Consider the following 144,179-nt stretch of genomic DNA (forward strand, 5'->3'; position numbering starts at 1 on the left):
GCTTCCACACATCAGCTGGTAGACATAACCCGAAGAACAAGTCGATGTCAGCCAGGGTCATGATCGTTGAACCCAGGGCTGTACCCAATTCAGTATAGAAGGCAGTGGGGTTTTTACGTAGGTCGGGTAGAGATTTCCGGAATGTCAGTATCTCTTGCCGGTCCCATGGCTGGTAGACCCAGTTGTATACTACCCTTCCCTTCGCATCTTGGTTGTTTGCATCATCGTGAGTCCCTGTACCCCGAGGAGGAACCCAGTAAGGGGCAGCCTCACGTATCGGCATCATGGTGTTAGATTGCTCGGTTGGTGGTTCGGTCACTACGGGGGCTGCGGATTTAGCTCCCGGTTTTCGTTCAGTGAGGTGGCGGAAAACCTCAAGCGTACGCGTAAGGAGGTCCGACACATCACACTCGCCCTCATCCCCGATATCGACCTTCCGGTACAGAGTCCTTAGGCTCTCGGGACCTTTGTCTCGATATCGGTCCTCGTATGCATTCAAGACATGATAACACAGTCGTACGGTAAAATGTCGTCTGTGACTCCCTGTATACGAGCTGAACATATCTGTGATGTACTCTTCATCATCCTTCCTTTCTACCAGTGTCCTTGCTATTTTGTCGATCCCCGCTCGCTCATCTTTGTCTAGTCTGTTTGTTCTTGCAGGGCCAGCCCCTCGAGTCTCATGGTCGTCTAACGTTGTTGTTGATGCGGGTTTTAATACAAGGGGTTCGGCTGGCACAGAGGCCATTGGGGCCGACGCTGTGGCGGTACCTTCGTTTGTACCTGGGGGTGGCGCGTGCTGCGCCAAGGGTTGAGAAGGGGCATATGGAGGGGGCATGTAGATGATAGGAGGACCTAACAGCAGGTCCTCATTGGCTTGTCGTTTCGAGGGTAAATCAGGGTAGAGCATGGAGGGGGTTCTAACCGGACACTGGCTTGGCGTTTCCATTTCTAGTTTCTGTTTAGCTTTCTCTCTTTCCTTTATCTCTTTTTCTAGTTTCTGAGCAGCTAGGTGGGCTGCTTTTCGCAGCTCTTTTTCCAACCTACTCTCAGTTTTCTTTTTACGTTGTTCAGTTTCTTTTCGCCACATGCCGAAGCTGTCAAGCATAGTAGGTGTTGTCTTGTTTTTACCCAGGGCAGTTTCTAGCGTTTTTATTTTATCATCATCGAAGGATCCTATCAGGGGCCATTGACTTTCTTGACCCTTTTTTGTATATTTATGCCATAGTTTACTATAGGCTATAGCGGTCAATCCATGCTTCATGAACATGTCCTTATTAGGGGTGCCTTCCAGTGGGGCTGGATGGTCCATCTCTAATAGGCGGTCCGGGCTAAACAGGCTACTAATCAGTGGGGAGAAGACAGACATGACGGCTCGTAACGAGGGACTAAAAAGTCAGCACTGCCTATCTTATCACTAGGTGCAAAGACTGGACAGAATATTTCTATTCTACGTTGTTTGCAGGCAGTGAATACCTCATGGATCAAAAATAACAAAAGACCAATAAATAACAATGGGGAGAATGAGCAGGTCCGCAAAGATCTGCGTTACCTACCCTTTTCACTATCTGCAAAGAGGGTGGTCTCTTCCCTGTTTGCAGACAGGGAATCTCCAGGAAACAATAGTTTTGCGAACAACAGTTCAGTTTCAAGTGATTATTGAGTGGGGGAGAAAAAAATAAGCACGGCTGCTGCCCTACCTATCCTCCACTGCTTGCAAAGAGAGAGCCCGTTGTTTCTCCGTTTGCAGACAGTGAATCTCCAAATAAATAAAAAGAGCAATACTAGTATTTTTAAACAAACAAGCAATCAAGCAATTATTTCGCGACTTGTCGTGGTTACACGACCTTACCCGGACCGCATGGACAGTTTCCTGTCTTCCGAATCCAGCGCCCGATCGTCCTCTCTTCTTCGTTATCCTCGCGGCACTCCTGATGGTTCCCAGTCAGGACCGTAGATCACTCGAGAGAGGTCTGTTCGGAACCAGTGAAGTTCGGATGATCGGCTGTCAGACGAGGGTCTATCGGACAGACGCGTTCCCGATCGTTGCAGTCGTTCACTTTGTCGTCAGGACCTCTCCCACTGGATCCATGGGTCGCTGATGGGCCCCACGCTTGGGACGCCAATTGTAGAAAATAATTGGGGGGCACTACCAACCAGAATATAAGATCCTTAAGTATTGCCCGGCGGTGTCGCCTCTTGAACCCACAAAGAAGTTAAACTATTGAAGAGGCAGGCGCTGGAGACTGGAAGGCAGGAAACAAGGTTTTTATTCTCTCCGGAGGAGAACACAACGAAACGGACAGAAGGTATCGTTCTGAGGTGCTCTAACTGCATCCCTGAGGCCTGGCCTCTTATACACACGTTTATCTGTTTATTGCATGTAACACATTCTCGTCGATACTTTGATGTACGGAAAGACATCCTTAGAATCCCCCCCTTCCCAGCCCGTTCCCACGCAAGGTTACAGTGGAAGTCCCCGTCCCGTTCACAACAGGTGATGATCATCGCGCAGCTGGATATTCCGCCGATTCACGGAGTGTGTGGGGTTCGATCGGATCTCGTGGGATGGGGGGCTTTGATCATCTCGGGGGTCCTTTGAGGAGGGAAGCTTTCTATTGTACGGGGAGGGGCAAGGGATTGGTATCGGCAGAGCTGGGTGTCGGCCTGGGAACGGGGAAGACAAACGGGCACACGGGGAAAAGGGGTTTGTATCAAAGGGCCGGGGATCATAAATGGGAAGAAAGGAGGTGTTGCGCTGGGAACAAGACGAGGGCCTGGGGCAGAGCAGCGCCGAAGAGGGGTTTTATGATTCGCGGCAGGTGCAGGCAGGGGGGTTGTCAGCGAAGCTAGGAGGGAGAGAGAGGCGCGCTGGCTCTCGGCGAGAGCAGGGAAGCCATGGTGCCCAAAATGGCGGCTGTTTTACGCGCACAAAAGGTTTAAGGAGAGCAAGAGGGCGCCGATAATGTTGACGGTTTCAGCCCAACTTTCAACAGTCTGGGTTCTAATCCTATTTCAATAAACCTAGTTTGCATTTTTAAACATTTGAAATGTTGCTGAAGATTTGTTCATTAAATCTGCATTCGCCACCTAAATTATGTTTAAAAAGTTATTTCTTTTCAAAGTCATGGGCAGGGGATGGTTTAAAGTGCTGCATTCAAATTGTAATATCACCTCAAACCCTTCATTTAAGTACTCTGGCTGACAGCATCTCCAGGATCTTTGTTTACTTTTGGGAAATGTGGCGGTTTCTGTCAGGTAACTTTGCATCCAACAACTTACTAAGGCTAAAACAGGCTCTGCAAACACATATAATATTGACAGTCCTCCTGCAGCTGTTTTTACTGTTATTCATAACAGATAATAAAATGCATTCAATATAGCCTTTGCACATACGTGCACATTCATGTTTGCCACCTAATTACACTCTACTAAATACCAGATAAATACATCCCACATACAACTACTATGCCACATAGCAACCATCCATACAGATACACTCTACGCCATGCCACATAATTCCCATCAGCATAATTTAACTCAAAATACCACACAGTTCCACGCCACACAATTCAGCTCCACACATTTCCATTCTGCACCACATAATTCAACAACAAACCACATCATTCAAATCAACACACTTACACAACAAATGCATCCAATCCACACCTCAAAATTCAACGTCACACAATTCAACAGCTCACCACATAATTAAATTCCACTACATACCATGGCACAAGACAACATACCAATACACATATTTACACTCCATTTCACTCAGCACCACCACATTATCACTCAGCACCACCACATTATCACTCAGCACCACCACATCACCACTCAGCACCATCACACCACCACTCAGCACCACCACACCACCACTCAGCACCACCACAGCACCACTCAGCGCCACCACAGCACCACTCAGCACCAACACAGAACCACTCAGCGCTACCCCAGCATCACTCAGCACCACCACAGCACCACTCAGCACCACCACACCACCACTCAGCACCACCACAGCACCACTCAGCGCCACCACAGCACCACTCAGCACCAACACAGAACCACTCAGCGCTACCCCAGCACCACTCAGCACCACCACAGCACCACTCAGCACTACCACTGCATCACTCAGCACCACCCCAGCATCACTCAGCACCACCACAGCACCACTCAGCACCACCCCAGCATCACTCAGCGCCACCCCAGCATCACTCCGCGCCACCCCAGCATCACTCAGCACCACCACATTATCACTCAGCACCACCACATTATCACTCAGCACCACCACAGCACCACCACAGCACCACTCAGCACCACCACAGTACCACCACATTATCACTCAGCACCACCACATTATCACTCAGCACCACCACAGCACCACTCAGCACCACCACAGCACCACTCAGCACCACCACAGCACCACTACAGCACCACCACAGCATCACTCAGCACCACTCAGCACCACCACAGAACCACTCAGCACCACCACAGCACCACTCAGCACCACCACAGCACTACTAAGCATTTCCACAGCATCACTCAGCACCACCACAGCACCACTCAGCACCACCACAACACCACTCAGCACCACCACAGTATCACTCAGCGCAACCCCAGGTTATAGGTGTCACATTTGCGAAAGTTATAACTATTGGCATTGTAAATAACAAAGCTATTAATTTAGCTATTTTCAAAACCAACACATAAATAAAAGAATTGTCATTTACAAGACCAATAGCTCAAACTTTCCTAATGCGAGACCTATTGCATTGCAAATGCTTGTTAATTTCTGTAGTCTCACCTTGTTAAGCCTATGGAGGGTGTAGAGGCCTAGCATGAACACGGTCTAGTGTTCAAGAGTGTTTGTATTACACTTTACACCCACCCACCACAGACGTCATGGTGTCACATGACGCTGGCAATAAAAGGGGCCGAGCGCACGTGCTCGGGGCCATTCCCACTACCCCTAACTGGTGTCTGCGTGTACATGATTGCTGCCGTCCACCATGCGGGCCTAGGGCCCTCCCCAACACTACAATGGCGACGAGGCCGGTAGTGCAGCCCATGCGTGCCACTACCCACAGCTATTCTGCAAGAAAAAGGGGAAGAGAGCTGCCCGCCTAGAGGGCATCCCCTGCAGCAGGGCGCAGCGCGCCGAGAAGCCGGTGGGCACGTCGGCACCCCACAGCAAGCCGACCGGAGCCCACCCGCGTCGACCGCCACCAACGAGTGCCACCGAAAACGAGCGGACCGCCCAGTGCCCACCTGCGACGGCCGCGTGGCTGAAAACCCCCACCGGAGAGGTGCACGGGCCGGGCGGAGCCCACCCGCCACGACCGCAACCAAGCATCTGGCCCGCCGGCCGAAGGTGAGCCCCAGGGGCGAAGTGCCCGCCATGAACTGTGCCAATAAATAAGCAGGACCAGCGGAGCCCACCCGCGGCCTGCCCGAGTCGTCCCCCGCCCCCGCCGCGTGTGTGCTTAGAAGCGGCGGGGCTCAGAGACTGCAGACGGCGTGAAATACAGTGCGGCCGGACCCGAAATCACCAAAGACTACGAGGGGGAGGGAGCGGAGTAGCTAACCGCCTCCCGACCCCCCTCGCAACGTGATCCGGGCCAGCGGAGCCCACCCGCGGCCCGCCGGTAGCCCCCCCAGCGAAGGAAGACTCTGCAGCGCCAGCGGAGCCCACCCGCGGCCTGCCGACGGCACCCCCGAGAGGAAAAGAAACTGCAGAGCCAACGGAGCCTACCCGCGGCCTGCGATGTCAGTGGCAGGTCTCCGCCGCGCAGCGTGTGCGAGTAGAAGCTGCTGCGGCGGGAGACCGGTGAGCAGAGTCTGCAGGGCCGGAGGAGTACCAGCGTTTATATAGGCAGAGCCGGCGGAGCCTACCCGCGGCCTGCCTCAAGTGCCCCCACCCAGCGAGGAGTGAAGGGGGCGACGCGCTTCCCCTGCCTGCGGGGGAAGCATCACCATTTCCCCCCCCCCCCCGCGCGAGGACTGCCGGAGGCTGCCGCGAGCGAGGAGGGTGGAGAGGGTTGCAAAGCCTGCATGCGGCCGGCGCCGCCGAGTACAAGTGTGCCCCACCTCCTCGGCTCCCTGGTGGAGGAATGAAGCGTCCATAAACTGCCAGCGCCGCTGAAAGTGAGAATAACCGTGCCCCTCCCGCTGAGACAGTAAATAAAGTGCCGGGGCACCAGGCAGGAACCCTAGACACACCTATTCACAGAACTGCCTAGCTATCATGCCTGCTCACTCCCACCCCAAAAGTACACAAAACTGAGAAAGAGACTCACCGGGAGGACAGTTGGAAACAAGTTCCCAGCAGCAGCTCCACCCCCCCTGTGCACTGGGAGAAACAGTAGAGTGCACATCAGGGAAGACAAGACCCACAAGACAGGCTGCTACCAAATCCAGCAATCACTGCCACCCAGTGGCCAAATGCAAAAGTGCACCTACATCCACAAGAACTAAAACAAGCATTGCACAACGCAAGAGAACTCAGCAGCAGCAAGTGGCAACAGATTGAGTAGCACCCCCGGGAAAGCGTCTAAACTCCCGCAGCAAGAAAGCATCTAAACTCACGCAGCAAGTAACTGCGCAACAGCGCAAGTGACACCCACACACACCAGCAAGGAGTCGGCGGCTGCCACTACCAACGCGACGTGGGAAAAGGCATCAATGCCTCACTAAGCATCCAAGCACTGACGTCTGGAGGAAACGACTGCCAAGCACTGGAAGAACGTCCAGGGAAAAGACTGCCGCGATCAAAGGACGGAGAGAGCAGCGACGCCTTGTGGCCACAGACGCTCACCGCAGCATCAACTACTCCCGCCAACGGTCCGAAGCATCAAGTACCTGACGGCAGCCAAAGCAGCAAGTACCCAACGTCACGCAACAGGCGTCCCAGAACCCTGAACAGTAAGTGCGCAATCAATGCGCCACGTGGCGACGCACAGCCACCGCAAGCGAAAGAAGAGCGCAGGCAGCGCCATCGCGCAGAACAATTATCACGCACGACCACACGACGTGGCGCCTCCCAGGAGCCGATCCGCAGAATGATCGCCCATCAAGTGCTGACCCACAACGGGTCCCCCAGGAACTGTTGTAGCGCGAAATCCGATAGGACGACCGAAAGCAACCTGCCAGGCATCGGCAGAAGTGGACCACCAACCGGTCCAGGACGTTCAACCACGAAAAGGTCTACGGACGTGGACCCCCGAACGTCACCAACAAGCATCAAGAAAAGAAAGCATCAAGAAAAGAAGGTTCGCGACACCAACTCTGGCTGCTGAGGAAGAAGGAGAACGTGTCCCCGACGGGGACAAGACCAGGGGTACACATGCAGAGTGCGCGCACTGCATGGAGGACCCAGGTCAGGAGTGAAGACACAAGATCGGTCCAAGTGATGTCGCGATGCAGGAGGAAGAAAGGGAGAGATCCGAGTGGCACGTCTGCCACCGCGAAAAGGAAGGAAGAAAAGGAAAGATCTGAGTGGCACGTCTGCCACTGCGAAAAGGAAGGAAGAAAAGGAGAGATCCGAGTGGCACGTCTGCCACCGCGAAAAGGAAGGAAGAAAAGGAAAGATCTGAGTGGCACGTCTGCCACTGTGAAAAGGAAGGAAGAAAAGGAGAGATCTGAGTGGCATGTCTGCCACCGTGAAAAGGAAGGAAGTATATCCATGTGGCCTGTTGCCACAGTTAAGAGTAGAAGGAGAAGTCAGTGTGAAGCAACGTCTCCACGGTGAACCAACTAAGGAAAGAGAGAGGAGTGCAGGAAGAGAAGGAAGGCGACAAGTGCCAGGACAACGGTGCGAGGAACACGAGGCCGGAAGAACACCAGTGGCAAAGAAGACCAGCTGACAGACGATGTTTCCGCACACCCAGGATCTGCGGAGAGGAGCAAGCGAGACCGTTCGTGACATCCACCTTTGGGGTCACACGGGCACTGGACACATGCCAGCCGTGGTGACTCAGGGGCAGAGGCCTCCGGGATGCATGTCCCCGCGACGAGAGACGGTCCTCCGACGCCCATCCGAAAGGTCCGGGGAGGGCGAAGACATCGCAAGCAAAGACAGAAACCAACAGCTACCTCGGGACGAGGCTGCGGAATCTGAGGTGAGGCACATGGTCTGCTACATACCCCCACTGACGGCGGCGCAGGAGCAACCTGATGTGGCACATCCAGCCCAGCGCAAATCCGAGAGAGAGGACCTCAAGGATATCCCGTGGCAGGGGAACACCGACAAGAGGGGTCATCCTAGTGAGAGGGATGCCTTGCAACGGATCTGCTTTTTGCCAAGTAGGATACAGACTACACGTGAAGCTAAGGCCGAGACCGGAAATCGTGCATCATTCCCCGGCGAACCACAAGAACTCTAACTGCACCCGTCGCCATGGAAGTGAGTAAATGAAGGACTGTGAGGACAATCTTGTCGCAGAGTCGTCAAGAGACTGGTTCCATCGAGCACCCCCAAACCGGTGCCACTGTGAACTGATGTTCCCCGCAGCAGATTGTACATCGTCTGTGATTCCAAGCAGCGGCGGATAAAAGGACTCAGCGGAAGTTGAACACTTTACTGCAACCTGATACAGTTTGTTTTTCCCACAGGTTGATTTCTGTGTGTGGGTTTTTGCGATTAAAAAATGGGAGGGATGTAGAGGCCTAGCATGAACACGGTCTAGTGTTCAAGAGTGTTTGTATTACACTTTACACCCACCCACCACAGACGTCATGGTGTCACATGACGCTGGCAATAAAAGGGGCCGAGCGCACGTGCTCGGGGCCATTCCCACTACCCCTAACTGGTGTCTGCGTGTACATGATTGCTGCCGTCCACCATGCGGGCCTAGGGCCCTCCCCAACACTACAGAGGGGTGGTACAGGTAGAGTGTATAGAAATAACCTGCCGCTGGGCCATTATTCTCAAACACTTATAAAGCTGCCAGATGGATGTAGGGTTAAAGCTGGACCATTATTCTCTAATACGGATAAAGCTGCCTTAGGGATGTTCGGGTTAAAAACACTATGAGGTCGCATTTCAAGTGCATGAGATACGGTGGCGAGACAAAAGGTAACATCACAAACACGTGAGCCTTCCAGGGACTCGGGCTAAGAAACGGAATCACACTTCTAACAATAGGTGGGGGACTCATGTGCACCTGCGTCTCCTTCAACTTGTGCCCCGACTAGTTCTACTATTGAAAATAACTCCATTCCAACATGGCCGGCCCGTTTACAGCCTCAATAGACTTTGACTCTTCGTCTTCAACGCCAAGTGTACGAACGCTGGGGGCGCTCCTCGCTATAGCAAGCAGCGCTGCTGGTGCTATTGTGTCGTCCTGACAGGTTACATGATGTCGGTGCCCGGCTCTGTGCTCCGGCCAGTCACCCTATCCTGTTTTCGGGGAGCCCTGCTCGGGGCTCTGATGGGCGACTGTTTCGGGGCCGAGTTCGAGGGGCAGAATCCAGTTCGGGCTGCTACCGTGATCCGGACCATGAGACGGATGGAGGAGGAGCGTGGGCCAGGTCTGGGGCAATATGGAAATAACCTTAATCGGTGTCACTGTTGAAAAAAATAGTAAAAGTGAACTAAGAATTAATTAGGATACACTCTTATGGTTTAGGTTATACCAGTCTGTGGTACTTTACATTTGTAGCAAAAAAAAACTTGTTGCCACGCCAGGTGTGATTTGGTGAATGTACAGGCGTCTGGCGCTTCCAGACCCAGTAGCAGAATCGCTAGCTGCGTTCGACAGGTAGTAAGGATAAGGGTTTGTAGTGGACTTACCTTATTGTTTTATAAAATGTAGACTATTGTACTACATAGATTCTATATTTGTCAGTTCGCCGCGGTCACTCGAGTGTATAGGTCACGAAGTGTATGTTCCTGAATATGCTACCTTTTCCTGTTTGAAGAGCACTGCAGAAAGTATAAGTATTTCGGCGTGGGGGCCACCTAGCGGCTTAAAAGTTTTAGCATAGATGACGGATATTGTTTATCAATACTCTGGGGCAGACGGGCAAGGATCACTTCCTCTTTTTGAGAGATGCGGATAAACACGGTAACGAAATCAGACCTGCCATATTGTACAACAAGCATTGTAAATGCAACAGGCCTTGCATTTGCTCGAGTTAAAGCTATTGGCCTTGTAAATGACAATGTCTTTTTCCCGTGTGTTATGGAGTGTCTGTATATGGTGTGTGGTGGAATTATGTGGGTTGTATTGGGATTGTGTTGTAGAATTCTATGGTGTGGATTGGATGTATGTTGTTTAATTGTGTTAAATAGAATTATGTATGTGGTTTGGTGTGGATTGGAAGTGTGGAGCTGACTTGTATGGGGTGGAACTGTGTGAATAGCTTTGCCTTTTTGGTGACAAAAATCAAACCAATAGGAGCTAAGCTCCAGATCTGTATCTTTGGTTGTTACAAAAAAAGAAAAGTAAAACTGATGTCAGGACAAATAACTGGAGCCTTAATGGGGCTCCTTGTCATCATGTTCATGGGCAGGATGGAGTAGGGAAAAGGTGCCACCTACCACAGGAGAGGAAGTATTGCAAGAAAGAAAGAGGCAGATGGCCCCACCTACCAGAGGTGAAAAGCTATAGCAAGATGGCTGCCACGGAAAGACTGGTGTCTGCAGAGATTCGCAAGCAAAATCACCAAACGCCAGAATTTAAGACCGCAGCAAAATGGTATCATGTGAAAATCTAATAGTATCTACATGGCAGCTCTCTGCATACCAAATTACAGACTAAAGGCTTGTTAGAATTTTGTAACATTTGAAAACCTTAGGTCCCCTTATCATGCAACCATAACCACAGCTCCTTTTTATGTAGAAAATATACAGAAAGACACACAAGTCTAAATACACCACAAATGTTTTTCAACTATGTCAATGCAGAAAAGAAAATGCTAATAAATATATAAAAACACCATCTTGAAACACGTGCATAGAGCAATCCTCCAAATCGCAAAAGAATGTTTTTTTTTAATGCTGCATAAGTATTACTTCAAGCAAATGGTATCACAGAGATTAGTCACAAGGTATTCACATCGATCCATTTCAAAACTTGGTGGGCTGTGCTTTCACAACAAAGATAACCCAGTTTCTATTTTGGGATTTGGACAAATGTGGAGGTACTTTCTCACAATTAATTATGGTTAAGGCCAGCACAAAGATCGATTTTGTGTGCTTGATTTGATTTGTTTGGAGTCAGTCTCCCACTCCATGTAGGAGTATGTTTCTTAGGGGAATGAACCCACTGAAAAGTACACAGTAAACAACACCAGTCAGAAAGTATTTGGTAACTAAACTAGACATGTGCCTGCAAGATAATTGCAGTGTGCTGATGGGACACATCAGCTCTGCAAATTAGTTGCTGGTAGCTGTGTAAGTTATTTTTTTGCATGGGAAATACGAGAATAAAACGCAACCAAAGCATCTCCAACAAATCTAATGCCATCATAGATTTTTTTAATCTTAAAACCGCTTCAGACTAGTAACATGTGTTGGATCAGCATGAAGCTTTGCAATGTCATACAAAACTGTGTCCGCTAATTTAAAATTGGTGTAATCTGCTTTTTCCTAATTAAGATGAAACTTAAAAAGGGTAGCACCAATAAGGAGGAGCAACATTAGCATTCATCAGTGTACAGACTCAGTCATTCAAACAATCACAGAGTACAGGAAGCAACCAATTAAAGATGAATGTGTAGGAGTCATGCAGGAAAACATTCTTACCATAAATTCAAGAAGGAATATGCTCTTTATACAATTGGAATTGCGAGCAACACAGCTGGTGTCATGTAAAATCATGACTGTGCAGGAGCAGAACACGAAAATCCTACAAAATATGCACATAACCTTTTTTTATTGCCTTAATAGGCAGTGTAGGAGAAAAGATCGGAAATTGATATGCCAAAAAAATCAAACTGAGGTGAGCTCACTCTCAAATACGAAAGTGAAATTAAGGTAGCAAAATCTGTATACTTCTCCCTAAGGATAAGGTTTGCCATCAATGCTATGAAATAACTTTTTTATACAGCACCCATCCATATTCACCTTTCATGTATCAGGTGGTGGAAAACTCCTAGGTCTTCTGCAATAAGGTAGCAATGTTCTTCAGAGATAAAATCATGAAGATCTATGCCGATCTTCCACTTATCACTGACAGCCCTGTCCATTCTGGGATATTGTCACCTCTCATGAGGAAGGCGGGGCTCTTGAGCAACCGAACCCCAGTTGTTTATTCAGATTCTTCCCGCTGACTGCACCAAAAATCAAAATCCTGTAAGGCGGGACCTCCTCGGGTTCTCCTGATGACCCCCTGTCCACCAAGGGTCCTGCGTTCATGGGTATTAGCATTAATATGCATGCAGTGTCGGTGAGGACGTCATGGTGACTTGCCACCACACAACAGACCCCAATTCTTTAGGAATGCTGAAATAACAGAGACCTCGTGCACAAAAAAACTCATCTGTGATTAAAAAAAATAATTTGAAAATAATCTACGGTCCAGGATGGAAAATAAAAGGGATTTGTTAATAGATCAAATCCAGGATAAACTTGAATGCAAATCAGTTTCATGAGCTCAAAACTCAACCTACTGTTCCGCTACAGGAAGCAATACATTTTATTTAGTTGAGTTAGCTGTCAATGTAGCAAAAAAAACCCACAAACAACAAAGTAGATGCTTGCTTGAATTGCAGGCCTTTTGTGGAGAAAGGACTATAGACTCCGGATCTCAAAGATTCTTCATCCACAGGAAGCGGCCACTGTGCAGTACTCCTATCTGCCGACGGGTACGGTCTTGCTAAAAGCCTGTTGAATATTAAAATGCATTACTGGGCTTCTTTTTAACAACTGCTATTATTTGTTTGTTCTTTGAGGTCTGTAGCACTCTTGCCTTGGGTTGCTAATCATTTTCAGGACAACCAGGCACTAACGCAGTTCTGACGTGACACATCTGTCTGTCTCTCTTTTATTAGCAGCAGTAAACAGGGAGTGGTTTTGGTGGCTTGAGACTGCGGCTGATGTTAGAAAAGCACGGCTGGTCTAGGGCAATGTAGTAACGGGGAGCTGCCTGAGGCACCGCCAGTACAGGGGATATCAGACTGCTCTGTGGTGGGGTGGGGTGGGGTGAGGTGGGGTGGGGGGCAGTTAAAAAAAAAAAGTCACCTACCCAGGTGCCACCTCTCTTCCGTCCCCTTCAGGCTCCCAGACTCGCCTAGCCAATCATATCGGTGCTGTCGCCAGCATGACAGCAGCGTCTTGATTGGTCTGAGCGGACTGGTTTGATGCTCAGACAGGGAGTTGGAGCCTGTGCATGTATTCCACCCAGGCTGTGCAATCCAGGTGGAGAAAATGCTGAGTGCGCATGACTGTTTGACTTAAATGCACCAACTACTCTTCCCCCTGTAGCTGTGATGACAGTCAAGCCCCACCCCAAAACTGGCTTCAGCAAGGAAAAATAAAACGATAATAACATTGTATTATTAAATGTTTTACTTTTTTGCACTGCTCAAATGCATGGGGGTGACGCTCCTCCACTTAAGCGGAGGAGCCGCGGTTGTTGCCTTGGCATGTAGCGCAGTGACCCGTTGCCCAATAAAGGCCATGACAAAATGTCAGATGGAGCTCAGGGTTCTCTGTTTCTAGTCTGTGGTGCAGACATGTTTTAGGAATCTGTCGTACTACAAAAGAACTGCCGGAAGCCGACACAGTTGAAATCCGCATTTTGATAACTTCTGAGAATTAAATTTTTTTTTTTTTGAATGAAAGATAGATCAAAAAAGGTGCTCAGGTGACAGCAGTAATGAAAGCAGTGGCAGTAATAATAATAATAATTTGAATAAAAGAATAACAACCACCACGACGGAAGAGTAACAATAATAAATGTTATGTTATTTTACAGTAAAAAGTGTTTTGAGTTTTTAGCTGCCAATGATGATGATAATAGCAATAACAGCAAAACAACAAGAACATTGTTATATAATAATATTGCGACTACAAAGAATAATATTAAGAGACACATTCTATTACGCAAGCTTGTGCATGGGGTTTGAACTTCAAAAATGACATGAAACTTTATTATTGTGTTTAATGATATTGTTATACTAATAATCTTAATTATGGCAGTCTCCGCGTTTATGTAATAACGAAATTAGCTCCTCCTTAAACACTGTTTGTCTAAGAGGAGAATAAGGTGTTCTTAGTGTTTTGGTGTCTATGAATGTTAATGAGCACAGAATGGCACTGGGCATTATTTACAATTCCTGGTCACCAGTCAAGCAGCGTCACTTTATTCTGTACAGTGATGCTGTTGTGCTTTCTCATTTCATGCTCCACGCCCTCACAATCTAGGCACAAGCACACAGTGTGCACACTGCTCATGCAGGAGCATCCATTCTCTGATTTCGATTTTTCAGATGCATGCATTGACACTTTACATATCTTGTAGTATGTGAGAGTATGCTGTCTGTAACTTGGTGTTCTTTGGCAGCTAGGGGCATCACGTGGAGAGTGCTTCCAAGTGCCTTGTCCTGGAGAACACATTTGTGTGCTCTTTTCAGACTTCTGCACTGCACAAAGAGAAAGAGTTTGATGTTCAATATCAGTGGAACCATTGAACAGCTCACTGACCCTGCTACTCGCTGAACAAGGTGCTTGGTGCTGGACCGCTGGGTTTTGTACCTCTTCGTTAAAGCTACACCTCGTCACTTATAACCAGTCTTCCCCCAGCATACAATAATTCAGTTATGGTTGTTTCTGCATCAGCGGTGAGGCTCATAGAGCTGCACTCACTGGTTTCAGCCTCACACTACTTAAACACTACATTTCACAGCTTAACATGGAGGTGCGCCAGCTGCTGCTTTATGGTGGTGTTTCTGGCTGCTGACATGTCGAAGGGGTTCACCTCAGAGCACCCCTTTGAACAGAATCATGTTGGGCACATTCAGGGTTCTGTGAAGGACCCCTGTGTTGGCTAGCTTACTTGTGGCCAGACCACTAGAAATCATTGAGAAAGATGGGGTTCTGACTGCACCATGTGTTGAATTTGCCAGGGCGCTGGGTGTGGCCTAATGCACGTGACAGAAATAGGAGACTCTTAGCTGTGACCCTCTAAAGACATGCCCTCCATAAATTCTGAACCCAACAGTACACAGTGAACGTTGTCAAACTAGGAGGAGGGACGGCCTCAGGAGGAGGTAAGAGGGGGAAACCGGTGAGGAGGGTGGGACCTAGGGGAGAGAAAACATGAGCAAGGGGTGCCTAGAAGGAGTGACCACGAGACTAGGAGGGAAGAGGACGGAACAGGAGAGGCGGGAGCAGCGGTCGGATGTAATGTCATTGCCTGAGTGACTGACCTTCAAGCTGGAGAACCAGGTTCGAGTCTCAGCGTCGGCTCAAGCATCCTGTGATTCTGTGCAAATTAATCTCCCTTGCCTGAAAATTGAATGTGGCTCTCTGTAATGCAATTGGTGGTCATGTAAAGCGCTGATACCTTCAGTTCAAGTTTGCGCTATGTAACTCTGTAAAAAAAAAAAAGAACACATTTGTAAAAGCTGTGTTGTGAGAGGGGTGAGGGGGAAAGATGGGCAAACAGCACAGCAAATGAAGCAGCGGCAGCGAGCGTTTTAGGAAGCCCGCGCACGAAGTAAACCAAACACTTAACACCAGCCGCTTCCTGTGCAGGTTAGAGCGGTGGGGCCAGGCTGGGGGAAAGAGGAATTCGACAGATTACCATGAGGGAAAATTAATTATTTATTTCTCTGTTGAAATCTCCCCCACCGCCCCACTGTTCTTACCTGCATGGGGCCCGGCTGCTTAACACGAGCAGAGGTAGGCCAACAAAAAAGAGTGCTCTCAAAGTATAAATATCCTGAAGAGTAAGAGCACATGTAACAGGGGCAGTCCTCATGGGACGATACAAAAGTCCAAAAGGAGGTGCTACTAAGCCTATTGACCAATCACAAATCAGCATTTACATAGGACAGTAAGATGAGCCAACTAAAAAGCTAGGCAGTTCTTAAAGCCCATATTCTAGGAACATCCTATTTTGAAGAGGCAACTCATGCGCTGCCTAGCAGAGACCTAAATATCTTGTGGTGTGCGGAGAGGCGGCCTTGGGTGGGGGCGTGGGTTTTGGGATGCATCATGCCAATCTTTTTTTCTCACAACCTGTCCCCAAGCCCTCTTCTCTTAAAATAAAAAGGGTTGGTGTGGCTGGTGGCCCCTTAATGGATGTTGGCTGTTCAAAGCCTCGGAATACGAGCTGGAATTCCACTATATATAGTGATTTCCAGCTTGTTTTCCCTGCCACCGTATGACATCGGCTCCTCATCAGGTGACCGTGACCCTCTAGGCCGAAGGGAGGTTCTTGGCACTTTGGTAAAGCTTGAAAGGTATCCTGGGTTTCTTGGAGGCCTTGCAGAATTTCTGGAAGAACGGCAGGTCCAGTGGTTGAACTGGTTGCAGGTGGCGGGGTTCTTGCCGGGTTCTGTCTGCAGCTGTTTAGTTCCTGGACTGGTAGAGGTTGTCTTCCGTCTTCTTTTTTGGTCTGTCGAATCTGAGGGCCAGGTCTCAGCCCCTGCCTATCCTGGGGAAGGAGATTTGACACCTCTGCCCAGGATAAGCATTGTTTCTGGTGCCAGAGAACCGAGGATCTCAACCTAGGTGTCCAGAAACATGTCTGTGTGTGGCAGGCTGCGTAAAGCCAGTCAATGCCCACACCAGGGTTGGTAGATTTTGAGGGGGGGCGGGCTCTGAGGTGCCCTCTGAGTACTTGGTTTAATACAGTTCACACTGACATCCGTGTGGATTTATTACAAGGAGCTGTTTGTTACCCAAACACTTCTGGGGTGAAGCCATCATGGTGCTGGGGAACTCGAGTTGTCAAGTTCCCAGCCCATGTACTCTCTATGGCTTCCCTGCTGCTTACAATATTAAGGAATATACCCTAGTACTCGAGGGGCATGTAATCTGGTGCAGATATGCCCACACCTTGGATATACTGCACCCTGCCTTAGGACTGGTAGGCCTTCCAGAGGGCTGATTTAGCCATATCTTAGGCAGTGCTAGCCGATATGGCACAGAGGCAGTGTGTCATGTTGACGTAGTCATTTCTGTCACCTCACGGGCATGCAGGTGCTGGGGCAGTGGCATGGTCCTCGTGAGGGGTTCACAGGGGACCCTCTTCAGCTTCCAGGCTCTACGTACCTGGGGTACCACTTTGTAGGGACTTGCAGCGGCATAAGTACCAATAGTGGACATGTTTTTTAGGGAAAGAACACGGGTACTGGGAACCTGGACAGTAGGGACCCAGTATTCCACAAAGTTGCATCAAAAGCCAGGCAAAAAGTGGAGGGCGCTGCAACAGAACCCCATGTTCTCAACAACCACAATAAATTACACATAAACTGTTAGACATATGCAAGCTAAATTACAATAATACATGTTAAAAAAAGACCATAGTTTGCTGCCTAAACACAATGTGCATATGCTTGCAATGACACTAAACAGAGCTGGTATGCTGTATTGTCTGTTGTTTTTAAAACACCAGTGCGACCACCATGTTTAGAGTCAATGTCTTTGCCACCTTGAAATAATAAAACAATGTAATACTATAGACTACAGTATTCTATAATTATCTCCTTGTTTAGATGATGTGACCATGTGGGATGTGGTGCACTGTAGATTAAATGAGCAGCAAGCAAGCAACCTGTTAGCTCCTTGCGAGGAGCTATAGTAGCCTCTCTTAAGAAAAAGGAAACTAAAAAGAGGAAAAACAAGGTATTGAAAGGGGAAGACAGTGTTTACAACGCAGTCATCACATCGCGGTTCCTTTACAACTCAGCTGTTACAAAGACCGTGTTGTTAGATCGCGATGCCTTTACAACGCAAGTCATTAGATCGACTTGTAGGTGGCGCTCTAACATAAGGAATAGTATAATTTATTATTCCACCTTCCCTACTGTTGCGCAGGCTGGAGTTGGAATAGTAAATTATACTATTCCTAAATCCAGTGCGCCCCCTACAGCAAGTCGATCTAATGACTTACGTTATAAAGGTATCACGTTCTAACAACTCGGTCGTTGTAATAACCGCGTTGTAAAGGAACGCAATGTGATAGCATGCGTAGTAACATGCTATATTCATAAACGGCGAGCTATTAAAAAGTAGAACACTGAAAATGAAACGATTGGCCAATCAGCCATGACACTGAAGCATTTTCATTTTGAGGTAGATATGCACGTCATCAGAAAATTCCACCATTCACAGGGCAAGAAAGCCAGTGACTGATGTGAGCTGAACTATTACTCAATGCATTATGCTGTCATGGATAGAAGCTGAGTGTAGATAACACTCATAAATACGATGTCGCAGGAGAGATGACCCAAAGGCCATCTACATATCTATATGGATATATATGTACATCTATGGATGGATGTATTAATTCATATATGATTTTTCTTTATTGCAAGATCATGACCGATAGCTATGTCTGTCACACATTCCAAAGAGATTCTAGTTAGACTTATTACAGTGCCTATCTTCTGCCCCAAACACCAAAATCCTTCCCAACAAATGAGATTTCATGTAAAACAAACACCCTACTACAGGCTTTCACAGTGAAAAACCAAGCTATTCTTAAAGGCCTATTGGTTGTCACATGTTGCATAATAAATAAATCGTGCCTACTGCCTTTGTCATAACATTTCCTAATAATCAGTTCAGACCTATGGTATCTGAAATACAGTATCCCAGTGAACCATAGCTATTCTAATTGATTTGTTACCATAACCTACTCAGGCATATTATATTGAGATTTCAACTTGTCCACATGGCAACAATCTGGTATATACTTATTGAAATTACAGATATATACAAAATTACAGTTGGCAAACAAAATATCTCTCCTAAGAGAGTGCAAATCTTCTATACCCACAGTTTGTCAGAGTGAGTAACTAACACAAAAAAGTTTACCTACTGTGGTAAACTGTGATTCTTTGCTGAGTGTATGTGTACCTAGGGTGGATGCCATACAGGGACAATACATTCTGATTAGTGCATGCATTGTGTTTGCATGTGCTGGAGGTGCATGTGCCTAATAGTTATACAGTACCTGAAGGATGTAGTGCTGTGCCGGATAAGTGCATGTGCACCTGAGATTGATACAATACATTGAGTGTGCAGTGTGTACAAGATAAGTGCATGTACTGGGTGTAGGTGTACCTAGGAGTGGTACAAAACTTGAGTGTGGTGCGTGCAGGGTGAGTGCATGTGCTGGGTGTATGTGTGCCTGTGAGTGGTACAGTACATACAGGATTAAGTGCTGAGCAGTTTGCTTATGTTAAATGCAAGTGATGGATGTATGTTTGCATCTGATTGGTACAGTTCATGGAGGATACAGTATTGTGCAGTGCGTTTATGCATGCACTAGGTGTACATGTGCCTGTGGATGGTACATTTTAGGAGATGCAGGCTTACATGTCATGGTGAAAACATGGAGTGGAGGTAGAGAGATCACCCCTTTAAAAAAAAAGACAGATTTGTGGATTGATGCTTTCCTGTAGGATGAGTCGGCCACACGCTAGGGAGCGGAGCACCAGGCCTCTCCTGTACACCTCAAAGGGTGCTTTTTGATTCAGTGAGTGGTCAGTAGGAAGGGGCCTGAGCACATCTCAGGAAGGAGATAGTGCTGATAAGCGAATCATGAAGAGTAGGTCTGGGGGCCCTGGGCTATATTTTTGATGCACATATCACTGTGGCTCCCATCCAGTTGTAAGCTCTAGCCTCTCTCCTTGCCTGCGTGGTGGGTCTGTCTGCTTCGGAGACATCCCTGTTGTGGCAAACTGCTTTTCAAATGGAAGAGGAATCGGAGGAGCATGTCTTTGAAAGAAGCAGAACCCCAACATAAATCTTCAACGACCCAGACCCTAAATCACATTTGGTGTCTGGAAATGGACTATAAGAAGGAGGGTGTTGAAACTCCAACAATTGTCATGTGCAAAGCAGCCAGGTGGGCTGTATGAGGGGAAGCTCTACAAGACCTCTGCCTGTGACCAGGACTGGGGACCAAGGCCTGCTAGTCTCCTAGCTGGTTGAGGTGACATCACCCGGGAAATCCATGACCACCTACCGTGGAGTACTAGCACCTGCCCGCTTGTCAAGATCAGTGTGCCATGTGAGGAAGAGGAGAGCAGTGGAAAAGCAAGGTCCAGTGGGGAGCCCTGTTGAGTCGAATCTGTGCGAAGTGTGAGGAAATGGCTGCTGCACAAATTAAGTAAACAGGAGCGGGCCACCATGAAGATAACCATGTTAAAGACTGCCGTGTGGTAAGGGCCAAAAGCCTTGTGCAGTAGCGGTGACCCATTATGCCAGGAGGGTCCGCCGTGGTAAAAACTGCAGTGCGGTAAGGGCCGAAGCCCAGTGCGACAGCTGTGTGGCAACCCCGTAATGCCAGAAAAGGCTGCAGTGGATAACTGCCAGTGGACCGGAACCCATGTACAGCAAACAGTAGTGACCTGTAGGTCACCGGCAGCAACAAGGACTGCTACTGGATAGACCCTCATTGGATAAGTGAGGACGCCGTGTGAGCACCGTCACCCAACTGTAGGACCAAGAACATAATCATCGTAGCCGTCCTTCCCATCAGGAGTGTGTGAACTCTTACCCTGCAGGAGAAGCCGCAGGAAACTGCTGATCGCTGCAGGAGTGCAACTGCGAGGGAGAGATCCTGCCCTGCCGAGTGCAGCCGCTCAGTCTGTGTGTGGCCGACTCCCTTACCTTGGACTAGAGCTGCTGCGAATGCCCAAGGACAGGGCGCACTCCAGGAGTGGGTAAGACATGTTTCTGAGCTGACGACCCAGGAGAACTTGCTGCTAATTCAAGCGATTGTGTGCTGTAACACTATTGACTTTAAATCCGTCGTAGTGCACTCTTCGGATTCGGACTACTAGTGGCACATGCCCTGAATGTTACCAGTAGTGAATGGGGAATAACCACGATTGCTAATGCAAGGAGTGAATGGGACAGGGAACTGCCAAAGAGACACTAGAGACCCAACCTCAGGATAGAACTGTGTAATTGTTTGTGTATGTCGGCTTCTTCATTTGTGCCATTAGTAGTAGACATAAAATGCTTCGCTTTTGTTATAAAAGTGAATATTTGGCTGGACAATGATATATTGCAGCTGCTATGCGGGATTTGATTTGTGAGCCTGTGTTTCGTGATCTGTATTCACCCCCCTCTTTCCCCAGGGGAACATTGGGGGGGCTTGGACTACACGTACCCCGAGAGTCAAGTGCAGAAGGGGTAATTGGCTCAGTTACCTAGGAAATCGAGAATAAAAGGCCTCCACAACCACGGTTGGGCCTGGTATCCCCTGCATGGCCCACTTCCCTCCTAAAGGGGTTCTGACAAATACCTATTAACTTCAGCATATGATTCTCACAATCAGTATGTCAGACCCACTGCCTTTATTGTACTTTTTCATAAAAAATAATCAATCTTATGACCTTTATCATTGGCTTGTTACAATAACCAAGTCAGACCTAATGTGTTGGGCATAAGCTATCCCACAAAGTAACTATCCGGTACACCATCATAAAATTACTAATATGTTCAAGATTATAGTTGTCAAGGCAATATAAAATCCCTTGTAATAGTGCTCAAAACTGTTACTATATTGCAAATCTTCTATTCCCCTGTCTTGTTTAGATGGGTTACCAACAGCATATCTCTTGATTTCTATGGTAATCCACAAGATTGTGGGTAAAAAAACAAAGAAAACTCCCTACGGGCTTTAGCAAAGTGTAATAACAATTCACCCACAAAAGCCTAATGCCTTAAATACATGCGTCTCATAATAAGTCAGGCCTTCTTGCTTTATCTTACCTTTTTATTATGAACAGCTCACAATGAAGGACTATGGCTTAACGTTTCCCAGTGAACCACTAAGGCCAGTTACATTTGCCATTGGCTTTGCAATATAATCAATGTAGGCTTACTGAAGTTGGCATAAACGACAGCCATTATTCATACACTTACAAGTTAGAAATTTGTACAAAATTATAGTTGGCAAATCCATATACAGCCCTCTCGATAGGGCCAAACAAGAATCATCACAGTGAAAAGTTTCAACTCTCATGGTTTCAGGATGGGTGCCAACACTAAAACCATTGCCAGCTATGTTAATATGAGAGATTACAGCTCACAAAATATCTGTCTACAGCCTTTAACAGTTTGGTAGTTTTCAGCGCTACTGCCTTTGTCGCATTGTTTCATATTTCATCTGGCCTAACTTTTCCCAGTGCCGCAGTCTGGCACAGAGCTGTTAGCATGCCATCATAAGCAACTCATGACATAGCTGTTGGAATGCCATCATAAGTAACTCATGCCTATTGTACGGAGTGTAAGCTTTCCAACAAGGCAACCGTTAGGCATAAAGTCATTCAAAAGTAAACAAAATGACAGTTGGCAAAGCAAGATACTATTTTGAGAGGGTTTGATGAGGGTTCTCACCGTGGGAATCTTCTATACCAACGGTTTGTCAGTGGAAGTAACCAACACCAAAGCCCTTGCCTACTAGGGTAGTCTGTCAGATGCCATGTAACAAAATGTGTGTATTCTTTACTACAGAGTAATACTAATCACCTTTAAATGCCTATTGACAATAACTATGTCAGGCCTACTGCCTTTATCATAATTTATGTTGACAATCTGGCCTTTAATCATTAGCACTGGCTTTTCACCATAACCAAATCAGACATATTTTGTTGGACATCAACTTTCTCACAAAGCAACTATCAGGTATGTTGTAATAAAATTACAAATATATACAAAATGAAAGCTGCCAAAGCAATATAAAAAGCCTCCTAAGAAAGCATAGTGAGGATTATCATGGTGCACAATTCCTTTGTAACATGGGTCACCAACACCAAAACCCTTGCCTAGTATGGTAATCTGTGTGATTCATCTAAGAACATACCTGCCTATGTGCTTTAGCACAGTGTAACAACAATCCACCCTTAAAAGCCTATAGCTTTAACGCATGCTATTCACAGTGAGTAAGTCAGGCCTACTGACTTTGTCATAACGTTTTGTAATAAACAGCTCAAACCTATGGAATCTGGCATAAAATTTTGCATAGAAATGATGAGGTCTATAGAATTCACCGTTGGCTTGACGCATATTAACACAGGCCTGTTCATGTAAGCGTGCATAAGCTGGCAACCATTGTTACAAACACACATAAAAATACTTCTTGCGAAGCAATACACAGCTCCTCACAATAGTGCCTAACAAGAACTATCACAGTGAAAACCACTTGGGGTTTATCGGAGTGGATGGTCAACACCAAAACCCTTCCCTGCAACAGTAATCTGTGAGATTACATGCAACAAAATACTGCTATGTTGCCTGTAATGCAGTGTGATAACAGCTCACTGTTTTAAGGCCTACTGGCTTTCTGAAATGCTTTTCACAATAAATAAGTTATTCCTGTTGCCTTTGTTATAACTTTTCATGATAAGCAGATCAGACCTATTGCATCGGACATATGTTTTCCCAATCCATTAGTCAGGCCTACAGCTTGTAACCATAGCCATCTCTGGCCTACTGATTTGAATGTCAACTTTCCCACAAGACCACCATCAGTCAAACCGACCTAAAAGTGCGAAGGTATTCAAACCGACCTAAAAGTGCGAAGGTATACAAAAAAAGTTGACTTAGCAAAAATGCCATCTTTCCTAAGTGAGCCTGGCAAGGATTCTCTTAGATCAAGTCTGTATCCAATGTTTGTCACAGGGGCAACCCACATCAAAACTATTGCCTATTACAGTAATCGTGAGATTTCATGCAACAAAATGCTTCTCTGCAGTCTTTCTGAGGGAAGTAACAATCTACTGTTAAATGGATTATGTATAAGCCCCAAACGCATCTTCCCCTGCTTTCAGCTGCAATGCTGGGGTAGAGCCATACATATCATTGACCCCTCCTTCCTTTTTGCAAAATATATATATTGTCATCTCCTACAACCCACCCCATCCCACCTGTGCTTTACTTCTCCCTCCTCTACCATCCTGATGCACTTTCTGGTCTGTCAGCGCTGCAATGACAGTATTTGAGAGCCCTGCCAAAGCAGCCTGGAAATCCTTTATGACACTGCAATGGTGGGTAAAAGCTTTTTTTGCCAACTGTTGCTACTACATAGTAGTGAATTTCCTGATTTAGACTCTGGCATTCACACTAGTGGCTTTCAGTGAGAGCATACATAACATAGAATTATACATGGGTAACTGGGAATTACAAGGATGATGTTCACCTCAAGGTTCTGAGTGTCATCATAAACAACTCGAGCTTAGCTTTAGATGTCTATTTAATGTCACTCAGAACCCCTCAAAATTGACTGTTACCCCTTTGTAATTCTATCTAATGTTAAGATATGCTTTTGACAATAAATATATCGGGCTGATTCCTTTATTTTAGTTTTTCATAATAACCAGATCAGGTCTATAGCCATAGTGATTGGCTTGCCCCATAACCAATTCAGTCCTACTGCATTGAGTATAAGCATTGCCACAAGCCGGAAAGTGCAGTATAAGCGCTGCTTACAGCAGAAGCATATAACTTCAGCCTATTCAGATCTTGTACTCGGAGACACCAACCTGTGGGTGGAGCCTAAGGGCCAGATGTATCATCATTGTATTTTACGAGTCCTTAATAGCTAATTTTACCGATTCACTATTAAGGACTTGCAAAATACAATGAATGTCGGTTTTGAAATAATTGAAGGCCCATAGGAATGAATGGGAAGGTATTTGCAATTTGCAAGTACCCAATAGGTACTCGCAAATGCCCATGCTATTGCAAGAGTGCCAAAAGGACACCCTGTTGCACCTCTGAAATATGCATGTGTGCACCTGTGGCGCACATACATGCCCTAATGGCATGTATGAGCACCACATGGCACTTTGAAAAATGCAAAAAGTGAATTTTTCTAGGAAATCGCAAATTACCACCAACTTTAAGTTGGTGGGAATTTGAGATTCCTTTAAGGCCAAATTGCAATTTTCGGGTGCTTCCAGAGTTGCATTTAAGGAATTGCAATTTGCGATCCTTAAATTCATTCGCAAAATAGGGAATCACAAATTTTGCGATTCCCTATTTTGCAATGGCCTTTTTGGATGGTACATCCCAAAAGGCTTTTTCCCGTTCGCAAAGAGCAGATTCTGAGAATTTGCCCGTTTGCGAAAGGGAAAATTGTTTGATACATCTGGCCCAAAGTCCCTCTTTCAGTAGTACTCTGAATGCTCTTTTTATTGATCATATAAGTTCTGGCAACAGCTGCACTGTCAAGCTAGACCTAAAAATTCTTGTTGATTAGAATAGCCCTGGGCATCCCATAGTGCTCTCCAACACACAACCGCATTTTGGAGTTTGTGATAAGTTAATGATGGGAAGGGGAGGGTGTGCAAACTCAAACAGAAATACATTCCTCATGACTGCCCTCCTCCCATCTGTGCTGCAGACAGAAGAAAAACTCCTAATTATCCACTTATCTAAGGCACTTTAACAGCATTTCAGTGCTGCATGCACCTTCCCTCCCCCAAAAGGTTCCATGTCTGTTCCACTGTAAGCTTGATAGTGACCTTTACTTGGCATTCATACTGATGTTGGCTGATGCAGTTAGGTAAACAAAATGTTCACAGCTGCATAAATGGGAAGTACTTTTTGTCTGTGGAAGCACACAATTTCTGCCCAATCAAAACATACTCTTGACAACCAACATGGAGGTAGGGCCAAAGTGTAGTACATGTAAGTTATCTCTCTAGTCTATTTAGAATACCTGTTAGCTGATGTTCTACATTCTGTATTCTTGTGATGCTTGTTCGTTGGGTTCTTCACTGTGGCAGTTGGTTAGTTGCTGCTGCTGTGGAGGGTCTGCTCTTACTCTACTACTTAACTTATAATAAAGAAGTCTACGATCAAATACCCTGGATTGATGATCTCATTTACTACAATATTTTGGCGACGATAAATCGAACCCGTCTTCTGGCCTAAAAAGTAAGAGTACACAAAGCCCCTTTCTTTAGTAAGCCTGAACGCTCTTTGTTAGGTTGATCTAATAAGGTTGTGCAACTGTTTTGCTATTGAGCCAAACCTAAAATATTCCCCGTAATGGAAAAGGAGAGTGATGAATGTGTATGCCTGGGTGCTCTGTTAAGGCTGGCCTGGACTTTAAGAAGGGTTCAGGTTTGATTTTGTGTGTGGAGTATAATGCATTCTAATTTGCAGAAATATAAACAAATTAATTGTTTTAAATGAAAAGTTGTAGTGGTAATTGGTAACGGATATTTAAGGATCGAGACATCAGCATGAACTAGGAGTCCCATTGAAATCGGGTACGAATAACTGGTTTTAGTTGTAAAATGGGTTGGTTTCAACAAGGGTATGAACAAGTGTTCATTGGTTAAGTTTCAACAAGGTTATGAACAAGTGTTCATTGGTTAAGTAGGAGTTTTGAACCATGATGCACAGACGATAAAGTTGAAAGAAAATGCACCACTTACACAAACTTGTTTAACTACGGTGGCAGTGTCACTAAGTGAGGGATGTGCTAGAGGTCACATTTAATAGGACCATGTATTGGTCTTGCTAGGAGATGATCACTCTCGCAAATGAGATGACAAGTTGAGATTTTGTATAGATTTAAAGAGTTGCTACAGATGAGTTTGGTGCAGTTTTTCTTTTCCAAACTTAAATGAAATGTTGGTTTTGTTGAGGGTTGCAAAATATTTCACAGAGTTAGCCTTGAGCCTACCAAATCTACTTTATGTTGGGGTCCAAGACATTGGTAGTTTTTATTAAAAGCGGAGCATCTTTCAATGAATGAACTTTAATTTGGATTGACCTCTTTGGAAACAGCTTTCCACTGCTTGATTACAAATTTGTTTAGATTGTTAAAATATTTTATATTGTCAAGATGAAAGTCCTGTTTTTTGGGCAAAATGAAATTGAGCACAAGGTCTAGGATTTTGAAGCTAGATTGACTCTCTGGCATAAAAATGTGAGATTATGCAAAAAGAAATTACATCTCTTGGCCATGAAGTTTCAAAGTAAATCAAGATTAAGGGCCAGATGTAGGTAAATATTATTTTCCGACCTCTTAAATACCGAGTCATACCGACTCGGTATTTCAGAGGTCGGAAAATAAAAATACCGAGATGTAGGTAATTGCAGATGTGCAATTACCGAATCGGAAACAGTCGGTAATTTCCGATGCGGTAAATACCGACCAGTTAATGCCCATGCATTCCTATGGGCTTTGAAGCCCATAGGATTGATTGGGCATTTACCGGTCGGTATTTACCGCATCGGAAAATACCGACTGTCACAAGGGTGCAGGGGGTGTCACTTTGACACCCTCTGGCACCCCCAAAAGAGGCTCGGGTGCCATGTGGCAGGCATACCTGCCCTAAGGGCAGGTCTGCCTGTCATATGGCATAGGTGTGCATGCACACATGTGCATGCACACCAGAATCGGTATTTTACCATCAAGTATTATTTGATGGTAAAATACCCATTTTGTACTGCTTGTGGGACTCAGAAGAGTCCCACCTACATACCAATTTACCGGAATCCGTAATGTTACCGACTCGGTATTTTACATACTCGGTAAATTTACCTATCGGTAAATTTACCGAGTCTGTAAATTACAGGGACCTACATGTCAAATTGCTTTTACCGGGTGGTAACGGCCGAATTCGGCCGTTACCACCCGGTAAAAGCCTACCTACATCTGGCCCTTAGTGCTGACTTTAAGGGGCTAACTCATGCTAAAAAATAACGATAATTTTAGGATAAAGTGCCTTAATTTCATGTGTCTAGTTAAGTACAGTTCAAAATGTGCTGTTCGTTTTTGTACATTAACAAAATCAGTGCCATTGTTTATAAAAGATGCAATTCTCACGCGCAAGCCAAACGAAAGAAGGTTTTCCCTGATTTGAAAAAAATTATTTGAATGCACTGTCCATTTAGGGTTCAGATTATTTGAAATGTAGTTGCACAGGATTTGTTGGATGGTTTTACTAGGATCGAAGTGAGAATATGTTTTCTTTTTCATTAACGACAACTAGCAACTAGTCACAGGAGTGAACAATTGAAGGTTAGAGAAAGGGTCAACAAAGGAATTAAGCGAGTTGTTATGAAAGCTAAAATATCTGATGTTATTGGACTGGATGAGATAAAGGCCAAGTTGTTTGTGGATTTATTTATTTTTGGTATCTGTGGATCTCTAATTCCAAGAATTTGAATTGGCATGACTGTGATTAAAGAAAGTGATCATAGATAGAATACATCACACATGGCGTCCTTTAAGAGAAAGGACACTGGTACAATGGAACATTTTGCAGGAATTCAACAAAATTTGACTCGAAGGCTTAGAGAAAGGTGAGAAGAAATCTGGAATGTGTAAAAGGGCAAGGTGTTGAGAGACCAGATGGACTCTGATTTCAAACAGAAGGTAAACAGCAACTGTGGATCAATAACACGAATTGGAGTGTGCAAATTTATTGGAGGGATTATCTGTGACATTAGTTTTTGAGCTATTTCACTTAGTTTGTATGGTTGCTCCTATGACTTTGTGCCCATAATGAGGTCATATTAAGGCGATTTGAGTACGCATGGGGTCTAAATGTGTGGGGGTTGGCAGGTTCGGGCCTTATTGGCTTCAGGAATCCTTGGCAGTAAATCACCGGGCTTGTAATCACACTTGTAATTCCTCTTTATAGGTACTTTGGAATTCACGGATGACACAGCCATGGCCAGATCTGTTGTACAGTCCCTTTTAGCAAATCAAGAGTTTGATGAAGTGGATATGGCGAAGAGGTAAGGCATATAGCGCCAAGTTCTTACACTGAACGGAAATAAATTTTACTGAGATTAGTTTTCAGGGAATCCTGTGACAAAGGCGAGGAGTCACGTAACCAACTAGGAACAAGAAATTTATTGCACACTGTGTCATCAGTTGATTCCAGTACCAAGTGTGTCCCACAGCACTTGAAGTCCCTCAATCGTAACAATATAGTGTTTATTTTATATACGTTTTCCCATTTACAAACTATTTCCTCCACTTGCGCCAATAGCTTGCATGCAACAAATGATGACTTGTACCAACAAGCATTGGCTTTAGAAATATTTTATGTGTATTTAAAGCACTGTATTGTGAAGAAAGAAGAGGAATTAATATCACCCGGTGTTCATACGCCTTTCTCTAAACTGACAAAGAGTTTTTATCCTAGATTATGGATAGACCGCTTGCCAAGCATGTGCAGGAGCATACATATTGCCCATATCACTTGCACTGTTTTTTGTCTTTCCTTAGCATGCTTGAACTTTTTATATGCTCAAAATTATTTATATTTGTTCCTTGTCCCCAGCATACCAACCCTTCTTATGATATGTTGGCAATTACCACCATTACGCCAAGGCCAGCTTTATGGTCGAACTGCATATCATGTTATGAGAGACACAGTACGTTGTGAATTACCACTGTAATGAAGGGGTCAGCATTATAGCAGGTGTAGGTTTTATGGATGACCACTGTGTCAAGAAGTACCACCATTGTGCCTTGGATGTGCACACTTTGGAAACAATGACTACAATGTTGCCTGAACCATCACTGTGCTGTAGATGGCCAAAAAGTGCTAGGAATTACCACCATGACCAGGATGAACATGATGCTGGGGTTATGCATCTTTGTGCAGTGGATGTCCGTGACATACCAAGAATTCCCGCTGCTCTTATAAGACCTCTATTTATTCCGAGGGTGCATACCGTTGTGAAATGGGTGCACACAATATGTCAAGAAAAGCTACCATTCTGTTTGGGCCAGCATCATGTCAGAAGTACACATGGATGCCCACTGTATACCAGAAATGACCTGCATGATTTCAGGGCCAGTATTTTATATTGGGTAAGACAATGCCATGAATGTACACAAGTTGCCAATGAATACCTCCTTTGTGCCACACCAACGTGGAGGCAATGATTAAAGTTTTCCAGGCAAAGTGTGTTTCGTTAACTTGTTATGGATGTGGAATCGGGGGCTATGTGTCCACTTCCCAGCTCCAGGTTGTTGAGAATTCCATGGAGTACCCCTTCTGAGATGCTACATGAGACAAGCATTTACAATGCAACCGTCTCGCCTTTGCAAAATTTTGACCTATTGGCATTGTAAATGACAACATTTTTATTTGTGTGTTGATGTGTTGGTTTTGAAAACAGATAAATAAATGGCATTGTCATTTACAATGCCAATAGCTTAATCTCTCGCAAAAGCGAGATCTATTGGATTTGCACCCACACGCACACACACAGCCACACACACACACACACACACACACAGAGCCACACACACACACAGAGCCACACACACACACAGAGCCACACACACACACAGAGCCACACACACACACACAGAGCCACACACACACACAGAGCCACACACACACACAGAGCCACACACACAGAGCCACACACAGAGCCACACACACACACACACACACACACAGAGACACACACACACACAGCCACACAGCCACACAGCCACACACGCAGCCACACACACACACACACACACACACACACACACACACCCACACCCACACACACACACCCACACACACAAAAAGCCACACAGAGCCGTGCGCACACACACAGACAGCCGCGCACACACACACACACAGAGCCGCGCACACACACACAGAGCCGCGCACACACACACAGAGCCGCGCACACACACACACACAGACCCGCGCGCACACACACACACAGACCCGCGCACACACAGAGCCGCGCACACACACACAGAGCCGCGCACACACACACAGAGCCGCGCACACACACACACAGAGCCGCGCACACACACACACAGAGCCGCGCACACACACACACAGAGCCGCGCACACACACACAGAGCGGCGCACACACACACAGAGCCGCGCACACACACACACACACACACACACACAGAGCCGCGCACACACACACAGAGCCGCGCACACACACACACAGAGCCGCGCACACACAAATACAGAGCAGCGCACACACAAATACAGAGCCACACACACACACAGAGCCACACACACACACACAGAGTTGCGCACACACACAACCACACACACACACAGAGCCACACACACACACACAGCCACACACACACAGAGCCAGACACAGAGCCACACACACACACACAGCCACACACACACACAGAGCCACACACAGACAGCCACACACACACACACACACAGCCACACACACACAGCCACAGCCACACACACAGAGCCACACACACAGAGCCACACACACACACAGAGCCACACACACACACACAGAGCCACATACACACACAGAGCCACACACACACACACAGAGCCACACACACACACAGAGCCACACACACACACAGAGCCACACACACAGAGCCACACACACACACACAGAGCCACACACACACACACACAGAGCCACACACACACACAGAGCCACACACACAGAGCCACACACACACACAGAGCCACACACACACACACACACACACACACACAGAGCCACACACACACACACAAAGTCTACAAGGGGGAAACAGATGAGAGGTTCCGAGTAGCCCCATCCAAGCAAGGAGCACCTACTCCAAAAGTGCACAATCTTATTTATCAGATCCTTGACTCAAATTTACCCATAATACCCTTCCAAATACTCCAGTCCCATAGCAATGTTTCGACCCCCCCACCCCCACCCAAATACTCGCAACTCTGCATCCCATGGTTGTGATCACCCCCTCGAACCATGACAGGATCCCCAAGCTCATCAGCCCTTGTACCGGAGTCTCCTCTCATCGACATGGCTTCTCACGTGGGCTTCCCAGGACTCAACTCGCCAGATTCCAGCAGCGCAGAAGCCAAAACTTTCTTGGGCCGCGGGGGCCGTTGAAGGCTAATGGCCCTCCCCAGATGGCGCCACCAGTCACCACCCATGTTTCCCCTGATAGCGTTGGCCCCCTCCTATGCCGGTCCCTTCCCCCCTCTCCCTGACATGCTCGCGCCTAGCGTCACTGAGAGCGAGAAAGGCAACAGGCGCGAGGACAGAGCCCAAGCGCAATCCCGCCAACCAACTGCCTGCGCGCAACACCAACCGCCACTTACCTGCCTCTGACAGCGGGGGGAGGCTCCCTGTGGAAGTGTGATCTTTCCAGCCTCCCCTTAACGATGGGGGCGGCGGCTACCTATCCACACCCCCCCTCCCCTACCACCTTACCAGACATGGTACCTCCCCTTTCGGCTCCACTCTCAGCCTCTGCCTGTGCCGCTCTTAAAGAGACCGTGTCTCGGCGTGTTTGTCAGTGGCTCGGATTACCTGTTTCTACAGCAGGACCCAGGCATTGCTGTTAACATCGCTTTTGTAAAGGAACGCAGGCCTGCCCAAACTACCGCCCCTCATAACAAATAAAATCACTCCTTGCAAGCAGCATGTTACTGAGATTATATTTCTCTCCAACCAGAGCGGCATGTTATTACTCTCACAGAACGCGTATGACTGTGAAACCTTTGCGACGTTTTCATCATTAGCAGGTTATATTTCAATCTCCGCAATTTCAAAACTTTGCTTTTTTCATGGCAGTATATTAAAGAAGCGAGGGCGCGTATTTTATCAACAAGCGCTCGCCATCTCTAAGCCTAGTCCTTTTCAGACTGGGGGGCGTGTTTTTGACTGTTGTTTACATCTTTTCCAGTGGCTGGCTACCGTTTAGGAGGCCAGCCAATGGAGAAGAGGGGAGAAAGAAAGTAAAAAAACACGCCCCTCAATCTGAAAAGGACGGGGCTTAGATGAGAGGTTCCAAGTAGACCCATCCAACAGCAAGGAGCACTCCAGTCCCATAGCAATGTTTCAACCCCCCACCCAACTACTCGCAACCCTGCATCCCATGGTTGTGAACCCCCCACCCCCCCTCGAACCATGATGGGATCCCTATGCTCATCAGCCTTTGTCCCGGAGCGGCATGTTATTACTCTCTCAGAACGCGTATGACTATGAAACCTTTGCGACTTTTTCACCATTAGCCGGTTATATTTCAATCTCCGCAATTTCAAAACTTTGCTTTTTTTCTTGGCAGTATATTAAAGAAGCGAGGGCCCATATTTTATCAACAAGCACTCGCCATCTCTAAGCCCCGCCCTATTCAGACTGGGGGGGCGTGTTTTTGAACTTTCCATAGCACCTTACTGTTTCTCTCATATACATTCATGTATTATTAGAAGAGGAGGTGACTTTATTATTTTTCTTTTTATGTATTCTTACTTGTTAACGTTTGTGATTCTCATGAAAAATAGAATAACGTTTTTGCTGGCTGTTGTGCTAGGTCCAGTTGACACCTTTTTGCTGGGTCAAACATTTTACAGTGGCGGGCAGTAAGCACGACAATACTCATGCACACTCCAAATTTACCCACACACTCTCCATACAAATTACCACTTCAACAGAAGCCTTGCAAGTTTCCTTTAACTAGAGTTCAAACCACAACTTTCAAGTGCTTGGAAAACAATAGCACTCATTTTCACTGCGCAAAAATAAAGAAGCCGCTATAAATCAAATACATTTGATTTCTCTGTGTGTGCAAGAAATACTATAAAAACAACAATCGCACGGTGATATTTAAAGTCAGCTGTACTGTAACCGTGGAATATACTTGTATCAAAAACATTATTACAGCACATACATATATATGTATCACATATTCTCAGGGTAGTAGGACAACTGTACATATTTGTTATGGAGAACAGGTGAAGGATAGCAGACGGAAATAAAACCTAAATAGGTTAATGAATGGAATGTTGGTGATGAATGGGTGAGGAAGCATGTCGGACCTTTCAACGGAAATCTGACACGAAATCCTGCATAAAATCTTTTACAAAATAATTTCAAATATGCAGGCTATTGACAATGACGAGTGGAACTTACCTGAACTACACTTTCTGTGTTTTTTAAAGTAGATTCTAAGATGGAAAATGAAAAGCTTGGGTTTCATAGGAAAACTTTATCGTCTTTCTTTAAGAAAATGACAATGAGGACGAACGTTTGCGCCTGGTTTGCATCTTCCCTTTCGTCTTCAGGATTTCTGGACCCTGTGGCCTAACAAAGTAGAAAGAGGAGAAACCCCTATGAAACAGTGGAGTGAGTTTCTCGGGCATCTTTCATGTCTGAAACGGGCAGCCATGTTAACATGGCAATATTTCAGTTATGGTAGACCACAGCGATAGATGAACTGCAGCATTTTTTGTTAAGAGCCAGTAAATTTTTATTTTTTATTTTTTGAATCAAGAAACCACAAATTACAGAATGTAAATCCCATTGGTCACTGTCGCCAGAGCATAAACTCAGTGGCTGATTTATGTAAAATGTGTGAAATTACTTCAACTTAGCTGACTCACGACAGTATGGGATTCACAAGGCACATCTTATTCTCTGCTGAAAAAACCTCAGAAAATGAATTACTTAACATACTAATTATCATAGGACCCTGTACCAACGCCGTCTTCCTGAGGCTGCAGTAGTAGGCTTTGCCGGAGGGTTGACCAGATATTTATAGGCATGAATTTAAAGGGCAGAAAATCCCTACACCACTGGTTCCAAAACTTGGAACCATGACCAACTTTGTAGAACAACAAACATTTGTGACCCACCTACCTTTTTGTTGTTGTTTATATCTGTTTTATTATTTCATATAACTGTGAACGTTTGCATGGTACATACAGTGCTGTTGATAATCATACACAAAGTGAACATCCTGGGGAATCCTACAAGTACGCTTCTGCCTACACATGGGAGACTATGGGGCCGTGCACTAGCGAAGAGCTTTTTTACCAGGCGTATACCTTAGTGCGTTAAGGTGGTCCATGGAGTAGCGTTCATTGTATAGTAAGGTGGCCCAACTAGGAAAGGAGGCTGTGCCACTAAAGCCTATTACCACCAGTGATCAACAAACAAGAAAACATTAAAAGAACCAAGGGGATAAGAGGAGGAGTCCATCGAGGTCATCACTTAAGGGTTAGCCCTGACCAGACACATTCATAGATGGGTGGTGACCCACCTACCTTTAATGGACATGAGGGCGATTTTCAATGTAACTAATGCATCGTTTGGTAGGGCTTTTTTGTTTACAGACACCACATTTTACATTGAAATGGCTACCAACTTTGTGCAGAGACAAAGTTTCACTGATAAAGCTATATAGCACAAAATTGTAATGGGTAGAAATCCTGTTTCTATGACCATTTATCATTTAAACATCACCAAGTAAAGTGTGATTTGTTTTGATCCTATTAAAATTGCAGTTTCGGGCACACTTCAAAATTAAAAAAACAATGTGCTTAATCTTTGCTGTCTTAACTGCTGATTGCATACAGTTCATTTACATGTATTTATATTTTGTTGTGTGTTGCAAAAAACATCCTAAAGTCTTTCCTGTCACATTGGCCGTACTTCAGCAAGATTGTCACATAATTAACTTAAAAAACTCTTCTCACTTTGCAGTTAGAGGAAAAAAAGTAAACACCAAGCCTGCAGCAATGTGTCAGAAGACAGAGCCTGACATTGTACCTCTGTCTTTGAAGCACCAGCAAATTTAACGAGTTAAATGCAGAATATAAAGGTATCTTTATTTATTGCTCGAACTATCTCGACCCTCCAGTGTGTCACAACCCAGAGTTTGGGAAACGCTGCATTAGACATATCTGCTGCGTTATGGCAATATATAAGACCCCGGACTTGTTTATGGACTATTGTGAATAGACCCCTTCCATTCTCGTAATAGACCACGCTTAGCTAACAAAAGGACCAGAGCCGTATATTTTTTGAATGAAACTGGGACATCCTTAACATATCCGAACAGTGCACCCGGAGGAGATGCCTCTAAGCTATGACTTGTCGTCCTGTTCAACTCAGTGAAACTATTCTACTGATGGGTTCGAATACCTCAGTGCCACCAAACCAAAGTATATGTGGTTCGCTCCATCCCAGTTGCATTTGTAAGATTATGGCATTATTTCTGTAGCCTGGTAAGCATATGGTAGCATTGTTGGATAAACTATAAGCTTATGCCTACTTTTGAAAGTAACAAATAATGGACAGCCGTATAGGCACTGTTCATCAGTGATGGTGCAGTCCAAGTCGTGATCCCATTGTTGCTGTTCCTGTTTGGAATTCAGGGGTATAACGCTCAAAGCTAACTTATAAAATTTGGATATTGTGTGCTTCGTTCTTTTGATCAAGTGCATGACTGGCAAAAGGATTTGGCTCTTTGGTAAAGTCAGTGATGGTGCCTGTTGGACTCTGTAATACAGAAACACATTAAGGGCTGTCATGGCGGGACCCAATATGAGCAAACTGGGTCTGCTGTAAATAGTGATGGCAACTCTCCTACAAGAGACAAAGGGTGTTTGATCCACCTCTCTAGTCAGTCTAACTTTTTCAATGATCCCACCATAACTACAGTGAAAATCTTCCACCAGGGTTTCTGTGCACCATGAACCCAAGGTAGTGTACAAACTGGAGTGTCTATTTGAAGAGGAATTTCACCAGACACCTGTGGTGTACACTCTGTCTGAGAGAACCTGAGAGATTTATTCCAGTTAATTTGTAATCTGTGATTCCACCAAAGCGCACTATTCTCGGCTGACCAGTGGGAGATTGAATCTAGTAGATTGACTCTAGGATCTCTTAAGTAAAGTAGGAGGTCTTGAGGATATGCAGATAGAATTGTCTTTGGTCGGACAATCTCAACTCCCTCTGAGCGTGCTACTCTTTAGGAGTGCAAACCAGTGGTTTAGACTCTATTGAGTATCGGAACAGCAAGAGTGGGCAGCCCTTCCCCTGCAGATAGCAATCAGATCCGTAATATAACTGTTAACCTGGATTCTGGCAGTGAGAGCCATGTATAGCAGTCATACCAATCTGAGGAATACCTCCCCCAAACCTATCTTGGCATGGTCTGTAAACTTATATTCCCATGTGTCAAAGTTTATGGCCTCCTTGGCATCCAGGAAGACCACACCTGCGTTTGCTTCAAGGTTAAGCTGTGAGACGGTGCTGAAGAAAGTGAGAAAACTTAAGTCAACCTGCCCGGAATAAAACTGGATTGTTCTGAGAGTATCAGACGCAACATAAAAAGGGGGCGGGGTAATCTGGTTTGCTAGGATTATGCCAACATTTTTGTTGCGTACATTAAGTAACAAGCGGTCTGTACGGGGTGCATATCATATCAGCGGGTTTATCTGTTTTTTAGAAGCGTCACCACCAGGGCCTCTTGCTAGTGGGTAGCAGTTCACTTCTTGGAACAACCTCCTCAAACTGTGCCATAATGTTGGGACCAATTCCTCCATGAATTCGTATAGACACTCATACTTACACCATCCATATAGGGAGCAAAGCCATCGGGCATGGATTTGATGACAGTTTTTAGTTTCTCCAGTGACAGAAGTAGCTCTGTGCATGTGGTGGTCTTTTCAAGGAATTTACCATATTTCAGCCCTGAGATTGTTGCACGAGAGGTCTAAAGCTTATCCTAGAACTGTTTGAATCTATCAGCCATCAATTAGGAATTATATATGGGATGATCATCTGGAGATTAGCATAAATGTAGCTAATATGGATAAGTCATGTCACTTGGATTAGTGCTATGTCTACCAAATGCGGTTTAAGATGGGCATTAATGTTGCATACATTCTGGTTGTCATTTAAACCCCTTACATTCCAGGTAAGTAATCTGAGTATTTTCTTATTACTCATTACCACCATGGTCTACAATAGAGTAGTTGTTTAATTCAATGGCGTAATTAATATTGAGTTGTTCTTCACTTGAGCGTAGCAGATAACTCTGATAACATACTGTCAATATTTACCTTGCACTCCCTTCCTCCTCCACCCACACTGAGAACCTCAATTTGCAGTGATTAGGACCCACCCCATAATGCTAACCTCCCTAACAACAATAGGTAAAGAGCAGAACACGTCTGAGTTGGAGCATACAGAGTTCGCTGCCCACTACCATGTTCCAGTGGAGGGAGTAGATATTGGTGGTATGAGCTGGAAACCACACACTGGTCTCCAATCTGCAATTGTAGCACTTTTGGAATAAAACACCCCATCCCATACATATATAACCTAATATTTAATTGACAGCTTAATATTGGGCATGAGTTGTATAGCATATAATCTGCTATGTGCGTTAAGCCATTCTCAGTCCGAGACTTCCTTGCTTTGTTGCTGACAACAGCCTTGTTACCAGCCCCACAGAATTTAGTATGTTTTTTCAAAGCCCTCATGGACAGCTGCGAGTCAGAAAAAAGTCAGCGGCTTGAACCCCAAAGTTAAATCTGAGAGAATACCGTATACAAAACCAAGGACTTCTGGCAGCCGCATGAACCTGATCTTGCTGCGTTGTGATCAGACCTCAAAATCCTCGTCTTTTGCCTGTAGAGTTCCAAATTTTGTTTTCATTCCAATCTGGTTTCAGTGTCATTTGTGGCTGCATCATCTTCAATCTCTGACATGTCATTCTAGATTGGAGGCATGCTTGTTAAGTCTTTCTCCCATACGATCAGTACAATGCAGCAGCATGTCAATTTTGCCATCTATTGTTTGGAAACTGCACCTTCTCATGTAGAAAAACACGGATGCCTTTCTCCCCATTTTCATTAGTGAGTGAGGCTATGGTTTAGTCCTGCGGTGGACTCTTGCCTCCTTCTCGACTTTCCGGGGTCAGAAGAGGCAAGCCTAATTGATCTGTTTTGCTCATGATCCACGCGTTTTCATGACTAAACATGAAGCAATGCTATGTTGTCTGAAGGCCAAAATCACGGCATCGCAAGGGCCATCCAAGCAAGTCCTCACCACGTACCCGCAAATGACAGTTCTTCGTACCCCACCCACTTAGCAACTGGCAGTATTAAGTCTCATTACTGTATTATATATGTTCTATATAAGGGATTGATTTGGTGTGACAAGCGGGCAGCCAAACCAGTCCTTCATCAAGCCGAGTGAGTTCACTGCTGTTCGTATCTCAGATTCCTTAGGACCGGGTCATACAACTCTTTGTGTCCACGAGGTGCTGTCCAGGACCATCAAAGTGCCACCTAATGGGATGTGTTTATTAAGTGTTTTACCAGGCACTGCACTTAAAAATAAACAGTTCCACTGAAATTGTGAGATTCTGCTGCTGTTTGGTACATTCCATCACAAGCGTTATTCAATGAGAACTATTGTCCCAAAAAAAACTTCCTTCCTCTCACAAATATCCTGTTTCACAGGGGAGATTTCTTATTAGTTTGCACTTGGCAGAAGGCGATCTATCTTTTAATTTTTCAAATTATTGTGTTGCTTTAGTAGACAGCTTATCAATTAGGTCATAATCCAGAGCATCTTCACAAGCAGATTGATCATACAGTCACATGACTGTCCATTGTCTCCGGAGTCACATCAGACTGGCTTGTCCGTATTTTGATCTGGAACATCATTTCGTTCTCATGCGCCAATGTTGAGTTGACAAGGAATTTTATTTAAGATTAAAATACCTCAGTGCTTCAGTCCTTCACCTCTGTGCTGTGGGTTATACATTTAACTCCAGCACTCCTCATTATCAGGCCCTGCTATCTGTAGCCTTAAGATAATGTAAAATAAACGCTGCATTCCCTTAACTTTAAAAGGAAAGTGTGACCCCGTGCTTATTCAAATTTACCTCTAGGCTGTGATCTACTCTGAAGGTGTCTGTGAGCTACTGGTAGCTCACGATTGACTGGCTGGAGACACCTAGGCTAGCTGCGTTGATCGGTTTACTCTAAAAAGGAAAACACTTCCCTCATTGTCTTAAGAAAGCACTAAAAATGTCCCACGGGCCAACAGCTAAACTGAGTCTGGCACTTTAACACTGAGTAATTGGGATTTGCCTTCCTCTGAAGTTTTAGTACAAAAGTCTCTACCTTTTCTTTTTTGCCCCAACAGTTGGAGATAAAGTTGCTCCCAACCTTAGGTGCTGACATCTATTTTTAATGTGGTACATCTCCTAACATCAAACCTCCAGAGCAATAGAGCCTCACAAATTTCTTTCATTAATGTTGCAAAATCCATTCTAGATAGGACACAGGTCTGGCTTTTAATTAGTTGTTGTTTTTTTTGCTCTGCCAACTTGACATAATTTTTCCTCAAGTACGCAATTGTTCAGCTGCAATGTACTAGAACATTGTCTTCAACAAACATAACTGCAAAATCATTTGGCATGAACTGTTGAAACCTAGGCCTGGGCATGAAATTTCGTTCTGCTCGCTGAGTTTGCAGAGTTTTTCCCACTCAGCGTAGAGTGTGAGTTCCAGAAATGTTTTTTCTTCGCTCGTGCTCGCCAACTTTAAGTTAGCGAGGACGTGCAAGGATAATGTTACTCCAGACCACCTCCTGGCGAGATTTCTCAGTGCGGATGGTCACTACCACTGCCATTGAGAAACCTCCTGTTCGCTTTGAGGAAGTTGCCGCTCGAGTAGAACATCTACTTGAGCGGCAGAAAGAAGCAGCGTCCTCTTGCGCTGCATGTGGTGCCGCTTGCACTGATTTTACAGCGCAGGACAAACATCTGGTGATAAAATCCAGCGCGAACAGAGCAACGTAAGGCACTCTGCCGTTTGATGAACTTGGCGTGGCACTGTAGAGTTTTTTTGGTCACTTCGCATAGCAGAACTCCACCCAGCCCTATTGAAAACTGCAGTTGAAGGTACCAAACCAGAAAGCATGCAGCAAAAACAGGCCTTATACAAGAGACAACATTATTAGAATTAGGTTTTGGCTCACCTTTGACAACTACTGAAGCACGCCAGTCACACTAAAAGCTATAGCATGCCCCAGCATTGACACAATCTCGAAATTATCAGGGAAGTGGATGGCAGTCAGCCTACTTGTTTTGGTTGAGACCTTGGTGGCAAAAACAACTTGGGCAAGCCAGTTAACACTTTGTTCCCAAATACTAGACATATCCAAATGTTTTCACAACTTTCTTTGATTTTATTGCATTCATTGTGAGATTGGCCGTGATATAGGAGCTGTCAGGACAGCTACAATTCAGTATAATCCCCTTGAAAAAACACTGAGCTTCTCTGAAATGAAAAAAAACTTCAGCTAGTTTGACTCCATCAAGCTACTGTTCAATCATGACCGGCTGATTGGCCAGACCTTCTCAGTTTGAGTACGTTCTCCAAGTACAATCTATAGTTTTTGGAAGATTTGCTTAAATTACATTAATATTTTGTACAATTTTGCATAACATACAAACTCTTTAGAGCTGCCCACTTTTCAGAATAAGCAATCCAGAATAACCACACCTAAGACTGGACTGCTGCAAAGCTCAAGTAGTCTCCCAGGTTTCATACATGCTGAGCACTGCGCTTAGTCTCTGGGTCCGTCTTTCCATAGTGCATTTGAAGCAGCTGCATGCAGTAAAAAACAACACTTCCTTCACTGAGGATGGCCAAATATAGGTTCCTGGGGTCCTCATATTAGCAGTCCAAGAAAGGGATGACTATATTTCAGACCTTTGCTTTATTATAACCCTCCTTGCAGTGTCATTTATCTTCAAAGCTGCACTATTGAGACGGTTCCTGCCTACATCAAATGCATCTTTGATCCATATTCTGACCCGCTCACAATCCACTGACTATGGCAAGCATAAATGTACTATGTTATTGTGTTGATCAGGTAAAGTAATGGTAAGTCTTCGGCTACTGGTGCGTAGGCAGGGTTAAAATGGAGAAACTCATGGCTGCCAGTCAAGTACAAATAGTTGCATGCTAAAATCTCAAATATTGCTGCATTTGCAGTCTTTAGAGAAGAAAATTATGTGATTACCCAATATAAGCTTTTACAACAGGAGTGTTCAGCAAGCCCCAGAAGGGCATGATCTATGTCAGAGTCCACCACTAATTATGTGGATGGTGTTCATTTATATTTTTTATTTGTGCATATCCAGATTTTCTGGTGTGATTCTGGTCCTCATTGATCTCTATTTCTCACCTCCTATTTAGGATCAGGAGAGAACATGGCATCAAAAATAAACATTCGTGCTCATGCTGTCCTTGGCTCATCAAAAGCAGAATCTAGTACATGTAGAGTAGGTTTCTGATGAATTGACTTTATTGTACTCTGTCTTCTCTTCAGGTTTGCTGAGGAGTATCTGAAGGAACCGGATCGGGGTTATGGAATGGGTGTTATCACAGTCTTCAAAAAGCTCTTGACCAACCAAAGCACCGATGTGTTTGAGCCAGCACGTGAACAGTTCGATGGCAAAGGCTCATATGGCAATGGTGCAGCTATGAGGGTAGTTGGCATTCCACTCGCTTATCCTGATATCAAGGATGTGAAAAAGGTTAGTACATACATTTGTTCTTCAATTGGCATGATGTGAGGTGCTTGCCTGTTCCAAACTGAATCTCTACTAGGTTGAACATATAGGGCCCTTATGGGAAATCTGGAGCCTGCTAGACATGCTGGTCCTTCTGATTTCTACTATTTTTTTGGGACGGTTCAGTCACGTCATCCAAGCACTACTGGTTCTGTTGGTGACTATGGCCTGTTATGCATGTTCTGATCTCCCATTTAAGAGTCCTAATCAACTTATTCAGTACCCTCCAAAATTACTTCTGTATTTATAGATGATCTACTTTTGAATACACTGTCGCACGTTCTTCTGTGCAGTTTACTGTATAGCTTTGTATCTTTTTGGAGAAGGACATGTCACTACATGTGCCCCCTCCACCACCGTCGCCCTCAAAACTTGAATAATAAAATATAATAAAATGGGCTTATTGATATTTTAAAGGTTCTGAGCGCTGTGCGAGTCTTGGGGGCGGGGCCATCGCGAGGTCAGAGGGAGTGGTTGCACTGTGATCAGTGCGCATGCCGGTTTGGACAGCCATCTCAGGCCAGCCAAATCGACATGCACACTGAGCTGTCTCCAACCCAGCTGCATGCTGTGTTAGAGACAGCAAAGAGACAGCTGTGTTAGAGACGGCAAAGCACAGGCTCCCAGTGCCTATGGGAGCGTAAATTCTCAGCGCTCAGGCCAATCTTGACGTTGCATTCAAACATGAAAGCAGCAGCAGGATTGGCAGTAGTGGGAGCTGTGAGCCTGTGCCTCTGCGAGGGACATGGAAAAGAGCATTGCGGAAGATAAATTGTTTATTATTTCTAAATGTTTATATCTGTTTCCCCTCCCTGCCCCCCTACCAGTCCATCGTCCTCTCCTGAGCCTCACCACTCTACCCGCACACCAGCCACTACTGGCCTTAACCCGCCTTCAGGTGCAAGGCTGGTCCATTTACCTCCATTTCTGGATGAGAGTTGTGGGGAAATAGCCCATTAAGTGCTTGAGCGGCTGAGAATGTAGGATGCTTGTCTCACATCCCAGGCTCTTGATGCTAGAATATTACAGTAGTCCAAAGCTACTACAGCAGCACGACTGTTAACTGTGTGCTGCATAAAGGGCGTTAAAGTGAACCGCAGTTCTGCTCTCAGTGTGCTTTGGTTAATGAGGTTAATTTCCACCACTGGATGTATGCAAATGGCATAAAAGCTTAATGACACTAGGCCTTTGAGAAGAGTCCACTGTTGTGTTGAAAAGCATTTTGTTCACCATCACCGGAGGTGCATGTGTGATGCTTTTCAGGCCTAATACCTATATTTTTTATGTCTTTGGTTTTCAAACCTTATTTTGTTACAGGTTGCAAAGATCAGTGGCCAACTGACCCACGCTGCTTCACTGGGCTACAACGGTGGCATTCTTCAAGCCCTGGCTGTGCACTATGCTCTGCAGAGTGAGCCGAGCAACAGTTTTCTGGATCAGCTCATCAGCAATATGGAAACTGTGGAAGGAGACGAAAAGTCACTGGCTGATGCTAAAGAGTAAGTGAGTAGGCGGAAGGATTTGGGTCTGAATTGGTAACACCCCTTGTCCAAAGCACACAAAAAGGCTTGTGTTCACACCTAGCCAACTTCTGGCTCTCCGCCCTCCGATCCAACAAGACTGCATCCTACTTTCAGCAGAAAACATAGTGGAGGAACAATGTCCCTGTTGCAACTTTTCTCCTGCCACTTCCCAGTCATGTTTCCTTACTTCACCGGGTAATACACATAATGCTCACTGGGCAGCCTCCTCAATAAAGACTTCTCATTCATCAGCACCAACTGCCGATCACTTCCCAAGCACAAAGTCGACATTTTCGCCCTCCTGCTCTACGAACAACCTGACGTGCTGTTCCTGACAGAGACGTGACTCCATGAGAGCGCAGGCCCTGATGTTGCAGTAGCGCTACCACCCAACGATGTCATTGTCAGGAAGGATAGAGGGCCCAAAATGGGAGGGGGTATAGCTATTATCTTCAAAAAAGTTTTTCAGTGCAAATTTGAACCTATAGACATAACTAATTGTGAAGCTGCTCTATTCAAACTGGCCTTAACCCCTAACTTCACTTTCTCTGGTCTATTGGTTTACCGCCCTCCGGGGCCCCCAACTTCCTGGGCTGCATCCTTTCCCAGTTTCATAACCCCCCTGCTCATGAGCTCTACTAATTTCTCGCTCCTGGGCGACCTAAACTTACATCTAGAGGATCTCTCCAACTCAACTTGCATCAACTTTGTTTCTGACTTAGCCGCCATGAATATTAATCTACTAAACTCGGGCCCCACACACAAAGCAGGCTACCTTCTTGACTCCATTTTTTCGAGTCTATCCTGCATTCACTGCTCCCCTGCATTACCCATATCCTGGTCAGACCACTTCTTATCCAAATTCAGCCTCACTCCCCTTGACAACTCCATGTCTTCATTCCCTTCCCTTAAGGTTCCAAAAAGAGACTGGAAAAAACTTGACTTGAATGGCCTCAACAATCTCTTATGCTCCAATATACCCACGTCTGATCTGAAGGTAAAGGCGCTCTCTGGTAGCGTACATACTTGGCTTTCTAATGCCTTAGACTCCTGTCTTCCCCTTACTAATAAAAAAAGTTCAACAATCACCATTTTCCTGCACCATGGTACACCGAAATCCTAAAAATAGAGAAATCTAAGTGTAAATCATTAGAACGGAAATGGAGAAGAGACTACGTTCCTGAATCCAAGAATGTTTATAAAAAGGCAAAAAAATTATACCACAACCTCTGTAATTCCGTACGTGCCAAGTTCGTTTCTACAACCATCTCTAAAGCTGTGAACTGTTCAAAAACACTTTTTGGCCTAGTCAGGGAGCTTGCCGGCTCCGAGACCCTAGCAAGTCCTCCGCCTCTTAACAAACGCCAGTGCGAGGACCTTGCCCTCTTTTTTAATCACAAAATTGAGAAAATCTATCTGGATAACGCGAACTCGCATGTTAGCAGTCCCCTTCTGTCACAGTCCAGAATCAGCCCCCAGATAATACTCTCTCTCCACATGACAGACTCAACCCGCACTGAACCATACATTGAGCCCGATGTCCCTACTTAACCATCTGGATTCCTGGCCCCTTCTTAATGAAGTGTCATTTCAAAACAACCTTAATCAATTGCTAATGTTCAGGCAATAAAGGCAATGAGAATCAAATCAACAACAACAAACACGGGATTATCTTTTGATGAATATCTTTCTTGTTTATATTTCAAAAATTAATTAATAGGGTATAGTACATTCAACAATTAAAGTTGATTTCAATGCTTACAGATGAAGAAGGTACAAAATATTTTATCCTATAATTCATCTATAAAAAAGTCCAATCCAAAATACATTGAAACATGGAGAAATGGACTGTGTAGTCGATGTTTCGGTCTTCTATCGTTTCATTCCCTCAGACCATTTTATAAAAATCAAATGGGAGAATAATGATCCCCAAGAACACAATGTCTGCTGTATTTTCTTTGTCACACGGGTTATCTTTAATTTTGACAATATTTAGAAGAGAAATTACACAAGTGTAATGAAATGCATTGTGTTCTTTTAGGGGTCACTGGTATATGCAAACTTTGTTTTCTTGAAGATGGTTTGAGGGAGTGAAACGATAGAAGACCGAAACGTCGACTACACAGTCCATTTCTCCATGTTTCAATGTATTTTGGATTGGATTGGACTTTTTTACAGATGAATTATAGGATAAAATGTTTTGTACCTTCTTCATCTGTAAGCATTGAAATAAATATAATTGTTGAATGTACCCTATTAATTAATTTTGAAATATAAACAAGAAAGATATGTATCAAAAGATAATCCTGTTTGTTGTTGTTGATTTGATTCTCATTGCATTTATTGCCCGAACAGTAGCAATTGATTAAGGCTGTTTTGAAATTCATTCAGATTGGTTCAAAATGTGGAGATATTGAAACCTATTTAACTTTAATCTGAAAAAAATGATTGTTTGAACAAAACCGCTTGTAGGCACCCTACACCTGACACTATAAGCATTGCCCAAGCCCTCAAGGGTATATTGGCTTCTTAGTGAAGACACTCTCAGACCGCTAGCTAGCCGATATTGCCGAAGATACTGGACTGACTGTGTTTACATACGCCGACGACTCCCAGATTATTTTCTCTCTCTCTCTCTCTCTCTCTCTCTAATACTAATCCCAGCACAAAATCCCTCCTTCAGCTAGGTCTTAGGAAAATTGCTACATGGATGAACCATAACCAAACTTAACAATGATAAAACTGAGGTCTAGATCCAAGAACAAAGATCTCTGGGGCCCACTTCACTGGCCTGACAAGATGGGTGCACTCCCTCGGCCGTCAAGCCATGTTCGCAACTTAGGCGTAACCATGGACGACTCGCTGACCATGCACCACCAAGCAGTCAAGGTTACTGCCACCTGCTTCACCATGGCTTAGGAAGATCATCTGGATGCTGCCAGATGCTACCCAGAGAACATTAGTTCAAGCCCTTATCACCTCAAGGCTTGACTACAGAAATGTTCTACACCTTGGCTCCAACAAGGCGGTGACTTGTTGATTGCAGTTGGTACAGAACTCTGCAGCAAGACTACTCTGCAGGGTTCCCAGAGCCACCTCCATCTCCATCTACCTCCTTGACCTGCATTGGCTCAGGGTGGAAAACCGTATTAAGTTCAAAGCCCTGAGCTACATGTTCAAAATCAAGAGGCACGGCACCACAGTATCTGCAATCTCTTGTCGGCCCCTATTTTCCTACTCACCACCTCCGTTCTGCAACTCACAAAAACTTTACTGTACCAAGATTCAAACTTTCTAGGATGGGTGGCAGATCTTTCGCCTATCTTGGCCCCTCCCTCTGGAACTCTCTTCCCCTGGCTATCCACAAAGAAAAAATGTACACCTGTTTCCCCAGATCCCTGAAGACTTTGTTATTTAACCAATAATCCCAACAAACTGCCACTATTTTCACCCAGTCCGTCATGGCGCTGGGAAACCTTTATTCGGGTAGCTGTTGCGCCCTATAAATTCAAAAAATAAATAAAGGTCAATGTCTCCTTGTGACACTTTGACTTGGTGTATATCCCTATTTGGTGTGGGTGAGTGAGGCGGGGCATACTGCCAACCCTCCGTATTCAGACAGGAGAGAACCGATTTCGAGGCTAGTCTCCCACCTCCCGATTCCTGCATGCACAAAAGCGATTCCTCTGCCGGCTTCAGCTGACAAGGCCTGGTCTTGTGTAACTCGAAGTAACCTGCTCCTGCAGGCCAATGCACAACACTTCCATCCCTTTCCCTCTGCCTGCCATAGCCCTTTCCCTGTGCTTACATTTGCATTTCTAATATCCGATCCTGCAGCAGCAGACTTGCAAATCTCATACACGACAGTAACCTGCTTCAAGCCCCAATAGAAGCCAGTGGGGGAAATACATTCTCCTGATGTTTTTCTTTTAAGAAATCTCTCACTTTTATAAAAATTGGCATGTATAGTTGGGTGTCACTGGCAGGTATATGAAAGGTTTGTTCGCAGGTATTTGAGCTTTGAGAAAAGTAAATGCTTATTCATGACTCTGAGTTTGAACTGATAGGATAGGCATTCTTCATGCTTTGAGTGAGAATATTTTTCAAGAAGAAAATGCCTTCATTTCATACCGATGAAATGATTGCAGACTTTTTTTTGTACACTTTAAAATACCTCAATTTTTTTTGCGGACCCTAAATATATATTTAAGAGTGCTAATGGAGCAGTTGACTTTCACAATACTAATAAACACAAATGAACATATTTGAATATACATCATAAGATGGGCCAGTCAGGTGGTTTGGGCCACTGACTAACAACACACCCCTTACAAACAAATGTGATATTGAATACATTCTGTTAAGCAGAGCCCAGACGGATCCCATGCATAGCATGGGGCCAGATTGTTATCTTCATGAATCAAGAAGTCATCTTAACAAATCAAGAAGTGGAAATAATTCAGATGGTGCTAGTGGCTAATGCCTTGCGTGGACAGGAGTCCTAGGTAAGCTTTCTGCTTTTTTGATGATACTCAAGTTTTAACGTTGCATTCAGAATTTTTTTATATGTGTTTGTGTTTTATACAGTGCTGATACTTCATTTTTCACCCATTTTGCAACGTTTGGAATCTGGAAGTCCGATTCAGATTATTGACCTCCTGAGGAAGGTTGGGGAGATTTGAAACATCTGATCTTGCTGACTGAGTTTTTACTTGTAGATTTATGGCTTATCTCTTCCTCTTTGTGAGGACATTGTGGTACTCCTCCATAGATTGAATTGCTGGAATTCGGGTGGAAATTTACCATTGATCGGGAGTTCGGTTCTGCAAGTCTTGCAAAGGATTTAGAGAACTCTTCTCAGCATTAGAAGTTGGTGCTACGTTGGAGGGCTGAAACTGGTTTTCAGAAGGAGAGCTCTGGATTAATCTAGATTGCAAGGATTTCCACTTTCTGGGTTGTGCTCAATTCCTGCGACCAATAGAAAGGGAGAGAGGCTGGGAATGTGTTTAGAGTTATCAATATCTGAGTTTTGGTGCCACTCCGACTAACTAGGTTATCCCTCATTGGTAGTGAGTAGCTGAGCTATGTAGGATGTTTTTGCTTTCATTTGATACCCAGAGGTTAAAGTATTAGAGTATTGTTTGCATTCATGTTGAATGTAGTTGGTGGCTTTACCAAGGGTCACATGTAAATGATGAAATGTTGTGGTGGTGGTGCACATCCTTGGGTTTGACCAACACTTTGGTTGTTACCAGTTCTCGTATGCTGACTCTGATCTTACAAGAAGAGTCAGAACTACTCTAGCCCCACTCAGACATCTTAGCTCTTTTCTCCAGGTGATTTTGTAGAGTCTTGTAGTGGACTGCATCATATGCTGCTGGCAGACTTGATGATCGTTTTTTCACTGGTATTAGCCAGTGGGTGTTTGGTAATTCTGAGAAGCCTGACTCCTCCAAGCTGGTCTTGTAGAACATAGTTAGCTCCCCGGAGGCTTGAGTTTGTGTGAGTCCTCACCCTCCAGGTTCTTGGAAAGGAATTCCATGTGGGATGATAGTTTGACAGGCCTCGGAAGTTTGCTGTGGGATGTCTCGACTGATGCCTCTTGAGAGGATATATGTGCCTGCTTAAAAGTGTATATATGCCCGATGTATCAATATTGTTGTTGCAGCAGAGCTGTGGTCAGATGGCAGATCAAATGTATTGGTCCTTTCTGCTGCATGGAAAGCCTAGGTTAGGTAAATTAGTGTGAGAAGTGCAGGGAACCTTGAGACTTAGTGGTGGTATGATTTAAAGCTTGATTTTTTTCGGGGTTTCCCTTGATTTCTTGTATTTTCTCCTGTTTTTGCCTTTGTATATGTGTTTTAGACTTTGGGAGAGGTTTGACAATTTGAATACTAGCTATTGGGAATAAGAAAGGCTCCCTTTCCTTCTTTACGGTCGGTCAGATGACTATATGATTCGGTTAAGAGCAGCTTATGCAACTTAAAAAAAAAAAATGTTCAACAACCCTGCCTGTGCTATGTAAGCCAAGATGTGCATTCAGACAGAAACCATGTTTTAACCATCCACTGATTTGGATAGTAGCCTTGAAAAAGGTTACTCTGGGAACTACCACTAATGGAATATAGGCCACATGTACAAAACTCCTGATTTGCGATTTCCTAATTACGTTTCATAGCAAATCGCAATTTGTAATGTAAGAAAACATAAACCTTTTAATAGCGATTCCTAATGTGTCGCAAATGTACCTACGTCATCTATATTAATGAGGTAGGTGGCAATTTGCGACCCATTCGGAATCGCAGCCATCACAGGGATGGTGGCTTGCTGGCAGGCCTTAAAAAATCATAAACATTTTACTAGACCTGCAAGTCTACTGACTTAAATCCACTCAACGTAATTGTAAAGCTCTTGACCCCTAAACTGGGTTTCTATGATGTGATCCTGATCAAATATTTTAATTCACTAAGCGCCATTTTCTTCATCACGTATGAGATGACCTTTAAATATATTAGTTCAGCATGTCTGATGTACAAAAACTCTTTTGTTTGATTTAATAGACTAAATCTTTGCTACATATATAATACAAATCAAGCCACATGTCGAATGCTCATGACCCCAGACTTGCCTCTTAGTTCCTTAACAGCATTGTCATCAGGGCGGGTGTAGGCATGTTTTACAAATCATGTTTAAAACCTATCACTTTTAATAAATACATAAATAAAGCATGAAGTAGTAGCACACTGTCATTTGCAAATGAACATATTTCACATTGAAATGACCACAATATTTCCCACTGACATGCGGTTTTACTGATAAAACGATATAGTATACAAACAGTAATGTTTGTAAATCGAGTTTCTGTAAATATTTGTCATTTGCACGTCACCAAGCAGTGTTCTGATTTGTTTTGCTCCTATTTAAATCTTTGTTTGCATCACACTTCTCAATTACAAAAAAAGTGCTTTCGCAATTCCTGATCTGTTTTGAAATATTGCAATATTCATTTACAAGCTATTTTAATGTTGTGATAGAAAAAAAGGACATCTTCCAGCCTTTTGTTTCACAATGAATGTCAGACAGCTCATGTGACAAAAACTTGTAACTGTAGTTAGAGAAAGAAAAAAAACCTCAATTTTCTAAGCAGCAATTATTAAAAAGACAAACTGACATTTGACCTCTGACATTGAACAGACAGAAAATGTGTCAAGATAAAAACCAGATTTAAAGGCCTTTTTATTGCTCATTCACTTTCTGAATGAGCAGAACACCTGTTCCTTTCCAGATTGGACCAGTAGGTGTTAAAAATAGCTCGACCTGAGAGTGGATAGTTAGAATTTTCGAGGCCTGTGTGCTAGGGTCAGAAGACCACCACGTCTGTGATTGCTTTTAAATAAATCTTTTGTTAAGAAATGCAGCCTGTTTTTCTTAAAAGTAAATGGGATGTGTTTCAAAAAAATAAATGAAGTGTTCTTTTAATTTTTTAAGAGTAAGCAGTGGTCCGTGGGACCATTGCCTACTCTTAAAAATGTTTTACCTACTATTCTCTAAAGGGCCATTTGCGAATAGGTTACCACAATTTTTCAAATGGCAGTATATTGCAAATGTTTTGTGACCGCATTTTACACACACATCACTGCAATTTGGTATTTGGAAGAGACGCTCTAAATACGCCACTTCCTAACTCCGAATCACAAACCCAGTTTTTGATTCGGTAATAGGTTACCTGTTCGCAAATTGGGATTTGTATGTTTGAAACAGCCTTTTTTCTGTTTGCAAATTGGCTGATTCTGCTTATCGGCCCGTTTGGGACTATAAAAAGCCTCTGTACATGTGCCCTTAATCTGGAATTGTGACTTTTTTAGGTGTAGAATTAAGGAAAAAACTCTGATTAATCATGGGCAGTATTTGCTTATAGACAGCAATCTTAATACATTGCCCATCTACTCCCAATAGTTATATGTACTTTTTAGGTTTTTGTTTATTTCCAGTGTCCCCAGGCACTTTAACATTAAAATATTTTCCAAGCAACCAGATTATGTTTTGAATCCATCATCAGAATATCTGTGTGTCAGACCATTCGGCATGGGTATGTTTGCAGGTGATTCGCTTTTTCAAAATTCTTTGTTAAAATTTTTTTTTACATTTTTTTATTCATCAGTTTTTTAAACTTAGTCATCTCGTTATTACACAGAATGTACACAATAAATCCTATATTTCCCTCTTGGAATACTAAACAAAGATACATAAAAAGAAAAAACATGCACATTTTTCCTTTAAGCAAATCAAAATACATGACCCCTATCCTAAGTATAATCGTAGAGCTACCGGATATACGGAGGGGCTGCTACCATTTTTTTCCCCGGGTATCCCGCCCTGTGAATATAATGCATTTGACTTGTCCCCTCTAATGTCCTTCCATCCTCTGTTTCCACTCTGAGACTGGAGCCCAAATCCGTTTCCCCAATTGCTTTGCCTTCCAACCTTTCTTCTCATATAATGCTTTCTCTAGATTGTATGTGGCTAGCAGCCGTGTCATCCACTGTTGGAACGTTGGTGGGTTTGGATCTTTCCATAGAGATGCTATGCACAACCGGCTTAAGGTCATTGCCAGAAATATGAATTCATGGTGAGCTGTTGCGACTCCTTCTCTAATTACACCTAATACCATCATTTCGTTAGTTAGGCTAATAGATATCCCCAATGCTCTATCCAAAAACTGTTCTAGTGGGCATTTAAATGGATCTAGGCTGGGGCATAAAGCGAACATATGGATTGTGTCTGCTTCCGAACTTTGACATCTCAGGCATGTTGTCCATTAGTTCCGCCCCAACGAGCTATTCTGTGCGGTGTATAATAAAGCTTGGACATAGTCTTATAGTATTGTGCTTGGAGATTCGCTACTCTTAATACTGTATTTGCGAGTTTAAGCGAACTTTCAGCTTCATTCCCTACTATATTTAATTTCATTCTCCATTTTCAAAGACTTTCGCTCGATCATCCTCCTTATACTGACTCAGTTCATCATATAGTTGTGATATTGAACAGCCCTCATCACCTCGCAGTTGCTCCATAACTTCCTCTCTTTTAAAATTCATATTCCCCCTTGTTTTTGTAGTAGGACCGACCTAATCTGCAGATATTTGTAGAAGTCTCTGCGCTCTAAGTTATATAGCTCTTGTGCTTTATCAAAAGTAATTAACCCTGTAAGGTCCGTAAGATCCCCAAGATCCCCCACGGTTTTTACCCCTAGGATGTCCCATCGTTTCATTACATTGTCGTGGAATACCTCTGGTAATGAGGGATTCTTAAATAAAGGAGTATAGAAATTCATCCCCCCGAGTTTAATTTTTTTCCGGACCGGGGTCCAGAATAACATTGCAGCCCCCAATGTCTTAAATGTTACTTTTTTATAGTAATTTGCTTCGTTAAACGTTAGCAACCACTTATTGGATTCCGTTGTCATGAGTTCATATATGTCTGGGATGCTCTCCTTACCCCTCCATCTATCTTCCGTGTTGCCCCCCAATAGTCCTCTGATGTATTGTAGGACCGCCGCCCAATAATTTGCCTTAAAATCTGGTACCGCCAAGCCCCCCCCCCCCGAGACAGAAATTTAATAGCCCTTCGAGTTTTACCTTTTGCCCATATAAAGTGATTAGAAACTCCCTCAATTTCCTTAAACCAATTGTTATTAAATTTTAGAGGAATTGTCCGAAATTGATATAAAACTGGGTAAAAATAACATTTTTATTATATTGCATCGGCCTATTATTGTTAAATGCAAGTTGTTCATTCTGTCTAAGTCTTTTGTGGATTTTTTTAATCACAGGGCCCAGGTTTTTTTCCACGATCTTCGTTTAGTCTGATGTTATTATTATTAACAGATAAACCGCTGAGTCTGTTACTCTCTGATCTGTCATTGTGATCTTGTGGTTAACTACAATTTGTGTTTTACCCTGATTTAATTTATAGCCGGATAGTGCCCATAGATATTTGCTTCTTTTTCTATTTCCACTAATGCTGAAACAGGGTCAGATGATGTAACTGCTAGGTCATCTGCATAACCTAGTATTTTTGTTTCATGCCCATTCAATATAATTGGCAAAATGTTCCTGTTTGAATCTATTCTCCTTATAAAAGAGTCGATATAAAAGGCAAAGAGTAGCGGGGAGCAGGGACACCCTTGTCGGGTTCCCCGTCCGATGTTAATTGCCCCACTCTGCTCACCCATTATGCTGAGTCTTTGGGTTTGTGTACAGGGCTTGCATGGCTCCTATGCAGCCTTTTCCAATATTTGCCTTCTATAATGCGGCCCATACGAAGCCCCACGAGACCCTATCGAATGCTTTCTCAGCATCCAACAATATAAGCACCATAGGGTCTCGTGAGGCTGCCGTGCCGTCAAATAGTGTACATACCCTCCTAATGTTATCTGCAGTGCCCCTCCCGGGGTTGAACCTGTGCTGCCTGGGGGAGATAATCTTGCCAATTATCGAGCTTAAACGATTTGCTAGGATTTTGTAGTATATTTTAGTGTCACTGTTCATGAGACTAATTGGTCTATAAGACCCGGGGTCAGTGGGGGATTTATTCTTTTTAAGAAATACCACCATTGTAGCCTCCCCCCAAGACAGAGGGGGTACTGCTCCGCTTTGTGTCAGGACCATGAGTTTACTAATATCCTCTTTTAATATAGGAAGAAATTTCTTATAGAATTCGAGTGGGATAAGATCAGACCCAACCGCTTTCTCGGCGGGGAACTCGTTGATTGCTCCCTGTATTTCCTCAAAAGTGAAGGTGATTTCCATTGCTCCTTTATCCTCCATTGTTAACCTCTCGATTGATGCCAACTCTAGGTAATGCTCTATTTAATCTCCACCCACCCCCCTATTGGGGTTATATCGTTTTTGATAAAAGTCTTGAAATATCGAGCAGATCTCCTTTGGTGTGGTAGCTGTACCCCCTGCCTCAGATATCAGCTCTGATATTTCCCCCCTAGTTGCGGCCTGCTGGGTTCTGATCACTAATATGCGTCCGACTTGCTCACTATACTCATACTGATCCTGCTTCCAGGCTAGAAATTTTCCAGCTGCCTTAGAGGCAAATGATTCCCCTACCGCAGCCTTAGCTATAGCCAGATTCTGAGCTATCTTTGTGATATCATGTTGGGCGCCGATTGCTTTAGTCAGCTCCTCTTCTAGTATGGTAACTGATCTCATCTTCCCCTCTATCTCCTCTTTCTCCATGTTGTTCCGCCTAATAGAAAAGCTCATGGTTTCTCCCCAGATACCGGCCTTCATGGCATCCCATACTACCGCAGGCGATGCAGACCCTCTGTTTATCTCGAGAAATTCTTTGAGCCAGCCTTCCATGTGTGTGACATATTTGACATCTTGTAATAAGGCTCTCTCAAATGACCAGCTAGTTGTTTCTTTCTGTGAATTTGGAGTTAGAATTTCTAAAATCAAGGGATTGTGATCTGACATCACCCGCGGCAGCCTACTTATCTTAGAGATGGATATTAGCGAAGGCGAGATCATGAAATAATCTAAGCGTGCTACAGCCTTATGAGGTGTAGAGTAATATGTGCTACCGCCACCGCATGCATTTTGTTGCTCCCACATATGAATCAATCCATTATCTTGCATTAATTGTATCAGAGCTCTGTGGCTTTTCCTCTTATGGCCAGTAAACCTAGCGGGGTTGTTTTTCAATAGGCCATTTAACCCATTTATGTTCAAATCTCTGCACATGTATTATTGGCAGAGGCCAATTGGCCATTTGTATGTTGATTTGAGCGTAGACGGATCATAAAGTAAAATTAAATCCCTGCGCTTGGCATTCAACCATGGCCCAGCGGCCGTATGTGTCTACGATCTGCTTTTTCACTACAACCACCTTGGCCCGAGCTAGTATCGCCACCCCCGTGTTCTGGTTCCCTGTGTTGTACATGTCGAAAGATCTAAAAACATGCGAGAGACCTCAACGTGAGTTTCCTGTAAACATATTATGGGTGCGCGTACTGTCCTTAAATATTCTTTCATATCCCTGCGTTTCTTTGCATCATTTAACCCACATATATTGATTGTAACTATCCGCATGAATTTTCTTTAATTTCACAATTCTTTCTCCTGTGTACCCTATTGTGGTTTACTTTGTTCCCTGATGATGATGATTTTCTCCCCCCTTTTACCCCCATACCCCCACCTGCCCCTCTCTGTGTGACCTCCCACCTCTTCCCCCCCCCCACCCTTCCCCCCTCCCATGTGAAGCAAGCAGACTTACGGTCTCTATGATGGAGTCAGCCTCCCTCTGCTGTACTTTACGTGACTTTTGCATTTTCAAGGTGCACTTCCCTCGATGTTGACCCATACCCCCAGATCTGTCTGTTATATAGTAAACTGTGCTAAGCCATGACACGTTCCATTTCCCTTCTACCCCATATTCGCCCTCTCCCCCTTTCCCTCCTAATGCATTCCTGTGGTCCAGGTCCTATTTATATAGATACACCGTTGTAGTTGTAAGGGAGTCATTAGGCAGCAGTGTCTTCATTTTCTGGTTTTAGCGTGTCCATATATGCCTTGGCTTGTATCTCGGAAGTAAAGACTCTGGTACTATTTTTGTGGATGATCTTCAGCCTCGCTGGATTCATTAGAAAGGCTTGCAGGCCCATCTGTCGACAAGGATCCACCAGTTCCCTCAGTCGCCATCGCCTTTCTACAGTAGTGTGGCAATCATCAGGGATGGTAAAAAAGGACTGAGTCTCGAAGGAGCGTTTGGCGTTCGGACGAGCTTTAGAGTATACCTCCTCCCTCAGTAGGAAATTGCCAAAGTATATTAGTATTGCTCTTGGTCTCATAGTACCTCCCTGAGACCTAGGCTGGTTCTTCCTCTGATCCAACGGGAAGCGGTGTGCCCTTTGGATTTCCCTTTCCCACTCCCAATGACTTAGCTCTGGGAAAGCTCATTTCATTAATTTCAGGATATAAGCCCTGATATCATCGCCTTCAACTCCTTCCTCAATTCCCAGGACCCTGAGATTGTTTCGCCTCTGGTGGTTTTCTAGGTCTTCCAGTTTCCATTGAACATCAGAGAATTGTTTATCAATTGTGCTTAACTTAGCTGAGTCTTTAGCTGGCAATCTTTGAGGTGGCTCGTGCGGTCCTCCAGTTGGGTCACCCTAGTATTAGTATCTGTACACATTTTTGCCACCTTTCTGATAGCCCCTTGTAAATTCTTGGTTGCCAGTCGGTTCTTTTTTCCTTCCATTTTTGTCTCGTCTTGTAGTTGTTTAATTGAGTCAAGTATCAACCGTAGTGAGGGGGCTTCAGCCTCCGCTCCCCCCCTGCACTATATGCTCTGGATAAGTGCTCCGGGTGGCTGAATAGTCCCAATTCAAAGCTATTTCCGAGTTGGCTCTACTTGCCCGTCTTTGTCCACTGTTAGCTTTTTCCTGGGAGTGGGAGTCTCTTTGCCTTCTTGACAGCCTCTTTTTCCTTATGACTGTGTCTTTATCCTTCAGTGATGTTCCATCGTTCCCCTCTGAGCTAGAAATTGAGCTGGCAAATGAAACATTCTCCCTTTCGCTCTCCTCAATATCTGAGGGGGTATCTTCTGACCCATCCGTGACCGAGAAGAATTTATCCTTAAAGTCCTGGGTATCCTCGGGGCCACTAAGGCTGCTGCTTGCCGTGGCCTCCTGTACTAACATGTCTGTTGTCAGCAATTCTCCGCCTGTGGTGTCTACAAAGTTTACTGCCCCCCTTTTCCCCACCGGAGCCTCCTGTTGGTCTGGGAATTCTTTAGCCTGTTCATGGGGTTGAGTTACTGCAGCCATTTCTTCCTGACCCGTGCTGTGTGTTGAGTTTTCACTAGCTTCCATTATCTCTCCCCATTGTAATCCGGGGGTAGTTATTTTCTTTTCTGCCCCAGAGGGAGCTACCTGGGCTGCCTGGGCTGCTCGTGGACCTTGCTGCGTAGTGTTCTTCCCTTTAGGAGTGACCACAACTTTAATTAGGGTCGGCGAGTCCTTTTTTGCGGGGCCCATCTGGCTAGCTGGAGAGAAAAAGCCTGTTATACTTTTGTGGCCCCCAGTGTTCACAACCCCTGGTTTTGGCATTTTACCCCTAGTATTGCTCCAGGTACCTTGGTCATTTTTTTTTGCATTTCCCCATTCTCATCTGGGATGATATCAAGATTCTTCCCAGTCTCTTTTGGAGCCACCTACGAGGCTGCTTTTCCCGGGTCTTAAGGCTGCACTGGGGGTTTTGGGGGCATTGCTCCCTGTTGCTCAGCTTCTGGCGCCCTTCCTTCCCCCCCCCCCCCCCCGAGTTGTTTTCGGGGCCATCCTTGTGAAGGCGGGAGTTCTTCTTTTTTTTTTTAAAGACCTTTATTGATAGTAATCGCAATTACAACACAGCGCAGAGCCCAGGGCTCGCGAATACAGTACATTGCAATACAGAAACGCGAAGGATCTGGTCCAGGAGTACAGAGGTCTAATTTTAAAGGTTTGCGTTCCGAAGGATAGACAAAAACAGGATAACATAGCACAACAGGGTGATTCCGGCCTGTAATAATCAGGATAGCCAATTGCATAATACAACAAAAACGCCAGAATCGCGCGCATCACGTAGAAAAATGTCTAAACCCAGAAAAGAGGAAAAAGAAAAAGAATAGAAGGCCCATAGAACAAAAAATAAAAACAAACCCCCCCCCATCCACCCCCCACCCTGCAGCTGGCTACGGCCTTCCCCCCCCCCTAGCAGCGTGCCTGTCGCCCAATAAAAGGAGTCCCGAAATGTAGAGAGTAAAGGAAGAAACCTAATCTATATTCCCATGAAAGGAAAAGCGGGGAGGAGTCCACCACCCGTCCCCCGGCTCCACCCTCCCGTAAAGCCAACAGCACTAAACATGACATCCGGCGGCATCAAGCATTACAAGCAGGAGAAGTTGGAAACACAAAAGCAGCCCACATCGCAAGCAAGGATAGCGATCCACATCCCACATGTCTGTCCCCAGCATCACCCTCCCACGGATCAATAGGGACGTAGAGTCCGGTGCCAAAAAACATTACCAGTAGAGCAAGTCACAAGGCACGAAGCCGGCACAGTGCACAGTCAAAGAAATCAGCACATCACATATCTGGCTCGGTCAGCAACGAGAAACCCATCAGTCAATAACAGGAAGCGTTCATCCCTGTCCCGTTTTTTCACGTGCACCACAGTTTACCAAAGTGTCCCAAAAAAATGCGAACATCAACCCAAAAATGGCAAGCCGGTACAACCACCCAATCACGGCAGCTACGCTCAAACCCAGTGATCCCATCCCGGGCAAAGAATGAACCATCCCCACGTCACAATGCGGAGCCGAGCCAGGAGGGAAAATGTCAACATCCGACAACACCCGAGGCGACCCCCAGGCAATGGGGAGTATGGCTCGGGGCAAATATACCCGTCGCGATTCCAGTCCAAGGTCCTCACATCGCCCCAGGCATGCGACATCCGCAGCATTGAATTTTGCGAGGTCCGGAGATTCAGATCCGCCATTTTGAAATAGGGCAGCCATCTTGATGGAGACGGACGAGGAACAAGAACAATCGAAATGTACCTGCGAGTCAGCCATTTGCAATCTTCCCAGTGCACACACGATATCATCCACCTTGTCAATCAGGGTTTGAGCAGAGTGCGCCAGAACGTGACGGAGGGAGAGAATAGCAGCCAGAAGATCGCCATATCCCAAATCTCCACTACTCTCCCCTTCGAGTGCGTCCCCTTGCACTACAATTCCGCCACCACACTGCAGCACAGACCTCCCCAGGCTGTGCTCCATCATGGCCGTCTTTTGCATGGGGGTAGACACTCCGAAACAGGTCATGGCACCAAAAGTAGAAAGCCAGAGTTCCACGCACTATAATGCCGACAAATAATGCCAATATGCTGCCACAAGCTGAAGACCCATAGAAACGCCGTCTTGTAAAATATAGCGGGAGCGGAAATCCGGGAGCCTCCTGTTGATTGCGGAGCTCCACGAAAGTCGTTTCTCGGCAGCCAGCAAATAGAGCACTCGCCGCCGTGTAGTTGCCCCAAACCAAGCGCCAGGCACAATCCGATCCGCACCTGTAGTACAGCGGGGCGTGCGTGTTGAAATTCGGCTGCCTCGCACTAAGAAGGATCTGACCGGCTCACAGCGGTCGCTGGCATCCCGAGTTGCGCACTGAGCGGCCGGCCTCACCATCCACTCGAGGCCCCGGTCTGAGAACTGCTGCGGGCCGCATAATGCGATCAGTCATTTCTCCCATGAGGGAAAACGGTAAAGCATCAGGATTGCTCCACAGGTCGCCGGACGTCATCATCTTCAACAATCCGCCAGGGCGGGCCAGGATAGACGGCAGGATAGTTGCAAAGGAGAAGATGATCCTCGGAGCCGAGGGACTGAGCGTCCTACCCGGACGCCATCTTGGCTCCTCCGAAGGCGGGAGTTCTAACAGTCTACCTGCGCTCGCCTTCGAGAATCGCCAAGGATGCTCTGCCTTCAATGCTTGGGGCTCCGCTGCTCAGGCTGCCTCTGCCACCGCCTCTCGCAGCTCCGTTTACTCTGCTGGCTCTGCCAGCCTCTGAGGCACTCGCTTGTTCCGCTGTTCCGCTCGTTGAACCCGCAGCTCCGCTAACAGTGCCGCAGCCGATGACAGGAGCTCCACGAGCAGCCTCTCCGCCGCCCACAAGAAATCGCCGCCGCTGTACAGCGCTGTCATCGAGGGTGAGTCCACTTAATGCACCGTTTCTGCCTTTGCAATTACGACGGCATCGGGAGCGATCTCAATAGCCGTCAGCCAGACGCCATCTTGCTTCCCTAGGTTCATGTTCTACCTGCTTTTTCTAAATTCTAAGGACCTTGCACACAATGACAAGCATTTCTGAGTTTGTGACATGTACACTGACTGATTCTCTTTCAGCCCTCTTCCATTACTGGCATCTTCCATGGATTTGTAACGCTCCTTTCTTCTCGTAGGATGGATTTGGTAGAGTTTCCATTCACCAATCGATTGAAGAAGATAAAGGAGTTTGTGGAGAGGGGCCAGGTTTCGAAAGATGATGTGATCTCGGAGTTAGGTAGGTTTCTGTTCTGTTTGATTCTTATAAGACTTTATTATGCTTGTATTTTCATTGTTTACCTTTAGGGCCTAGCTTTATTGCATCTTTCTGAGTCTAGTAACCTTTTTGGAAGAACTTCAAGGTCCCCAAAGGGAGCGAGACGTGCTCCTGGTAGAGCTGCAAAGCCTTTAGTGGTAAAAGGCTGCAGCTGAAGGAGCTGTACAGCCTTTAATAAGTAAGAGTTTGTGTGGAAAAACTTTACAGCCCTGAGAATTAGAGATCTGTGTCTTTGGAAGATATCCATAGGCAAAAGTGGGAGGGACTGACCACTGGAAGAACTTTACATTTCGGGGTATTAAAGGATGGGTCTCTTATCGACCTGCACTGTTCACACAATAAGGGGGTTAGGCCTGGGAGAATTATGCAGCATACAGTACAATACAGTCAAGTGTATGGAAAATCTGTGTGACTGGGAGGAGACCCGGCATGAGGAAGCGCTGTACAGCCCAGAGATCGCAGGGCCACTTTGGGAGCTTTACCTCTTAGAATCCTAGATAGCTGGGCCTTTGGAAGAGATCCACAGAGTGCAAGAGAGCTGATCCTAGGCGAGCTGTTTTAACCAGAGGGGAGAGGGTTGGGCGAGAGGCATAGCTGCTGGCTCCCAGTGGGGGAGCGCTTTATCCTAAGAAGCTCTTGCACACAACACGGGAAAGGTATTGACAAGAGGAGATACAAAGTTGTTTGGGTCTTAAGGAACGCCTCATCTCAGAGAGGGAGATGGCAGAGGAAGCTCCGTGTTTGGAGTGGGAGAGACTGAGGTGGGGAGTGAAGGCACTGACCCTGAAGGAGCCGTGCAGCCCAGACTAGGCAAAGCTGTGAATTAGAGAGCTGTACACGCAGAGTGTAGAGTGCTTGTTTGATGCATCTACATCTGGGGGAAGAGGTGTGGTGCTGTGGCCAGGGCGGCTGACTCCGGAACACGGGCGCACGGTTCGATCCCCAGCGGCAGGTTAGCCCAGCGCCGTGTGACTCTGGGCAATAACTCGCTTAATCTTCCCGACGGCCCCCAGCGCCGGGACACCTCGTCTGAGGTAGCTGCAATATATGGGAAATCAACCCTACAAACTGGCCCAAGAGACCATAAAAAGGCCCACAAACAGCCAAAATACAGACCCACACACCAACCTGTCAGACCAGCCCTTCGGGCACTGCCTGACTGCCCTATAGGTCAGTCCGATCCTCGCGTTTTCCCTTTGACACTGTAAACAGTTGTCAGTACTTCGTATGGATTTATTATGCTTGGAAAATGTCAATTATGCTGGAAAAAGTTGGTGTTTGGTACTTTTCTCACAGTGGCTGCAGTAGCCACTTCACCTGTTGTGCAAGGAGTTTGGGCTTCCTTGGAAGGGGCGCGTTAGTCGTCTTGATCACCAGCAGTTATACAGGACACTATACTTCTGGTTATTAGTTGCTGTCAGAGTGCCCAGCCCATAAAGACTAGTCCAGCCTTTTCAAAGAACTGTTGACTAAAGATATGTGCACATGTGGATAAAGGTAATATATTTGGACTCTACATATCTGTTAATTCATTAGGAGAGCTCTATAACGTACATATTGGATTACAAGTATGCAACTGTTACTAGTATGTAATGATTTTTCATAGTTTAATCATGTTATATATGTGCATAGATGGCCATGCTGTGCCCAAACGCCACCTTATTTTCTAAGCAAATGGCATGTTGACAGTGCATCTCTTAATCCAGTGTCCCTCCAAATTGTTGGCTTTTTAGGAGGAAATCCCTTGGTAGTAAAACAAAAATACCAAAAAAAAGCTCAACTTTGTTCCTGTTGACAGACGTCTGAGAATGTTTTTTACTAAATAGCCAGATAGATAGTATAGATGTTTCCATGCTGCATCGGTGCATAAACCTTGAGAGATGAGGATCCAGAAAGTGGTGTGATTTAGGCATTTTTGCGATCCGACCGCTTTGTCTAAATTTTCTTTGAGTTGCCAGTTTGTATTTTTGATGGTTGCCTGAATCTATATTTGTGCTATATTTAAATGCTCTGGAGAATATACAGAATGTGAGATGAGTTTACGTTGGTGATCAGATGACCCTATTTCACAGTAGTTCTTTTCATTTACCAGGTAATGGCATTGCGGCGTTGGAGTCCGTGCCCACTGCAATCTACTCCTTTCTGCGCTGCATGAACCCCGACCCTGATATTCCAGAGGAATACAACAGTCTTCAGAGGACGATCATATACTGCATCTCCCTGGGCGGCGACACTGACACCATCGCAACCATGGCTGGAGCCATCGCTGGAGCCTACTACGGGGAGGAACTGGTGCCCTCCAGCTGGAAGCAGAGCTGCGAAGGGCATGAAGATGCTGAGAAGTGGGCTGAGGAACTGCATGAGCTGTATTCAAAACGGTGCCAAGGTACCGCCCCAGTGTAGTGTCCCTGGGCCTGACAAGCCATTCTGCCTAAAACACCACTCAACATGGCTTTGCAACCGTGTGTGGTGCTGTTGGCGCATCATGGGTTATTGAGGTGGTGTAGGATGAATAGGCGAGAAGCCCTGGAGCTGAGCGTAACTCAGCCAATGGTGGAGGCCACATCATCTCTCGCTCATGCTGGACCAGCAAGAGAAGCCTACAGCACAAGAAGAAGGCCAACCCGAAGTAAACCTCAGAGACAATAGCCCAGGGAACAGTTTATTTCAGAAGTGTGGGGGTTTGTGCGCCTCGTGTTTATTCACAGCAGAGGGATGGTTGGGATGGCATTTTTTTGCTACAGTGCTCCATGTTTGAATATTAATATCCCAGGTGCGAATACTGGCCATAATCACACAGCCATTTGTTTTGAGAAAATTAAAACGAGGACCAGTTCATATTTGGATAATCAAATTAGGAAAAAGCTCCTGCAAGACTGCAGACATTCTCTGATTATTGAAGCGGCCTTATTGTGTGTAGAAAGTTGTAAACATACTGAGCCCTGGATAAAGTGCACAGTTTCGATGCGGAGACATGTGTTCCGGTTCATGTAACACAGCAGCAGTGACATTCACCATGGTCACGAGGGCAGACCCCTAATTAATTTTCATGATAGTCGAGATAAACATACATGCAAACAATCCAAATGAGATTGATTTACATAATGGTTATCCTGAAAATCGGGCATGTTTGGGGGTTTGTGAACCACGTTTGGACATCCATCTCAAGGGCAGGCTACTTCAGTGGCTTGCATCCATTGTTTAGCAAGTGACCTTGGCAGGGAACGCCTATGCCAGCACTAGAACTGGGAACATCATCTTATGCGGCACCATCATGGCCAGCGCAGCCCCATACTCCTTTCTCTGATCCCGCATGTCAAACAGTGGAGCAATTCTCAAGCTCTGAGGCGACCAGACTGCTTTCTCCCTACCTGACTCCCACATTAAAGGTCCTACTGGGATAACTTTGTAAGTTAAGTGAAATGACTACACTTTAACCATCAAGTTGTTCATCCTACTCACTGATTTAAAAAAATTATTTAAATTGCCTGTGCCCAAATTTTGGTTAGGGGAGGTCACCCATTTCCACCCATGGTACAATCCGTTAATCCATAAGACCCTCCATATATTGTGACAGAAGCCATACTTTGGTTGTGACTTACTTCAGGGCGCTTCATGCAGTCAGCCACAACCAAAGTAGCGTTTCGGTCACAATATTTAGCGGTTTCTATCAATGTTAAATGGTTAGTGCTTTGTGTCTGCCACTACATTTTCTAATTGCTAAGATGCAGTTTATAATTATGCGGCAAGGCTGTCATTAGGGAAGTCTACTTAGCACTGGTCTTTACTTTTATTCTTTGCTAATTGGGCATACCGCCCACAGGGTAAATATATAGTGTCCCATTCTTGTAGAGTAGGTGCTGACTGGCAACCACCAGCTCAAAGTAGCTAGTTCACGTCGCCCTGCAGCATAAGAATAAGGAGAATCCACCACCCTGTTGTGCTGCAGGATTAACCTAGGTTACATGGCACAAGGTCAAGTTTTTGTAGAAGTGTTGGTTCGCTTTCCAAAGTATATACATCTTTTATTAAAACACATGTAGTGCTTGACCATTGGATACTCCAACCAACAGTTGGCAGTGTTAAACAAAAACCGTATGAAATTGGTCTGAAAAGTCAGCAAGCAAACAAAGGCAGCCTGGTTGGACTAAAGTGAGAAATAAAAATGCCACACGTGATAAAAAATATTGCTCTCTTTAGGCGAATCAAATCTATGAAGGAAGACCCTTATAGATTTGATTCGCGCAAAGTGATTTTTAGTTTCGTGCAACATTTTTATGAAGTGAAATGTTTGTTTGGCAAATTGGTAGACTTTTTGGGGTGAGTTTGGCAAGAGGTGGCAGTATTATTGATGAACAATTTTAATAAACATGAAGCAAAAAATTGAGTTTGCTCATTTATAAATGTAAATGTTACATAGTGACCAACGTTTAGTGACATGCCAGTACAAGAAAGAGTTCTTTATGTTGAAAATGGTCCTCACATTAATCGTGGCTAAAAAAATGCAATAGGGAGATGGATTAACACGTCAGCTTGCTTGTGAATAAAGGACTTGTGTGATGTTAAAAGGTAAACTACTCTTCCATCTTCAAATTAAGTTTATCTGCCTCCTGTGCAGGATACCTGTTTATTGCACAGGAAGCCTCTTGCCCTACTCGCCCTGTGCCAGTTGCATAACCATTGGCCCTACTTAATCTCTTACTACAGCTTTCCTATCGCTTAGTTATTACTCTGATATGTACCAGGCATTTATGAATTAATTTCTGTTAAGAACATCTTGCGTTGCTCGTACAACATGCAGCCACCAGCCCCATTGCCAACCAAGGAGCAGGAAGCCTCCCCACAAAAGCTGCGTCAATACAACCTTCAAAGAAAGTGGACTGTTATCAGTGTTACTTAAGGTTCCTAAGAAGAGGTGTGTCAGTAACCGATCAGCAATGTTGGGTTGTTAAAATGGTGTAATAGAACTTCACATGCTGCAACTCGCCCCCAGCTAACCCATTGCACTATGCTCACTTCTCTTGTGGACTTTTCCACCTCCTAGGAGGACGTAGCCAGTTCTGCTCAGTGTTTGTCAATCATAAGTGTGTACCCCTGGGTGGAACTTGCCCATGCAGGTGACCTCCTCTTGTGCAGCTCTATTTTCACTCATTTATTCATTAATATTAATTTATTTGTGATTAAACATTCGTGAAAGGCCTCACCTTTAAACCCAAAAACCAACTGGACTTCTAGCAACATAAAAAGTAATATCCAAACCGAAAACCTGAATCTTAAAACCAACTCCTAACTAATCAAAACTAAGGGGGTCATCGGATTTCGGGACCGCCCGCCATGAGGGCGGGGGTTCTTTGGGGGGTATTAGGAGGCGCCCGCCACAGTGGCGGGTGCATCCTGCATTTTTAACATTGGGGCGGGCGGTGCTCTCAGCACCGTCTGCCACAATGCTAAAAATGCATGTAATGCATTTGCATCCACAAAGCGGCATGCACCATGTGGTGCCTGCTGCATTGTGTATGCAAATGCCGGGGGGTACCACAGGTACACCCCATGTGCACCCCCCGCCTTCACCATGGGGGCCCGCAGGGGGCCCCCAAAGCCCATACTAATATGGCTGGCAGTGTCTGATAGACACTACCACCATATTAAACCTTTTCCGCCCCGGTCGCAAGGCGACTGGGGCCGAAAAGCGGCGGACAGTCTTTACTTCCACCACGGTCCCCCTGCCATAGTAATATGGCGGGGGGAAATGGGTGGCGGGCGGGCAAGGATGTCAGGAGGATCGCCACTGCCCGCATGGTGGTGGCGATCCGCCCGACATCCTAATGGGCCCCTAAATATTGACAGTGTATACTGTTGGCTACATTAGAGAATCCCATTAAGTTGTATGCACAGTGTTTATTTAAACAAAAAGGAAAGCTCCCAAGATTTTGTGCAATTGCCTTTCCACTCTTTGTGTCCATCATGGTGACCGATAGCATGACCTAGACCACTGTGAGGCAATTACAGACTTTAAATGCCAAAATTCGATGTTATTCCTTTTTTATGTGGCACATGTTGTATACTTACTTGGCAGGTTTCAGATTACTAAGGCCCGCATGAAGTGAATGCAGACTGCTGTAGGTCTTGTTTTCAAGAATTTGTCATAGCAAAGTTGCTTGTCAGCCTTAGCGGTTCTTGCTGGCGTGGGTCGTTTTTGCTGTTTGAATAGACTTCTTCACCTACGAGTCCTAGACTTCTCAAATAAAGCCAAGACAAACAATCTTGTCTCTCTGAATGTTCTTAGGGGGTAAAATGATTCATCCCTGAAGCCATCTCAGATGAGCAAGTGCATGTGGCGTTGGCTAGAGCAGTGGACCTCGATCATGGGGAACCGGTTCGAGGAGGTTCGACAGGGACACTCTACATCCTGTGATTCTGGGTAAATCACTTAATCTCCCAGTGCCTACCAAAATGAATGTGTCCATCTCTAGCTTAACTTGTCCTCATGTAAAGCGCTCTGATATCTTCAGGTCGAGTTCGCTCTATATAAAACTAAAATAAAAAAATTTAAGACTTTTCTTTGTGTCATCTGCATGTTGACGGTTTGAACAAACTAGGCTTTTTTTATAGCATCCTTCATTGTCTTTACATGCATGTTGAAAAATATTAATAAATCCCTCGGGTATCTCAGAGTTACTCGCCGAGTCCTGATGTAAAAATGAGCAAACACTTTACCACCATCCTTCTCCCACCCTCTATTCCTTCACGTCCCTTTCATCGCTGTAGTACACCCCTAGATGAAGAGAATTGAAGGCACCTAAGATGTTCTTCAACTGACAAATTGTTCTTGTCTGCTGCTTTTAAGGAGTTTGATGCAACACATCCCCGGGCAACCTCAGTCTCCTATCCTTGTGATGTATGAAAGACATCCTACACAGCAGTTGCTGATTGAAGTACGCTCGTCATCATCCATGTCTAAAGGGGTCCATACCTGATGAGTGTTGTCATGTGCAGGTTTTATCATTCACCCTATTCTTCAATTGTAGTGGAGGGAGGCAACTATTGCTTTCTCTAAGTTCCTGAGGGATCTCTGTACAGATGTCATTTCCAAGTATCAACCACAGAAGTTTAAGGATTTGAGGGCCTTCGAAGAGGATAGAGAGACCCCCCCTCTGGGTCGCATAGATTCAATTTACAGTTCATATGTTATCAGGATCTACCACGTCTCTAACTGCTAAGCAGGTATTTTTGTGCCTAAAAAGTAGCCCTATGCACAAACTAACCCGAATCACAACCCAGAAAATCCTGGTGTCTTGAGCAAGTGAGAGAACTCGGTTTTCATGAGAAGAGCAATTACCCATCTTCTGTTCACTGGTGTGCCGATTACATATCTACTGAATATTTGCAGGTTATTGAGTAGCCCTTCAAAAACAGAATAATGCAAATGTCATGCCACCCACTTAGAGAAGTAATTTCTCTGTAGGTCGTCCACTTGTGCACCATCTTCCTTTTCTGAAGCACCTGGTTGTACTACACTAGAGCTAGGAAGATTTCATTGATTTCCAGAGCCAATCAAGCCGTATTCACGAACACCAGTCTTCAATATGACCCTTCTGTAAATATAGAACCCAAAGAACTGGGAACACCCTGGCAAGTGGGAAGCTGAAATGTCCGGTCTATACTGTGCAAGTCCACAGGACTCGAAACCAATTACTATTCTCACCTTTGTCAGTTGTAGAAACAAGAGTCTGTGGACACACGTATGCCAAAAAGTAGAAGTATAGATGTGTAGACCTCTTTTTTTGCAGATAGCAGTCTGCATAGTTGAACACTTGCCAATTATGAAAAGTGGAAGAGCTTTCAAATTTTGTATTTTGATTGAATCTATAATATACAAAATCCTTCTTGAAGAATGACAGGAGGAATTGTTATATGCAAAAGAAAAACAGTGTATACAATTTGGAGTACTTAGTCCATTTGACCATGTGAGCAGTGTCTTGGTGAGATGGGATTGCGCACATCCAGCGAGTGAGTTACTGTCAGACGCCTTCATGAAGCATACCTTTGAAATCGAAAGACAAAAACCCTTCGCTAACTAACATCAAGAGGTAAAAACAGCGTTCATAGGGTTCCCAAAGGTACATTGACTGAAAGATTTGCCTCTGTACAAATATCAGCTTAAATAAAACAAAATAATCTCTCTGACATCCAAATAGGATTTCACTGAAGTCACACACAACCTGCCCTGCCGTGGGACAACGTCAAGGGTATGGTGTACCCTAAAGAAGTAGTGGCACCTCTGCTCCTGGACCTTTCTCCTGCCCTTTATATGGGGCAACATCCCTCTCTGCTTCCAAGACGAATGCATAGTGGTAAAGGGCACTGTCTTTCACTGAACTGCTACTTTCCTAACAGATCCTTCATTCCTTCCCTGTACTGCCTCCGCTCCCACCATTTTGACTCAATGACAGGAGTTTGTCAAGGCGCCTCTGTTGCCCCCCCTCTTTAATGTATATTCTAGACCATTTATGAAGCTGACCACCTCCTTCCTCAACTTTTGCAGTTGAATGCACTCAAATTATGCTAAAACTCTTGAGCCATACAAGCTAGGATCTTGTGCCACTGGCCAGTGTCCCCTTGTGGTTATTTAATTTATTTGTTTAGAATTAGTAAGAGCACTTGTTTTTTCAGAATGGAATCTGGGAGAATTAACTCGAAAGAGATCAAGAATGGCAGGTCAAGGCGGAAGGATCAGGTTAGAATGTGGGGCCTGGTGGAACAAGCCAGGTTTTTAAGGCCTTTGGAAAGAAGGAAGATATCATACCCCGTTCGGGGGAACCTGTGGGCAAGCAGGGGCTGCTGGTTCTCAGCCGTGGGGGCTGGAGTCCTTTTCCCCCGCTGTCCCAGAGTTCGACCTACTACGGCTCTGGAAAACTGGGCCAAGTACATTCCCTTTAACACTTAACTGTCAGTGATAGTGACGGAGACCATTCAATGGCTTCTCGGAGCTAGTGTGAGGGTGCGTAAGCTCCAAACTCAACCATATCCCAGCAAGGCAATATCTGATTGTCCAACCAATTGCTTTACTTAGATAAAGAAAACTACTTTAATTACACATGTAAAATGTAATACCTCACAGAACAGGCTACATGTACAATTAATTTACTGGCACTTGGGCTACTGTACTTTGGGTCCTGCTACCCCTCTGCCAGATGTCCCTCATCTGTGTAATTTATTTTTTTTAATTATTTTTTTATTGCATTTACAGGCAAGGCTACATAATACAATAAATGTGCAGAAATGGTTAATATATAACACAACATGCAAAAACAAACCGGGCAAGGCAGACCCATCATCATTATCTTGACATGTTACATAATCTATTGTTCATATATTATTGTAGTCATGCATAAGGACCTAGTGTACATTGTCGGTCCAAGGGGACTGATAGATCCCAAGTTATCGGACAGTGTTGCCAATGGTCAACAACATAAGCATTAAAAGTAAAGCTTGATTGTGGAATATCATATAATTTCGATTTTTCAAGGTAACCATTAAATGCCCTACTCAACAGAACCCCCTGTCTTCTTTCCGATCAAATATTGTTGGTATAGTCCCTAAAAGCCATTGGGACGGCTCTGTGGTGGGAGTAGCTCGTTGTATGTATCTGACTGGATATTACAATATGGCATATCAGCGTTCCAATCCTTGATTAGGGGTATTGGCTCTTTGGCCCAGCACATGGCTATTGTACGCTTCGCAAGTAATAAGCCTATTGTTACTAGCTTTCTGCAACTGGCTACTATCTCCGTGTCATAGCCCAGTAGGGCCACCAGTGGGCTAAATTCCGGGTGCTGCCCAACGATGTCACTCAACACCGAAAAGACCCTCCTCCAGAACGCCAAGACATCTGGGCATTGCCATGCTAGATGAAAGAACCCAGCTTCCTGCTCTGAGCATCTGTCACATCTTGCAGAGTCTTGTAACCCGTAACAGAACAATCTTTTAGGAGTGTAATATACCCTATTAATATACTGAGGGGCCCATTATGATGTCGGGCGAATTGCCCCCGCCAGGCTGGCGGTTGCCACCGCCAGCCTGGCGGGGGCAATCCGCCTGACATCCACACTAGTTTCCCCCCCGCCATATTAGTATGGCGGCGGGGACCTCGGCGGACGGAAAGACCGTCCTCCGCTTTTCCGCCCGGTCGCCTTGCGGCCGGGGCGGAAAAGGAATAATATGGTGGCGGTGTCTATCAGATACCGCCAGCCATATTACAATGGGCTTTTGAAAATGCGGAAAGGCATGCGGTCTTTACTCTGGGGGCCCCCTGTGGGCCCCCAGAGTGGAGGTGGGGGGTGCACACAGGGGGGTACCTGTAGTACCCCCTTCATTTGCATTTACAAAGCGGCAGGCACCGCGCGGTGCCTGCTGCTTTGAAATACAAATACTGCAATGCATTTTTAGCATTGTGGTGGGCGGTGCAGAGAGCACCGCCCACCACAATGCTAAAAATACAGGATGTGCCCTCCACTGTGGCGGGCACATCCTAATACCCCCCACGGGACCCCCGCCATTATGGTGGGCGGTCCCTATTACCACGAGGATGGCGGGCGGGCAAAGTCTGCCCACCATCCTAATGACCCCCTTAGTGTTTTAAGCAGTGGCGTGGGATACACATCTCGTCCTCACAGCAATATGCCCAACATTTGTCATCTATAATCAAGTCTAGGTCTATCTGCCAGTTTTGCCTGGCCTTTTGGAGTTGCGCCTTCCTAGGTTCTTGCACAGCAGAGTATAGCATAGTTATTAATTTTGCAGGGGGTTCTGCCTGTATGACATGTGAGGCATTGCGGTGGGTTCTTGCTTGTCATCGCCAAGTAGTTCACACCATGCATGTCTATCCCTTAGGAAGTGGAATTGGTATGAAGGCGAGAGCCCTAGCATCTCCTCAATCAGTTCCTCCCACTTGTGTGCTATCTCATCCTGAAAGAAGTCGCCCAATTTGAGAATGCCTATGCATGTCATTGTGCGTCGCACATCCTTCTCTCTACCAGTTGGCAACCAGGTGCACCAATTAAGTGGCGTTAACGCTGAATACATTAGCGCACCCGCTTGAGCTTCTTGCAACCTACGCCAGGCGTACGTAGTGGTATTTAGAGAATCCAGGATGTTGTGTCGCAGAGTGGAAGGCTTAAACAGGATCTGTGGGATCAGCTGGGTCAGCTGCTATTCTTTCTATATGCAGATGTGGTGAGTCTTGTGGGCCATGTATCCAACCAAAAGCGTTAGAGGCCTATGCTACTCTGTAATACAACTCTAGGTCAGGCGCCCCCAAACCCCAGAGTTCGGCAGTGTCAGGGTTTCCAAACGGACCCTTGGCTGCTTCCTGGCCCAGGCTAGTTTGATTAAGAGTGAACGCAATTTGTCAAACACAGTGCGTGATAGTAGTATAGGGATATTGACAAAAAGGAATTAGAATCTGGGGAGGACCACCATCTTCATCAGGGAGACCCGCTCTATCAGGGAAAGTCTTATCCATCTGTTGACGTCCTCCTCTAATCTTGAGATGGCTCTTCCGTAGTTCTCTACCAGTACGACAGCTGGATCCATGTGGATTTGCATCCCTAGATAGCGGACAGGATCTGTCGTCCACTGCATTGGGAAATCTATTCTGGCTGGGGTTGTCATGGGCGTTAGCGGAAAAACTAATTATGTATCCCAGTTGATTCTAAGTCCCGATAGTCTCCCAAACTGTACCACCTCCGCAAGAATGGGTTTAATATGTAACGCTGGATCTTGGCCATACAGCAGGGTATCATAAGCATGTGCTGAAATAATTAATTGATAGCCTGGGAAGTGCAAATCTCTGTGGCTGTGATATTCCCGGAGGGTGCAGGCTAGAGGTTCAGCCACCAGCGTGTATAGCAATGGAGACAAAGGGCAGCCCTGGGACGTCCCCCTGGAAATAGTAATCGGGGACGTGACTGTCCTGCCCAGATGTATCCTAGCTGTAGGCAGGCTGTACAGTGTCATAATTAATTTGCAGAAGACCTATCCCACTCCAGCTCTCTTCAATACCACCATCATGAATGTCCATTCCACAGAGTCAAAAGCTTTTTCAACGTCCAAGAAGACTGCTGCCGCCTTGACTACAGGATCTAATTTTTGAATTGTACCAAATATAGTTCTTAGATTCCGGGTCAGTTTGCTTCCCGGGACAAATCCTGCTTGCTCCGGGTGGACAACTAATGGTATCAATGGGGCGAGCCGGTTGGCCAGTATTTTTGCATAAATCTTGGTATCAACGTTAAGTAACGTCAATGGTCTAAAAGAGGAGCAGAAATCGGTCGACTGCCCTGGTTTCAAAAGCATAACTATTAATGCCTCTCATAGTGGGGGACATTGTTCCAGTTTGTGCCATATCCTCACATAGCTAGATGTGGAACTGTTAGATATCAAGTCAAGTCAAGTCAGGATTTATATAGCGCACTACATACCCATAGGGTCTCAAGGCGCTTGAGGAGGGGGGGAGGTTTACTTATCGAATATCCAGGTTTTAAGTTGTTTTCTGAAGGCTAGGTGGTTTTGAGTAAGGCGGAGGTGGATGGGAAGGGAATTCCAGGTCTTGGCCGCTAAGTAGGAGAAGGATCTTCCCCCCATGGTGGCTTTGTGGATGCGCGGAACAGCGGCGAGGGCTTGGTTGGATGAACGCAGCTGGCGGGTGGGGGTGTAAAAGGAAAGGCGCGTGTTGAGACAATCAGGTCCAAGTTCGTATAGGGCTTTGTGTGCGTGGGTGACGAGACGGAACGTTATTCTCTTGTTGACGGGAAGCCAGTGAAGGTCTTTCAGGTGAACGGAAATGTGGCCTGTGCGGGGGATGTCTAGTATGAGTCTGGCTGAAGCATTTTGGATGCGTTGGAGTTTTTTCTGCAGTTTTGCGGTGGAACCGGCGTAAAGGGTGTTTCCGTAGTCCAGACGGCTTGTAACCAGTGCGTGGGTGACCGTTTTTCTTGTTTCGGTGGGGATCCAGCGAAATGTTTTTTTGAGCATGCGTAGGATGTTGAAGCATGAAGATGAGACGGCGTTGACTTGTCTGGTCATCGAGAGTGAGGAGTCCAGGAGGATGCCCAGGTTCCGTGCGTGGTCCGTCGGTATGGGGGCTTTTCCTAGGGCTGTTGGCCACCACGAGTCGTCCCAGGCGGAGGGGGATGAACGTAAGATGAGGACTTCCGTTTTGTCCGAGTTTAGTTTCAGACGGCTTTGCTTCATCCACTCGGCTACTTCTTTCATCCCTTCATGTAGGTTGGTTTTGGCGGTGGTTGGGTCTTTGGTGAGTGAGAGGATCAGCTGGGTGTCATCAGCGTAGGAGATGATGTTGAGGTTGTGTTGGCGTGCGATGGTTGCGAGGGGGCTCATGTAGACGTTGAAGAGGATGGGGCTGAGTGATGATCCTTGCGGGACGCCGCAGATGAATTCGGTGGCCTCTGACTTAAAAGGGGGGAGGCGGACTCTCTGAGTTCTTCCAGCGAGGAACGAAATGATCCAGTCCAATGCTTTTCCTTGAATTCCGATGTTTCTGAGGCGTTGTATCAGGGTGCTATGGCAGACTGTGTCGAAGGCTGCGGAGAGGTCAAGGAGGATGAGGGCGACTGTGTCTCCGTTGTCCAGTAGTGTTCGAATGTCGTCTGTTGCTGCGATGAGGGCGGTCTCGGTGCTGTGTTTGGCTCGGAAGCCAGACTGTAAGGAGTCGAGTGAATTGTTGGTTTCGAGGAAGGCGGCGAGCTGATTGTTGATGGCTTTCTCAATGACTTTGGCAGGGAATGGGAGGAACGAGATGGGGCGGTAGTTTTTGAGTTCGGTGGGGTCAGCTGTGGGTTTCTTCAGAAGGGCACCGAGTTCGGCGTGGTTCCAGCTTTCTGGGAATGTGGCGGAGTTAAGGGAGCAGTTGATGACATCTCGGAGGTGGGGTGCGATAATGGAGTCTGCTTTGTTGAAGATGTGATGGGGGCATGGGTCTGTAGGGGATCCTGAGTGGATGGAGTTCATCAGGCGAATGGTGTCTTCTGTGGTGATTGGGTTCCAGTCGAAAAGGTTATTCGGAGGAGGTACAGGTTCGGAGGGGAGTGGGGTGGACTGGTTTACGGGTTGGTTGTCAAAGCTGTTATGAATGCCGGCGATTTTGTCATGGAAGAATGAGGCGAGGGAGTCGCAGAGGACTTGAGAGGGGGTGATGTCGTTAGAGCTGGCGGTGGGGTTAGTGAATTCTTTGATGATGTTGAAAAGTTCCTTGCTGTTGTGGGCGTTGTTGTCTAGTCGGTCTTTGAGTGCTGATTTCTTGGCTGTCCGGATTAGTTGGTGGTGTTTGCGGGTGGCGTTTTTGAAGGCGGCTTGGGTGATAGTGTTTGGGTCTGTTTTCCAAGTTTTCTCAAGGGAACGACAGAGCTTCTCGGATTTCTTGAGGTCATCGTTGAACCAGGGGGCGTTCTTGCTTCCTTGCTTGATTTGATGTTTTTTCAAGGGTGCTAGTTTGTCGGCGGTTTGGGTTAACCATTGTGTAAGGTTGATGGCGGCTTGGTTAGGGTTCGTTGAATAGGCAGGGGGTTTTTGAAGAAGCGATGTTGAGATCTGGTCGATGGTGACTTTGTTCCAATTTCTTCGCAGAGTTGGTTGAGGGTGGTTGTGGATCGAGGTCTTATTGTAAATAAAGTGGATGCAACTGTGGTCCGTCCAGTGGAGGGGTGTGGTGTGAGTGAAGGAGATATGCTTGCTGGAAGTGAAGATAGGGTCGAGTGTGTGTCCTGCATAGTGTGTGGGGGTGTTAACAAGTTGTTTGAGTCCGAGATTGGCGAGATTGTCCAGAAGGGTGGTAGTGTTACTGTCGTTGCTCTTTTCCAGATGGAAATTGAGGTCTCCCAGTAGAATGTAATCTTCCGAGGGGAGGGCGTGTGGGGTGATGAAGTCAGTGATGTCTTCGCTGAATTTTGTGCGGGGTCCTGGAGGCCTGTAGAGGAGGGTGCCTCTGAGTGTGGTCTTGGGGTCGGTGTGGATCTGGAAGTGAAGGTGTTCGGCGGTAGCGAGATTGTCTTCTGAGCTGGTTGAGACGCGGATGGTGTTCTTGTGGACGATGGCGATGCCTCCTCCTGTTTGAAAGGTGCGGTCCTTACGGATGATCTTGTAGCCGTCCGGGATGGCTATGGTGATGTCTGGAGCTGAAGAGGCATTCATCCAGATTTCTGTTAGGAAGGCGATGTCCGGAGAAATGGTGTTGAGTAGATTCCAAAGGTCGATGGCGTGTTTGTGAACCGAGCGGGTGTTGAGAAGGATGCATTTAAGGTGGTTGGTATTGGATCTCTGTTTGGTGTTAGAGGGTTTGGTGTGGGTCTTGATGCAGGTGAATTTGCAGGAGTCGCAGCTGAAGGGTCCATGGGTGTGTCCTGGTGCTGCTTGGGCGCAGTTGGGGGGTTGGCCGGTGTTAAGTGCTAAGAGTGTGGAGGCGTCGTATGTAATGCGGGAGGGATGGGTGACGCGGGGACCAGGGGGTCTGGCGCTGGGCCCGGTCCAGGCGCGGACGGGCGTAGACGAGCTTACCTTTGGCGCACCTTCGGCGCGACCGCTGCACGTGAACGCTGCGCGCAAATGCATCTGTCATAAGTGGAAGGGGGGAGGGGAGGGGCGAGGGCGGGTCAGCTGGGAGGCGGTAGCGGGGCGGAGATCGGGTCAGGGAGGCACAATAACAACACCAAAATGGCCGCAGGCCGTGAAACGAAACCGGAATTGGGGTATCAACACTGCAATGTCTAAGCAAGTGGCAGCGGTACAGTCGAGCACAATGGTAACAACAGGCAGCACAGCGCTATGCAAACAATTATTAAAGCGCACTTTGGAACACTCGCGCTGCGATGTAGTTATGCTCAGCCAGGCAGTCAATCTAGCGATGATTACAATCTGGGCAAGCAGAGACCAGTCTAGTTTTGAAGCGCTACGATACCGGGTGGCCAATAGCGGTGTAGCGTAGAAGCGCTAAGGAGCCAGGCGTGCTGTAAGGCAGGGAGCTGTGTGAGGAGCATCCACCGCTGATGGAATCAGGGCGGTCACAGCGCAATGAGCGGCAGAGCGGTCGATAGTATCAGTGGGAGGGCGGGTCAGCTGGGAGGCGGTAGCGGGGCGGAGATCGGGTCAGGGAGGCACAATAACAACACCAAAATGGCCGCAGGCCGTGAAACGAAACCTGAATTGGGGTATCAACACTGCAATGTCTAAGCAAGTGGCAGCGGTACAGTCGAGCACAATGGTAACAGGCAGCACAGCGCTATGCAAACAATTATTAAAGCGCACTTTGGAACACTCGCGCTGCGATGTAGTTATGCTCAGCCAGGCAGTCAATCTAGCGATGATTACAATCTGGGCAAGCAGAGACCAGTCTAGTTTTGAAGCGCTACGATACCGGGTGGCCAATAGCGGTGTAGCGTAGAAGCGCTAAGGAGCCAGGCGTGCTGTAGGGCAGGGAGCTGTGTGAGGAGCGTCCACCGCTGATGGAATCTGGGTGGTCACAGCGCAATGAGCGGCAGAGCAGTCGATAGTATCAGTGGGAGGGCGGGTCAGCTGGGAGGCGGTAGCGGGGCGGAGATCGGGTCAGGGAGGCACAATAACAACACCAAAATGGCCGCAGGCCGTGAAACGAAACCGGAATTGGGGTATCAACACTGCAATGTCTAAGCAAGTGGCAGCGGTACAGTCGAGCACAATAGTAACAACAGGCAGCACCGCGCTATGCAAACAATTATTAAAGCGCACTTTGGAACACTCACGCTGCGATGTAGTTATGCTCAGCCAGGCAGTCAATCTAGCGATGATTACAATCTGGGCAAGCAGAGACCAGTCTAGTTTTGAAGCGCTACGATACCGGGTGGCCAATAGCGGTGTAGCGTAGAAGCGCTAAGGAGCCAGGCGTGCTGTAGGGCAGGGAGCTGTGTGAGGAGCGTCCACCGGGCGATATGGGTTAGCATGGTGCAGTGCGGGCGGGCCAAACTCCAGTGGACATGTGCAAAGCATCCACGCAGTACACACAGGCGACACACATGGCACACCACAAAAAGAGACCACACCAGATTAGATGGAAAGAATAACTTTTGTATTGTATAAAACATACAAGAGTAACCACGTAGGTAACCACAGTAGTCTCTAGACTGCGCCAACTGGCGCCAGGGCAATATATACAAGGGGATTATTTACAGGGCAGGGCCAATCGGGCCGCTGCCAGAACCATTGTGAACGGATAAAGGGTAAATGAAAAAGGTAAGTCTGTCAGTTTCAATCCTGCAATAAAAACGTAAAGCATTAACATTAGGTGTAAAAGCACATTATGCATTGCATCAGCATCCCCTGCAAAAAGAACAATAGGCGTACAAGGCAGATATCCTGGTATGGTATTCGGCCTCCCCTAGGCATATAACTTCTCGGGGTATAAGGCATTAACCATGAGCCTCGCATAAGATGTCAGGCCCGTCCATGAACACAATATACACAAGCCTGAAAGGAATACATTATGAACCACATGCCCACTGCATAACAACCTTTGCATAAATCACATTTGCCTGCAACGTAAGCAGTAGGGGCAAACAGCATATCCTGCACTAGGCATGGATCATAAGGCAAGACATGAGCAGAGGAAGCATCGGCATAAACCCCCAGACATGAAGGTATAGCCACATGAGCGTATCCCTTGTTGGCCTTAATCACGCCCTGCATAAGAAAAATGGGAATAAGCCTCATTAACACAAGTGCAGGGTCATTAGGGTCTCAATGTAACACCATCCGCAGTGGCCTTAATCCTGAGCAGAAATCATCACTGGACATGGGAGCCTAAGAGCCTAATATGGACAGAATCACCTCAGCGTAGGGCCTAACCCCCAAAACATCCTGGCATACCATAAACGGATCACTGACATAATATCGACGACCAAAATATAGAATACCAAAAATATCGGCGAAAAAATATTGACTACCATAATATCGAATCCTAATACATAATTAATAAAGTACAAAAATATCGACTACACAATATCGTAAATAACAAATATCGAAACACACATTATCGAAAGAAAAAATATCGTAGAGTAGTAAAATAAAGACAATCCAACCAAAATATCGAATGCAAAAATATAGATAACACCAACATCGAATATTTATGAATGTCGACTATATAAAAAAAGGCAAATGAAATATAACTCCAAAAAAAGAATATATACATTTATATTATCAAACACTGCACAAGAAATATATAACATAAAATATTAATTTACTAATACACATACAAAAATAATTAAACTATCATACAAAAATATTACAAACCTTTCAAAAAAATCGGCAAGAAATATAACACTTTCACAATATAATTAACAAAATATAACATATATTTAACGAAAAAACGAAAATACAATATTTGCACAGTAACTAATTACAAACATTTCACCTATACTAAAACAAACAGCCAATTAAATAAAAAAATTCAAAACAAATATTAAATGCTCCCATTTTTTAATACCAATAAAATCAAACAACTAATCAAATGCACAGTATAAAAGGAAACATTTTCAACATTTATTTCCTACTTCTAACTCTAACGAAAGAAGAAGGTGACACTCTGCCCAACTGTTTCCTGAAAGAATTACTCTTCCAGATAACAATATTGCAGAACTACCCAAAGTAAGTAAACTATTCTTCAATTAAAACAAACATAGTAGCCTAAAAATAAAACTATTTATTAAATCACATTACTAACCTTTATTTTATACCATTTATATCTCCTCTACAGACCTCTCCTAAACACAGCACAAAAAAATCTACATCTACCTTAGAAAAAATAAATGAATGTAAGTATATTTAGAATTTGTAAAACACACCAACTACATGTTTTAAACGCTAAGTTCTAATACATATATTATTTGTTTTCCATCTCCTTAACAGAAAAATTGAAAAACATCCAAAACTTACTTCTTCAAAATAAACAACTCCACAAATTGCAAAAGTAAGTATATATATTTCAATTATTAAAAAACCCTAAAATGCTAACTCCAAAATAGCTTCCCCTCTAAAAACCTATCTAAATTAAATAAAAGAATACATTAACTAAATGTTTTTTTCTCTCACCAACATAAAAAACATCATCAAAAGACAAGTAAAAGCTTGAAAAATATACAGAAAATTTCAAATTGCATCAAAAGAAACATTGTAAGTATAATAACTGAACTATAAATGCATTTAAAACATATATGAAAGCTCTTATACCTAAAATGTATTTTTTCTAATCTTTCCTAGCGCTACAAATACAAACATGACTGAAGGTGCAGAGTTTGTCTCAGAAAAATAAGCTTTTACTATGTTATATGGGGAATGCGTATACTCAAGAAAAACAAACAGGACTCATAGGGGCCCATTATGATGGCGGGCTACCGCCAGTCTGGCGGGGGCAATCCGCCCGCCATCCACTTACATTTCGCCCCTGCCATATTAGTATGGCGGGGGGGACCTCGGCGGACGGAAAGACCGTCCGCCGCTTTTCCGCCCCGGCCGCCTTGCGGCCGGGGCGGAAAAGGAATAATATGGTGGCGGTGTCTATCAGACACCGCCAGTCACATTATCATGGGCATTTTTCAATGCCTTTTGCCACAGAAAGGCAGGCGGACTTCACTCTGGGGGCCCCCTGCGGGCCCCCAGAGTGAAGGAGAGTAGGGGGGTGCACACGGGGGTACCTGTGGTACCCCCCTGCATTTGCATAATCAAAGTGGCAGGCACCGCGCGGTGCCTGGCGCTTTGATTATGCAAATGTAAAAGTGCTTTTTAAGCATTGTGGCAGGCGGTGCTGAGAGCATGCAGGATGTGCCCGCCACTCTGGCGGGCACATCCTAATACCACCCCTGGGACCCCCGCCCTTATGGCGGGTGGTCCCACATACCGAAAGTGTTTTGGAAGTGTAGTAAATACTACTCAAATAAATGTTCTGGTAGAGCTATCACTGAAGAAGCCAGAGTACTATCTACAAAAGAACATAACCCTCCTCCCCACCACCACCCCCCCCCCCCAATATCACAGAGATAGAGGTCAGCGATGCCCTTGAAAGCATTAAAGAAGCAGGTACCAGTACTGAAAAACCTACAACTCACATACTAAAAGAGGAACTTTTAAAAGTTCCTCAACATGCTTCAGGACAACTACCGTCAATTGATTCTTTAAAACGAACAATTGCAAGAGAAACAAGCATTTGCAATGCAATAGGTCTCGCATTAGAAAAGTTTTACCGGTGGTGATGGAATAATATGGTGGCGGTGTCCAATGGACACCGCCAGCCATATTACGTTGGCTTAAATTAGGGGCCTTTCCGCAGCGGCAATGCCGCCACGGAAAGGCAGGCGGTTATTGCTGCGGGGGCCCCCTGTGGGCCCCCAGAGTGAAGGCCAAAGGGGGGTGGCACACGGGGGGGTACCTGTGGTACCCCTCTGCATTTACATGATCGAAGCGGCAGGCACCGTGCGGTGCCTGCCGCTTCGATCATTTAAATGCGTGCATTTATTTTTTAACATTGTGGCGGGCGGTGCATTGAGCACCGCCCGCCACAATGTTAAATTGAGGAATGAAACTGCCACTGTGGCTGGCGCATCCAAATACCAATGTCAGGAGGACCCCCGCCCTTTAGGCGGGCGGTCCCGATAGCCGATAGGGCCATCGTAATAACCCCCCAAGCATACAATATTCTACAGATAGCACTTTTGCCTACCAAGTGAAAAAATTAATTGCACTAGCATATGTACCAGTCACAGACGTAGCAGAACATTATAATATACGCCCATATTTAAAAAAAATTAAGACAAGCTAGCACCACTCCTCGACTACTTTGAGGATACATGGGTGGGAAGGCTACACCGATCTTGACATAGACGCCAACCAAAATACCACATTGCTTGGTGGAATGTGTACTTAAGCACACTAAATCAGGAAGCAAAAACTAATAACAGTGTAGAAGGATGGCACAATGCCTTTCAAGCAACTACTAGCAGAAGAAAACCTACCCTACAAAAACTACTACAAGCTTTACAAAAAGAACAGAGTTACCAAGAGTTACGCATAGAACAATCAGTAACTCAAATTGGTCCTAAATTAACAAAAAAACGAAACAAATGTTTAAATTACTACAACGTCAGGTGATCCTATATCCTTCAACACGAGGCCTAGACTATCTGTCTCTAATAGCCAAAAGCCTCCTCTAACTTACCTATACAGAAATAAAAATACTCAATAATATACAAAAAAATCTGTTAAAATACATAAATAAATATTATATTTTCAGAAATAATACATAATTGTCATACATATTTATTTCCATAAAGTAAATATATATGCACAATTAAAGAACATTTCTAAAAATATAATAAATATCACACACAATTAAAATAACATTTCCCACCCAAATAATGTAAAATAAATAAACTTACAATTAATGTAGCAGGCGAATATGTAGTCCAACAACTTCCAATCCGTATACTGCACTGGTAATCCACGATAAATCCAAAACATATCCAAAAATGTACTGTAAAAAGGCAATGCCACCCAAAAAAATGAATCCTCGATAAATCAAATAAATCGAAACCCTCAAAAACCGGAATGAATGTTAAAATAGTGAAAAAACGCTCCAGGAAATCCTGAGAAAAAAAAGTGTGGTAACTTTATCAATTAAAGTAACATACACACACTTTTAATTTAAAAAAACGCATGTTCTTCTCCAGCATGAATTCAAAACCCTTAAAAACTCGAAAAATTGTTTAAAAAGTTAAGAATCGCTCCAGGAAACCCCAAAAAAACAAAAAGTGTAACAATATTAGTTTAAGAAACTAATACACACTTTTTTTTTTTTTTAACGCATCCTTCTCCGGAAAAATATCGAAAACAAACCCACCCACACAAAACACCCCAAACATTGCAATAAATAAAATAACCCTGAATGAACAGCTTAACAATAAACACATACTTAATAAGACAATAAAGTAAATACACTAGGCCTAAAAAACGAACTCACGACACCTCCGTAAAAAAATCAACGAACACCTAAAATATACCAAAACCATGACCAGATAACTAAACTAAAACTACCAACCTCCTAACTACACTCAAACATTCGTATTCTCTAACATATAATACTTTAAATTTACCTTACCTTGTCCAACGCGGCGTAGCTTCCAACCGCGAGCTTCTCCAGTCCTGAAAGAAGCAAAATAACCTTACGTGGTTAGAAAATAGTCCCAGTGAAATGAAAATAATAACTTAAATATATTAAACACTGTTATAAATAAAAATAAAACATTATACTGGACTCTAAAGGGTCAATTCCGATTTGGGAAACTTATCTGTACGACGATTCGTATTCGTAGCTGTTTCCGTACGAATCGTACTAATCCGTCCGAATCGCGTAGTACGATCCGTAGGTAGAAAATCCGTGCGAACCATACGAAAAACAAGGCTCAATCCGTACGACATAGACCCTCACATAGAACCGTACGAATCGTAAACATGCCGTACGACCAAGTACGATCTGGACCAAGGACCGAGTACGCGATTCGTACGGAAATCATCGCGTATAGGCAATTTGTACGGAGAGCCAGATGATAACATACCCACTGTACCCCTAAATTCAAGGGGTGTACGCACGGTACACCTGCGGCCCTGGGGGGGTACGAACCGTACCCCTACATAGACCTACATGGGGTATACGCACGGGGACATACGCTCCGTACCCCTGAAATCCAGGGGTGTACGCACCGTACACCGACGCACCGTACCCCTAAAATCATGTGTTGTACGCACCGTAACCGGGGGGTCCGTTCCGTACGCATTACGAGGCGAAATCTGCTTTTCTGGACGTTTTCAGCTCCTGTAAAAAAAGTCGTACGGAGTGTTGTCAATACGAATCGTACTTGCTGGGTCGTACAAAGCTGCTTCGATCCGTACGGACATCGCGTACTGCGTGTTCCGAGTGCGATCCGTACGGATTATTGAGTCGTACGGTCCTTGGTACGATTCGTACGGAGAATTGCATTGGGTGCGCATCGTACTACATCGTACGTACGGGGACGGTTCGGCATGCGATTCGTATGGGAAAAATGCTCCATACGGAGAATCGTAGGGGATTTTACCGAATGAGAATCGGCCCCTAAATGTTATAAAAAAAATTCTGTTACTTTAAAAATTACTTTATCATTTACTACCCTTTGTAAATGAATAATAATTAATAACAATATAATATTAAATATTTTTTGTTATGTATACAAATCTTTAAAAAATACATATCAAGAATTATGCTTGACTGTAAATATTTTTATAATTTTTCTGTTACTTTAAAAATTACTGTATAATTAATTACCCTTTGTAAATATATAATAATTAATAACAAACTAATATTTATTATTTTCTATGTATATACATGTTTAAAAATACATATCAAGCATTATCCTTGACTGTAAATGTTATTATAATTTTTCTGTTACTTTAAAAATTACTGTATAATTAATTACCCTTTGCAAATTAATAATAATAATAATTAACAAGTTAATATTAATTGTTATTATTAATATTCTTTATGTATGTACATGTTTAAAAAATACATATGAAGCAAATAAAAATAGTAAAAATATACTTACCGGTTTTCCATTTTTTGTTAATACAATTCAAAATTGTTATAATTAATAATATTAATATACATTATATATTAATATTATTAATTAAATATGTAATCAAAAACAATTACAATTTCTTTCTAAGGGTGTTAATTATTATCAATTAAAAATAAAAATGTTAAAACATTTTTCCGATGTAAAATAAACTGTATATATTTGTTTAAAAAAAACAATGTTATCACAAAATATACTATCTGAATTTTAGAAACAGGTAAAAATGTAAATAAAGGTATATGTATTTTTCATTCATACTAAATGCTTATGTTATTCAAAAATATAATGTAATACATTTTGTTTACCTAAAAGTTCAACATAAATATTAAATTATGTTCACGTTTTCTGTATTTTCACTAATGTAAAATCATTCCTGTAAATAAAAAATTAAAACTATTCATCTCTACTGACTTCTACAAAAATAAAATTTGTTTTCTTTAAAAAATTTGTTTTTATTGTAATATTTATATATTAATCTATAATATTTCACTTACATATTCTTAATCAGCATTTATGATTTTAGTACATTAATTTTTTAACATTACTTTTCTCACTAAACTACAAACAATATATAACTTACAATTTCCCCTCCAGTTAAGTCAAAGTCAGGGAAGGTGCTGGACACTGACCCAATATAATTTAGTATTCCCACTCCAGTTAGGTGAAAGTCACGCAAGGTGCTGGACACTGACCCAATAATTTAGCATTCCCACTCCAGTTAGGTGAAAGTCAGGGAAGGTGCTGGACACTGACCCAATTTTAATTTACTATTCCCACTCCACTTAGCTGAAAGTCAGGGAAGGTGCTGGACACTGACCCAATATAATTTACTATTACCACTCCACTTGGGTGAAAGTCAAGGAAGGTGCTGGACACTGACTCAATATAATTTACTATTCCCACTCCAGTTAGGTGAAAGTCAGGGAAGGTGCTGGACACTGAACCAATATAATTTACTATTCCCACTCCAGTTAGGTTAAAGTCAGGGAAGGTGCTGGACACTGACCCAATAAAATTTACTATTCCCACTCCAGTTAGGTCAAAGTCAGGGAAGGTGCTGGACACTGACCCACTATAATTTACTATTCCCACTCCAGTTAGGTTCAAGTCCAGAAAGGTGCCAGACACTGACCAACTAATAAACCAACATCCAAACTAAAACATTTCTTTAAAAAATCATATAATTAATAAAAATGGTATAATATTTATTCAATACCCCAAAAAATTAAAGGAAAAATAATAAAAATCTAAAATATATATTTATTTTAAATGTAAAGTAAAATTTGAAATTTTACAAATTTTTCTATTTTCATTTTTTTTTCTAATTTCAATATTTTTAACATTAAACATTATTAATTGTAAATATATTATTTTTAAAAACACCCCACCCTTATTCTCTATTAATCCAACATCCCACTTATTTTTAAAATCTAAAAGTTCATAATTATGTTTTTAATTACTACAAATCTAATTTTTAAAATATTAAACACATTTCTAAATTTTTATAATTGTAAATTTATAATTTTATTTTTTTATTAAAAAATATAAAACAAATTATTTTCAAACACTCCCCACCCTTATCCCCTAATAATCCAACATCCCACTCCTAAAGAATTTCTTTAATTTCGAAATTCTAAATTTAATTTCTACAAATATAATTTCGAAATTATAAAAAAAATCATATTTAAAAAAATATCACTAATTATTTTAAAACACTCCCCACACTTATCCCGTAATAACCCAACATCCTGCTCCTAAAACATTTCTTTAAATTTGAATTTTTTAATTTAATTTATACAAATATAATTTCGAAATTATAAAAAAAATCATATTTAAAAAAATATCATCAATTATTTTAAAACACTCCCCACTCTTATCCCCTAATAACCCAACATCCTGCTGCTAAAAAATGCCTTTAATTTCAAAATTCTAAATGTATTTAATTTCTACAAATATAATTTCGAAATTATAAAAAAGTCCTATTTAAAAAAATATCACTAATTATTTTAAACCACTCCCCACCCTTATCCCCTAATAACTCAACATCCCGCTCCTAAAAAATGTCTTTAATTTCGACATTTTTAACTTAATTTCTACAAATATAATTTCGAAATTATAAAAAAATCATATTTAAAAAAAATATCACTAATTATTTTAAAACACTCCCCACCCTTATCCCCTAATAACCCAACATCCCGCTACTAAAACAAATCTTAAAATACACTTTTACCAAAATCATTACATACAATTAAAATAATTACAAATTATAGAAAATAAACTAAATAATTACAAACCTACTAAATAACATTTGTAAACATTCTGTATATTTATTTTCGATATTTTAAACATTCTATATATTTAAATTCGATATTTTAAACATTCTATATATTAATTTTCGATATTTTAAACAACACTAACAAAACGATATTAAAGTAAAACGATATTATCAACTCAATATTTTTAACATCGATATTAATTACTTAAAAATTAAAACGATATTTGACAGATTGATATTTTATTATTCATATTATTGTAATATCGATATTTTAACTTCGATATTACTCACATTCGATATTTTGAATTCGATATTATGTCTACTTACCCACATAAACATGCCCTAGGTCGTTGCAGCTGCCCACTGTCCCACGGGGCAGTTGGGTAGAGGAACTCAGGACAGCATGAAAAACAGGGGAGTCCCTCTTCTGGGGCTCTCGCATTACCAAGGCCCCACTCAGTGCAGTTCCACTATCCTGTGGCTAGTTGAGCAAAGTTACAGTTAGCAAGGGCCCCAGCAATGCATCCCAATGGGCCCCTTCAACAGAACGCTGGTCCCGGGGACGGGCACCGACCCTGTGCCCCGACACGCCCCCCCAACCACGGGAGGACTGAGCCCCCTCCTGGATTCACTTCAAGTATGCCCCAAAACTGCGAGAATGATGGAACACCGGAGCCACACCCTGGGACTCACTACATGCAGGCCAAAAGTTGCAGCGGTCCCTGCCCAGCGGGTCGCCGTGGGAACACCCTAGTCCGGGCCACATGGTGGGGCAGCCCTCCACGGAACACAGATGCCGGCGGCGGGCACCGGCTGTGCCCCTAAACACGCCCAACCTCAACGATAGGGCCCCACTCACCAGGAACCCTGCGGTTGCTGCTCCTCCTCGTGGGCGTGCAGATCGGCGGGTTGGCTCTTGGGGGCCCATTAGGATGTCGGGCAGATTGCCCCCGCCAGTCTGGCGGTGGCCACCGCTAGCCTGGCGGGGGCAATCCGCCCGACATCCGCAAACTAATTCCCCCCGCCATATTAGGATGGCGGGGGAGGGGGGGACCGCGGTGGACGAAAACACTGTCTGCCGCTTTTCCGCCCCGGTAGCATTGCGGCCGGGGCGGTAATGGGACCAATGGTGGCGGTGTCTATCAGACACTGCCAGCCATATTAGGATGTCTGTCTGCAGCTGCTTTTCCGTGGCGGCAATGCCGCCACGGAAAGGCTTGCGGTAATTGCTTCTGGGGGCCCGTTGCGGGCCCCCAAGGACTTGGGGTGGGGGGTGCACATGGGGGGTACCTATGGTACCCCCCAGCAGTTCCATGCACAGCATGGCAGGCACCGCGCGGTGCCTGCCATGCTGTGCATGGAAGTGCACAGCATGCCTTCCTGCCATTGTGGCGGGCGGTGCTAAATGCACCGCCCGCCACAATGGAATGAATGCAGGATTCGCCCGCCACTGTGGCGGGCCCATCCTAATGCTGCCCACGGGACCCCCGCCCTTAGGGCGGGCGGGCCCCTACTACGACAGGATGGCGGGCGGACAAAGTCCGCCCGTCATCCTAATGGACCCCTTGGTGTCTCCGCGGGCAGGGAAGGCACTGACAATGTGCCTCGGCAGACCCTGCCCACCTCTCTCCACACAAGGGGCCTCCTCAGTCTTCATCCGGGCCCCCTCCTGGGACCCGGGGCTTCCGTCGGCGGGCTCGGGGCTCCAGATGGCTTCTGGGGCCTCCCTCCTCTCCCCACCTGTGCTGCTTGGCTCACGAGGGCACTGACCGGCGGGGTGGGCTCCCGCTCCAGTCTCTCCGCACTCCCGGGGCTCCCTGGTCACTACGGGAGCCCCGTAGCGTCACCACTGGCTTCCGGCTTCTTCCTGCTTCCTGGCAGCGATTTCCATCGTGCGGGCCGCGCCCACCTCTAGGGGGCTTGCAGGTCTTCCGGGTTGCCGCAGGCAGAGCGGCGGCCCCAGCTACTCCCTGGGTCACGGCGGTGATCTTCCCTTGGCACGAATGCGGGGTGGGCACCCGCTGAGTCAAATAAGCACCATGTCGCGGCACACACGCGTTAGGCACCCGCTTATAAATTATTCATGAAGCGGGGTAGGCACCTGGAAAGGGGGCATTACAATGCGGGGTAGGCACCCGCCAGTTTTAATTATGCAAAAGTGCGGCAACACGCGGGGTAGGCACCCGCTCTATGTACAAGTAAGGCCACAGGCACCAATACCGCTGGGTAGGCTCCCGCTGGTTTTCAAGTCGGCAAAAAGGACGTGGCAATCACGCGCAAGGGCAGCAATAACGCGGGGTAGGCTCCCGCGGCGCTTCACAGTAGAACAGGTCTCCTCGGCCCCACAGCGCTTAGAGGATTACAGTGCTTGGGTAGCACAGCGCAGGCGGGGCTCAGTCCTCTCAATCCAGCACTCTAGGCCTCAGCTCCTCTTCCCCTGGCACATCAAATGCAGCACTCATCCAGCGCTACCCGGCACAGCGTCGCAGGTTGCGGTGGAAGCGCTCTTCACCTCTGGTCCTGCACCCTCCAAGCGCAAGTCAGCAGGCAGATAACGCGCTCTTCTCTTCCAGGCGCTTGCCAGCAGTCAGGGCCCAGGGGTAGCGCTCATGGGGCGCTAGGCAGGAGAGCAGCAAGCACTATTGGGCCAGGTCAGCAGTCAGTGGGCACTCATCAGGACTGGGCGGTAGGCTTTAAAAACCATCCTCCACTGTAGCGTGGCACTGTTCCTGTACAGCAGCCTTGACTCCTGCAGTGGGGCTTTCACTAGCCCTGTGGACAGCAGAGGGGTTTCAGTTGGGTGCAAGGTCTAGCACACAGGCCCAAGTGGTGGTACCCCCTGGCAGCAGGTCCCCTCATGTTCATGTCCCTGCTCTGTCTGAGCACATGGTGGCACCGCCCCCCTATTTATACACTTCTCACCCCACCTACCAGACAGTGCCAGAAGCTTCTAGAAGTGTCTGGGGGAATGGTTCTAACTGGCTCAGGAGGAGGACTAGAGCACCCTGGGTGCCAGGCTTTCCCTCCAAAAGCTGAGATGGCTGGAAACCGAACATCTAGACTGCTAATCTACCACAGTCAGGTGGCACCACACACAGCCATGGCATCCATTTTAAACGCAGCATGTTACCAGGGTGCATTCTCTTGATGGGGGAATTATAGGTGCGCACACCATTGCATCACATTTCACATGACATCTCACACCACACGTGGCCTAGGCAGTTCTCTACCATGGGGGAGACATCCTAAAATAGGGGGGTGAAAGGCGAAACATTTTGGGAAAATGGGCCAAGTCCAACAGGAACCTATTGGTCCTGGAGGGTCCTGTAAAAGGAGGCTGTGAGCCCATCTATACCCGGTACCCCCACGCGCATGGACTTGATTGCAGCTTTGACTTCACCCGGAGTGAGTGGGGCCATAAGATATTCTCTATGAGTGTTAGTCAGCCATGTCACTTGGATGTGCTCGAAATAGTCATGCATAGTCTTGTCATCTGGAAGGGGCTGTGCGGTATATAGCTGAGAGTAATACATATGGAAGCAATCCGCTATTTCCTGGTGATCATGCAGGGGGAGACCCTCCTTGTCCTGGATTACTGTTATTGTATCTGCTTCTTTTCTGGGCCGCCCTAAGGCAGCTAGTGTGGCTCCTGGCCTTTCCCCCTCGCCATAAATTTGTGCTGTGGTACTTTTGCCCAAGTGTTTGACTTCCCTGTCAGCTGTGTCCTAAAATTCTTCAAGTGCTACCTTTATATCCCCGAGGATATTTGTATCTCCTGTCTTTTGGAATGACTGTTCAAGGGCAGAGATATCCCCTTCAACTTAGACAGTTGATCTCTCAGGGAGCGGAGGACTCACGAATGCTTGGAGATGATTATGCCCGAATATAAACCTTAAAAGCCTCCCATATGGTGGCAAAACTATCTATTGACCCAACCTTTTTTTTATAAAGAAGATTTCTATGGCTAACACTGGGTCCATCGGAGAGTAGGGAGGAAACCTCCATAGGAACGCCGGGCCTGTTTCAGAGGGCACTTTAAGTCGAATTGCACTGGTGCATGATCAGAGGTGGTGTGTGGGAGGACAGAGGATGCCTCAATCTGAGAAAATAGGCTCTTGGACACTAACCAGTAGTCTATTTCAGTGTGGGTGTCGTGCGGAGCAGATTAGTGAGTGTACACTGCAACATCTGGAAAGAGATGCCTCCAAACATCCAACCGATCCAATCCACCCATTAGGGCCAAGATAGCTCCAGCAGCAGCAGAGTGGTGGCACGTGGGACTCTTGGAGCGATCTTTAAGCGGGTCTAAAATGCAATTAAATTCCCCTCCCAAAATTAAAGGAGTGTTCCTATCCCATAACAACTTATCTCCAAGCATATGGGAGAATTGTGGGTCATCATAATTAGGTCCATACAAATTCACTAGATCAGCTGTTAGCCCATCCTTCTGGCATTGCTGAAATTACATACCTCTCATTTGCTGTGGACTCCATTGCCTGAAGTTAAATTCCAGATTTTCGGTTTACCCATACTAATACTCCCCTAGAATGTGATGTAAAACCTGCGCCGATAAAACTTCCCTGGAGAAGCTTCTGTGTAAGCATTTTACTTTGTAGTGGCAAATGGGTCTCCAGTAATATGGCAACATCTATATGGTGACTCCTCAAACATGGTACCCCCCATAACACCTTCCCGGTAAGCATAACAGTTCATAATGTAAGCGTAGGTAATGACTAACATGTGTCCTCACCAAAGTTAAACTCAACTAAACATCTTGGATAGGACAAGCATAGGTAGGCGTTCGCAATAAGGGGGACAGAAACATGTAAAGGAAAAGGACCCATGCAAAACCCCCAATATTAGCAGAATACCAGAGGCCCTTTTACATAACGATCATCTGCTAGAACAGCGTTACTCGTGGGCGACACCGCAGCATTTTCCATCCCCATCACAGTTTATTGGGGAGCATCGTTTACAACGCGGTGTTTACACCGCAGTGCCTTTACGACGATGCCATACCAACGCAAGTCGTTACTACTACTTGCGCTGGATGGCGCTGTTGGACAAGGAATGTTATAATTTTATATTCCAACACATTCCCTACTGTTACGTGGACTGGTGTTGGAATATAAAATTATAATATTCCAAAATCCGCACCCTCCAACGCAAGTCGTTGTAATGATTTGCGTTGTAATGCCTGCGATGTCAAGTACCGCGATCTAAAAGATCGCGTTGTACTGACATACATCCCAGTTTATTATTGTGCTCCCCCATAACCAGGAGAGTTGCGCAGAGCCACAAGTCACCTGCTGTGTCACAACAGGAAACCAAGTCATAGAACACTCAGTAGTGTATGGGACGCATTGAGAACTTATTCAGTTCCGTTGGGTGCCTCGTCCTCGCTGCCCTTTTGGGTACTTCCCCGGAAGTGGCCAGCCTTCCTCTGCTTCAGGAACTGCATTACCTGTGACTGCTCCATAAAAAAAGTGTCTTCCTGTCAGCTGTGACTCGTAATTTGTCGGGATACATTATTCTTAAGCCAATTGGAGATCACGGAGCCTCCTTTTGGTAGGTACGAAGAGTCTTCGGGCCTCCTGCACCTGCTGCGTGAAATCTGGGTAAAGTGACACTGCCATTCCTTCATATTGCATTTCTTTCAGTTCTCTAGCTCTGCGAAATGCACTGTTCCGTACTCTAAAATTGAGGAAGTGAGCAATAATTGGACGCGGCTTTGCCCCTGGTAGTTGTTTCAGAACACATAGGGGCCCATTAGGGTGTCGGGCGGATTGCCCCCGCCAGGCTGGCGGTAGCCACCGCCAGCCTGGCGGGGGCAATCAGCCCGACATCCATCCCTGAATTCCCCCCGCCATATTAGTATGGCGGGGTGGACCACGGCGGAAGAAAACACCGCCCGCCACTTTTCCGCCCCGGTCGCCTTGCGGCCGGGGCGGAAAATGTTCAATATGGTGGCGGTGTCTATGAGACACCGCCAGCCATATTACAATGGCAAGAGTGCAATGCCTTTTCGTGGCGAAAGGCAGGCGGTCTTCACTCTGGGGGCCCCCTGCGGGCCCCCAGAGTGAAGGTGAGTGGGGGGGGTGCACACAGGGGGGTACCTGTGGTACCCCCCTTCATTTCCATTTCCAAAGCGGCAGGCACCGCGCGGTGCCTGCCGCTTTGGAAATGAAAATGCTGTGATGTATTGTCAGCATTGTGGCGGGCGGTGCAGAGAGCACCGCCCGCCACAATGCTGAGAATACAGGATGTGCCCGCCACTGTGGCAGGCACATCCTAATGGCACCCCCGGGACCCCCGCCCTTAAGGCGGGCGGTCCCGTTTTCCGATAGGGTGGCGGGCGGGCATCCTAATGGACCCCTTAGGTCGGCTGGCAGAGATTCACAGCACACTTTCTTCTCGCTCTGTGTACTGGGAGGAGACACACCAACTGGACGTTATTCCCACGTTCAGTCATAGGCCGCAGTAGGTAGCAGTGGAGGCCACTACCCTGGGTTCCTGTAGATGTGCGAGGCTCCGGTAATAACGCTGGCCTACGGCTGTCCACGAACCCCGAGTCCCTGCAGACGTGGGAGGCCCTAGTAATGACCAAGGTCCTTGGGTTTCAGCGAACCTGTTTGAAGGCTTGGCTCCAGTGGGAGCGGCACTTATTGGGGTTGCCTGGGGCAAGGGGGTAAATAAAAAATATGAACTCCTTTCCGCTTCATCGCATCCACCTGGTTGCATCTTTCCACTCCTTCCTTCGGCCGGAGCATGAAGTACCCTGGAAGTACACAGGCTCCCCTGAGCCAATCACAACACTGTATTGCAGCATTGTGATTGGAGGGGAATGGGGGCCTGGGCATGTTCTCCACCCGGGGTGTAATGTAGCTTGGGTGGGGAGCATGCTATGTGTGCATTAATGTTTGGTGGCCCGAGACGGCCGGCCAAACATTCATGAGCAGGTAGGATGTGAAAACCACTCCTCCCCACCCCTGCTCCTTCAACAGAGCAGCCCCGCTTCCCAAAGCTGCTGTGCTCGCAACAAGAAAAGTTTTTTTTCTTACACTGCTGAATAGCAGTGGGGTGGTGCGCCTCCGCCTTAACGGTGGGGCCGCCACTGCTTGGGTGATGATATGCGGATTGAGCTGCAAGTGTCAGAGATCACGGGGCAGCGGCACAGTCCATCTCAGATGTAGTATGATCTGCCTCAGACACACTTTATTTGATGCGGTGGCACAGTCCATTTTGACACAGTTCTTCAATGCAGTGGGAAAGTCTGCAAAGGTACACTTTTTCGATGCAGTGGCACAACTGTTCAGGCACATAATGTTAGATTCAGTGACACAGTCCAGTCATGCGCAGATTATTAGATGCTCTAACAGTCTGCTCGGCACAGATTCTTATTGTAGTTTCTACCTGTCGACTGATCCGTTGCTCCTGGGGATGCACATCTCACTCCTCAGTCTTCCTGTTCTGGTGACCCACGCACCACTGGAACCTGCTTCTGGCTTTGTCTGAAAAGTCATCCCTCCTTCAGGGTTGGCAGGCTCCTTCTCTCTCTCAGCGGGTATGTTGGTTTCTAGGCACATAACAACAATGGGAGAGGTAGGGAGATTCAAGGACACTCTCTCAGTCCCCGGTTAAGTGCGAATAAACAAAAACAAAGAGGTCAGGTCAATTTCAGAAACCACAAAACGGAGTCAAATGAGAATCGCACACCCACTTTGGGTGGGAAAGAAAGCCCTCACACACCGACCTAGTCAGTGTCATGCTTCATCATCGGGCCCCACCAAAGAGGCAGAGTGCCTCTTTGGTGTGCTCCGACGCCAGAAAGACTGCGGAGCTGGTTGTGTGAGAAGGGCGTGCTGTGAGGTAAAATTAAAATTAAAGTGCCTAAAAAGGTATCAGAATAATACATTTTAATAAGTGATCCCTAAGGCACAGAGAAAAAGTATTATGTGTCTGAATTTAGCTGCCAAGGTATTAGGATTGGTTAAATTCAGAAATACATTACATCAGTCAACATGTTTCTGCCATATGGGTGGTTTCAATTTACCAAGGCATTCATCAGGACTAAACCCCGGCGGTATGGACTCTCTAATCGTCCACCCTGACCTGGGGACGTGTAAGTGAAAATCTAAAAAAGGTGAAAAAGTGCTAAAAAAAAGGGAGAGCGGGTTGCTCAATCCAAAAAAACTCCAAATTGTAGCGTATCTCAGCACCTGTAACGTGAAAAACACAAACAAACACAGACAGACGTACATATAATCAGTGTCAGCCTTAAAGTTTGATCATGGTGCTCCATAATATGTGGCATACGTGGTGTTCCCAAAGTAGACACTAAGTTTTAACACCATCCAAATAGCCCTGTGGGGATGATAGCGTTAACTCTGGGAGGTGAAGTGCTAGAAGTGTCTATTAAAATACGGCGATATTTAGGGGTTAAAAACACAATCTGTGTACTCCTTATGAAGGGATCAATGGACCAAAGGGTCTGTGACCCCTTACGATGGTAACTCGAAATTATACCTTTACTCACTTTAAAACAGGGCGCTACTTGCACCATGGGTCTCGGGAGGGGGGTTGGAGCGTGCCTGGCACATCCTGTAAAGAAAGGAAGGTTAGATTGAAACCTCCGTGCAAACGGATGAACACTTAGCTCGTTTTCGTGGGATTGCAGCGTTCCTGTCGAAGTCGTCCACTTACGCCCCCAACGCTCACAGCCCACTGTAAACCTGGATGTTGCCTCAATACCGGACCCCGACGTTTCTAGGCACTCCAGGTCAGAGGAATAGGTGCTTCTTTCTATGGAATACTGGAGGTGATGTCCCTCTCACCTATGGAAATCTGGCTGTCGGACAGACACCAGCTCTGGTTCCAAAGAGGTTCTCTGAATACTCTTTGCGGAGCACTTCCTTCTTGGTCAAAGAACATGGAACTGAAACAAGTGGGTTAATGGCTCCCAATTGTATAGAAGACCGAGATGAAAGGCTGGCCTTATTAAATGGGGTCCCTTTCACCTTAACAACAGAGTGCAGCACCACCCTCCACCCCGAGCTTCTACCAGGTGGCAGTGCTACAGGAAGACTAATTGGCAGCTCCTCTCAGCAAAAGGCCTAAAGCAGCCATATCTTCTCCGTGCCACTTCAGCGCCTAAATAGTAAGAAGGCTTTTCTACTGGACAGAGTTCTCATGAGTGAAGTGAGTGGGGTAAGAGGGAAAAGTGCTCCAAATTATAGGGATTCTGCCTGAGAACAAGGAACGTGTCACAGAGCCGCTTGAAAACTTTGGCCCTATGTCCCTGTTGATGGCATATCTAGCCAAAGCACACGTCACTTTATGCTTTTTGTGCGTTATACTCAACCCCCCGCCGCTCATTTTGGATTCCCATTTTGCTAACATTAGATCATACAAGTTAGCACTGACATGCCTAGAAAAATGAGATACTCCCGGCCATTTGCTTTTCTGCTTTAAATGTTTAGAAAAAGGCTGTTATCGCTAGGAAAAGATATGAATCAGGATTGTGCATCTTATAAGGTTTTAATCTGAGATCTTAAACTAATTGCACTTCTTTCTTTTTGTAGAGTATATGATTCATATTTTATTATATCTATTGCAATTGTATCGTGTGCTCTATGTTCCTTTATTACTATTTTATGGCCGAATAACTGAACTGCCTAGGGGGTTGTTGAGTGACCTTTAACTTTATTCAGGCGTTTTTCTTAAAAATAGTTGGATGTAACAATCGTGACCCAATAACAGTCGAGAGTTAGACTGAGTAAGACAGACCCTTGACAAACACACAAAGAATGTGAGCACTGTCTACCGTAAGTCCATTGCACACACTTCCATTGGAAAGAACACTGCGTCCTTAAACATCCCTCATTTAAATAAAATGTGCATGTTTTGACAAGCAATCCAACAATAGCAACATGTTTTAAAAATAATAAGCGATCTCAGTTTTTGTGTATTTGTTGGGGCAGATGTATAAAAAGTTAAGGAAACATTGAAACAACACCACCAGATTCCACAAAAATTAACATTTCAAACATGAATCCTAGGTATGTCCCTAAAAGTTCAGAGCAGCAAACACAGACCGACATCTGAGTACAATAGGATGCAAAGCACATGCAATAACCAGATACAAATGTGTGTTTAATTCTCTGTTACAGATGTAAGTATAAATTGTTGTATTTACACGGTTTGCTGTCCCTGCAGAATGGCGCCTTAGAGTTTCATAAGGTGCATTTTTGTGTTGTTTTAAATTGCTGTAGTAGTCTAATTTGCTGGTGTTCCAGTTGGTGGGACCCACAAAGTAGAAGGGCTGGAGGCTGGAAGGTGTGCAGGGCAGTTTATGTGAAGTTAGGAGGGGCAGAGTAGCGGTTCTTGTACTGAGGTAAGGCGTGCAGGGCAGTTTAAGTGAAGTCAGGAGGTGCACAATAGCGGTTCTTGTACTGAGGTAAGGTGTGCAGGGCAGTTTAAGGGAAGTCAGGAGGGGCAGAGTAGCGGTTCTTGTACTGAGTTAAGGTGTGCAGGGTAGTTTAAGTGAAGTCAGGAGGTGCACAGTAGCGGTTCTTGTACTGAGTTAAGGCGTGCAGGGCAGTTTAAGTGAAGTCAGGAGGTGCACAGTAGCGGTTCTTGTACTGAGGTAAGGTGTGCAGGGCAGTTTAAGGGAAGTCAGGAGGGGCAGAGTAGCGGTTCTTGTACTGAGTTAAGGTGTGCAGGGTAGTTTAAGTGAAGTCAGGAGGTGCACAGTAGCGGTTCTTGTACTGAGGTAAGGCGTGCAGGGCAGTTTAAGTGAAGTCAGGAGGTGCACAATAGCGGTTCTTGTACTGAGGTAAGGTGTGCAGGGCAGTTTAAGGGAAGTCAGGAGGGGCAGAGTAGCGGTTCTTGTACTGAGTTAAGGTGTGCAGGGTAGTTTAAGTGAAGTCAGGAGGTGCACAGTAGCGGTTCTTGTACTGAGTTAAGGCGTGCAGGGCAGTTTAAGTGAAGTCAGGAGGTGCACAGTAGCGGTTCTTGTACTGAGTTAAGGCGTGCAGGGTAGTTTAAGTGAAGTCAGGAGGTGCACAGTAGCGGGTCTTGTACTGAGTTAAGGCGTGCAGGGCAGTTTAAGTGAAGTCAGGAGGTGCACAGTAGCGGTTCTTGTACTGAGGTAAGGCGTGCAGGGCAGTTTAAGTGAAGTCAGGAGGTGCACAGTAGCGGTTCTTGTACTGAGTTAAGGCGTGCAGGGCAGTTTAAGTGAAGTCAGGAGGTGCACAGTAGCGGTTCTTGTACTGAGGTAAGGCGTGCAGGGCAGTTTAAGTGAAGTTAGGAGGTGCACAGTAGCGGTTCTTGTACTGAGGTAAGGTGTGCAGGGCAGTTTAAGTGAAGTTAGGAGGTGCACAGTAGCGGTTCTTGTACTGAGGTAAGGTGTGCAGGGCAGTTTAATTGAAGTTAGGAGGTGCACAGTAGCGGTTCTTGTACTGAGGTAAGGTGTGCAGGGCAGTTTAAGTGAAGTTAGGAGGTGCAGAGTAGCGGTTCTTGTACTGAGTTAAGGCGCGCAGGGCAGTTTAAGTTAAGTTAGGAGGTGCACAGTAGCGGTTCTTGTACTGAGGTAAGGTGTGCCGGGCAGTTTATATGTGAAGTTAGGAGGTGCACAGTAGCAGTTCTTGTACTGAGGTAAGGTGTGCAGGGCAGTTTAAGTGAAGTTAGGAGGTGCAGAGTAGCAGTTCTTGTATTGAGGTAAGGTGTGCAGGGCAGTTTAAGTGAAGTTAGGAGGTGCAGAGTAGCGGTTCTTGTACTGAGGTAAGGTGTGCCGGGCAGTTTATATGTGAAGTTAGGAGGTGCACAGTAGCGGTTCTTGTACTGAGGTAAGGTGTGCAGGGCAGTTTAAGTGAAGTTAGGAGGTGCACAGTAGCGGTTCTTGTACTGAGGTAAGGTGTGCAGGGCAGTTTAAGTGAAGTTAGGAGGTGCAGAATAGCAGTTCTTGTACTGAGGTAAGGTGTGCAGGGCAGTTTAAGTGAAGCTAGGAGGTGCACAGTAGCGGTTCTTGTACTGAGGTAAGGCGTGCAGGGCAGTTTAAGGGAAATTAGGAGGTGCACAATAGCAGTTCTTGTACTGAGGTAAGGCGTGCAGGGCAGTTTAAGTGAGGTTAGGAGGTGCACAGTAGCGGTTCTTGTACTGAGGTAAGGTGTGCAGGGCAGTTTAAGTGAAGTTAGGAGGTGCACAATAGCAGTTCTTGTACTGAGGTAAGGTGTGCAGGGCAGTTTAAGTGAGGTTAGGAGGTGCACAGTAGCGGTTCTTGTACTGAGGTAAGGCGTACAGGGCAGTTTAAGTGAAGTTAGGAGGTGCACAGTAGTGGTTCCTGTATTGAGTTAAGGTGCCAGAGAAGAAGCCGGATGTAGAGGTTTCTACAGGGTCCTATTTTTAGTAGGAACCCAACCAGCCTTCTGAAGGTATTGTGAGGTAGGGGCATTCCTAGGGAGTTTGAATAAGACTCGTGATGAAGTTTAAGACTTTTTCAGGAGAAGAAAATAATTGAAATGGAAGACCCAGTCAATCGCGAAATTCAAATGCCCTGGATACTAATGAGTTGCTCTGTGTTTTGCTTGTGTGAAGTGGGTATGAGGCTACATTTTATATATATTTGAGTCTTGCTTCCATGACTTTGGTGATGATAAGGTTCAGACCGCAAGGGGTGGTTTACACCAAGGTTTCCTGAAGAACTTGCAAATGCTAGTGTGTAAGGAGGGAACTACAGCTGGGAGCAGAGCTAGAAGCAGAGCAGGAGGGAAAGTGCAGGACTTCATCCTCAATGACTTCCGCGAGGCCACCCGGTGATGGGTTCTCTGACCCCCCCCCCCCTGTTGATCACCTTTGTGACGTCTGCCGCGTAAGTTGTCCCTTTCATTGCACACGTCCTGGTAGGACCATAGTAGCACGACAAGGGTCGAAACGCTGTCCACAACAAAGCAGGTTGACGATCAGAAGAGCTCTGATTTAGGCATATATTACCAACGTTTTTTAATGAAAAAAAGTGTTTGAGTTGTTTTTTTTATAGACACACAATGTATAACTCGGTTTTTCTCCTATTCTTTTTCGTGCTCTTTTTCTGTCTTAACTGTGGTTATTTGGCATGCCTATCACTATTGAAACTGTTGTGCGGAACCTGTCCTAAATCTTTTGAATTTCGGATTAAGACAGGGATTGAGCTGGTCAGAAAATATGGTACAGCCTTTATTGCGCACAGCTTCAAATGTAATTCTTGATGCAAAGGAGGCCCATGAGAACAAGTGTGCCATAATGTAGGTACATAGCCAGGTTCACGAAGGCAAAGCGGTTTCTCGTGTTTTAGAAGTATAGCACCCAATGAGGAATAAGTTATATATGTTCTTAGAGATGAGGTGAGAAAGTTGGGAATTGTAGAAAGGTAGGGCCGAATTCGACCAAGAACCCTTCAGTATTTGCCCGGTGTTAGCCGCCTCTCATACCATTCGAGATTACCAAACAAAGAGGCAGGCGCTGGAGACAGAAGGCAGGAAACAGGAGTTTATTCCGACGGAGCAGAACACGTCAAATCAGACAACAGGGTATCTTCTCGAGGTGCTCTAAACGCATCCTTGAGGCCTGGCCTCTTATACACAGGTTTATTGCTTTATTACATGAAACACATTCTTGTCAATACTTGATGTACGGAAAGACATCCTCGGAATCCCCGCTTCACCCCTGTTCCCACACATATTTACAGTAGAGTTCCCACCTCAACCTCAGCATGTGGTGGTTGTCGCGCAGCTGGACATTCTGCTGGGAATGGGAAAGTGGGCGATCGGTCGGATCTGGAGGTGTGAGGGTATTGATTAACCACAGCTCCTTTGATGTGAGGCGAGGTCCTACTGTAGGGGGCAATAAACTGCATCTGTCGGGCTAGGTGATGGCCTGGGATCGGGCTGGACAATCGGGCAGGGAGGAAGAGGTTATCAAAAAGGGGCCTGTTCTTTGAATGAGATGAAAGAGCGAGGGGGTTCAGCACGGGATGTGGCTCGGAGACAGGGTCGCGCTAGAGGTGCGCTTATGGCCCAAGCAGGAGAAACGGGGGCTGTCGGGCGCAGGGGAATGCTTGCGTGGCTGGGGTGTGAGGGGGAGAGGCGCGCAGGCTATTGGCAGTGGGCAGAGAGGTCGTGACACAAAAATGGCTGCCACCTACTTTCGCGATGGGGCCTAAAAGGGACAAGATGGCGTGGCTACTGTTTTCATGGTTGTCGCTCTACTTTCAACAGTGGCTGTGGTGAACATAAATGAACGCCGCTTATGTATACCGATTTTAGTCATTTTCCACAGAATGGAGGAAAAAATTGGCGTTTTAATAGGTGTCACAAAAACTCAGAGGAGGAGATTATGCACCGAAGGGAGGCGGCAAAGAGAGTAGGAGGGGAGAGGTAGTGGGGGGCTGGTTACAGATTGCAAGGTCGGATCAGAACATAGGAGAAGAACCAGATATGGGCAGAGCCTTTAATGCTAGTTGGTCTATAATGAGCAAGTTGCAGTAAGGCGATCAGAGATGTTGACCGGTGCAAACAGACCAGGGAGTCTGGGAATAGCCGCAAAGGGTGGTGCTGACCACAGGTGCTGTAGTTGGGTCTGCTTGTTGGACAGTTTCTTTCGGGTGGACAGCACTGAAACCTGAAAGACAGCTGTGGAGCAAATGGTTACATTTGAGATAAAGAGTTAGGTGGAGAGAAAAGGAAATGGAGGCACTGGAAGATAGAGGGGGATGAGGGGTCTACTGCAGTTAAAATTGATAGCAAGGGTGGAACCACCACCGATTAAACTCATGAAAGAGAGGTACCAGGTAAGAATGAGTGATTGAATTAGGCCAGCCAGAGTAGTACATTCAGTGCAAAGGCAAGAGGTTACATTGGATGTAAGTGCAAGAGGTTTCATGGTTTGAGTTTTGAAAGGGTCTGCTGTAGCAGATGACGTTTTATAAGGTGTGTATTTGTGGGTCAAATGGATGCAAGACAAAGAGGCGCAGTGGTTAGAAATAGAGAGTTGTCTAATTTTGGTGACTGGATGCGGGGAATTATAAGAATATTAGCTAGTTGGCAGTAGTACCACAGCAATGGCGAGTGGCAAAAGGAAAAGTGACCAATATGTCAAGGATAGCATTGCCACTTCTACAACCCTCTCTTTCTGTGTGCCATCTGTGATGACGTCCAGATGTTAAAAGTGATATTCAACCTTACAGCTTTAATGCATTACATGTGAGTGAAAAACAACAGGCTTTCATATCCTGTAATGTAGAATGTGGTGTTAGTGTAATAATGTCATCAGTGATGTAGTTTGTGATGTGTGACGTCCTGAACAGTAGACTGGGGGTAGTTGTGGTTGCATCACTACGCAAAACTGGGGAATGTGTCTGTATTTGGTGTTTTAGATTTTGAATGTGAGCATCAATTCCTTTCAACGGATGTATTTTATTAGTAATCCTAAATTCGCTACAACTAGTACTTTGGTGGATTTCAAGTTACTTTGTAGGGTTAGCAGTCAACCATGGAGACTCTTTATACGAGGGAGGTCTAGCTATCCCTGACCTTCAAAAGTACTACTGTTCATCGCACCTAATGGCCATCAATGATTGGGCTTTTGCAGATCGGAATGACCCGGCATACAAGGTCGATCACTGGACAATGGGGCTGACGGATACCTTGGGGCACTGTATGGCTGGGAGAAACAGGCCGGAATGCCCCCGCGTACCCAGACAGTGCTGACAGTATGGGCCAAGGCCAATCTGTTCCTTGGCTGGGCTGGCCGACTGACGGACCAGACTCCTTTGTTAACCAGTGAGACGCTCAGGGAGTTTGGTTGACTACAGGGCTTCTCGAAATGGAAACAAATAGATATTACACGACTAGGAGATGTGAGGCGGCGACAGGCAGTGATGTAGTTTGCAGACCTACAGGTAGACTTTCAATTGGCACCCACGGAGCACTATAGATATTTGCAATTGAAGCATGCGTTGAGCAGACACCTTAAAGATGGGGATCAGATTCCCGAATACAGTACACTAGAAGACAGGTTGTTACTGGATCCATTTCCAGAGAAGGCACGGTCCTCTACATATAAAAAGATTAAACAACTCAGCAGACTTACTAATAAAGCTGCGAGAGGTGTGGGAATCCGAGGTGGGACTGCTAGAGGATGATTACTGGGCAGAGGCAGTGCAGAGTCCAAGAAAGGTGGCAATACAGGCACGATTTAGATTGGTCCAGCTGAGGATACTGCACTGGTCCTATAACACAAACACACTTATGTTTAAGCTAGGGCGCATATTAACGGCGGAATGTCAGAGGGCTGCACTCAGGGGGGAACATTTTTCCATATTCAGTGGCACTGCCCGATCATACAGAATTACTGGAAGAAGGTGTTTCGGATAATGTTAGAAGTATTAGAACAGGAAGTTCCCCTGGATGCTAGGTGGCATATATTGTGTGACTCTGGGGAATAGAACTGGCCCAAATATCAAAATATCTGGTTACAAGTGGCAGCAATGGTCGCCAAGCGGAACTTGGCAGGGGTATGGGGGGCCACTCAATCTCCAAAAGTATCTCAATGGAAAAGAGACATGGACTGGTGCTGTGCAGCAGAAAGGGCAATTTATGAGAGCAGGGGATGCCCCAAGAAATGGGAGAAAATTTGGCAGCTGTGGGTAGACTATTGGGGGTACAGGGTGGCATCGAATAGTTATAGTTCGGTGGGGAAGGGGTGGGATGGGAGCGAATTTTACAGGTAGACTCGACTGACATCATGATTACTACAACATGTTTGAGTCGCAGATTGTGTAAACCACCGGGGAAACATGTACCTCAATATATGAATATGTAACAGTTTTGAAATGCTGACACTTGTTTAATAAAAAGAAGTTAAAAGAAACAAAACATGGAGACTATTTGCAATACCCCTTCTCATGTGTCTACAGAGAGACTTGTGGACTTGCTAATACAACATGGCAGCTTCAACTAATCAGAGGTGCAGACAGACAAAATATATCAAATTTTTTCTTTAATTACTTGATTCCCCACCGGAAAGATTGAACACATTTTCATCAATTTAAAAAACAGCCCCACCCTTTGGACTAAGATCCAGCTGCATAAGACAGTGGGTGAAGGTATTATCGGATTTTGAATTATCGTTTCTCAATACATATCTAAAGGATCCATGAAAAAATGAATCCAACAAGCTTGTTTTTGGAGCGCCCCTGCAAACTGAGCTGCCATATTGAACCCAACCAGAACTAGTTATGAAATCATTGTTAGTTGCTCTAACAATTGTTTTGGAAGTTTGATGTAGAGAAATTGCATTTTTTTAATACAAGTAAAGATTGAATCTCACCTAGGGAGTCTCAATTCAAGTGCATTTCATGACACATTGTCGGTGAATTAATGGTTGCCACCAATGGAATACCTAAAATCATGGGTGTCTACTTTAGGACCGGAAGCGCTTATTCACAACAGATTTGCAGGATTACTATGAATTGTGTTAATGATTTCCACGTGGATTCATCATTTCTAAATTTATTTGATATGCTAACTTGAAAATCCAGTATGGAGCTGGCCTTTCTGAACCTAAACTGGAAACCACTGGCTTACAAATATACATATACATGCTATGCTAAACGATTTGAAAACACTGCTGAATATGAAATCCATGCTAAACATGTCTAATTTGTAATGTTTCTAGAACATAAATGGACGTCTAGTATTGTGTGCCAATCTCCCTGGCAAAACTGATCAACTCACATCTGGCCCATCACCTAGAGACCAACCTCCTCGTCAAACGGGCTTCAGTGCCAACCACAAGACAGAGAAGACCCTTATCGCTACCACGGATGACATAAGCCTCATCACTGACAAGGGAGACACAGCACTCCTCATTCTACTGGGTCTCTCGTCAGCCTGCACCCAACACCCCACAGGCGGCCAACCCTGTGATGCACATGGCCTGCAGCCAGGGTCTGAGCCCAACCCCCTGCGGGCGACCAACTCCCCTTCCGCACACTGCCATCAGATACGCGCGGCATGAAGTGACCTTGAACCCAACCCTGCTGGCAGCCAACTAGCCACAGACCCTCCAAACCACATTTTCCTTTTTTAAGTTATTTTTCAGTCCCAAATTCTGGGCCGGGAGTGCGCTCTCTAGGACCTTCCCTCCCACATAAAGGCCAGGTGGTAAGGCTACCCCTACCCTGCTACATACATGTTTAAAAAAATTACTTTAGGTTTGAGTGCCAGTGACCTGTAATGGCAGCTGCAACATTTTTCTTCATGTTTTGGCTAGCCAATCAGATTACTTTGGACTTCTGGATCCTGCGGTACTGAGACGGCTGATGAGAAAAAAAACTCTTGCGACAAATTGAATCGTTCTTATGGGACCAACCGTCCAGATAGCTCTATTTTCTTAAACCTAATTTCTTTAAAAAGGCTAAACAGATTTACACCAAATCACTAAAAGCATACTTCCCAGGTAAAGATATTGCGGTCTGCCAAATTTTGTGTAATTCTTTTTTTTTCATTTTTCTGTATCTTATAAAATTGCCTATGGAAATTTCATGGTGTAAAATTGTTTTGGACCCCACTCTCTTTTTTCTCAGCCCCCACTTGACGGATCACCCTGAAACTTTCCAGTAAGGACCTGAGGTGAATTAACTTTTTTTTGGAAGGTTTAGTGAAGATTTGTTAGTAGCAAAACCAAAAAACACACTTGCCATGGAAACTCTGACTCTGACAACAGAGCACTAACTGTATTTGTTGTGTGATTCTGTAGGAGTGAGACAGAACTAAAAATGATAATTACCAATACCTCCCAAACCCTGCACTGGTCTGAAGGCAGTTATGCACTCCAAAGATAACCAGTCCCCTGAGGAAAGGGGAATGGGATTTTGAGAAAAAGGAGAAATGTTTTCTGGTCTGCCTGGCCACTTTTCCACATGGGTGTCCCTTCAAAATCCTCTGCCTGGTATCCTCAATAGGGAAGAGGAGGAGTTTGTGTGTGTATTACTGAAAAGAAATACAAAAGATATACATTAGAATTTATTCAGCTTAACTGTTTGATCAATTTCTAATTCACGGAGGAAATTCTTCTTCCAACCAGATCTTACAAATGTATTCCCTCTTTCCTGCTATGGATATTATAAACCTTAACTTCAAGACTGTGTTGTTTTAAAAAAAAGTATGTTTAAAAGAGAAAGATGGTAATTTAATCACTCCTCAGACACTTGGGAGACATATTTGTTCTACTTTTCTACCTTCCAATGATTCCCCCATGTTACCTCCCTCTGATTACTTAACTTTTAACACAAAATCACAGTACCAGTTTTACATCCAGGAATTATTCTTATTCCTTGAAACTTTTACAGCCTATGTCTTTCTTAAAAAATAATTCCTGAGAAATTAGAAAAAGAAAAAGTTTGGATATCTATGGCCGCAGTGGGTTTGCGAACCCTCCCGGGCACGAGCTTCACTCTTATGAGCTGCCAACACTCCAAACCAGAAAGGGTTGGCAGCCATCTTGCGACTCGGTAGGCCTGCTCAGGGGGTCCTACAAGGACCCCCAGGGCCAAAAAAGCATATTTTTTAAAAATGTCAGCGGAAATCTCGTTGAGGTTGCGAATTTCTTAAAAAAATGAAGCGCTGGCTGCTGCGCTTCGTTTTCAAAAAGCCCGGTCCTGGATGCACTGGCAATTAATTAGCAGGGGCCCATGGGGCCCCCGGAGCCCCGGGGACTGCCAAAAAAACCTGTGTGGGGGCTCAAGCCCCCCACATGCCCCGGGGACCACCACCTCCCCGGGGCAATAAATATGGAAATGCGGGGGTCCGTTGCGGACTCACGAGCCCTGGGGACCACCACCTCCCCGGGGCTTTGCACTGGTAGGGAGGGGGACGATGCGTCCCCCTCCTGGAGCCCTCGATGGCCCTGGGGACTACCACCCCCCAGGGCTGGCTCCTGCAGTGTCCCAGGGTGCCCACCCCCAGGATATTGCTGTTTGCTATGACAGGGCGGGAGCCGTGTGGCTCCCGCCCTGGCACTGCAAACTCTGATGTGCTTCATTGAAGCGAGAGCAGGAAAACCTGCTCTTGCTTCAATGAAGCAAAGCAGGATTGCTTTTCCACAAGGGGAGCTGCATGTTAGCAGCTACCATTGTGGAAAAGCAATGCCGGCTCCCGTAGGAGGCGGGAGACGGCGGGACAGTGGAGGTATTGGGGCTCCCCCCACTCTCCCCAATGGAGTGGCCAGGCCCTGGAGCATGGGGTCCTGTCACTAGAAGTGGTGGGAGGGGGAACACACAGCCCCCCTACTCCCAAAAACAAATTACAAAAAAAGGAAAGACTGGCCCCGGGGGATGGGGTTCCTGGGGCCATAAATGTCCTGAGGAGGGGGGCCACGCGGCCCCTTTCCCGTATGGTTTTAAAAATTTAACAAAATAGGGGTCAGGCCCCGGGGGATGGGGTCCCCAGGACCCAAAAAATAGGGAAAGGGGGGCCACACAGTCCCCTTTCTAAAAAATAAAATAAAAAATAAAAATGGCATCGCACCGGAGGCCCTACTCCCTCAGTGCGTCACTCTGCAAATGCGCCACATGGCGCGTTGTAGGTTGGGGAATTAATTCTAGCCCACCAGGTATCTCCAGTAAGTGCAACAGAGTTGCATTGCAGAGAGGTGTAAAAAGGGGCTTGGCCTTGGACCACCTCTCTGCAACGCAGCTCTGTGGCACTTACTGGAGGTACCTGGTGGGCTACTTGGCCCCCAGGGACCCTCGGGATTCAAGGGGCCTTAATCCCCCAACTTAAAAAGCGCCACGGGGCACGTTTGCACACTTGTCACATCAGGTCCCAGCCCCTCCCATCACCACTGTGCAAACAGGCCCTCTGGCGCGTTGTAAGTTGGGGGATTAACTCCCCTTGAATCCTGAGGGTCCCTGGGGTCCAACTAGCCCACCAGGTACCTCCAGTAAGCACCACAGAGCTGTGTTGCAGAGAGTTGTAAAAATGGGCGTGGCCTTGGACCACCTCTGCAAAGCAGCTCTGTGGGTCTTGCTGGAGGTACCTTGTGGGCTAGTTGGCCCACAGAGACCCTCAGGATTCTAGGGGACTTAATCCCCAAAATTACAACATGCTGGGGGTGCGTTTGCACAGTGGTGCAGGGAGGGGGCGGAGCCTGATATGAGAAGTTAGCAATCTTGCTATGTGGGACTTACTGGTGGTAATAAAAGGGGTAGTTGGCCCCCAAGGTTGACATTGGGGGCTAACTACTCCTCCTGTTACCTCCAGTAAATCCCACACAGTGGGATTGCTAAGAGGTGTTTGAAGGCCATGCTCACCTTTCTCCACCACTCTGCAAACACGACAGCTATGTTATAGCTAGAAATTAGCATTTAAAAAACCTTTGAAATTTACTGAAAAAACCATAGGTTTTAGGGACGTTATAGTTAGAAATAAGCATTTAAAAAATCATTGAAATTCACTGAAAAAAACATGGTTTTCAGGCACGTTATAGTTAGAAATTAGCATTTAAAAAACCTTAGAAATTCACTGAAAAAACCATAGGTTTCTATGACGTTATAGTTAGTTGGACATTTCTCTTGTACAAAACCATAGAAATGACCCGTTATAGTTAATTCAGCTAACTATAACTTGCGCACTCGCATGCACTGCTGATGATGTCACATATTACATAATTCATGACATGGTCAGGGGTGTCCCCTCTCCCCATTCCTTTTTAATTTAGCCTTAGAACCCTTCTTATCTAAATTACATCAAAATAAAAACATGCATGGCATTCATTTTAAGAATCAGGAGATTAAATTAGCGGCTTATGCTGATGATATGTTAATATTTCTTACACAACCTCAGACCTCTTATGCCTCAGTTTCGGGATATAAATTGAATAATGATAAATGTGAGATTTTACCTTTCACCAAATTTACTTTTTAAACAGATTTTACAGTTTTCAATTTTACATGGAATCCACTTCATATAAAATATTTAGGTCTCTATTTCACCTCATCAATTAAAACTTCACTCTCTCTCTCTGTATGGATAAATGTATTCAGAAGATCTCTACTTTAACTAATAAATGGCATCCTTTATATCTAACCTGGTGCCGCTTAGATACAATTAAAATGATATTAGTTCCTGTTATAATTTATCCTATTTCCAACATTCCAGTATCTATTCCTCAGTGATTTTAAAAAAAGATGAACTCTATTTTAACTCTATTTTTGTGGAATAACAAGAAACCACGTATGTCACTGTCAAAAGATGGAAGGTGGAGTACATTTCCCGGACTTTCCTAACTATCATAAAGCATTTTAGCTCCGCCAATCTTCTTTGTGGCTCTCTGACTCGCTTGCAGAGTCTCCACTATGGGTTGAGTTAGAACATTATTTTCTTTCTCCTTTTTCTTTTAAAGAGTACTTTATGTTTCTCACGTAAACTACACTTACTATCCACATCCATTCTCATGCACACATATAAGCTTTTAGAATCTGTGTTTCCATCTGTGCCCACAGATCTTAACAATTTTTTCAACTCTACGATCTGGCATATTAACTTTGTATTGATTCATGGTAAACCCTTTTACTGGAAAACCTGGAGATGTAAAGGTGTAATCTGGATACACCAATTGTTTGAACTAAATGAGGTTATACCTTTCTCACGAGCTAGCCGAATCTTGAACCTTCCTCCCTCTTTTCAATTTAGGTACTGACTCCCTGCAACATGCTCTTCTCATTGTATACACCCAATGTCTCCCTTCCATGCCGCATGCATCTCCCTCTATTAACAGTTTGCATCCCCTCCTTCTCACGCACTCCAAGGCATCCACATTGTGCTCTCATTTACTAGTATCTCATTCGATCGGAGAGAAAACTAAGGTGGAATTTTCCTGGGAACATGACCTAGAAGTTGAGTGGTCGGTCCCACTTTGGAATAAGATGTGGACTAAGATTAGGAAGTCCTCTAGAGCGGCAAACACTATACAATCATTATTTTTAATACATAACAGACTTCTTGTTTCTCCTATGACACTACACAAAATGAATGTTAATCTTCTCGATATCTGTTGAACTTGCTCATCTGAACATCCAGATATGAAACATTTGCTTTTTACTTGTCCTTTTGTACATCATTTTTGGAAAGATATTTGGAATCAGATTAATTTAATGTTTTGCTCTACAGTTTCCTTCTCTTTTGTTAACATATTTTTGGGCAGTTTATTTAAATACTGGATTACTTGTTAATCTAATGTTAACATTTTAGATTTATTCATAGCAGCTGCTTGTCAGCAGATCACCAAAAATTTGAAGGAATTGACTAAACGCTCCTTTCAAGCCTTGTGGTACTCGGTCTGTCATAACCATAGAATAGATACAGCATTAGATTACCCTTTTTCTTGTGCTACGAAACAATTAACTTTATAGTTACCTATTGCTAAGTTCCTTGATACTAAAGCTAAGCTTTCATTTGTTCGTTCTCTTATGCAACAAGAAGTTTATAAACCTCCATGACTTTCCTCTTACTGATAATATAATTATTTAATTGAGATTATCACTGCTTTTTCTGTTTTTTGTATAATGTATTATAATATTGGTCCTTGATATTTTCTCGTTTTAAACCTTGTACAAACCGTATATTTACATAGACTTTCTTTTTAATTCCTTAGTTATATACACGCGATTGCATATGATTTTGTGTTATTTTGTATTTGCATCTTCATTTGACTTAATAAACTTACTTTTGAACTTAAAAATAGCTCAAAAGCTGTGTGTGTGCCAAAAATGAAGTCTAGTGGCCAACTGTTATGAAAAGAAGTTGTTTTTTGAGGTTGTACACATACAAAATCAATAGCCTTTCAATTCATAAAAATAACTACTTCAATTGATAACCATATATTTTGTCTCTTTAGGTACATCAGTGTCAGGGGCTGCTCCACCGGTATGGTGGAGGAGCTTCGCCCTACTGCTCTGAGTAGGAAAAATAAAATAACAACATTGTTATTATCATTTTATTGTTAGGAGCCACAGGACAGGGTGAGGGCGTGGCAGGGCTGGTGCCACAAAGGGAGGAGTGGTTCATGCACTTAAGTGCGCATGATGGTTTGGCGGGCCATCTTGGGCCGGCCTAACAGTCATGTGCACTTAGTATGTTCTCCACCAGACTGTAATACACAGCCTGGGTGGAGAACATGCCCAGGCTCCCAGTCCGAGTCATGGCGCTGAACCATGCTGCTCAGAATCACAGCGCTGTCAGTGAAGCAACGACGAAGGAGAGATGGAGATGGAGGTGGCCGTGAGGAGGTAAGGTTTTTTGTTTTTACTATTTTGTCCCCCCTGACCCCCACTCCTGTTCCCTGCCAGCCGCCATTGATCAGTATCCAAATGTAAGGTGCTTCCAGGAGGTTTCAGGATGGTAAGTAATAATCCCCTTATTGTGCACCATAATTTTGCATTACTGTATTCTCCAGGCATGCCAAAGTTCTAGGATTTGGAAGTTTGTTGCTGCGTTTGTTGGTCATGGGCAAGAAGACTCCACAGAAGGCGGGAGCAGCAGGAGGTCAATAGTGGAGGATCAAAACAAGAAGACTCAACACAGGCAGGTAGCAGAAAAAACTACTCTTGTTCGAGGCAGCAGGTAAGGAAACAAGCATGTGCAAAGCCAATAGGATTCGCCAATGCGAGATATATTGCTTTTGTCAATGTTTGTTTACATATGTTATCCAGCAGCACAAGCTGCTGTGCAATATGGCATAAAGTAAAAAAAAAGCACTATGATGCAGCCAGTGTCAACTGTGTCATAGTGCTATTCGTTCCTTTAAGCCATGTTGCACAGCAGCACAGGCTGCTGTGCAATATGTGTAAAAACAATGCGGTGGTTGAAGGGGGCAAGCAGCATGAAGGAGGAGGAAGGGAGGTGGAGAACGAATCAAACAACTGACCTTTAAAATAACCACAACATTAGAATGAAAAAGGTACACACATAAATAGCAAACAGATATGTGTATTAATAAGACAACCAATCAGTATAATGGTGTATGAAATAATCTGTGAAAATAAGAGCCCTGTTTAGAATCAAAAAGCAATAAACTCATGAGAATGCAGAATTTATTTTAAGTCACTTTGGCAGTTTCTAGGCCCTGTGGAATGGAGAGCACATACCTATACTTCCTTCCAGAAAACTTGAATAAGGCAAAACATTTGACCCAGGGGGAGCTCATGCTTCCAAGATCTGATACCATGCAAGACAGGAAAATCAAGGACAGACATGCAAGGATGGCATGCGTTGGGACTCGTGACCACATACAGCCGACTACGGTTGAGTGGCACTCTTTCATTTAAGGATCAGGCAATATCAATAAATGACAGTGAAAGTCAAGGGTGTTGTCAAGAGTGTTTACAATTGTACGAGAAAAATCATAGATTATTCCGTAATATAATGGAATATGTTGCCAAATAACCACTGAGTTACTTTACTTAGACAATCAGTAAACAGACCTTTCCTAAAGCAGTTCACTTTGTCGTTGTACCGGATGCCTGCCCCTGATTGTTGGCTTGCACCCTTCCCTCGTCCAAGGCTCCATCTTCAAGTGTCAGGTTCTTCCGCCAGGAGCATGGCTGTTGCATACCCTGAGGTCTTTACCCATTTTCTAAGCTCCACCAGGCAGGTTTCACCTTCCAGTACCTGGAGCATGTCTTGCCTTTTGCAGGGCAGGTGTCTGCTTGGTGAGGTTCTAGTCCACAGTTCCCACATTTTGCCTGGCTGGGTGATGGTTACGCAGCTTCTGCAAGTGCTCAGCATACCTGTAGACTGCGTTCACTGTCTCCTCTTTGACACACTCCTGTCAACCTAGAGTCCATGAAGGGGGTCAGCATCATCGACTCTGTCCTAATGTTTGAGAGTTCATGCGAGGGTGCCAGTGCGAGGATGGTGTCCAACATCTTGCCTGGCTCACAGAGGATCAGCCATATCAACATGGAGGAGCAACAAGTTTGTATGATCTGGCCTCGGACCTCCTTGGCCTGGTCGTTGTCCACCCACATGCTGGTCTACAGCCTGGTGCAGAATGCCTCAATGTTCTTGTCCTCGCCTAGCACAGCTTGAACCTCTCGAAATTGGGGTTTAGTTGGGGGTCGCAATAGGCGTTGAGGGCAGTCACCACTGCATCAAAGTCTTGGTCTGCCCCTCTCCCCGTCAATGTCTCAAAGAGTTGGTAAATATCATCTCCTCCAAAATGCAGGAGGAGTGATTTCTTAACAGTGCCATCTGTTTACTGTGCCGCGTGGAAATAGTTGTTCAACCTGCCAATCCATATGCACCACCAGGTTCACCAGTCTGCTGAAAGGGTGCAGTGCCGTCAGCAAGAGGTGTTTTCTTGGTCTTTGTGGCGGCAGCGGGGCAGGAGCATGCTGCTGGGGTGGCAGGTCCATGGCTCAGAGTAGATAGGTGTCCTCAAGTTTACCTTCAATGGATCGATAGCCTGGACTCCTGGCCTATGGCCAGCCTCAAGAGACAGGAATGTGGAGCCAGACGTGGAAGGGTCTTTCCACTGTTCCACTGTTAGATGCCCCCACCCCAGCCAGAAACACAGGACTGCAGCCAGAGAAGGAGCCTCCCATACCACCAACATCCCAAGCTGGCTGCAGTCCACACAGGTGCAGCACCAACTTCAGTAACTAGATGGAGCTTCAGGCACACACAAGATCTTAGGCCTCTAATTGAGCCTGCTACACACGCTGCAGTGCGCACCCCAGGCATGTTGGGAAGAGAGACCCTCCTCTCACCCTTCCAAAGGTGAGGAGCCCAGATAACCTGCTGGGGACCCTTCTGTCTCCAGGCCGGGCACGGGATGCGCTGCACCGCAGGTCAGGAGACGGGTTGGAACAGTACAGCCACAACTGAGAGGCGGTTGGTGACTCTGGTGCAAAAACGGCAACCTTCAGGTTAGGGAGCAGGCATGGCCAGCCCGTAGGCAGTGTAGTATGCGGGTGGATACGTTCTAGTGTCCCACCCATGATGTAACACACACTCTACACCTACTCACCACATGCGTCACCAGTGAGGTGACCCTGTCAATAAAAGGGGCCCGGCGCACGTGCCCAGGGCCAGTTATCGCACCATAATATCCTGCGTTTGTGTCCCTTACTTCTCACCATGTGGGCCTGAGGCTCAACACTACACTGGCGACGAGGCGGGTAGCTAACCCTGCATGCCTGCTGGCCTGCCCTTCATTGCTTCTCATGGGGGAGGAGAGGAGCCCGCCAGGTGGTACCCCCAGCGCGCTCTTTCACGCCACTCGTGACGGAGGTGGGGAGTGTGCCCCTCGGGTCACCCAGTCACGCCTCCTGGCCCTGAAAGGATCATCGTCTCCTGCACAGTGGCACACACATGCCCCCCTTGCCAGTACGCCGGCTATGGCCACACTGCAGAGGAAGGAAGACACTGAGTGCCTGAATCTGCATCAGAGAGGAAGTCTAGGGAGGTGCTCTCAGATGCCCACATACTGCCGCCGCTGCAGCCCCGAAGCGCCCACAGGCTGTCCCGCCCGCAGTGCCCGCACTGAGAGCAAAGGGTGAGGGGTCTGCTCCCAGCTACCACCCGAGTCCCAGGAGTACACCAAACCCCTGCAATGATCGCAAGGTGCCCGCAACTGTGCCGAGGTGGCCGCTGTAGGAGAGTAGGATCTGCTTCTTATAGTTACCCCCACTTTTTGCTGATGTTTCACTGTTTTGCGACTTTAGTCTGGCTGGGGCCCTGCTATCCAGGACCCCAGCCTAGCTGCTTCCTCTCTAAAATGATTCCATTAACATTAGGTACACTCCAGTTTAGTTACTGGAGTACCCTTATAAGTCCCTAGTATATGGAACACCATGTACCCTGGGCATTGGTACCCCCGAGGCCTTCCAGGGGCTGCAGCACGTGTTATGCCACCCCTGGGCAGCCTTCCAAAATGACACCACAGGTCTGCTACAGCAGCCTGTGTAAGGTAGTGTATGCACCCCTTACTTAGATATAGGTTCCCTATATCTACCTTAGATCACTACACATATAAACCTATCAGTCACCCCTATGGCAGGCCTTATCAATCCTGAAGGCAGGGTGCTGGGTTTTGTGTGAGAGGGTGCCCATGCATGAGCAGGGCCCCTCTGCAGCCTTCATAATCTATTCTCTGGGGTCGTTCTGTGATGCAACCAGACCCTATACTCTTAAGTGCATTATAACCTCGCGGTAAATGCTAACTTTGGAATGGCTGCAAGGAAACATGTCGTGTTTGGTGTCAAACACTTTGGAATCATACCCCCCGCCAGTCCTGGCGGTGGGGGTATGATTCCACCCTTCTAGAGAGAGAGAGACATATACACACCGGTACACCCGGTACCAGTTTAAATGAACCCTGGCATCACAAAATGGATGCCACAGCCACAGACACGAGTCTGACCTCCTGCTGCTGGACGAAACTCCAGCAGGGGAGGCCTGAACAATAGGTTTCCTGTCACAGGGACGTGTCACCACCTCCCAGACAAGCTTTAATGTATTGGGGCTGGTTTGGTGCACTCCAAGAGTGCTTTGAAGTCAGCACTGGGGGGCATATTTAGTGTCCCTGTGCATAGCCCAGTTCAAACCGGTTGCAGGGGCTACCAGCCCCTGCTCTGGTGCAAAACTGGACCAAGGAAATGGGTGTAGCCACCCCTCTTTTCAAACCCTCCCATAGGTGGGTCCCCAGAGTTTGTCCCACCCATTCCTTGGGTATAAGATAGGAACCCCTGGCAACAGAACTTTAGATTACACCTGGATGAAACTCTGATACTGAATCCTGGAACTTCGACGATCTACAAGGCGCTAGCTGGCTGAAGGATCTCCCTTGGAGTAAAGGAGTTACTCCCCTGCTTGGCAGGCACCAAAGACGCATCTGACCGGTTTGCATCTACGAAGCTCCCACCGGACTCCGAAGTATTTGCAACACAGAAGGTGGGCTTCCAGACTTCCCAGAGGCTGACTCGAGACCCAAGCAAAGCTGAGACTCGTAGCACTCTTGGGTACTGTGGAACCTGAACCCCTGTACACCGTGCTCATTTGCAAGTGCATTAGCTTCTCGATGTCCCTTGAGGCTGTGCATTGGGTTACTTGTATCCCAGACCCCGAGCACCTTTTCCACCAAAGATTGCTGGCTTACACTCCACAAGTGATCCGTGAGCAGGCCCTTTGTGTTTTTGCTCGAGGTACCTTCTCGATCCCTGGTCCATCGACTGGTGGGTCCCTGAGAAGGCAACTTTGACTTTCCTTGGGCTTCCCTGGTTGCTCCAGACAGGCCCTGACTCTCCTCCACTTGGGGAGCCCCCTGGACCATGCTGTTCCACACCGAAGCATCTTTTCTCTTCTGCATGGGTTGCTGTTGCCAAGGCTTGCTGGGTCCAATCCAGGCACCGATGCCACAGCACTTGACATCCTTTGTGGGACAGTTCAAATCCAGCTCCTGGTCATCATCGACGCCTCCTGGTCCTCGTAATTTCAAAAAGGGGGTGGTGATGGACAGAGTATCTGAGTTAATCAGAACACTCCTACCCAGTCAACAGATCAGGGCTTGATCCATCACCGTTTTTTAGCTCACTGCACCATCCCAGTTCAGAACCTGGCCATATGCAAATTAGTCTGTCCCTGGCCCAGTGCATCATGAGAACAGGGCAGACCAAACTACCAAGCCAATTCTTCACTGGAAAGGAATCAAGCTTTCGGGGACCGGTTTCTGGCATTACAGCCGTCTTTGGCCCGGCTTGCTTGAATCCTGATGGTGCAGTGAGCAAGGGACTCATGTCTGAGCATACCCTTCCACACTTATGGTGGCCAAAATAATTTCAAAAAGGGGGTGGTGATGGTCCTCGTGGCTGCAGAGTCAAGCTTCACCTCTTCGCACCTGAAACATCCGACATCGGTGGGCATTCGTCTACCGAGCTCCTGGTCACTGACAAGTGACTAAGACTCTGTCCCCTCTGCTTTCAGGTTCTTCACATCTTTGATCCAGGCTTGGATCACACCGGACACTTTTCTCCTCCACGGCAGCAGCACGTTGCAGCAGATCGCCATTGAAATCAACGACAATTCCCAACACTATTTAACACCTATGCACCCGTCTTCCCTGGCTGAGGTAACTCGAGTACTCAGGTGCTCCTGTGGGTGTTGGCCCTAGACCCCCTTAAGTCTAAAGGGGTTTGCTCAAAGTCCTCTCCTAAGTGTCCTCAATCTTTAAAATTCCAACCGCGACTTTCCCCATAGAAGCTAACGGCGTCTCGCGGCTGTGTTCCCATACTGCACGCGTCCCCCGTGGGTCTCCTGTGTCACTACCTTGGGTGGTTCCTTGTGGTCCCAGTGATTCTACAGGCTCTAGGCCTTGTGGCTAGTCAAGTCGTGGTTCTTATACTACATTCTTAATATATAGTTTGGTTCCCCCCTGGGGCCCAGTGTATATTGTGCTATTTACTGAAGTTCTATTGCATTTAAAGTGTGTACTTTGCTCTGTAATCTCATAAAGGGATTACTAGAGAGTGTTTAGTAATAAATACATATATTTTATATATATACCTTGTGTGATTCTTCTTTCATTTAGACATTCAAGAGGTTATAATCTGGTAAACCAAGATGCTTTACACTCCTTCAAGACTTAGCCTGAAGGCTGCTCTCCGTAGCTACCACTAGGATAGCTTTCAATAAAGGTTGTCTTAAACCTATCATCAATAAGGGTTGTATGGACTGGTGCAAGGTGCCCACTATGACTAATAGACAGCATATGCCAGGCCAACTTCTCACGGCCGCCTCCACGATCGCATGGTCCGATGACCCCAACGGGCAGCGATAGAGAGACACTCAAGTACCCACCCTGCTCCCTCTTGCCGTTTAGCCGGAAGCACCGGACAGTCCTTGCACACTGACCGCTGCCCAACGAGGAGGTGCCACAGAAAGAAGAGGCAACAAGAGGCCCTGCGCCGGTTGCATGTGGTGCGTTTCAACGCCCGTGAGCTCGAAGGAGGCTGCTGCAGCAAGCAAAGAAGTGAACCTGCAGGCAGTGCCATCTAGCTGCCGCCTGCCTGCGCCGTGAGCCTAAATCACTGCTGCAGCAAGCTGCTCTGCCAGCCAGCATGAGCGACGGAGCCACAAATCCGCTACAAATCAGCTATTCCAGGAAAAGCCCCAATGCCTGCTCAGGTAAGCAAGCAGGTCTGCGCACATCACCCTGCCTAGTCTGAGGCGCTCCACAAAGGGCAGAGAGGAGGCAGCCCCCAGCAAGAGACACGCACAGGACACACTGTGGAGGAAAGTGGCGGGCGAACCCAGCCTCCACACCGACACTCCCTGGACTTACAGCACCCAGGGCACACCCAGGATGGACATCGACAGTGTTGCCCACCTCCAGTAGCCCTCAAGGAGCATATGTCTCCACAGACTTACTGCAAGAAGGTACACCTGCCGTTGCCACCAGCCTTGACGTCAGCGCCACCCGGTGACCAGCATTGTGCACCACACCCACATCTGCAAACACAAGAGCGGTGCCACGAGCCGGCACCACACAGAGTACCAGCTCCTCCAGCACCCAGAACACTACAGCAACCAGGGCAAGCCACCGGAACGACCGCAGCGCCACCTGGTGGCTCCCCTGGAAGTAGCACGCTGAAGAACAGAAGAACTGCCTGGCCAGAGGCTGGAGGAGAGACCCTGATGCCCCACTACCCTGCCGGATGTGTCAGGACCAGCAAGAGGAGAGCACTAAGTGATCCTAGCAGGAGGATCCACATTGGCACATCCAAGGAGTGGTCCAGCACACAGACTGCCCACCACGAACAACGTCAGCAGGTCAGTGGCGAAGGTGGCTACGCTGCACCCTGCAGAACAGCGGTACCAGAGCACAGCACCTTGCTAACCGACCAGCAACAGCAGTCAACAGATCCCAGAGTACGCACCGCCACCACAAGGAAGACTCCCTGCTCACCCCCAGTTGCTGAGATAAACTGCACCAGGTCCAGCAAGACGTGCCCTCAGAGAGGAGTACTCAGAGAGTGGCCCTGTGCACCTGCAAGCGAAAACAGCGAGGACACCCACCAAGAATCAGCGAATGCCCTGCACAGCCGAAGGAGCCGCAGCGACAATGGAGAAGTAGTCAGCGTCAGCGCAGATAGTTGCATGCCCACCCAAAGTCCCCAAGAAGTCCAAGACGCAGACCGGCCGCTCGAGCCAGTCGACGACACTCACCACAGTAGGAGCGCTACTGTAGGCTCCACGCTGCCGCAAGACGCAAGCAAGCGGAATATACGGCAACGGGAACATACGGCAACGTCCCAACGACAGCACAAGAAAAGACTGGTGCAGAGCATGCACTGCACGTGGCTGCCCAACGCCACTGCCGGAGGATAAATCGCGTCATTTGCTCCTCCCGGTGTCCAAGCATCACCACAAACGACACCCCAGGCACACCACATGCCAGAAGAAAGCGTTCCAGAAGAAGACGGAGCGCACTACGTCAGATGCGCGCAGAAGGCAGCGCCAGTGAACCTGACGCACGGGCGAGTGCCCAGGAGATAGAGACATTTCCTCGAATAAGCACTGCTGAACGCAGGAAGGAGAGCATCCACATCTCCATTGCCTCAGCGAAGCCCCGCAGTGGGCCAAAGGCAACACAGAGTGTCCTCCCTCCCACTGCCTAAAGACGGTGGTGACCCAAGACAGGCAAGAGAGGAGTCGCACACTCCATGTGGCAGGCCGGCACAGCCACAGGTGCTCCGACAGCATGGCGACACGTGACCGGACATCACGGCGCACACCGAGCAAGTAGCACGTCTGTGATCAGTCTGGAAAAGCACACCGGAAAGACGGAAGCAGGCGCCACGACAGCGCAGCTTCGAGGCGCAAGCACGCCACCCTCAAGTGAAGAGAAGAGGATCACTGCGAAATCCCTGAGGTGGGGAGGGTGCCAATCGAAGTCCCCAAGAAGCACATGCAAGACCTACAAACAGGACAGACCTGCAACAGGTCCGCAAAAGGAAGGGAAAGACCGTCAGGAGAACGATGCGGCCAGTGAGATGTCCATGTGGCTCCAACATGAGACAGGTGGCAAGAAGCCACATCCAAGTGAAAACCTGGTCGGAAGATGGAGAAGAGTATGGCATGACGCCACTCTGCAAAGGAGGAAAGAACAGGGGCATGACACCACAGAGCAGACAACCACCACAGGCGCACAAGATGGAACTGAGAAGAGTGACAGGACAAAGGACCCACACCAGCACTGTGGAAAGTGTTCATCAGCACAAGCCGGCCACCGGGGTGCAAAGGCGTCTCTGGAGACAGCTCTGCGGGAAGACCACGTAAGCCGCTAGCAATCGTGATCTGCGTCCTGGCCCCACGCTGCGCATTTCGACCGTCCTCTCACCGGTCACTGGCTGCTTGGTATCGAGAGCACCACGCCTCACAGTGCACCTGCTGGAAGACAACGGAGAGGTGCCACGAAGTCCCTCAAGTCCTCCTCACTCCCGAAGGTCACCCCGACAGAAGAGCGCTGCCTGTTTGCCCACTGAAGAAAACCACTGTTCTATTATCACCATCCAGGTACATCATCACCAAGGAGCATCGCACCACCCGAGTGAATCCACACACGCTCCAGACAACCGGAGTTCAATGAGGCAAATCACCCAGGAACTTTCAGTGCACCCCATCAACCTACAACCTGCTGAAGTCGAGCACACCCAGCCATTGGAAGATCCACCCTTGGGGACTACACAAGACTTGGCCGTGGCCCTGTTGGGAGTTCCACAGCGATCCCTAAGGGTGGCCTATGCAAAGGTCCGCACAGCCCATGAGGTCACGTGGCAGTCCAGGGGACAAAAGCTTCGATGGAGTTCCTGTGCAAAGGGAGTCCGAGTAGGAGAGATGCGTCTGCCGCATCTCCACGTCAGACCCCGGAAACACGGCGGTCACGGTTGTAGACCGGTCACCCACAAGATCATCAGAGGAAGGCGCAGAACCCGAGTCCGGACAGCGAGGACGCCCAGACGGAGACACCACCACCGGGGGCTACATGAGCGACTTGGCTGTGAGTCCGTTGGCAGTTCCTCAGCGACGCCTGCGCGCGGCTCACACAAAGCCCCACATGGTCCACACGGTCCCATGGCAGCCAGCAGGAAAGCCTTCCAAGAGGCTCCAGTGAAAGAGGAGTCCGGGCAAGAGAGGCAAGTCCGACGTCGCTCAGCAGTCAAGGGTAAAGAAGGCCATTGAGCACGCCACCTCCAAAGGAAGGCCTCACTCACAGAGATCATCTCCAACAGCTGCAGGTTATGTCACCCACCGAGGCCTGAGCGTCTGAGAGACCCTCCAGAGTGGATTTCACCTCAGCTCCAGATGCGCCAGCACTAAAACTCTATACATATACTTCAACACCTCGAGACCAGGCCGGTCTAAATTAACATCGCCAATGCAGATGAAGACATCCTGACCATGCGGTCCGAAGCTCCAGCGCTGCCTGGCTGACGACCTGAATAGACTCATGTGGTGCTATGTGTTGTTTATTTGTTTTATTTCAGGTTGGACTTTTGTTTGTTTTTTTTCAATAAAGTTTGGGAGGAATGTAGTGTCCGGCTGGATATGTTCTAGAGTCCCACCCATAATTTAACACACACTCAACAACCACCCACCACACACGTCACCAGTCAGGTGACCCTGTCAATAAAAGGGGCCAGGTGCACGTGCCCTGGGCCAGTTATCACACCATAATATCCTGCGTCTGTGTCCCTTACTTCTCACCATGTGGGCCTGAGGCCCAACACTACAGGCAGTGGGTGTGTGCAATGCGTGATCAAACAAACATCACTTTGTCGCCAGTGTAATCGTGCTGGGGTCTTTTTGTAGAGGCTGAGCAGCATAAATTCAAGAACCCACACTGACACAGTTGTTGTTACCATCTGAGAGTGATAATGAAAGGAAGGGGTCCCAGTGTATCACGGGGATTTATTTTAGCAAGTGAAACACAATTACTAGAAGAACAATTGTTTAGATCCACACGGTTTTATTCACAGTGGGATGTAGTATAATATACAACTAATATAATGCAATAAACTGTATTAAACGTCATACAGTGCCCCACGAAGGAAAAGGAACGTGATGGTGAGGAAATCGTGAAGTGAAGGGATCATGTGACAGTAAAATCAGTTGTTTAGGCATTTACTCATGCCACCAATAGGGTAGCAACAACTTGCATATCACATAGTAAATTATTCACATAAAGGCATACGACACCAAGTACAGCATATATACAATTGTTGGTGTGAGGTCGCCACAATAAAAAACAAACAGTCGACGTTTCGACCCTCTTGTAGCTGCAGGATAGTTTAACCTTGCTGTAGGGTCTTCATCAGGACCATAGTGGGGGAGTGGGGGCAAAGGACCTAATAGGGGTATAATGATTTCAGATTAGAGGGTAGAAATCAACCTCTATATTGAACACACAGGTAGAGAAAGCCAATATAAATGAAACATCGTGCAGATAAGCACATTACATTGTTTAAAAAGTACTTCATGCTTATGCAATTAATGGTAGATTAATTAGTAACCCTGGGGAAAGGGCAGATGCGTGTCGCTACACAGGTACATGCAAACAAAGGTGCCCAAATGGGTGGGAGGGTAGGTCATCACCGCACGGACTTAATTGTGCGTCCCTCCAACGAGAGACCAAAGAATGACTAACAGGAGCGGTAGCCTTTGACACTCATGGTGGAGGTGAGATTGAGAAATTATGAGAGTGGCCAAGAGTGGGCCACATTGCACATTGCGCTTATTTGCAATTCTAATTGTATTTATATAGTGTTTACTACACCTGATGTGGCATTCAACTGTTTTAATGATCCCCTGTGCAGCCCTGTAGCATGCACATAGATTACACCACACACAGGAGCTGCGGTTGAGTATATCTTTATTATCCAGTGTTCTTTAACACACTGCACATTATGTCATACTTCCCAAAAACACCCCCTAACACTTCCTGCACATTTTGCATAGTTCCTGTTCAGAGTCTGCCCAGAACCACAAGGGTCCTAGTGCATATAACATCAATATGCTCCATACACCCTTATCCTGTGCCCGGCCCGGTCTGCGTGCGACGTGTATCCAAGCCACATAGGTTACGGATGGCACTGTACAAGGGGCAGGACATTCCAGAGCACTGGATTGTAAACTCCAAGGTCCACTTCCATGATTTTGGCACTTGAACATCCACCTCTACCAGGTAGATTAGCTGAGAAGTGGATGAGCGAAGAGCTCCGATTGAGTTTAAATGAGTAGCCAATTTCTGCAGATGGCCAGGGGTCTATTCCCAGTAGAATTTGAATATTTTAAGTTTATGAACAAGCACAGTAACTGCACCTGGCACGTTATGCCTACTGAGTGTCATCACCTTTTGGGAGAATCCCGTTTTAAATAAAACCAGCAGGTTCATTTGAAGATATTCAAATTCTCCACTAGAGGGCGCTATTCTCGCACATATCGAAGGCTTTAACATCCGTTCTGCTGAGTCTGCAGTCTGCAGCTGCAATAAGTGGGCTTTTCCGCCTGTTGCGTGGATGCTGGCCAGAGGTCCCTGTTCGTGCTGCTACTTTCTGCGTTTAACATGTACGGGGTCCTCCTCAGGAAAAGTTCTTGAAGGCGTGAAGAAAAGCTGATTCGTTCAGGCAGTAAATGTAAATGTAGTTGAGCTTATATAGCGCACAGCTACCCGCAGTGGGTTTCCCGGCGCTTGCTTAGGGAACCCTTCCTGGTATTCCCCTGTGAGATAGCAGGGTATCCACAAGGTGAAAGTCAGACATCCCGCCACGAGGGGCCATTGTGGAGATTAAGCAAGCTATTGCCCAGAGTCGCAGAGTGTGAACCTGTGAGTCGAGGAGGCACCGGGCGAGAATTATCAAGTCCGTGGAATTTTTTTAGCCCAAGACCCCGCCGAGGTGGGGAATTGAACCCTGGTCCAGGACCGATCTCAGCTTCCGGGTCTGCTGCCTCTAACCCCTGAGCCACACTTCTCCACATATTCAAGTAAGGGTTATCAGATCTAATAAGAGCGAAGAAAAAATGAAATGCAAACATTTTTTACATTTTCTCTGGGAGTGTCAGACTGGGCGAAAGGATGGAGGAATTTAAAAAACAAATAGAAGAGAAGTTCAGTTGATGAAAGATTTTAACGGAGGTAGCGGAGAAAAACACAAAATTCGCTTCTGTAAGGACCGGTGGGGACCCTCAACATTTTGAACTGTTGCAGCACGGAGGCTGGGAATTGTACGCATCCTGCTACATGCACAATCAAAACCTTTTCAAAACCAGGGGTTGCTTTTAAAACGGCGTCAGGGTAGTGGGCAAAGAGGGCGCCCAGAGGGCGGGAGAGGTATAAGTACCTCGCCTCCACCTCCTCTACCCGGAAGTGACGCTGCACAACGGACCCCTGAGGGTCCCAAACACTGGGAGGCTGCCTCCTGTGCCCTCTTGTGGCACTAAGGCGGCCGCCCTCTCAGCGGTTCAGCGGTTCTCTTTCGTGGACCCCCGCAGCCAGGGCCGGCCTTAGGCGTGTGCAAGCTGTGCACCTGCACAGGGCCACCAAACCCCAGGGGCCACCATGCCAATATATATGCTTAATATAATAATCCTCTGAGGATGGATACATATTTGCATGGCGGCTCGTGGCAGGGATTTGGCGGCCTCCGGCTCTGTTCCACTTCCAAACACCCTGACCCCCCCTCTTCACTGGCCTCCGCGCTCCGCCCCGCCCGGACCCCCTCTTCCGGGGCCCCCTCCCTATGCTCCCTGCCCAGGGCCACCATGAGCCTAGAGCCGCCCCTGCGGCAGCCGGCAATTGTACGCATCCTGTACACATGCACAATCAAAACCTTTTAAAAGAGGTTCACGCCTGGGTGTCTGTCTAGAGCTTAGCTACTTAGGCTATGGGAAGGCTGTTCCATAAACACAATGACCAGGGCACAAGTCCTATAAAAAGAAGTGGGGGACTGACAATATGCAAATGACCTCATGACGTCACCTTCTGAACGTGTCCTGGTGTCTGGAAACGACACCGGTACACGTTCACCATATTTCTGTGGGGCCCAGCTTCTTAGCAGGGGGATGGCGTCCACCCTGTGAAAAGAGTAGGGGGGACGACGTGTACTTGCATGTACCCCCGACTCGAGCCCTGATCAATGACCTACTTGGTTACTGACATTTCTCAATATATAGGAAAACAAAGAATCAATAAAAACTGGTCTCAGAGTGGCAGCAGCAGGATTTTTTGGGTTCTGACCTGGAATATCACTTAAGTGAGAACAATGGCAGAACGCACATGATCCCTCCCAATTCTGTGGGTGTGGCTGTTGCCCGATTTGTACCTGCTTGTGCTGATGCTACTCTAGCTGTACCTGTCCTCTGAAGCAGGGATGCTTGCACTCTTTCTGCCCAAGGTGTAGATGTTCCGTTACAAGGGGTGTTTCCACTGATGTTACCTCATGTTATAAAAAAACAAAGGATGCTTTTGATGCCCTTGAAAAACATGTTCAGGGCAGTCAGAAGCTTTTATTAGACCCAGGAAAAAAATAGTCTGGGGTCCACTCCTAACGCAGAGACTTTGGTTTCAATCACAGCTCCCCAGCTTGACCAAACTGTGTGATCTAGGGCAATTACTTGTCTTCCCTTTGTTTCCTTTCAGTACTGATCAACTTTGAGGGCACCTCAAAATAATATACCTCAGGGTGTGCAATGTACAAAAACCTCTCTTGTTAATTAGACTATAATGTTGCTCCATCTTTGACAACAGCAAAGGCCTTGTACAGGAGCCATAAGACAATTGTCGTGCCTCTTTTGAGAGACTAATAACATTTTAATCAGGGGAGAAGGGGGCAAGATGTGATATGCATCCAGTATCTGGATTGCACAATATCTAGTCAAGAACAGTTATCAATACCAGCTTCCAAGGTTGACTAAACAGCGTCACAATCTGTACTTTTTTTTCTCTACTATTCCTTGTCTTCAATGATCACCAAATTTGAGAGCACCTTGAAATAGTTCAGAATGCACACGGTACAACAACATCTTTTGTGCATGATTTAATAGAGCATAATGTTGCTCCATCCAAAAAAATAAAAGGCATATATAGGAGGAAACAAGACAACTGGCTTGCCTCTTGAGTCATTAATAAGATTGTCACAGCAGAAATATATGCTTCACTAATTTTATTAAAAGACGCTCAGAGCAGTGATATAATCTAAGGTGCTATGGTGAAATATCACAATCACAATCAAAACCTTTTCAAAACCAGGGATTGCTTTTAAAACGTCGTCAGGGTAATGGGCAAAGAGGGCGCCAAGAGGGCGGGAGAGGTATAAGTACCTCGCCCCCCACTTCCTCTACCCGGAAGTGATGCTGCACAACGGACCCCTGAGGGTCCCAAACACTGGGAGGCTGCCTCCTGTGCCCTCTTGTGGCATTAAGGCGGCCACCCTCTCAGCGGTTCTCCTTCGTGGACCCCCGGCTGCCAGGGGCGGCCTTAGGCATGTGCAAGCTGTGTACCTGCACAGGGCCACCACACCCCAGGGGCCACCAGGCCAATATATATCCTTAATGTAATAATCCTCTGAGGATGGATACATATTTGTGTGACGGCCCCTGGCAGGGATTTGGCGGCCTCCAGCTCTGTTCCACTTCCAAAAACCCTGACCCCCCCCTCTTCACTGGCCTCCGCGCTCTGCCCCACCTGGACTCCCTCTTCCGGGGCCCCCTCCCTATGCTCCCTGCCCAGGGCCACCATGAGCCTAGAGCCGCCCCTGCGGCAGCCGGCAATTGTACGCATCCTGTACACATGCACAATCAAAACCTTTTCGAAGAGGTTCACGCCTGGGTGTCTGTCTAGAGCTTAGCTACTTAGGCAATGGAAAGGCTGTTCCATAAACACAATGACCAGGGCAAGGTGCTATGGTGAAATAATCCAAAACACACTTTTTAATGTAAAAACTCAAATATCAGTGACAGTCACCGACATTTACAGAAGAGCGGGAAGTCCAGGCTGAGCTAAGAGCTGTTCCTTCAAGCCTCAACAGCACTGTTTTTCCAGACAGTAGGCAACACAGATGGGGCTGTGGAGAATTATGGGACCTGGCAGTCACCGCATCACTAGCACTGCTCTAGTGCAGCAAGGCCGGAGATGCCTTGGTGATGGGTGTATAGTTTGCGATCGCAAGGTCTGCGCACCAGACGCTGCCCAAAGCCAGTCAGTTGCGAGTGTGGCTTAGCCGCATGGGCATTGTCGGTTTCATACTGCAGGCTGTGACTACAATGACTTTGCCTGGGAAACATGCTGCTTACTGACAACCTCGCCCATAGACCGAAGTGAGGCCTACCCTATTGCCCCTCCCCCCTTCTGAGACAGCTGAATATGCCCTATGAAGCAGGGATTGTTTCACGATATTTGATGTGAGATACCAATATTCCTGGGAATGACACCTGAGCCAAAAGTGGCACTATTCAAGCACCAAAACATGTTGATGGAAACAAGACATAGGGTTCTTTGCTCAGCCCTCCTGTTTTTAATCATGTGTTGGAAACATTTCTAGATTACCCATGTAAAATTGTAATATGGGTCTGACAGTTTGACAAATGAAGTACATAAATGTCGAAATGAGTGACATAACCTCACCCAAACCACAGACCGCATAACTAGGAGGCTATACATCTGGTGGACACCAGTACTCTAGAATGATTCCTAGTGCAGGATATGGCTCCCACTGATAAAGCATACCATATTAGGTAGGTGAGCATTCATCATCCTATATGATTACATGAATGTATAGTAATTCTGTAATAAGTTCAGCTATTTCTTGCAGAAGTTTTGTACTTCCAATATGTTTGTCTGTTTATGAAAATTATACAACAGTCCTTTAAAGCCTCTTATTCTCTCTTTAGTGTGTTAGCTGCCTGTGTTGTACCGGTCCTGATTGTGGAAGCATTGTGTGAAGCAGGATCTTTTCCTACCGTGCATCCACGCTATGGAATAAGATGCCAACTGTCAGGAGGCTGTAACCTAACTTGCAGCTTTTTAGGAAATCACTTAAATCCTGGCTGTTTCCCTCCTAAATTAGCTACATCAACCTGCAGAGCATCACTGTCTCACCGCTTTCAGCGCCAAGACGCCACTGCATTCGAGCGCTTTATAAATTTAATTTAATTTTCATTTCATTGATGTTCTTTCTGTTAATCTCACCTGCCCGTAACTTATTATTTGTGTTAGGAAAGGTTGCACTGCAGCTGTCCATGTTGTACCTTTATTGTATTGTGAAGCTCAGCATAAAACCTTCAACCCCACATCAGAATAAAAGATCCACATTGCCAATAGTTGTGTCAATTCATGATTTGAGTGAAAGAGTGAACTCTCACAAAACATTTGAAGGGGTTTGATTCAGATTTTATGCATAAAACAAGCAGTTTTTTAAATGAAATAGAAAACACCTTTAAAGTGTAGCTGACAAGTGCCTCCATGTCATGAACGGCGCCTGCAGCCAATTTTGGTATTTTTGCCAACAGCAGGTTACATTCTGGAGGTTTGATCCCATAAAGAAGCTATTAAAAGCAAAACTATAGCCCTACAATGCTGTTGGCTGAAAAAAAATACATGTTGGTAATCTATGTTGAAGTGCCAAAGCGCAGAGTGGTAACATGCAAAATATCATTTCGTTTTTGGCTTCCTGCCTTTTTTGTTGCAGGTAATCAGGGGATAAGCAGCCCAGTGGGTGAGAGGGCACAGATAGCTTTTCAGATGCAAATGCCAGGTCCGCCTACTAATGGGCGAGCATTAACACACCTTGGGAAACTAACTTGCTAAAATTACTGAAGCAATACGGGCACCATCAGGTTACCTTTGTCTAAAGACACAGACAAAACTAACAGCAAATCAAAAGGGAGAGAGAGGACTAGGTAAGCCAGTCCGGGTCCCCTGGTTATATGTAGAAATATCAATATAGGACTAGCTACGTTGTATTTAGTGGAACTCAGAAGGTATATCTGCGGGCAAACCCTTAGGTTTGGACATGAAGCCCTCACACACCAACCTAGTTGGTGTCATGCTTCATCATCGGGCCCACCACAGTGCATTCTCACTAGCACTGCACACTCAGCAAGAATACCAGCTCCTCAGTAATCTGGAGTCGCAGCACACCCGGGACACATTCGGTGTCACTGTGGTGGGCCCGATGATGAAGCATGACACCAACTAGGTTGGTGTGTGAGGGCTTCATGTCCAAACCTAAGGGTTTGCCCGCAGATATACCTTCTGAGTTCCACTAAATACAACGTAGCTAGTCCTATATTGATATTTCTACAGACAAAACTAAAACATATACCTTTCATCCCCTCATCTCCAGCCATCCTCGAGATTGCATTAGTTAGGTGGCATGTTCACAACACTGCTGTGATGCATCCTGCTTCAAGCAGGCGCAGCACAGGCTGCAGGCGCGGTCTCGCGAGGTCCGCCAGTAGTAAGTGCGACTGGGGGGGGAAACATCCTTTACAATGCAACTTTTACAACGCACTACCATTAAAACGCAACTTTTACAACGCAAGTCATTACAACGAATTGCGCTGGAGGGCGCTCTAGGATAGGGAATAGTTTAATTACTATCCAACACCTTCCCTACTATCCACAGGGACTGGAGTTGGAATAGCGAATTAAACTATTCACTATCCAGCGCCCCCCAACGCAAGTCGTTGTAACGACTTGCGTTGTAAAACCTGCGTCGTAATGGCATGCGTTGTAAAAGCACGTGTTGTAGTGACATACATCCCGACTGGGGTGGAATGCTGCCCTCTTGATCATTCTGTTGCTCAAACCAAACCTTGATTACAGCAAGCACTAGTATGGCTGTTTTATGAAATTATCTGAGCAGGGGAGTAACGCAGTCCCCTACGGTGCAGGGGGTCCCCACATCTTCAGGAAGCCCCCAACCCCTCAGGTGGGCCAAAGGCTAGGAGTAAATCTTTAACAGAATAGTCACAGTGTGAGGGCATACTCAGAGCTTGAGACCAATGGGCACATAAACAACCAGTAATGGTGTTTTGTAACGCAGAATGCAGCACACATAGAAGTTGCAACTCGTCATTTTTTTCAATGATTGTTTATGTGCAGGAAGGGAAACCTTACTGTAAACAATCAATGGCGTTTTGTTGTTTCTGCGTGTGCTGCACAACGCAGTACACAGAGAAACAGCAAAAATGAGGAAAAATATAGCATTTCTCCTCGTTTCACCAGGGTAAGACCAGGTTTTCCCTGGTCTTCATTTTTGGGCTGGCCAATATTTACGCCGCCCTTGTAAATATGGGGCAGGGTCAAAATCAATGGGTGTTGTGGTGGAATGCCCACTGCAACCCCCTTTTGTACAGCTTTGGCCGCCATAAGTGTGGCAGGGTATGCTCGGACGTGAGTCCCTTGCTCACTTTGCCACTGGATTGCATATAGCCATGTCTGAACTGGGGTGGCAGAGTGGGCTAAAGAACGGTGATGGATCAAACCCAGATCTTTTGACTGGGTGTGAGTGTTTGATTGGTTCAGATGCTCCGTCCATCACCACCCCCTTTTGAGTCCCTTGCTCACTTTGCCACTGGATTCAAGCAAGCCGGGCTGAAGACGGCTGGAATGCTAGAAATCGGTCCTCGGAAGCTTGTTTCCGGTCCAGGGAAGGGATGGCTTGGCAGTTCGGGCTGGACTGTTCCCATGAGGCACAGGGTCAGACTGATTTGCATATAGCCATGTCTGAACTGGGGTGGCAGAGTAAGCTAAAGAATGGTGATGGATCAAACCCAGATCTTTTGACTGGGTGTGAGTGTTTGATTGGTTCAGATGCTCCGTCCATCACCGCCCCCTTTTGTACCGCTTTGGCCGCCATAAGTGTGGCAGGGTATGCTCATACGTGAGTCCCTTGCTCACTTTGCCACTGGATTCAAGCAAGCTGGGCTGAAGACGGCTGGAATGCCAGAAACCGGTCCTCGGAAGCTTGTTTCCGGTCCAGGGAAGGCATGGCTTGGCAGTTCGGGCTGGACTGTTCCCATGAGGCACAGGGTCAGACTGATTTGCATATAGCCATGTCTGAACTGGTGTGGCAGAGTGGGCTAAAGAACGGTGATGGATCAAACCCAGATCTTTTGACTGGGTGTGAGTGTTTGATTGGTTCAGATGCTCCGTCCATCACCACCCCCTTTTGTACCGCTTTGGCCGCCATAAGTGTGGCAGGGTATGCTCAGACGTGAGTCCCTTGCTCACTTTGCCACTGGATTCAAGCCAGCCGGGCTGAAGACGCCTGGAATGCCAGAAACCGGTCCTCGGAAGCTTGTTTCCGGTCCAGGGAAGGCATGGCTTGGCAGTTCGGGCTGGACTGTTCCCATGAGGCACAGGGTCAGACTGATTTGCATATAGCCATGTCTGAACTGGGGTGGCAGAGTGGGCTAAAGAACGGTGATGGATCAAACCCAGATCTTTTGACTGGGTGTGAGTGTTTGATTGGTTCAGATGCTCCGTCCATCACCGCCCCCTTTTGTACCGCTTTGGCCGCCATAAGTGTGGCAGGGTATGCTCATACGTGAGTCCCTTGCTCACTTTGCCACTGGATTCAAGCAAGCTGGGCTGAAGACGGCTGGAATGCCAGAAACCGGTCCTCGGAAGCTTGTTTCCGGTCCAGGGAAGGCATGGCTTGGCAGTTCGGGCTGGACTGTTCCCATGAGGCACAGGGTCAGACTGATTTGCATATAGCCATGTCTAAACTGGGGTGGCAGAGTGGGCTAAAGAACGGTGATGGATCAAACCCAGATCTTTTGACTGGGTGTGAGTGTTTGATTGGTTCAGATGCTCCGTCCATCACCACCCCCTTTTGTACCGCTTTGGCCGCCATAAGTGTGGCAGGGTATGCTCAGACGTGAGTCCCTTGCTCACTTTGCCACTGGATTCAAGCCAGCCGGGCTGAAGACGGCTGGAATGCCAGAAACCGGTCCTCGGAAGCTTGTTTCCGGTCCAGGGAAGGCATGGCTTGGCAGTTCGGGCTGGACTGTTCCCATGAGGCACAGGGTCAGACTGATTTGCATATAGCCATGTCTGAACTGGGGTGGCAGAGTGGGCTAAAGAACGGTGATGGATCAAACCCAGATCTTTTGACTGGGTGTGAGTGTTTGATTGGTTCAGATGCTCCAACCATCACCGCCCCCTTTTGTACCGCTTTGGCCGCCATAAGTGTGGCAGGGTATGCTCATACGTGAGTCCCTTGCTCACTTTGCCACTGGATTCAAGCAAGCTGGGCTGAAGACGGCTGGAATGCCAGAAACCGGTCCTCGGAAGCTTGTTTCCGGTCCAGGGAAGGCATGGCTTGGCAGTTCGGGCTGGACTGTTCCCATGAGGCACAGGGTCAGACTGATTTGCATATAGCCATGTCTGAACTGGGGTGGCAGAGTGGGCTAAAGAACGGTGATGGATCAAACCCAGATCTTTTGACTGGGTGTGAGTGTTTGATTGGTTCAGATGCTCCGTCCATCACCACCCCCTTTTGTACCGCTTTGGCCGCCATAAGTGTGGCAGGGTATGCTCAGACGTGAGTCCCTTACTCACTTTGCCACTGGATTCAAGCCAGCCGGGCTGAAGACGGCTGGAATGCCAGAAACCTGTCCTCGGAAGCTTGTTTCCGGTCCAGGGAAGGCATGGCTTGGCAGTTCGGGCTGGACTGTTCCCATGAGGCACAGGGTCAGACTGATTTGCATATAGCCATGTCTGAACTGGGGTGGCAGAGTGGGCTAAAGAACGGTGATGGATCAAACCCAGATCTTTTGACTGGGTGTGAGTGTTTGATTGGTTCAGATGCTCCGTCCATCACCACCCCCTTTTGTACCACTGCAACATCCATTGCACACCGTGCCTTCTTCACAAGGCAGAGTTAAGCCACGTTAAGTGGCTAAACGCTGCCTTGTAAATAAGGCAAAGCCCGTATTGCCACCACGAAATCAAAAAAACGTGACCCTATGGTGGCGATAGGGGCTTGTACACATACCCGAAAGTATCTCCAACAGAGTTCGAAGAGGAAGAATCATCTGACCACCTTTTCTGCATACACTACCTATTGACCTGTGTAATGCATATTTTCTGCTACAAGAAGCCCTTTTGGTGTAAGATAAATGCAAGGTGAGAGCTCCTGCTGCAGCGCTGGGCTGATCGTTTCCTGTAATGAAAAACTCCATTTAAGATATTCTGACCAATCCAAGGAAGAAATGCATCACAACACCCAAGCAACTAACTCAGATGGGGGAAATATGCAAATACTGGGGCAGGCCGCAGACTAGAAGGCTACACATATTTGCAAGGTGATTGCACCACTGGAACATCACTTTTTACTGCATTCCGGTGGCGCAATGACCTGCACCATATTTACAAAGTGGTGTTATGCCACTTTGCATGGCTTAATGCCGCTTTATAAATATGGTACCCTTTCACGCAGTTTTCTGTGTGAAAGGGGATTGCACTGGGTGTTGCTGTGGGTGTTCCGCTGCAACACCCATTGCTTTTTTATGCCGCCCCAGATTTACAAGGATCTGTAAATCTGAGGCAGTGGCAAAAACAAATGACATGCAAAAGCAGGTGTTAAAATTGCGCACCGGGGAGATATACTTTTATTTCTCCTCGTTTTTGCTTATTCTATGTGTGCTGCCTTCTACGCCATTGTGCAAAAGTGCTGCGTTGCAGGGAATAATTGTTTATGTGCAGTAAGGTGTCCCTTTCTGCACAGAATCATTAAATACTGGTGGTTTGCAACTTCTATATGTGCTGAGCAGCACACATAGAAAATGCAAATCACCATTATTTATTGTTAATGTGCACGAAGGGAGACCTTCCTCCACAAAAACAATCATTCCCTGTAATGCAGGCACCCTCACACTGTGGCGCAAGGGTGTCTGTGATGGCGCTAGGCAGCTTTTTTTAGTGCCAGCACAAAGGGAAACACAGGGGTGTACCGTATTGTTGTAAATAAGGTGCATCCCTGCGTTTTTTTAAATGACACAGCATAGGGCTGCAAAAAGTTGCTGCAGCGCCATGTCATTTTTTTGTAGATATGCCCCTTACAATGACAAACACCAGTCCCTAGTTAAAAAATAGAGGTGAACTTAACTAAAGAAAGAAAGAATTGAGGAGCAGGACCACAATCAAGTTTGGTATTTTTGTTGGGGTGTTTCATGAAATTCAGCACTAAATTACTGCCCTCTGCATCATATGTCAATTATCCTGTTTGTTGGCACACTGTCTAAGTTGTCATGTTTTTATTCGGTTGTAAAATGCTACCAAAACAATGTATTATCTTTATTTATTTACGCGGATTCCGTACTATCAGTGAACGCTGTTGTGGTTTGTGGTCGTTGCTTTTTGAATGCTTGTAAAAAGATAATTAAAAACATGAGTTTCCATTCAGTTCCTTGGCTGTATGTCAGCGCCACATTCACTGATGTGTAGCAGACCGATGCACTCACGCTGCCTCCATGTGCTGCCAGTGGAAGCCCTCAGTCTTTTATTTTTGTAGAGATTCCTAAATGCCACAGAACTGTCTTCTTGTAAACTACAAAACGGTCTTTTTGTAAACTACTGATTGTCACTAAGTTGTGCTTTTTTAAAATTATCAATCAGCGCTAGGAAGTGACTCATGTTCGATGGTAACTGTAATCTATTATAGCCTTAGAGCGAGCCGTAGTGGGCTCTACTGCTCATTAAAGGCCTGCTCCAGCGCTAAAGGCCTCAGCAGGCTTTTAATGACTAGTAGAGCCCACTATGTCGGGAACTAAGGCCATTAGAACATTCTGCCCCTTATAACATAGGCCTCACAGAGCATAGGAGGGTTGAAATCCCCTCTGGCTCCACGAGGCCTTTGTTAAACATTGGAATGTTGATGCTCCAGGTTTCTACAGGCCATTAGAATCCCAAAGCACTCCATTGTTTTTAATGGAGTGCTCAACATTCCAATGTACTAATCTTCATTAAAACAGCCTGCCCCTTTGCTTTTTCAAGGGACTGTTTAATCCGCAAATATTTAATGACGCTATCCTTAGTTTACTCATCTATATGTAATCCACATGCACATATCAACTGTTCTATCCAAAACCTTTCTACGAAACAGCATGCTTGGAACTCCCACACCCCCACAATTAAAATCTAAATGGTAAATCTCAAGTTATCTCGAATGCTGGCCCTCTACCTACTGATAAACCTAACTGTGATCTTTATCCTCATTGATAATCCCCAACCTAAACACATCCCAACCCCTATCCTCTGTCCTCATCCCTCATCATCAGCCTACCCTATCACAACCCCTAATACTACCTTCACTGCTATTTCTGAACCTAACCCAGCCCAGTCCTCAGTTCTCATTGCTGATTCTCAACTTATCCTGAACCACAACCTCTATACACACGTAGAATCCTCAGTATAACCATTCCTTATCTATAACCTCTGTCCTCATTGCTAACCCTCAACCTATCCCTATTATGATACCAAACCTCTATTATCATTGGTAAGTCTTAACCATGTCCTTTCCTGATCCCTGCCCTCAAACATCACTGCTCATCCACAACCTAACACAATCCCTTCTCTAACCTCTATCGTCATTGCTCGTCCTACACCTTACCCTACCTATCCACAACCTCTGTCTTTCTTGATAATCCTCACTAAATAAGCTCTGTATTCTTTGCTAATTCTCGATTTGACATTATCTCAAAACCTAACTATGACCTTTAACCTCATTGCTAATCCTCATTCTAACCTTATCCCAACCCTTAGCCATTATCCTCACTGCGAATCCTCAACCTATCTTAATACCTAAACTTCATCCTCAATGCTAACCGTAACCCGAACATAAATATTCATTGCTACTCATCAACCTATTCCCCATTCCTACCACACACTAACTACAAAACTAACCCTATCAAACAAAACTAACTAACCCCACTGTAAATCCTCATCTAACACTACCCTTTCTCTAAGCCCTGGAGTCTCCAACCAATCGCCAGATACCAGTAGCTCCCAGATACTTACAGACTAGCTTGCAGAATTGAATTCATTTTTAGGTCTTGCCTGGCGTTAGCAGTGCTCATGCGTTGCTCTCGCCATGCGAGGGCTTCTTGGAATCAATACGGTTCCAGAAGTCGTGTCTCAGCTCCACCTGCACGTTTGATTGGAGTGCGTCATTTATCGTCAGTTATTATTCAGAACAGACTTTGTTGATTGTACCGGAGGTTTTTTAATCCCTCCTGGTTGCCACCTTGTCCTTTTTAGGCCACTCCCACCGGGATTGGATCTTTCACTGGCGGCGTGAGACTGTGGGTTTTATAATGACTGGCCGCACTTTATTTTTTACTATTGCGAGCGTTTGCATAGTCGCGTGGTGTGGCGCCAGCTGTTTGTTATATTTTTGCGGCTTCCACTTCAGGGACACCACGCTCTGTTTGTAGTTTTTTTTACTTTGAAACTGAGTGTGGCGTCGCTTCATGGACACCGCGCTCGGTTTATTTATTTATTTCTCAACTTTAACATTGAGCGCAGCGCCCGCTTCAAGGACATCGCGCTCAGTGTTAAAGTTAGGAAATATATAAAGAAACAGAGTGCGGTGTCCGTGAGGCGCCGCCGTGCTCAGTTTTAAACTTAAGCATTTGCATTGCAATTGGACCTATTGCATTGCAAATGCTTGTTCTTCTTATTGGTGACACGAGATGCCAACACTTGTAAACAAATGAAGAGCTGAGAGCTCAGAGAACATTACAAAGCAGCAGAACAACACCTCTCAAAGTTCTGCAAATAGCGTGCTCTGCAGCAGGGAAATCTGCAGATTCAACTTTGTTTGCCAGCTTCCCTAAAGTATTGCTGATAGTCATAGCGGTAATTAGCATATTAGGTAAAATTAAGGACATATTGTCGGTGCCTTGGTTTAGTTTGCCTGTGAAGCGCTCCCATTCACCGAGGAGGCATTCGTTGCTGTTGTTTTGCGACCGGCCTTCAATTATGAGTATCGGGATAATCCCGATTCGGCCAGATTTACCCACCGAATCAGGATTAGAAGTTGTACGGGAACACCACAGGCCAATTTTTCCTAAACATTTCACCTGAAAACAAGCATTGGAAATGCAATAGGTCTCGCAGCATTAGAGTTAGTGCTTTTAGAATTGTTTATGGGTTTTTTTGTAAATCTTTAGCATTTTTGTTTCCTGTAGCCAATGCTAAAGAATTAAAAAAAAAAAACATAAACATTTCTAAAAGCTCTAACTCAAATGCTCCGAGACCTATTCCACTGTGTGAGGGTGAGGGGTTGAGGGTGAGTGAGGGTGAGTGAGGGTGGGTGAGGGTGAGTGAGGGTGAGGGGTTGAGGGTGAGTGAGAGTGAGGGTGAGGGTGAGTGAGGGTGAGTAAGGGTGAGGGTGAGGGTGAGTGAGGGTGAGTGTGAGTGAGGGTGAGTGAGGGTGAGTGAGGGTGAGGGTGAGTGAGGGTGAGGGGTTGATGTTGAGGGTGAGGGGTTGAGGGTGAGTGAGGGGTTGAGGGTGAGTGAGGGTGAGGGTGAGTGAGGGTGAGGGGTTGAGGGTGAGTGAGAGTGAGGGTGAGTGAGGGGTTGAGGGTGAGTGAGGGTGAGGGTGAGGGGTTGAGGGTGAGTGAGGGTGAGGGGTTGAGGGTGAGTGAGGGTGAGGGTGAGTGAGGGTGATGGGTTGAGGGTGAGTGAGGGTGAGGGTGAGTGAGGGTGAGGGTGAGTGAGGGTGAGTGAGGGTGAGGGGTTGAGGGTGAGTGAGGGTGAGGGTGAGTGAGGGTGAGGGTGAGTGAGGGGTTGAGGGTGAGTGAGGGGTTGAGGGTGAGTGAGGGGTTGAGGGTGAGTGAGGGTGAGGGTGAGTGAGGGTGAGGGGTTGAGGGTGAGTGAGGGACCGCAAAGCTATGGGGGGCAGAAATACCACAGGAGGGGGCTATAGCATAAATACCACTGGGAGTTGATAGAGCGGGAAAACGGCCAGAGATTTGCAGGGCAGAGAGAGCACCACAGCGAGACAGCAAGGTGCGAACTGTGTGAGATATTGTGACCGGCGCACGGTGGGGCATTCCCAGGGTAGAAACGCACTGGGACAGTGGCAGGACAGAGAACCCGCGCGAAGCTGGAATGGCAAGAAGATCTCTGGGGTTGGTATGGGTTGAGTACCACTAAGGCTGGTAGGAGGGGTGTACCACGTGAGACTGGGGAGTGTGAAATAGGAGCAGCTTTGTGAAAAACGCCGGAGGGTGGTCCGTGGAGAATTTGGAGATTATTGAAAGCATGGCGGCGCCCCCAGATGTTCTTGTTCTGCGTACAGTGTTGTGGACGCGCAAATAGCCGGAAATCCGTGAATTGCTCACGGCAGCAGCGGCGGTGTTGCAGGACTCCTGCATGGTGCTTGCCAGAACTTGGATAACTTCAGAGAATACGGATAAAGTACATTTCAATGCACGCAGGAGACTCCAGGAAAAGGTGCAAGGCGCACCGAAAATGGAACTGCCTGACAGGATGCAGATTTAGAAGGTCGCGTGCCAAATGCAAATAATTAAGACAGTGCTGCATTCCGTAATGTAGCCCGTGAAGCAGCATGCTGGAACAATGACAGAGGGATCTGCTTAGCAAAACAGTCATTCCAGGGAAAACAGCATGACCAGGCGAGAGCAGAATGCTGTGACGCACTTAAAGCAGGCATGGAAATTCTGCCAGGCTAACTCAATCTATCTTCGATGATTCAAGTCTCTTCTGCAGGTAAAGATTACGAAGCGGACGGCACATGAGCGTTTGTTATAATGCAAACCGCTCGAGCTAACTCGACAGACGTCTGAAGCAGGACCAGGGCGCCTAGAAGACCACCCGAGGTGATACACAGTGGTATGCAAGGGATGGCACCCACTCATTCGATCTCACGCAGGTTCACATAATAACAGCTCTCTAACACTCTAGGTCAAATTTTGAAGTGCATATTAGGGAGTCAGGGAGGAGATATGGTGGTGGTGGGGGGGAGGGGGGGTAGTGTTGCTAAAGGAGATTTTGAAAATCGTCAGGTCATTTAAGATATAAATGCGCGAGCGATAAGGATTAACACAACCAAGAATGGGGAAATGAAGCAAAATACACGCAGAATGGGGCAAGTGGCAAGACAAACTTGAAACAAAAGGGGGAGGGTAAGGGTTCGTAGGCATGCTATAGATGCCGATCCTGCCACGCCTCTGTAGCAAACTAGAAACTATATGGTAGGCAGGGACATTCGGAAAGATGTCAGCTACTTTAGGCAGTGTTCTATCTACCGTAACAGCATAAAAAATGTTTTTAAAAACGGTTCGACTTAATGGTTTGACGGTAAGAGCTGTAATTTTAAGTACTGAAAAATAGAGCTTGTGCAAAATTCCATGAAAAATAAACTGGAAATCTTTAGATTTATACAGCAGCTGAGGAAATTGCCCACTTATTTTCATTTTTTTCCATTTCAAAATACTTATTTTTTTTCACGCTGCATACAGACATGTAACATAATTTTGTTAAAGATTTGATCCAAACTTCAAGTTACCGGCAATATTTTCCATTATACAGAAAACCATGGCAGTTCACAGCAGCTGTGCTTTAATGTACAACAAATCGGGAATCTTTTTTTATTCCACTGATACATTTGCCTTTTAGCGGAATTGGAAGTAACATTTTCTTAACAGCTAAGGTGTGTTTAAATTGTGCCTGTGGTGGTGGGCCCGCACACTCGATGGTGACCCAGAGCTAAACAGAGAAAGACAGAAAACGAAGAAAGACCGAGGAAGATATAGATAGAAAAACAGTCACAAAGGAAGACAACAAAGATGAAAACAAGACGGAGGGAAGAGAGGGGAGGGGGGAGGAGAAATGCGACACGGCGGGAAGGGGAGGGGGCGGAGCGGGTACAATAAACAAGACGGAGGGAAGAGAGGGGAGGGGGGAGTAGAAGTGCGACAGGGGAAATGCGAGACGGCGGGAAGGGGAGGGGGCGGAGCGGGTAAACAAAGACGGACGTGCGGAAATTGCCCACTTATTTTCATTTTTTTCCATTTCAAAATACTTATTTTTTTTCACGCTGCATACAGACATGTAACATAATTTTGTTAAAGATTTGATCCAAACTTCAAGTTACCGGCAATATTTTCCATTATACAGAAAACCATGGCAGTTCACAGCAGCTGTGCTTTAATGTACAACAAATCGGGAATCTTTTTTTATTCCACTGATACATTTGCCTTTTAGCGGAATTGGAAGTAACATTTTCTTAACAGCTAAGGTGTGTTTAAATTGTGCCTGTGGTGGTGGGCCCGCACACTCGATGGTGACCCAGAGCTAAACAGAGAAAGACAGAAAACGAAGAAAGACCGAGGAAGATATAGATAGAAAAACAGTCACAAAGGAAGACAACAAAGATGAAAACAAGACGGAGGGAAGAGAGGGGAGGGGGGAGGAGAAATGCGACACGGCGGGAAGGGGAGGGGGCGGAGCGGGTACAATAAACAAGACGGAGGGAAGAGAGGGGAGGGGGGAGTAGAAGTGCGACAGGGGAAATGCGAGACGGCGGGAAGGGGAGGGGGCGGAGCGGGTAAACAAAGACGGACGTGCACGCGCTTTTAAGCTCAATGCGCATGCGCATTGAGCTTAAAAGTCACGGGCACTGCAAGGAATCGCCACGATTCCTTGCAGTGTGGATAAAGAGCGGATAAGTCCCAATACTCTCGCCTTGCTCGATGCGCATGCGCATCGACAGGCGAGACCTAAAAATGGCAAAATAAGTACGGACCAAAAGCGGTGGCATGACGGATAACATGGGGGAATCGGTGAACAATCATCGGTTCTCGCTTTTATTCTCCATTCAGCAGTTCGACACACCCATAATTAATTACAATACTTTGCAGAAAAATTTTTTTCGGGTGCGGAGTTTCTGAATTGGTTTGTTCGCTTATAACTGAATGGGGTGGTGCCACGGTTTTAAGTGTGATGAAAAAACTGGTGTGTTCACTCAAAGGGGCGTGACCGAAGTAATTAAGGGTGTGGCTTAAACACACCTAAATCGAAAATTTGTGCTAAATTTAGTGTGCCCCCCAACTGGTATTTTACTACTTCTGTCATTACATCCAGCTATATAATACAGCAAGTAACATTACACTCACAACAAGTCATTACTATTGGCTTTGTCAATGGGTGGTAGTGGCATAACATGAAAAAGCAACAACTGTGGCTTCGTTGTATATAACATTGATTGAACATGCTGCAGTTCTGAAATGGTGGGATTGTGAAAGAACTATAACAAGTATCTTTGCACTTACCTCAAAGGCAGTGAAGGGTGGCACTGCTGCAGAGTTAAGGTTTATTGTTCATCCTTAAGATGAGGGCAAAAGTGGAGAGAGACTGATAGGGAGCCATCTCGGCACCTGATTTTTAGAACCGTCGGTGCTGAGCACCGGCAAGCCCTGACCCACTCAAAGCCCTGGGTGGCCCCCTGGGTCTCCTGTGGTGTCTTGCCTCATGGAAGTAAGCACCATATACAACCACATAACATATGCTCTGCCTTTCCCGTACCAAAAAAATACAAGTACTGACATTGCTAATTATTGTGATATTTTTGCTGTAAAATGTGCCTGCACACACACACACGTGCGCGTGCACACACAAACAAACGCATCTATATCTGCATATAGATGGTGTTATATTAACCTTTTAATTTAACAGTGAGTGCGTGATACCATTCTCTCAAGGTGCAACGTTCAAACTTTGAATTCAGGATACATAAAATTATGATTTTTGGATACAACGCCTACATTATTGAGTGAGACTATTACATTAAGAACATGTAGCATTTTAGAGAAAACAAGAAACTTGGTAAGCAAGTGGAAGAAAATCTTTTACTTTAAATATTGTTTTTTCTTCAGACAAACAGATTTTCAGTGAAATGGGTTTTTAGAGACTAAGTTTGATTTGGGAAGGGGTTCTTATTGATTAAAGCAGTCATAGCAGCCGGCTTATATCACCGATTCTTTCCAGTCTTATCTCTTTCTACTGTATTTATTTAATTGCTGGTTTATGTGATTTTTATCAATACATTAACCCTTTGCAGGTGTCTTTCTGTGCCGCTGCAGTTATTCACCCGAGGCATCGCAAGTGATTGCTCTGAACATCTTTGTTGATCCCTGGGTTCAGATTAGAAGGGGCCCCTATCGTGCACTGGAATAAGATAAGAACGCTCTCCCACTAACTCAGTGACATGAAGGACGTAGCAGCATCGAAGAAGATTCTGCACTGCTGCTACCAGGGCTTTAACCCCCTGGCTGCCGCCGGAATTCTGCGCCTGTGCGGCACATTCCGATCGCGGGCGTGGTCATGACGGCTCCCGACCGTCATCAGCACACGCCCACCGTAACTCATGACGGCCGGGAGCCGTCATCAGCACCGAACGGGTTAAGTGGGATAAAAACAAGCATTGAAAATGCAATAGGCCTCGCCTTTGATTAAGTTAAAGCCATTTGCTTTGCTGATAGTATTGTATAGCAACACAAATGGCTTTAACTTAATGAAAGAAGAGACCTATTGCATTTTTAATGCTCGTTAAATTAGCACAGGATCACATTTTCCTTTTAAAGTTAAGGGGCGGCTGTGTTTATTTTACATTTTTATTATCAGGCTGCAGATAGCAGGGCCTGAAAAGGAGCCATGCTCAGTCATATTTATGACGCAGGCTGGGGCAAGGGTACATAGGTGAAGAATTGAGGCACTGAGGTATTTACAAGTCCACCACCTCAATATTGGAGCTGTGACTAAAATGATGTTTCTGAATGCTTTTAAAGGGGAGAAAATGAAAATGAAAAGTTACCTTCATGATTAAGTTAACTCTTCATTTTATTTTTCTTCCATTTCAAAGTGTCGCAATTACAACCTGCAGGCCTCTTGCTTCTAATGGCCAGTAAACCCTGTGCGGTATGTAGAACTGAAAAATATAGTCATTTTTATTAAATGGGAGACATTTAAATTGCAGAGAAATGTTTCATATTTGGAACGTTTTTACATACTTTTTTTTGCACTTTAAATTTCTCCCATTAAGAAAAATGGTTGTATGTGTGTGCTATACAATGGAGCCACATATGGCGGAAGGTAGGTTCTGTGCCACAAGTACATATGACACAGGCTCTCAGTCACTCATACACATACACACATATCCCATTCATATGCACACATGTTCATACATCCCCAAAGACCTCACTCTCACTGACACTCATGGCATCCTTGTCACAGTGCCGCGAGTATAAGTATTTTTTTCAAACTATAGTATCCACTCCTATGGACATTAGCCTGAAAGTCAATAAAGCTTGGCGTGACGGCGTCTGGTGACAATGTGTGAGTTGCTTAGCCTTTAGTAGCGCACAATGATTTTCACTGATCAGAAGTAGCTACAGAAAATGTTGGAGACTCCTGTTCTTCTAGCCACATTCCTAATTCTAAACCTAACCTCTCTCCACTTCTAATCCTCATCCTAACACCGACCCTAACATCTGTCCCCATTAACCCGAGCTGCAATACCCTTTGATAATTCTGTTGCTGCGCCTGTCTTCTCTCCCCAGTGCTAATCTTCACCCTAGCCCTGGCTGTCTTTAGAATGCTTGGGACTACTGTCTGTCAATCAGCCATAATGCAGAACATGCTGTGAGCGTGAATCCAACACGTGCCCCACCATGAGGCCTATCTAGGTGGGGAATTTTTCTATCCTATATTTCCCACAAAATGTTCTTAAAGTTGTAGGCATATTTTTGCTCTTTGGTGCTGCAAACTGGAGCACATACTGTGACCAAACCAAAGCCTCTAATGGTACAAAGGCCTGGGTGCAGCTAGGACAACCCTGCAGCCCAACCACTACAGTACTGGGCCTGCTCTGTAAGCCAGCTAGAGTGCTCACTGCA

At 46.0% G+C, this 144,179-nt stretch overlaps 1 protein-coding gene across 1 annotated transcript; it reads left to right on the forward strand.

Moving 5' to 3' along the window:
• Nucleotides 1-9,297: 9,297 nt before the first annotated feature.
• ADPRS (ADP-ribosylserine hydrolase) lies at nucleotides 9,298-67,738 on the forward strand. Its single transcript, XM_078681177.1, has 6 exons — nucleotides 9,298-9,531; nucleotides 28,804-28,900; nucleotides 42,263-42,470; nucleotides 43,824-44,005; nucleotides 61,040-61,140; nucleotides 63,272-67,738. The coding sequence occupies exons 1-6, from the start codon at nucleotides 9,357-9,359 to the stop codon at nucleotides 63,580-63,582; spliced, it is 1,074 nt and encodes a 357-aa protein (XP_078537303.1). The 5' UTR covers nucleotides 9,298-9,356; the 3' UTR covers nucleotides 63,583-67,738.
• The last annotated feature ends 76,441 nt before the right edge of the window (nucleotides 67,739-144,179 follow it).

Source organism: Lissotriton helveticus, chromosome 3_1 (assembly GCF_964261635.1).
Source record: "Lissotriton helveticus chromosome 3_1, aLisHel1.1, whole genome shotgun sequence".
In the NCBI taxonomy this organism is placed as follows: domain Eukaryota; kingdom Metazoa; phylum Chordata; class Amphibia; order Caudata; family Salamandridae; genus Lissotriton; species Lissotriton helveticus.

Excerpts from the sequence above, each read along its gene's own strand:
- ADPRS (XM_078681177.1), top strand. The coding sequence starts at position 9,357 with ATGATGTCGGTGCCCGGCTCTGTGCTCCGGCCAGTCACCCTATCCTGT. Across the intron at positions 9,532-28,803 it reads GGAGGAGGAGCGTGGGCCAG|GTACTTTGGAATTCACGGAT; the intron begins GTCTGGGGCAAT and ends TCCTCTTTATAG. Across the intron at positions 28,901-42,262 it reads GAAGTGGATATGGCGAAGAG|GTTTGCTGAGGAGTATCTGA; the intron begins GTAAGGCATATA and ends TCTTCTCTTCAG.